The following is a 132,092-nucleotide window of genomic DNA, read 5'->3' as shown; positions in this document are numbered from 1 at the left end:
CTTACTGTTGCCAAAGGTTCAAAGTGCCATAGTTGTGGGCAATCAAAACAGCCTCGAAAGCCTCACAAGGCAGCTGAGGAGAGAAATTTGGCACCTCTTGAACTCATACATTCTGATCTGTGCGAGATGAATGGTGTGTTGACAAAAGGTGGAAAGAGATATTTCATGACTTTGATTGATGATGCGTCTAGATTTTGCTATGTTTACTTGTTGCAAACTAAAGATGAAGCGCTAGACTACTTTAAAATCTATAAGACCGAAGTTGAAAATCAACTAGAGAGAAAGATCAAATGTTTAAGGTCAGATCGTGGTGGTGAATATTTTCCCAAAATTTTTGATGAATTCTGTGAGGAACATGGCATTATTCACGAGAGGACGCCTCCCTACTCACCCGAGTCTACCGGGATTGCTGAGAGAAAGAATCGCACGTTGACTGACTTGGTTAACGCCATGTTAGACACTGGTGGTTTATCTAAAGCATGGTGGGGGGAGGCCTTGTTGACTGCGAGTCATGTCCTGAATAGAGTTCCTAACAGAAATAAAGAACAGACTCCGTATGAGATATGGATGGGGAGAAAATCATCACTTTCTTACTTGCGCACATGGGGATGTTTGGCAAAGGTCAATATTCCAATCAACAAGAAACGCAAGTTGGGACCTAAGACAGTGGATTGTGTCTTTATAGGATATGCTCAGAGGAGTATAGCTTATAGATTTTTAGTAGTTAAATCTGAGATACCTGATATGCATGTTGATAGTATTATCGAATCTCGTGATACAACATTTTTTGAGAATATATTACCAATGAAAAATATGCATAGCACTTCTAGATTTTCTTCTGAGATAACTCCCGAATGTGTTGCTCCTACTGTTTTTGAGACTTCTGAACAACCTGTAGAGCGTGAGGAAATCCTTGAGAAGGATGACAGTGAAGCTCCTCGGAGGAGTAAGAGACAAAGGGTTGCAAAATCTTTTGGTGATGACTTCACTGTGTATCTTGTGGATGACACACCCACTACCATTGCTGAGACATATGCATCTCCAGATGCAGATGATTGGAAAGAAGCTGTCCAAAGTGAGATGGACTCGATTCTATCCAATCGTACGTGGGAACTCACTGAGCGACCATATGGTTGTAAACCTGTGGGTTGTAAATGGGTGTTCAAGAAGAAGCTTAGACCTGATGGTACTATTGAGAAGTACAAGGCTCGGCTTGTGGCCAAAAGGTTACACACAAAAAGAAAACGAAGACTTCTTTGGCACATACTCACCGGTTGCTAGACTGACTACTATTCAAGCACTTCTTTCCCTGGCTGCCTCATATGGTCTTATCGTTCATCAGATGGATGTAAAGACAGCTTTCCTAAATGGAGAGTTGGATGAGGAGATCTATATGGATCCGTATGGAGAGTTGGATGAGGAGATCTATATCGAGCTCATATATGTGTGCTTCTTTCAAGAATGCTCTATAGGACAGCATCTTCGCTTAACCAAGCCAACAGAAACACATTAAGGCACATAGCCAACCTACCATACAGCATCTGAGAGTATTGCATCTTCACTAAGAGAGGGTTATAAAGAAAGTTACTCTCCTCAGTCAACCGATAGCTTGTTCTTCCCAGGTCCTAATTCACGGGATCTTCGATCACATAGGTTGGGTTACCACTATGGCAACTATATTCAAATCCATCTCCCTCGATGCACTTTCTATCACATTTTGTGATAGCCCTTTTGTAAAGGGATCTGCCAGGTTTTTGTCTATTTGAATATAAGTCACACTTATCACTCTGGAGTTTCTCATCTTCCTGACAGACTTTAGTCATCTTTTGACATGTCTTAATGACTTTGCATTATCCTTAGCACTGTTCACTTTGACTATCACTGTTTGATTGTCACAGTTCATAAGGATAGCCGGCACTAATTTCTCAACTACAGGCAAGTCCATCAAGAGTTCACGCAGCCACTCTGCCCTGTATCCAAAGCAGTAAGTTCTGCTTCCATGGTTGACCTCGTCAAAATGGTCTGTTTGCAAGACCCCCATGATATCGCATCACCTCCAAGGGTAAACACGTACCCACTAGTGGCATAAAGGTCATCAGCATCAGATATCCAGCTCGAATCACTATATCTCTCAAGCACAGCAGGGTGCCCAGAATAGTGAATCTCATAACTCATAGTACCAACTAGATAGCTGAACCGTCCCCTCATAAGAGAAAACTTAAATGTGATACAAACATCAGTCCCAGGAGGCTGATGCCACATTTATTACATCAGATGGTTCATTACCGTACAAACCTCCGAGGAGGACACTCGATACAGATGATAATAATAAGTAACCAAGCTACGACATAACACCAGAGCGCGACCCACATGGGATCTAGCTCGGGCTCAGAGTACTGCGCCAGCGAAAACATCTCGAACAGGGCCGGTTCCACAGGCAAGGTTGGGTGTAGAACGATAACCCTACTCGGCGGCGTCTAGTACGAAGTCTGGGTCTTCTTCTGTAAAAAAGTAAGAATAGGGAGAGTACAACGTACTCAGCAAGTCCAACCACACCCACGGAGGGGGTTATATCAGAATAACATGCTCAGGTAAAACAAGGATAAGGTTATGGTTTTAATTTGCGGAAAGCTAAATTTTATGCAGGGGTTCATTTAGCCGAAAACATTTCAGAAACCAATTTTTGTATTGAGTAACACGGAGTTCAATGTTTTAAACTGCTACCGGACTCCCCGTCCGTCGTAGCACATGGCACAACTGCCGGACACAATTCCAAAACAACTCACGCTAGCCCAACCCATGGTAAACACTAGTTGTGAGACCACACCGTAACTCGCTCAATACCGTGGGCACGGCTATTCGAATAGATTCTTAACTTTGCAGAGGTGTGCTACTTTACCCACAAGCGGGGTACCACAACTCGATCACCTTAGTGCCGGTGCAGATCCCAACAAAGCCATTACCCACCTTAGCTAGACCTGACTAGCCATCACGGGATGCACCAAGGGGTCATCGACCGTTCACCTAGGTTTAACTGGGGCATAAGTCACTCGGGGCTTATCCCTTCTCCTTAGTCACCCGTCGCTCTCAGCTCTCCTAATGGCTATCGGACCAACTAGTGGGATTTATGCTAAGCCGTTGCCCATACAACGGTCGAGTGGTTTGCATGATAGTGGAGTTAGGTGAGATGTAATACCAACTCGGTCCTTAGGGGTGACAAGATGGGTATCTCCCTTCCTTGCCCTGCCATGCCGGCACGAGCACACCAAACGGCAAATCACACTGAAATGCCATCCATCCCATCTAGACTTATCTTTCGAAAATCCACTTTTATCCCTTCCCACACACACACACACCTTTTCTTTGTAAAACAAGTTGTATAAAGTAGCAGGTCCTAAGCGTTCTAGTATCGATTAACGTCCAAGCAAAATCAGACATTAATCTAGGTGGTCAAGGAATGGTTATCACAAATCAAGGGGTGGCTATCCAACCGTGTTTTCATGCAAGCAAAACATATGCAATTTTGTAAAACAGGCCAATAGGTTGTGTTTATAAAAACTAGGACAAAAGCATGCATCAAAGGATGGGATCGACCTTGCCGTCTTCGAAGCCTTCGGGGAGGTCCTGGTCGAAGCACTGTCCTTCGGGCTCGGGGTCGTGGATCTGGTCCTCGTTCACGGGCTCATAGTACTGCTCGTCAACGGGCTCTCCTTCGTTCACACCATGGTCTACGACACGTACAAACAAACACACGATCAAGAAAAAGAAATAAAAGTTTTATCGTTGAGCTCGAATCGGAAGTAATTAAGATATGGAGTTCGGAATAATATTTTTGGGTGGTTTCTTAATGGCATGGCCGAAACTAGGTTAAGAAAGGCGTGGTAGAGTTTCGGGTTGATCAGGGATCGTTTGGTGCATAAAATGATAGGTTGCACAAAGGTTCAGGGGTTAAATAAGGTCCAGGGACTTGTTTGTAAATATATTTGATAAGGCAGGGGCTTGGTTTGTAATCTAGAAAGTATTTGGGTCAGGTAGGGGTCTATTCACAAATATGCTATATAGTGGGAGGGTCTGTTTTGAAATATAATAAAAAGGGGGGGTCTCTTTTTGCAAAATGGTTAAAGAGGGGGGAAACTCTTAACCAATTAGAAGGGAAAGGAGGGGGTTGGGGCAAATTTGCCCCCTTCTTCCTCCTTCCTCCATGGAAAACAGAGGAGGAGGCTTAGGGCGCCGGCGGCCCTGGGGCTCGGCGGCGGTCTTCGGGAGGCGGAAAAAGGGGGTGCGAGCCATGGGGAACCCACTCCCCGCCTTGATTTGGGCCGGGGTGCGATGAGGCGGCGGTGCCACGGGGTCAGAGGGTGGTGGGTGGTGGTGCGGTGGCGGCGACGCCGTGGGGCGTGAGAGCGGCCAGGGAGTGGGGGAGGAGCACCAGAGAGGGCTCTGGCTTGATTGCCCTCGCTCACCTCGGACTGGAGTGGAGCAGAGAGGCAGGTCGACGGGAGGCAGGTGCGGCGGCGGAGTAGCTTTGCGGCGGCGGCGCTGGAGCTTGGGGGAAAGGTGCTGGGGGTGGCGGAGGTGGTCGTGGGGCGAAGGGGGCGGTGCTGGGCATCCTTTTATAGGCGAGCTAAGGCGGTGGAGGTTTGGCGGGGCGCGGGCGGAGGCCGGCGAGCGGTGTGGCCGAGTTAATGGCGTCGCGATGCGGCGGTGCTAGCGGCGAGGTGGCACAGTGGTGATGCGACGGCACGGGCGCTGTGCGGCACTGGCGGGGCGTCAACGGCGGCGGTGGTGCGGCGAGGCGGGATGGGACGCGTCGGGCAGGCGGCGACCAGCGCAGGCGGCGCTGTGCGGGCGTCAACGGCGGTGGAGGTGGGAGCAGGGCGACGGCGCATGCGCGCGGGCGGCTTGGCACGGCTGCGCGCGCGGGCGGCCGGCGTCGCGGCTCGGTGCTCCGCGGTGCGGCGGGCGCGTGTGCACGGCCCGGGTCGGCTTGGCGCGGCGCGGCGCTCGGCCGGGGAAGGGGAGCCGCGGCGGTGCGCGCGTGTGTGTGCACGGGGCAGCAGCCGGGGGCGGGGCGCGCGCGCAGGAGCGGGGTCCAGGGGGCGTGCATGCGCACGGGCCGAGGGGAGGCGTGCTCGGGTGGGGAGCGTGGTCGGGTGGAGCAGGAGGCAAGGGGGGCTGGGCCAGGAGCGCGCGGCAGAGGAGAAAGGAAGGCGTGCGGGCCGGGCCGCACGGCAGAGGAGGGAGAGAAAGGAGGAAGGAGAGAGGAAAAATAAAGAAGAAAAGGAAAAAGGAAAATGGGAGAAAGAAAAAGAAAAGGAGGGGAGAGAGAGGAACGAGCGCTCGCCGGCGGGATTCGCGGCCGCCGCTGTGACCCGGTCGGCCACGCGCAATGTTGTGTGCGCGCGCGGATGAGGCCACAGGAAAAAGATCGGGGTCGGGAATCGGACGTTAGGAACGGACTGTGGGATTTCCAGGAAAAGGGCTTGGGTTTTAAGAGTATTTTGAGCTCAACGATAAGAAGTTTTGCAAATAATTATTTTAGCGTGTGATTTGTTTTTGATGGATTTTCGGAATGTCACAAAACCTACCCCACTTAAAATGAATCTCGTCCTCGAGATTCGGCTGGTTCCTAAAGAGATGAGGAAATTCCTTCTTCAGAGCGTCTTTGCATTCCCACGTAGCTTCTTCCACTCCGTGTCTGCTCCACTGAACTCTGCAGATCCGTACTTCAGAGTTTCTGGTCCTCCTAGTGACAGTGTCTAGAATCTTGACCGGTATTTCCTGGTACCGCATGTCTGGCTGTAGATCTATTGTTTCCACTGGCACGTGTTCTGCCTCGGGTACCCTCAAACACCTTCTTAATTGCGACACGTGGAACACTGGGTGTATATCCGACATTTCTTCCGGTAGTTCTAGACGTTACGCTACTGCTCCAACTTTCTTCAGAACTCGGTATGGTCCAATATATCGAGGGACCAACTTCCCTTGTACCTGAAATCTTCTGGTTCCTTGAATGGGTGACACCTTGATGTACACAAAATCCTTAACCAATTCCAGCCATCTTCTCTGTCTTAGGTTCAGATCCGGCTGGGTGAAGATGTACTTCAGGCTCTTATGGTCGGTATAGATTTCGCACTTATTTCCAATCAAATAATGCCTCCAAATTTTAAGAGCGTGCACTACGGCTGCAAGTTCCAAGTCGTGGGTCGGATAGTTCTGCTCATGAGACCTGAGCTGGCGGGAAGCATATGCAACGACCTTCCCATCTTGCATCAGCACACAACCCAATCCTTGTCGGGATGCATCACAATAGATGACAAAATCTCGATGAATATCTGGTAGGGTCAGTACTGGAGCGGTCGTCAATCTTCGCTTCAGTTCCTGGAAACTCATTTCACATGACTCTGTCCAGGTGAATTTCTTCTCCTTCTTGAGCAGCTCTGTCATGGGCCAGGCTATCTTGGAAAATCCTTCAATGAATCTCTGATAATACCCAGCTAATCCAAGAAAACTTCTGATCTCACTGACGTTGGTCGGTTGCTGCCAATTGGACACTGCTTCGACCTTCTCGGGGTCCACTGCTACTCCTTCCGCGGTCAGAATATGACCAAGAAAGGCTACTTTCTCCAGCCAGAACTCATACTTGCTGAATTTGGCGTATAGCCTATGCATTCTCAGCTTCTCCAAAACTACCCTGAGGTGCTGCTCGTGCTCTTGAATACTCTTCGAGTAAATAAGTATGTCGTCGATGAAGACTACAACAAACTTATCCAACTCGTCCATAAACACCTTGTTCATGAGGTTCATAAAATAAGCAGGTGCATTAGTGAGTCCAAAGGACATCACAGTGAACTCAAACTGCCCGTACCGGGTGACGAAAGCTGTCTTTGGGATGTCGCTCTCCCTAATCTTGAGCTGAAAATATCCTGACCTCAGATCGATCTTGGAGAAGTACTTGGCTCCTTTAACTGATCAAAAGGTCATCGATCCTGGGGAGGGGGTACTTGTTCTTGATAGTGACTTCGTTTAGTGCCCGGTAATCTACACACAACCTCATACTTCCGTCCTTCTTCTTGACAAATAGAACCGGGGCTCCCCAAGGAGATGAACTTGGCCTGATGAAGCCAATTCATTATAGTTCATTCAGCTGTTTCTTTAGTTCTGCTAACTCGTAGGCTGCCATCCTATAGGGTCTCTTGGCTATAGGGGCGGTTCCAGGGACAAGGTCAATAACAAACTCTACATCCCTATCCGGTGGCATACTGGGGAGTTCTTCAGGAAAGACATCTGGGTATTCATTCACTACTGGGACTTCTTCTAAGGACTTGGCTTCCATGCTAAACACCATCGGGTTTGATCCACTCTCCCGGGTATGACAGGTCACTCGTACTCCATCTGGGTTCGTTAGGTGTACCACCTTGTCCGTACAACTTATGAGGCCATTGTGTCAGCTTAACCAGTCCATTCCAAGGATCACGTCTATTCCTTTGGACTTTAGTACTACTAAGTCTGCTAAAAATTCTACCCCACTTAAATTGATCCTTACCCGTAGACAACCTAGTTGACACTTGATGTCACCTCTAGGCGTCCGGGTTATTAGGGGTGTTTTTAGTAGTACTGTAGGTATTTTGTGCTTTTCGATAAAACTCGAGGATATGAATGAGTGTGATGCTCCAGAATCAAATAATACTGTTGCAAGGGCTAAGCTGACTAGGTACTCACCGAGTACTACGCCCTGAGCTCCTTGAGCCTCCTGTGCGTTGATGTGGTTGACGCGGGCTCGTCCAAATGACTGCTGGGGCTGCCTCATCTGCTGACTGTTGTTGTTGGCGTTGCTGTTGTTGCGGATGGGCACTCGGTTGGCACCGGTCAGGACTGGCTTTGGTCCGTTCACCGTGTTGGAGAAGGCTGACGCAGCGGGCTTGTTCTTGGCATAGGGGCAGTCGGCAATGAAATGTCCCGTCTCTCGGCAGTTGAAGCAGGCCCTCACATTGCTGTTGTTGGTGGTGACCTGGCTTGCATTACTTTGCGGGGCCCTCATGGTGTTCTGGCTTCTGGGTTGGGTGTTAGGGGCCCTTGGTCCTGTCACTTGAGACTGAGTTCTGTACTGCATTGGGGCTTGGGACCTTGGTGCATTGTAGCTGAAGCTTCTGGGCTTCTGGAAACGATCCTGCTGGCGAGACTTGCTCTCCAGGAACTTGCGCTTGTTATCCTTTCTTTCATCAATCTTGGCCTTCTCTGTGAGGATTGCCTTGTTCATCAGAGTGTTGAAATCAGGATAGATCTGAGGGGTGAGCAGGGTCCTGAGTTCTGGGTTTAGTCCCTTCTTGAACATATCCTGCCTCTTCTCGTCGTTGTTCACTTCTTCTGGTGCATAGCGAGCCAGCTCCATAAATTGGTGAGTATACTCTTCCACCGACATACTCCCTTGCTGAAGTGCGCGGAATTCATCCACCTTGCGCTTCATGGTGGCCGAGGGGATATGGTAGCGGCGGAACTCCTTCACGAATTCATTCCAAGTGATGGTGGAGGCATCCTTGGCAGTAGCGCAGTAATTCTCCCACCAGGCTAAGGCAGATCCGGTGAGTTGGTGGGCTGCTAGAAGAACTTTTTCCCGATCCTGGCACTCGAACGGCTCAAGCTTCCTTTGGATCACACAGAGACAATCATCTGCATCCAAGGGGTTGCTGGATCCGGCAAAAGTGGGCGGCTTGGTCCTCAGAAAAGCCGTAAGCTTGTCATTAAAGGTCTGCTCTCGTAGCCGCTTGTTTACGAGAGCATTGGCCAGTGTCTCCAGTATGAGAGTCTGGTTGTGGATTATCTGTGCCAGGTCCGTGAAGGGTGGTGGTGGCGGTAGTGGCGCATCATCATTTTCTTCTCTGCCCTGGCTCACTTCTTGTTCTACGGGTGGAGGGTTCTGCTCAAGAGGCGGTGCTCCTGCATCAGCGGCTGGAGGGATCCGGTTGCGGGAGGCCCTCGTGACGCTCCGGGAAACCATCTGCAGATTGAGTGGATTGGGACTAAGATTAGGTGATGTTTAAGTTGTTTAATTCGTATTTTTGAAAAGGCAGTATCTACCTTCTGCCGATAAGCTCACAACTAACAAGCACACAACATACCAAACAATAAGCACTACAACTTTATTACTGCAAGGGAGGGTACAACACGGGGCAAGGCCAAACGCGTACTACACGTCTGGGTACACAACTTCAAAAGAAAAGGGGGGCACAAATCTTCTTCGGACCACACGGCTTCATCCCTTGACGGTCGCTAGCACTTTTGGCAAACTCATTGGCTTGAGTGGGTTCTTCCCTTGGAAGAGAACTCACGTATTCCAGGGGAATGAACGGTCCTTGCTCGCCGTCCTCTAGATCTCCGTTTTCCCAGGGTTGCGTAGTGGCTTCTCTTGCGGCGGCAGCCGTAGACCTTCCAGGGTTCTCGGGTGGGGCTTGTGGGTTTCCAAAGAGTGGTCCCCATCCTATGATGGGCGTTCCGAGTAGAACATGGTCTTCTCCTATTGCCGGGACTGGGGTTCCACTTCTAGCCCATTCCTACATACGCCGGTCCCGGGCTTGCCTGAGGCTCTCCTGAGCAACTGCTTCACTGCTGACCGCGGCTGCGGCTCTTGCCTCGGCTTGGACTGCTCGGATCTGTTGCAGTCTTACCGCGAGCTCTGCTTGCTCGGCTCGATGGGTCTGTTCCCTCAGCAAGTTGGCTTGCTCGTCAAAGAGCTGATCCAAGGAGGCTAGGTAGGTAGCCACTTGGTAAAGGAGGCCTTCTTGATGGCGGCGCCGTTCCAGGCTTCTCATTCGAGCTTTCCAAACTGGGGTTCTGATGGCCGGCGGAAAGAACCTCATTGGTATGGGGGCGAGGTGTCTTTCGAAAATCCGGCACAGGTAACGGAGTGCCTTTCTGATGGCCAAGGGATAGGTGTCTTGGTGCCTAAATCCCGTAGCGGTCACTCGCCATGGCTGGATGTCGGGGTAGCGATCACTTCTGGCGGTGACTATGATCACCCTGCAGCGGAGAGTGCCATGATGCTCGTACTCTCTGCTGTAGTACCTTGGGCGTTCCGTAACGCCAATGCTTTCCAGGGCGTTGATCAAGAGGCTGGGGAAGCCAGGTGCAGCTTGGCAGTCGCCCTGGGTCCATCCTTCCTCAGTCATCTGAAAACAAAGATAGGGTGAAGAACTTGCACAAATATTTGAGGTACACAAAGGGAGTAGATGATATTTATTAATAGAACATGGCGGGGTACAAACTTCATGGTTACACGATTATTAGGGCAAGGTTCTAGCTTGGGGTGCTACTCCTATCATGGGGACTCTTCCTCGATCCTAAGAGGGCGCTTCTTCAGTGGAAGGTTCTGATCCATCACGCCATCTTCGGTCTGGGTACCTTTATCCCAGTGGGTTTCTTCGGGTTCTTCTTCCTCGGTCTGAGTTCCTACATCCCAATGGGTTTCCATGGGTTCTTCTTCTTCTTCTTCTTCTTCTTTCTCTATCCATCCGCCTATTCCTCTGCGAGCCTCGTACTCTTGCATTCGGGCTTGGAGAGTGGCTAGGGAATTCTCGGCGCGTGTGGCTCTTGCCTGTTGTTCTTCCAGTTCCGCCTCTTTTTCTTGCATTTGGACTTGGAGAGCGGCTAGGGAATATTCGGCGTGTACGGCTCTTGTCCGTTGTTCATCTAGCTCTTGGGTTGCCTTCTCTGCTCTGTGAACTTGTTGCTTCAGTTGTGCCGCTTGTTCGCGGTAGAGCTCATCCAGGCCGGTGAGATAGATGGATAGGTGAGAAACTGTATCTTCTAGGTCTTCTTCTTCTCTTCCAAGTCCTCTCATCCGGGTAATCCATGTGCGTCCTCTTCCTTCAGTCAGCGGGAAAAATCCCATAGGAGTCCGCTGGAGGTGATGCCTGTAGATCGCGTGTAGACGTCACAGGGCTTTACGGGCGGCTTTTCGATAGGTGTCCGGGAAGCGAAAACCAGTGGTGGAGATGAACCAAGGGTCCACATCTGGGTAGCGGAAGCTCCTTGCCACGAAGATCATCAGGTCGCACCGAAGAGTGCCCTTGGAGTCGTACTCCCGGTAGAGAAACTCTGGTGGGTCCACAACTCCGATGCGTTCCAGGCTGAGTATCAACAACTTAGGAAGGCTGGGCTCTGCGTGACAGATTCCGCCGATCCATCCATTGCCAGCCATCTGGAACAGGGCAAGAACCAGTGGTGAGTGTTCGTGTGAAGGAAGGGTTAAGGAAGGAAATATCCTAGTGTGAAAGGGCCTAAAACAGGGTTTCGTTCCTAGGGTCACGTCCTACGGCCAACCTACGGCTCTGATACCACCTGGAGCGTCCCCTCATAAGAGAGAACTTAAATGTGATACAAACATCAGTCCCAGGAGGCTGATGCCACATTTATTACATCAGATGGTTCATTACCGTACAAACCTCCGAGGAGGACACTCGATACAGATGATAATAATAAGTAACCAAGCTACGACATAACACCAGATCCGCATCCCCGAGCCCGAAGGACAGTGCTTCGACCAGAACATCCCCGAAGGCTTCGAAGACGGCAAGTTCAATCCCATCCTTTGATGCATGCTTTTGTCCTAGTTTTTATAAACACAACCTATTGGCCTGTTTTACAAAATTGCATATGTTTTGTTTGCATGAAAACACGGTTGGATAGCCACCCCTTGATTTGTGATAACCATTCCTTGACCACCTAGATTAATGTCTGATTTTGCTTGGACGTTAATCGATACTAGAACGCTTAGGACCTGCTACTTTATACAACTTGTTTTACAAAGAAAAGGTGTGTGTGTGTGGGAAGGGATAAAAGTGGATTTTCGAAAGATAAGTCTAGACGGGATGGATGGCATTTCAGTGTGATTTGCCGTTTGGTGTGCTCGTGCCGGCATGGCAGGGCAAGGAAGGGAGATACCCATCTTGTCACCCCTAAGGACCGAGTTGGTATTACATCTCACCTAACTCCACTATCATGCAAACCACTCGACCGTTGTATGGGCAACGGCTTAGCATAAATCCCACTAGTTGGTCCGATAGCTATTAGGAGAGCTGAGAGCGACGGGTGACTAAGGAGAAGGGATAAGCCCCGAGTGACTTATGCCCCAGTTAAACCTAGGTGAACGGTCGATGACCCCTTGGTGCATCCCGTGATGGCTAGTCAGGTCTAGCTAAGGTGGGTAATGGCTTTGTTGGGATCTGCACCGGCACTAAGGTGATCGAGTTGCGGTACCCCGCTTGTGGGTAAAGTAGCACACCTCTGCAAAGTTAAGAATCTATTCGAATAGCCGTGCCCACGGTATTGAGCGAGTTACGGTGTGGTCTCACAACTAGTGTTTACCATGGGTTGGGCTAGCGTGAGTTGTTTTGGAATTATGTCCGGCAGTTGTGCCATGTGCTGCGACGGACGGGGAGTCCGGTAGCAGTTCAAAACATTGAACTCCGTGTTACTCAATACAAAAATTGGTTTCTGAAATGTTTTCGGCTAAATGAACTCCTGCATAAAATTTAACTTTTCGCAAATTAAACCATAACATTATCCTTGTTTTACCTGAGCATGTTATTCTGATATAACCCCCTCCGTGGGTGTGGTTGGACTTGCTGAGTACGTTGTACTCTCCCTATTCTTACTTTTTTACAGAAGAAGACCCAGACTTCGTACTAGACGCCGCCGAGTAGGGTTATCGTTCTACACCCAACCTTGCCTGTGGAACCGGCCCTGTTCGAGATGTTTTCGCTGGCGCAGTACTCTAAGCCCGAGCTAGATCCCATGTGGGTCGCGCTCTGGTGTTATGTCGTAGCTTGGTTACTTATTATTATCATATGTATCGAGTGTCCTCCTCGGAGGTTTGTACGGTAATGAACCATCTGATGTAATAAATGTGGCATCAGCCTTCTGGGACTGATGTTTGTATCACATTTAAGTTCTCTCTTATGAGGGGACACTTCAGCTATCTAGTTGGTACTATGAATTATGAGATTCACTATTCTGGGCACCCTGCTGTGCTAGAGAGATATAGTGATTCGAGCTGGATATCTGATGCTGATGACCTTTATGCCACTAGTGGGTACGTGTTTACCCTTGGAGGTGATGCGATATCATGGGGGTCTTGCAAACAGACCATTTTGACGAGGTCAACCATGGAAGCAGAACTTACTGCTTTGGATACAGCCACTGTTGAGGCAGAGTGGCTGCGTGAACTCTTGATGGACTTGCCTGTAGTTGAGAAATCAGTGTCGGCTATCCTTATGAACTGTGACAATCAAACAGTGATAGTCAAAGTGAACAGTGCTAAGGATAATGCAAAGTCATTAAGACATGTCAAAAGAGGACTGAAGTCTGTCAGGAAGATGAGAAACTCTAGAGTGATAAGTGTGACTTATATTCAAACAGACAAAAACCTGGCAGATCCCTTTACAAAAGGGCTATCACAAAATGTGATAGAAAGTGCATCGAGGGAGATGGGTTTGAATATAGTTGTCATAGTGGTAACCCAACCTATGTGATCGGAGATCCCGTGAATTAGGACATGGGAAGAACAAGCTATCGGTTGATTGAGGAGAGTAACTTTATTTATAACCCTTTCTTAGTGAAGATGCAATACTCTCAGATGCTGTATGGTAGGTTGGCTCTGTGCCTTAATGTGTTTCTGTTGGCTTGGTTAAGCGAAGATGTTGTCCTATAGAGCATTCTTGAAAGAAGCACACATATATGAGCTCGACTGTTGAACGTCGCAGTCTATGAGACTTGGGTAATCTATAGCAAGCTCATGAAGAGACCAGGGAGTATGACGTATATGCTCCAACCGCGGAGTAGACTACTAGCAGCCTTGTACTGGTTAGGACCTTGAATGAAACTTGTCCGCACCAAACTTGCAATTCAAGGCGTAGTCCATTTTTCAAGTTGTGGATAAGTGTAGCTTGAAGTTCTAGGTGAGAGTTTAACTTAACAGTCCTCACTGAACACTGGTATATCAAACAGTAGTGAGAAACCGGCAAATTTCAAAATGGGCATTTAAGATCTGGTGGGGGATTGTTGGAATTTTGGGCTTGGTCCATTAATTATTTCAGCTATTCCAAATAAATCTCAAAGGCCCATATAAGCATGAGGAAGTGAAGGAGTGGTGCAAATCTTTAGTCCCACCTTGCTTGTGGAAGTTGAGGATGACTAACTTAAATAGTGAGGCCATTCTTGCCTCTTCAAGCTATGTGTGTGGGGGAGAGAAAGGGAACTCTACGCGCGCGCTCACTCGCCTCGCCGGGCCGGGCAGGGGCGGGCTGGGGTGAAATATGCGGGCACGCGACGTCCGCGTGAATGATCCGCCGAAATCCAGCTCCTCGCCTTGTGGGGGCGTGGCTTCCTTTTGCTGTATTTATTTTTGGTTGCTTGGTTGTTAGGTTTGCGAGATATGGAAGGTCCAGTCGGTTTCCTAATTCGATTACAACGTGAGGTCGTGGGCTCTCCTATATATTCAACCTATCGGCTGCCACCAAAATAGATCTAATCTGAGTTAGGGTTTTGCCTCCTCTTGCTGCTGCGCCGCCACCGTAGTCTTCTCCATCCCGAGCGCCGGCGTGCACCGGCGAACGGGAGAGCAGGTCTCCGAAACTTTTCGCCTTTGGGATCCTGCACCGGGAGAGAGCGAATAAGGTTTTTGGGAAGCGCCCGGCGCGACTGCTCAGCGATTTTCGCCACGGCTCGTCCTCCGTCCAAGTCCGGTGCTGCGGCGTATCGACGTCTGCAATGCCATCTGCTGTGCTCCGTTCGCTCAACCACCGTCATCCTGTCAGCGCCGTTCGTCTTCCCGACGGCAAACACTCAGTACGTACGCTGTTATTTAGTTCAGGTTTAATCATATTTTTACTGCTTCTTGTTACTAGTATGATAGGATTGTTCATGCTAGTTCTAATCAAATTCATGATCTATTTATTTTAAAATTTAATCGAACAATTGCCTAATTATTCAACAAATATCACTATCGGTTCGTAAGGGAAAGTTATCATTGTGGGTCTAATCGTAAAATCAACAGTGATAACAGTAGATCCCAAGCAATACAATCTCATAGTGAAGGTGCCATGGCTATATCCCCCAGCGATGTAATCTATTCCCATCACCTGAAAAAAAAAATGATGGGCCGACGGGAGTAATTCAGGCTCATAGAAATTTTACACTGTCGCGGGTTCAGACTATCCGCGCTCGTCGTATTCTATTTTCATCACCTAAAAAAATATTCTATCTTAATTATCAAAATTCTCTATTCTATATTCAGTTTCTCCGTGCCCATTCATCTCCAATATCTCTACTCTATACCAACTAATTTTTTTCCTCCCTCACTCTCTCCTTCCTCCCTCCCTCTTCTTTCTCTCTTCCCCATCTCCCGGCGCACAGCACCGCCCCCTCCCCTCCTCCCTCGCCGGACGGCGCCGCCCTCTCCTCGTCCCTCGCGCGGCGGCGCGGCGCGAAGCAGGAGCAAGCCCGCGGACGGCACGGTGGAGCCCGCTCCATCACCGGCGCCCTCCCTCCGCGGCTCCCTCCCTTCCTCCCCGGCGCTCCGGCGAGCAGCGCCGTGGCAGCCCGCAGGCGGGCGAGCAGGAGCGGGGGCCACCGGCCCTGGAGTGGTGGCGTGGTGTGCGGCGGCCGGGTCGTGGCGGCGCGCGGCATCCCAGCGGCGCGGGGTGGAGGCGAGGCGGCATCCCGGCGGCGAGGCGAGCAGGCGCAGGACCTCCCTCCCTCGCGGATCTACGCGGCCGAGTCGGAGGAGCCTCGGGGCGCCGGCGGCGGAGGCCCGCGTGTGGGACGCGGGGCGGCGGCGGCGGCCTGCGCGTGGGGAGCTCCGAGCGGCCCTTGGGCGGCCGAGCTTCGCGCCGCCGCGGGCGAGCTCCGGCATCCCCTGCCCGCGAGCTCCGGAGCACGTTGACATCGGCGCACGTCCTCCTTCCTACGGGACGGCCAACTTGGCGAGCGGGGTCTGCCGCGGCGGAGCTCCTCCGCGAGCAGCGGTGGCAGCGGCGGCTTGGACGGGCGCGGGGAACCAACGGCTGGACGGCGAGGTGGGCCAGTGCGGGCGGTACCGTTCCCCCGCTATCATGCTTGATTTGCCGGACCGGCGACCATCTGCTTTTTTACCGTACGCATTTGGCGTCCCCGCTGCAGCATTTTCGAACGGTAAAACCTACTGCCGGATGGGGTCCCGGACGCGATAGCGCTCCTGGTGCGGACAGCCTCACTGCGCATACCGAACTGCAATAAAGCTGGCTCAATAAGAAAACAACGGCTACTGGTGCTTGTGCTACTGTCATGCGTGTGAAGAGTGAGCAACAGAGTCAATTTTTTTTTGCGAGAAGGATGCATCATATATTAAACGGAAAAGGACAGAACAGAGCACACTTCTTTTGCAGAAAGGGCCCCAAGAAAAAACAAAATTACAACCAAGTCCCTACTGCGACCGTAGATCTTCCCCAGCTGGCCGTCGATCTCCAACTGCCCTCCAGACCACGCACACAAGCCGCGCCCCTCCAGAATCATCCCCTCGAACCAAAGGTCGGACTCCAACATTGGAAAGGTGCAGCACATCCTCGATAGCGGCCCATCAGCTGTCGGACCAGTTGATTCTGCCACGCCACTCACCTTCTGCCCACCGACTTGCATACATAGGTGCAGCAGTAGCAGGAAGGAGAATAACGAACCAAGCTGCAACGAACTCCTGTACAAACCAAACTCACGAACCCAACGCGACCGCCGGAGCGCACAATGGCGAAGAAGAGAGAAGCCCGCAGTACCTTATTCCACGAGCGCAACGCCGTCTCCCAAATCCGAACGCCACCGGGAAAACCGCACCATATGCTGTCACCATCGCCGAAAGAGAAGAAGCAGAGGAACCAGCCGCTTCCGACTTCAGCGCCATCGCTGACCACACAGCACAGGTAGATCCCGCCCACCAACAGTCCAAAGACCATCAGAAGCAAAATACGCCGCCATGGATCTAGGCTCACCACCTCCACCAGTAGACGAATAAAGGCGGCGGCGCCCTCTCCACCGGCAACCCTAGCTATCTAGCCCTAACCACCTAAAACTAGAAGCTAAAACTACGCCAGCCACCGATCCACCCGATTCCCGCGCCGCACGGCTGCCTGAGAGGCCGCCGGTGAAGGGAATCGGGCGGATCGATAGCGGCAGCGGGAGCCCCTGTTTCGCCTTTCTCTGGATGCGGAAGAAGCAAGAAGGGGAAAAGTTTATCTTTGTGTCACTAGCAACAGAGTCAATTAACTTCATGGACCATTTGAATGTTTTTCTTTCGTTTTCCTTCTCCTTTTGTTTTATTTTCTTTTTCTTTATTTGTTTTTTCATGGACCAGGCTCTAGATGGGCTGGCCATTAGCTCGTATTCCATTCTTTCTTTTCTTTTCTATTCATTTCCTTCCAATTGTTACTTTTTTCTGCTCTAGTTCTCTCTCTACACACACATGTGCTTTTCCTCTTTCTTTCTATTAAAACTCAAGCGGGTATTCTTTCATGATAATAATTATTTTAATATTGTATACTCATTCTACCTTATCTTGTTCTTATTTTATTATTTATTCATTTCCTTCCGCACGCATGCAAGGGGCTGTATCTTTTCTTATTTTTTATTTTATTATTATTCATTTTCTTCCTCATGCATGCAAGGCACTATACCTTATTTTCTCTTTTTGTTTTATTATTTATTAATCTCCTTTTTATTTCTAATGCTCCAGTAAATATTTCTTCACTAGTATATAACCTATCTTCCTTTGCTTCTCATTTATTCTTATTTTATTCTCTATTTCCTTTCTTTATTCTAAATGTACTAATAATTGATGCTCAATTTATACTAATTTATTTGTATTGTAGACTCATAAATTCGAGTGTGAAATGCTTTATTTATTTTATATGCAAACTTGTTTAGCACGTGTATATATGCTTATAAAAATATCTTTTACAATGCAAATTTATTTGTCTTCATGTAAAATTATTTATCGACATATAGTAAAATGTTCACGATGTGTAAAAATTTTGTCCATTGTTCACATAGGCACTTAGGCTTAGGAGCATATCCTACGGTGGCTGCTGAGAGGCTCACGTAGTTTTACAATTCTACAAATTTGACAACTATTGTTAAAGGGAAAAGGTCCAACTATTCCTCCAGCTATTACCTTGTTCCAAATCTAATCGCTGAAACCTTTGCGTCTCCTCTCTGCATGTTAAAAAGGTCATATCTCCTCTCCGAAGACCATGTTAAAAAGATCACGAGGGCAAACAATCGGCAGTACAGGAAACTGCATTTATTCGGGCGGGGATTGAGTATGCGGCAGGCATCCTCTCTCTGCCATATCTGACAGAGAAATGCATGGGCCCGTCTGGTTTGGACTAGAAAAGTCTGGGTTAGAAATTTTATCAATTTTGATTGCTAATTATGATATTAAATAAAATTGGTTTACAAAACCAACTCCAGAACCTCTGCGATAGGAACCCTGAAGAATCTAATAAGATTTTTGACCGTGTGATTACATAATGGTTACTACAGCATCACTGTAGTTAATTATCGATTAATTACCGTCATTAGATTCGTCGCGAAAAAATTACACTCATCCCTAAAGAGATTTCGCAAATAGACTTCATTGAGTACTCCACACATGAGAGATTCTCTTCTCGAGAAATATGTGCATCCTATTCTTGGAATTCTCCTGCACCAATCCAAACACGGCCATGGCTTCCACGCGAACACTAGCCCACGGCACAAGGCACCGTAAGCACCTGCGCAGCTCTTTTAAACTATTCAGCCTGGGCTCTGTTTAGTTCCAAAAAAAAATTTCTACACATCGAATGTTCGGACGCATGTATGGAGCATTAATATAGTTGAAAAAAATAATTAATTACATAGTCTAACTAATTAGCATGAGATAAATCTTTTAAGCCTAATTAATTTATAATTGAATATTATTTGTCAAGTAACAATAAAATGTGTTACAGTACGAAAAACAACAACTTTTCACCAACTAAACAGACAGTGCCTTACTATCAACGGACACCGGTGATCGATGAACAGTGAGTCAACGACCGGTGATCGATGAACAGTGAGTCAACGGAGTCCATGCATGAAACCTCGCATGATCACATGGCATCTTGTTCCTCCCGGATAAAGAATCATGGTGGTGCTAGTCCTGCAGTGATGCGGAATTTTACCAGAATTCACAAGAGCTAGTACAAATGTTCATGGTTTCTTGAAGAAATTACACGTTTCCGAACAGGGTCGATTTAATCGAGAAATCACCGAATCAATTTGAAACCACCAGATGCTCAAATAGCCTGTACATTCTACTCATGATCTATGCAGTGACTGTATTTTCTACAAATAGAAAACAAGAAGTTTCAGGAAAAGTTGTATATATACATGTTCAAACAAACAAGAACACATTTCCTACTATCCTAGCCGATTAGTGGTAGTCATCACTCATCAGTTGATCACTTTCCCTAAGAATTTAACAGCTTTGGGTCTTCACACGGGAGGCCGGAGCAGCATGTCCTCCTTGTGGATGCTCCTGCTGGGGCCAAGAAGGCATCCACTGAGACGCCCCTCGTCGCCGTCGTCGGCTTCCTCGTCCTCGCCCACCAGTGCGCCGTCGCGGCGCCGGTACGCGGCCTCCACGTCGCTGAGGATGGTCGACACCTCCGCCATCCGCGGCCGGCTGCGCCCGTCGTTGCCCACGCACGCCAGCGCCACCCTTGCCGCCCGCGCCAGGAGCCGCGCCTCCGCCTTGTCGGCCGGCGCGCCGGCCCGCGCCACGTCGAGCACCTCCATCGCGGCGCCGGCGCGTATGTGCGGCAGGGCCCAGTCCGCGAGCCGGCCGCCGTCCCAGCGCCGCCCCGTGAGCAGCTCCAGCAGCACCGCGCCGAACATGTACACGTCGTCCTCCGCGCGCGCGTCGTCGCGGCGGTCGAGGAAGCCGGCCAGCCCGTAGTCCGTGAGCCTGGTCGCGTGCATCCAGCGCGCGCCGCCGCCGCCACCGCCGGAGGCGTTCACGAGAACGTTGCACGGCCGCACGCGGCCGTGGACCACGCCGTACGCGTGCAGGTGCGCCAGCCCGCGCGCGGCGCCGGCAGCGACCGCGGCGCGCTGGCGCCACGACAGCGTGGGCACGTGGCGTGCGTCGCCCCCGGCGAGGAGCCTGTCGAGGCTGGCGGCGCCTTCGGGGGCGCGCTCGACGAGGACGACCCGCTCGCCGGGGCCCTCGGAGAGGCCGATGATGGCCGCGAGGTTCGGGTGGGGCAGCACGGCGAGCGAGCGGACCGCGGCGGGGAACCGCCGCCCGCCGGGGTCCCCGAGGACGAGGTGCGGGTGCATGCGCTTGGCGGCGACCCCGGGCGCCGCCGCGTACACGGTGAAGTGCCGCCCCTGCCCGATGACCCGGCTTGGGTGGAACCCGTCCGTGGCGCGCTCGACGTCGGCGAGCGGGACCACCGGCAGGGGCGCCGCCGCCGTCGACGCCGCAGACCAGGGGCGGGCGGCGGCGGCGGTGCCTCTCACGGCCGCGGCGCGCCTCCTGCGCCAGAGCAGGAAGAGCGCGACGGCCAGCGCGAGGAGCGCCGCGGCGGCGCCGGCGACGAGGGCGTGGTGGACGGCGGCCAAGGCGGCGTCGTGCATGGCTTCGGCGTGGCCGGAGCGGTCGTGGCGCGCCGGCGGCCGGAGTGGAGCGCGTTCCGGGGGCACGTATGGGGATTAAGTAGCACGTACGCGAGGATCGGCACACGTGCGACGGTACGTGCGCGCAGGTGTAGGTCAAACCTGCTATGGGTACGCCGTGAAGGAATGGACTGTCAGTGTTGGGATGTGTCGCGACTGTGTTGAGCAGCTCACATGGTCGAAGCATCTCCTTAGTTTTTTTTTTTCGCTTACTGGCACCTTTCACTGTGCTCTAGTCACATATCCGGATGCTCTGAAATATAATTAGGCCGGGCATATTTGTTTGGATGGACTAAAATTTTATTGGTTGTTTATCCTTCTTCCTCGTAGTCAACTATATCTAGATTGTTTCAGCATAATTGTTTGTGCATGTCCGGCATCTGCATATACCCAGAAATAGACAATAATATCTTATGTCAGTCAAGTAAAAATAGAATGCCAAAATATTGTAATATGCATACTCAGTGGCGGAGCCAGGAATCACGGCAGGAGGGGCAGCTTCCCTTTATTCCTCCTCTAGCCCCTCCCCTCCTTATTCTTCCTTCTCAAATTTGTAGGAGAGGCTTAGGAGGGCTTCATGAAGATTACAGCGGTAGGGGAGGCTTGAGCCCCTCCCGCCCCACCGCTGCCTCCGCCGCTGTGCATACTCGGTGCACAAACATAATGAAAGGGTGCATTTTAGGACAATGCTCAAATACTCTTTTTCACAATAATGAATGGGTCATCTGTACCATACATAGTATTTCAAATTTTCTTACACCCAAATTTTGTTATACTCAAATCTCCATTAAACTGTGACCCAACAATCTTTTTTAAAAAAACTCGAACGGGTGCGTTACAACAGCCCCGACCTGTGGGATGCCGTCGGAGTACTTCAACTAGTTGGTGTAGCATCTTAGATAGCACCTTTGGTTACGTCGTATACCTAGGCGATAAGGCGTAACTATGCCCTTACGGTGCCTTGGGTAGTGGGTACACCTTATTGCTTAGGGTACAAGGCGTTCGTCTTGGGTGTGCCTTGTCACTAGACGATGCCTTAAAAATACTAGATTATACAACTATTCTATGCTCTCATAACAAAACTAGAAAAGTCATGGTGTCCTCGCCCTCTTACAATTTCCCATCGCTCCAGCTATATGGTCCGCCATTACAGCTCATTGCCTCTACCGCTACCTGTTGTAGCGAGCCACGAGTCACTTTGTCTCTCCCGTTCTGATTGGCTATCCTCCGCCGCCTCGCAGTCCCGTCCACCAATCTCCTCCACCGTCGAGACAACCATCCTTACCTACTCTTCCCTGTACAAGTGTCAAATCTATGATCCTAAATTCCTAACTACACATAACCCTGAAAACCCAAATCATATGGAGGAGAGAGAGGTGAACCTTACCAGTGTTGAAGAGATTAGTGACGATTGAGTGAAGGAATAAAAAAAGGTGCAATGGAGGAAAAGAAACACCTAGGTGTCATATAACACAGTTGCAAATAAATAACACGTACCAATCCGTAGGTTTGGGTATACCGAATATACATCACCCTACGATAAATGAAAGCAAGCTATAGCTTGATTACGAATTGTTGGAAGCTTGTATTTTTTATGTCTGTATGCATCCTAGAGCACTCGAAAAGGTGCAAGTGGTTATAGCTAACGTGATCGCGTAGAGTTTTAAATTGAAGAGCAGGTTAGGGTGGTGTTGAAAAGCGGTTCTTAGATGAAATTTCTTCCTAAATAAATCGAACTTGTCGACACATGCTTGCTCTGTCAAGCGGCACATCCGTGTTTCAATAGATTCTTTTTTTTTAAAAAAAAATCCCTTTACAACATGCCGATCACACGAATGAAGTATGAATAATCTGACAAAGAAAGATCACTAGATCGGTTAGTTGAGCACACTACGTAAGTAAGTATTACCTCATCATGCATGTTTGTGGCTTCTTCCTTCAGGTTTTGTGCAACTAATTAAAGTTTTGGTCACAACACACAGCTTTAACCTGGAAAAGGAAAAGCAACACCTGACATAGCAACGTGGGGTGCGCAAGGAATGCCAAAATCACTTAAAACCTTGCTTGGCACTTGGCAGCTTGCTTGCCGCGTGGGGTGCGCAAGGAATTATCGAACAGAAGACAAGGTGCGCAAGGAATTCCTTGCATAATCACTTAAAACCATGTTTTTTCTCTTCGTTAATTCAAGTTCTTCCGATCCCCCAGTTTTTTCGTATCAAATTTTTATGCAAGTTTTTACATGTGAGAAATGGTTGAAACAATAAAATATTGGATATGAGGAAAACGGAAATGATTGGATCTTGATGGGCCGGCCTTTAGGACAATCAAGGTCGAATAAGAATCGAGGCCCATTTGGAACTAATTAGACCCGATGGATTGCTAAAGGAAAAAGATAACAGACGATCAGCCTCGCTGGCGTTAGCACGCGACTCTCCATCCCAGCAGGCTGTCAGTCTTTTCCCTCTTTTCCCACGCATGCTGGCAAACTGGCAAGTTATATATGTATATTATAGTAACTTCTTCAATAATATCAAATTCAAGTTTGCATATAAGTTGTTACTAGTACCAAATATCTTCAAAATATATGCAAGTGGGTCTAGTTTTGTTCGTCTCATTATGTAGAACACAACGGTGCAATCGGTATTCAAGATGGAGATCATACGAAGGAGATAAAAAATTTTTATAAACAAATTGCATGTTAAAAAAACCAACCAACATGTTGTACGTGGGTGGAAGAGAGAGCAGGTCTGGAAAATACACGCGTGGTGGAGGAGTTGGGGCAGTTCTGTATGGAGCAGAGTGGAAGACAGGCCTGGTGGGGGAATCGCACGCAGACCCTTGGAGGGGGGTGGGCAAAATGCAGGGGCCTCATAGGTGATAGAGATACAGTATGTATATAGGTATAACTACAATGCTAGGCAGATGAGAAAGAGTAAAATTAATAATTTAGCCAGTATTGGGCTATATATTATTTTCTTAAGCCAATCTAATAGCCATCCCATATAATAGTGGGTTGCATAGATGGACTGCATTATTAATATTTGATTCATCTTTCTTCTCTTATTCTCTCACCAAATTTATTGTAGTTCGTGTTACAGCTAGCTGAGAACAGGTTGTAAACTTGCAGCCAACTTCTCTTTCACCTTCTCTCCCTCCAACTCAGTACAAATATGATGTGGCATTCCATTTAACCCGCCTATATCATCTCTTAATACTAGCTCTAAATGAAATGACCCGTCGCGCAAGGTTTCTCGTGATTGGCTACTCTCCACCCGTGCTCCATGCTATCCATCTCCTTGCTCCTTGCGTTACAATTACCTGACATTGATTACCAGATGCATTGAGAATTACAAGCTTATCAATCAGCTCTTTCGTTGCACCCTTTGCCCCAAAGGCGGTGATTCAGACAACATCTCCAACATGTCAAAGAACTTGATTGCTAGGATGGCTCCAAATCAAGAGGAATTCAGTGTGTTTGATTTTATTTTGGAGGAGACTATCATTTGCTATGTTTCATCCAAGAAAAGTTGTCACTATGTGCTAGTATTATTTTAGCATCACGAACAAATCTGCAAGCGTACGATAACGTTGCAGCATTCACCTAGGAGTATTCCAAGTTATTGTATCCACATAGGAATATGAGTATATTATCTAAGGGTCGAATTCATCCAAGGACACCACACTACCAAAGTGGTGAGGAGTAGAGAGGATTTCTAAGGCTCAGGTAAGATAGAACTAAGTTGTTTACTTCAGGCTAATAGCTTCTCTTTGTTTTTGCTTGTGTTTTTTGATTCATAGGAAAGGATTAGCCTTTGTGGTGTGGTCAATCGGGCAAAGCACGGTTGATAACCAAGAGACAACGTGGTGCTTCGATTGCGGGGTCGAGTCTTGTTGATCACAAGCCGGATCGCTTGTGTCGGGTTGTCGACAAATTGATAGCTATCCTCCTAACAAAAGATCGGGTACCCTCGCGTTCTCATCAACACCTATATATACAAACATGAACACCTCACATGCTCGCTATGCATGCAACCAGACCCATACTAAGATCACTAAAATCAGCCATGAATCCTGTAGACTACAAGCACGTTGCATTAACCGCCTTATGACGCGAGTTGTGAGAGATTTCACGAAATGAAGAGATGGAATTTTGGATGTGAGTATTAAAGGGTGTGAAAACGATCATCGATACTCCTAAAGTTTTTTTCCTTGCACAAAAACAAAATCAAAATTATCATAGAATATGTATCAGAAATAGTCAGAGCTGATTGTTCAAACTGAAAATGTAGAACTACGTAGGAGTGGCAAAAAAATTTGAGGCTCACAGAGTCGCAAATTGACTCCATTCATCTGCGGCGGTGTCTGGCTCGTGACTTGGCCTTTTAAACTTTTTTTTAGACAAACCCGACAGCTTCATTACTCAGAAATAACAGGATTACAATCAGATTCGGCCACACTCGCTAAACATTGCGGAAAGGAGTGTAACCAAACCTCAACCGGGTTAGATAATGAGGCCAAGCCAGCACATACATGAGCTGCCTCATTGCCTTCCCGAAAAACAAAGGAAAGTTTGAAACACACAAAACTCCTGCTAACCTCTCGGATCTCCCGCCAGAGGCCGGCCACAATACTCAGATTGCCTCTATCGGATTGCAACAAATTCACCAAAGGAAGATTGTCCATCTCGAAGTGAACCTTCTCAAAACCATGCGTCCCTGAAAAAACAAGGCCATCTCTTGCCGCCATTGCCTCTGCAGTCAAGGCGTCAGGAACATGCCTGTCAAGGCATCAGGAACATGCCTGTAACTCTTGGCCATCACTGCTAGCAGCCTGCCTCCTTCATCCCTAATGACCACGCCTCCGGTCCCCAACGTGGACATCTCCTGAAATGATGCATCTGTGTTCACCTTGCACCATCTACATCTAGTTTTTGCCACTGGCATCTCCCTCTTGCCGGTTTCCTTTCTTCACTGATATGCATGCACATCAGGTCCTTAATCATTGCTGCGATATGTTTGGCCGCCGTAGTTACATTCCATTTGATTTTTCCATGATGTCATGCATTCCGTCTGGACCAAAGAGACCACACACTGCACACGATCAAAGCTGCATCATCCCTTTCCAAGAAGACATCGCCCGAGAGCAGGTCGCGTGTCCATGTAGCCGGGTGTAGCACTGAGACTTTGCACCCTATTATTTCCTTTTGCCTTCTGCCAAAACCAACAGTAAAGGTTCATTTGAAGGCGATGAGAAACTAGTCTTCCCCTTCTTCTCCACAACCTTCACAGTGATCCTTATGTGCGATATGCCTTCTTCTCTCAGTTCTCCTTTCGTCGGGAGGTAGCCATTCATCGCCCTCCACCAGAAAATATGCACCTTTGGTGGGATTTTAAGCTTCCACAGCCTCTTCCACCAGTGTGTTTCCTCTGATGCCCCAGACTCACCATCTGAGTTTGCCTCACGCTGGTCCTGTTCCCATTTCAGCAATCTATAGCACGAACGCATGGAGTAAGAACCACTCTTCTCTGGAGCCCAGGCCAGTACGTCTTCCGTTAGCCGAGCACCGGGTTTAACTTTCAGAATTTCTTCAGCATCAAAGACACTGAATGTGTCCCGTACCAATGGTTCATTCCAAACTCTAGTGCCTGGGATAAAAAGCTGATGCACCCGTTGCACTTGTGTATCATCATACCGAATCAGCGGCCGTTTAGACCCCAAACCTGTGAACCAGTTTTCCTCCCAAATTTTAATGTTCCCTGGGCCAACTCTTTTGATTAAACCTTTACTGAGCGCCTCCCGACCAAAAAGGATAGCCCGCTAGGTTTCTGAGCTTCTTTTCTTCCTGGTCGCACTCAAGAATTGTCCATTTGGATAGTACTTCCCTTTCAAAACTCTTGCACACTGCGACTCCGGCCTCATTATAAGTCGTCATCCTTGTTTGCCCAACATAGCCTAGTTGAATAACGGCATCTCTCTAAAGCCCATACAGCCATCACCTTTGGCTCTTGACAGTTTGGACCAACGCTGCCAATGAATTTTGTGAGTGTCAATAGAACTCCCCCACCGGAAGTTTGAGATGTAGCCTGTGTAGGTTCTCATCTTCTTGCAAACATTCACCGGGAGTTTGAACTTTTGGCCTTTTAATCTTTTGGCCTTTCAAGCGGACTGAGCAATATTTTAGCAATGAGCCCCATTAACCCGAGGATTTGGGGACTCGGGGGTGAGGAATTAGAGTTGGGGTCCCTCTAAAAAATAATGATAATAGTAATACTGATAATAATTATATATAAATTTTGCCAATAAACTAACAAACTAGGTGCATCCAAAGCATATTCATATAAAAAATTATACATATTAGTGCAGGGGAGAGTATTAAAGAGTTGCCCAGCTTCCTGTGTTCAAGAATCGTTGTGACGCTACCTAGCAAAACATGACTCCCGAGACGCAGACATGCAAACGCTAAACGGAGTCATGCATAGGAAGCACATCACAGTCGTGAAGTCGAGGCGGCGGTCTTGCGCGGAGCACTATATGTGTGGAGCCTCTAGTGTGGCCGCCTGGATGTAGATTGTGTAGTATGGTGTTAACCCTTTGACAGTCCCAAACTCAATTTCTCCATAGGCACTGTCTTAGATAAAGTGGAGTAAATCATCTTCTAGCACATTTTCCTTCTCATGTATCTTTTCCAAAAGATCTTCACTAGGAAATCCAAGAATGCTTGCAAACTGAGCATACTCAACTAACAGGGGCTTCCCTTGGATTGACCAATGAAAAGTCTTAGATGAACGGTTGACATAGAGTGTTGAGTAGAATTGAGCAATGATTTTCCCATCCCAATCATAGCTGAAACACATGCTTGAAAACTGAGCATGTTCTCGTCGCTTGCTGCTGCCGACCACCCGCGAAGGGCAAAGACGGCAAGCAACATAGAGGAGCCGTGGGAGCTAGTTTTTTCGGCTCCCCTTCCACCAAATGGCTCCTCTCAGCAGAATTTTGGGAGCTCCTCCGCCGATGATGTTTACCTTTATCCTGTTTGGTAGAGCTCCCAAAAAGGACCTAAGTACAACTGTAATATCTGCTCATATGTGCGCACACACATACTTCACACCTGGTGAGTACATCACTCCATTGGATAGAAACAACACTGCTCGCATGGATATGCAAAGACCAATCACTAGAGCTCATGCGCATATGTACATTTAGTAATTATGAGAATAGCATGCTACCTAATGATGTTATTGTACTTAGAAATAATGAAGAGGTCCAGGAAGTGTTTGGAGGAAGACTTGGAGGAGGAAAAGATCAGGTGGTGCGAACAAGTCAAGCCAAAATCCCAGACAACCCGAGCTCGAGTCTGCTTGGGAGTCCAAGAGCAGTTTGCACTAAAATCGAAGCCCAGGTCGCAAATGGAGTCCAAATTCGATGTTCTACATATGTATGAAAAGCTAAGGAGATAAGCTGTCCAATGCCAGTAGTCCCATGTCAATATGATGTCTAAGTCAATGTTAGTCATCGAAACAATTGGATATCTAGAATCTATCACGGTGTTGCACCGCCATCTTTTGGGCCGTTGGGCCGTGTATCGTTCTGGAGCCTATTAGGGGTGGACCCAGGGGACTTGCACTCCCCTAACACTTTATATTTAGTAGTAGTCGACCAAGTTAGGGTTTGAATTTTGCTTAGATTATTCTGTTAAGAACAATTTTGCCTTCATCGGTTTGTGAGACCCCAACTTCGTGGGTTTAATCATACATCTGCAATTTGGTTGTGTTCTTTCGTGTGGGATAAAACTAGGCAGCTCTGGTAATGGCTTGTGCGATATATCCGGACATGGAGGATTATAGTGAGTAGACAAGGCTGTCATCACCTGCCACATACCTCTACAAACCATGGGGTATACAATAACCAAAGGTTATGTCTAGTCTAGACACCACATCTACACTGACTTTTACTAAATCTAGAGACGTACAAGAACATCCGTCTCTATCAGGACTCTTACTCTAGAGCATCCACTAAACTAGTGAACGATGGTCCCATAAACAACCAGGGGACTACCACTAACTTAACTAAGAAACTAAAGCACAAAAGAAGTCACAAATACTTACTATAGATCGAGATGGGAAAAGATGGATTCGAACTCGAATCAAAAGAATCAGAGAAAGAAATCAGACAGACAAAAGAAGAGATCGAACCAGACCCTAACCCTAACCCTAACCCTAACCCTAACCCTAGAAAGAAGAGAGACCTATGGGACCTACCTGGATCCCGCAGGTAGCACCACTGCCGGCCATCGCCGTGCGGGAAATAATCAAACAGGCGCCGGCTCGCCGGCGCATGATCGCCGTCGCGTGGTAAAAGATGAGAGCTGTCTCTTGGCGGCGTGTCGCCAACCGCGCGGGCTTGTGTCCAGGGCACCGTCACGAAACCGCTCGATGGCGGCGCGCTCTCCCTCCGGGGAACGCGCACGCCGGTGAGGGGATCCACGGCGGCGCCGACGCTTTCCTCTCACTGCCACGAGTGGCCGCCACTCCGCGCTCGCCTCCATGTGCGCCGCGCGAAGGGGACGGGGAAGAAGAGAAGGGGCCTGACACCAGCTAGGCCTCGGGCGAGCGCGTGGCCGGCGAGGGGGCGTGCAGCGGCGGCGCCGCCATCTCCTTCCAGCAGGGCCGCCGCCGCTCGGTGGCAAAAGAGAAAGGGGGATGAGGGAGAATGGAGCTAGGTTACAGGTGAGCGGGCTGCCGCGGTTTTGATTCGTGAAAAGCAAGGCCGGCCGTCGGATTTGATCCGATGGCCCGGGAGCGGTCGGATCCTTGTGGGCCGGGTTGCGGCCCGTGAGGGAAAGGGGAGGCACGCCACGCTAGGCCGGTTTGGAAGCCCGGTCGTCGGTTGTTAGGCCAAGGGCCCCGGCGGGCGAGCGCCAAGCAGGCCGCGAGCCAATTCGGAGTCGGGCCGCTTACACAGTAAAGTTTCTCGATTGTTCCACTCTTTTTCGGAAGCTCTCCTTTGATATTTTTTTGTATAGTTTTGATCTCTATTCAAATTTGAACCAACGGGATAATTTGTTTCAGAGAACAGTAAAGTTTTACAATGATATTGCTTTTGAATATCAGTATGTTTTACTTGTTTCCGCTGCAAAGTAAAAGTCTCATCCTCTATTTAAATTAGAACCAAAGGGACAATTTAAATAGAGAAGAAGAAAGATATTGGTTTAAAATTAATTATGGTATTGTTATATTTTGACCAACGTTGATGATAACAATATTATAATTTCATTATGATTTTAAGTTCAATGTTAAATCTTTGACTTTTTTGCATCAAAGTGATCAATTTTTCAGAGAAGAGAGAAAGACAAAGAAAAGCTTATGAAAGAAAGAAAATTTCTCCACTGCAATAAAGAAAGATAAACTTAGATGAGTTTTTTCGAGTGGGAAAAAGCAGCTTTTAAATTTAAGGTTAAGAAAAGCTTACGCTGTTGTAAGTCAAAGAAAGGTTGTTTTGGCACCATTTTGCCATTGTAAGTGTCAAGTTGAGCATTAGTTTGCTCTTAAAAGAAATAAAATTTAAAGTTTATTATGATGTTGTCATTTTCTGACCAATGTTGATGATGGCAGTATTATAATTTTTACTCTAGTCATGTGTTCTATTTCTGCCCATGGGTGATATAAAATTGAAAGTAAAGGAAAGTTGTATGTTTTAATTTTGACCAACGTTAAATTTAGACATACAATTCTTCCCATGTAGAGAGAAATTAACAGACAAAAGTTGATTCCAATCAACACTACAGATAAAGTTTTGAGGTTACTCAGCTGTATAGTTGAGATTAAGAAAGAAAAGTGCTTGTTCTATTCTGACTTTTAGTTGATATGGAAAAGAGATGCAACTATTTTTGAAAAGTTTTTGGTTTCTCTCACTAAAGTTTTATTGATATTGTAATTCATTAATTTTTTTTGATTAAATTGAAACCAACGGGAAGATTTAATTAGAAAAGAAGGTATATGTACATGTTTTAGTCATCGTGACTAAAATTTTATCACTATAAAGTGTTTTCTTGTCCTTCAACAGTAAAGATAATGGTGACATAAGTCAGATGCATGTTCAATTTGACCAACATTGAATTAAACTTGTGTGTTAGCATAATTTTTGAATTTATTTCTGAAATTATGACATTGATTGTTACCAGTGCATTTAAAGTTTTATACCGCATGTCGGGAAAGGTTTTGGCACTTGTGCCATTCATATCCTGCATATCAGGAAAGTTTTTGTGATGACTCATGTGCTACTTGAGTATCACATAAAAGTGAAGAAGTTTGAGGGAGCTTTTAAAGCTATTCCACCAATTCCATGCACTACTATAATGGCATGCTGGATAGTGATTTGAAAGAGTAGAAGGACAAAAGAAAGTTGAGTTATATACAAACTAAAAGTCGAGATTGCAAGCATGACTTGCAAAAGTATAGCAATATAAAGAACTCCGGTGAGTTCTTGAAAGTGCAACAATATGAAGAACTCTGATGAGCTCTTGAAAAGGAACGAGGAAATGGTACTCCCATTATTTTGTATGACTTAATGAAAGGCTCCTCATTCACAAGTGTTAAAAATAGTTTCGAAATTATGGGAGCAAAGCTTGTGCCATATTTCGAGGGGGGTGAAAGATTAGAAAGACAACAAAGATTTAGAGAGAATTTCCCCACAAAGTTAAGATTTAGAGAGAATTTCCCCGCAAGTTAAATGCGATGCATTTTTAAAGCAAGAATGATCTATTAAAGAAGAATATGACCGAAAAGAGAGTACAACGGTCATAACATTGATACCCCAATTACAAAATAAGTGAAATTCCTGGAGTTTTTCAGCTCCAAATTGGAAGAAAAGATAGTTGAGCCTCAAAGCAATAAAAAAAGGTGGTGCTTAAAGCACCATATGGGGCTTGTAAAGACTGAACCCAAACAAAAGCTAGAAGATATTTCATCTTTACAAAGATGGGATAATCCGGGGGAGTAAAGTATGCCGAGAATTAAGGCTTGAAGAGAAGTGGGACCGTATGTTTACTCCTATGATTCAAGCCCAACAATTGCTTCAACATATGCTTTTGCATTGTATGAATGACAGAAATTGAGGTGTCTCATTCATCGAGGCGGCAATAAGCTATGAAAGATGTCATGAGACCTAGAAGTTTCAAACTTGTTTTGGAACATAGAATAAGTTCCTAACGGAGCCAAGACAGTAGGCTATAATGGGTCTACAAGATTAAATGTGACTCTAGAGGGAACATGGAAAGTTGCTAAGCACGACTTGTGGCCTAAAGATTTATGCAAAGAAAAGGACAAGTTCTAACGAGATAATTTGTACAATCTTATGAAAGGATTCTTTTAGAATTATAGTGACATTGGTGCATACTACTTTTAGAATTGCATCAGATGGATGTTGAGAAATATCTTCCAATGAAGATTTGTACGAGAAAGTATATATTCATGACATAATCAAATGATTTTTATTGTGGGAAAAAAACATCAATGAAATCAGATCACTGGTATCTAAAATTTTATGAGAACAAAGAAAGTTTTGGATTTTAAGTAAAGGTCAAGATGACAAATTGCAAATATGCAAAGTTCAAAGATGGGAAATTTCTTTTCCCGCAAAGTTCAAAGAAGGTTAGTATGACCTCTAGTTTTGATAAGAATAATCTCGGTGAAGAGTCATTCGCTCTATGAAAGGAAATTCACCGGGATAAAAGAAAAGGGGTATCAGGACTATCGCAGGGAGCATACTTAGAAAAGAGTTCTAAAGATATATAGTATGCATGCGAGTAAGCCTACGCCTGTCTTATTGTCAAGGGTAATAGTTTTGAAATTTTTAGGAATCCAGGAACCGTTATATGATCGATTAAAAGAAAAAGGTTCCATATACTTCAGCTGTTGGAAGCAAAATTAGTGCTCAAAAGAATTTACCCTGACATAGCGCAAGTATCCGGGACACTTTGGCAGAAGTCCAGTCTAGCAATAGATCACTGGAATGGAGTTATAGAATGTTTTTGCAATTTTGCAAAGTATTGTCAGCCTCATCCTAAGTAACAAAGGAACATGTACTCTCAAAAGGTTGTGAGTAAAAATAATTATGTTTTGGCGAGATGTTTAGTGAAGCTCACAGTAGTAGCTAACACTCGCGCTTGGAGTTTTATTGTGGAAAAGCTCCAAAGCAAAATAGTTGTGATATCATGGTTTTATGTATACCCAAAGTTTAGTATAATATGAGGCTACAGGACAGGTAAAATGGTTGAGGAAACCTTTACCCGGAATTAATAATGGTAGACAACAACAATATACCATTCGAATGTTTTCACTCCTATGGCAACATGTCAAGTGTGCTACCAAACACTTTGACGGTGAGTTATATGTTGCAAAGGAGAAAATCCAGAATCATATGAAAGCATTGAGCATCAAAGTATCAGGCAAGTGCTTGCAGATCCGCTTACTAAAGGTCTACCGCCCAAGTTGACATGGGTTTTACGGGAGGCCTATGATTTCTAGATTACTAAAGGGCCCAAAGAAAGGTTAAGGTCTTGTTTCAATATAGAAAGGTGCATTGTGGCTGTTAATCTGACGGTAACCGATAGCTGTCATGACAAGACACGCCCTATGTACTGATCTGCAATGAGACAAGAACCAAGAGCAAAGCAACCAAAGAGAAAGTAAAAAGGGTTACGTCAAGTTGTAGAGTTTTAAAAGTATAAGGTGAGATCAAGGGGGAGAATGTTAGTATTGATCTCCACTAGTTGGCCCAACGGCAAACTGGGCCCTTTGACTCGCGTCCTGATCGGAGACACCCAGCCCAATAGACGGCTGGTGGGCCCCATCGCGCAGTGCCATATATAGAGGAGGTGGGGACTGCGGCACAGATCACGAGATTCACTGCCGCTCAATTTCCCCACCGAAAACCCTAGTCGCGACCCAATCTTCGCGAGGCGTTGAAGCGACGGGAAGCCGCCGCCACAGCACCACCACGCCGCCATGCCACTACGACCTCATCGTCCACGATTTCGTCTGCAGCGAGGACGTCCCGGTTGCCGGATGTCACTGCTCCGCCATCTCTACAACCTCGACATCCTCTTCGCTGTACCCCGACATCTACGGTGGTGCCACGGGGATGCCAACAGCTAGCGGGAATGTAGTTTCTTTCAGTTAAAAGTCATTACCCACTCTGATCTACTCCTAGAGTTCCACGGATGCTAACAGGGGGCAGGAAGTGCTACTCCAATTCGGCGCAGATGCCATCCCGGCCCTTGTGGTCATCCTTGTAACCTTCTTGCACTGTGAAAACAGCTTATTAGAGACGCCTCTAGACATTTATTAGTGACGCGGAAAAAAACGCGTCACTTACATCGCGTCTGTGATAACACCGCATCACAGATGTGTATATTGGAAACACGTCATCAGAGAAGCGGCTAGTTGATAGTTGATACACGTCTCTCATGAGCAACATCAGAGACATGGTGTCAGAAAATGCGTCTGTGATGATGAATTAAGAAACAAAAAAAGGAAAACAGTACATGAAATAGATCTTATATACGTCGCAAATACATAGGTTCTATCCACATATATACATTGCACATACACATACACATACTCAATCTGGTGAAGTTACACGTATCAACTACTATCTCTAAAGTCACCTAATCTGCAGCCTTATTTCCAGCCAAGGACTTGTGCTTAAATGACTATTGATGAACTTCAAATGAGCTTCAGTGACGGGAGCGACTTGGGTGCAATCAGCCCATCTATGCAATCATGCAAGCAGCTATTGTGGTGCGTCAGATGGCCATCTAACGGTGTTGTGTCTTTTTACACATAAACTCTCCCACCACACCATCTAATTGGCAAAACAAATATACCAAAAAACCCCCTAGGAAAATTAATCCCGGCCAATCTCTCGTAATCCCTGCCTATCCCGCTGATCGCTGAATCATCGCGATATCTGGTCGTCCTCGTTTCAGGTGGAGAAGCCGCCGTCCTCCGAACTCGTCGTAGAGGCCGGCGCGCAGCGACCGGCAACTACCATCTCGCCGGCGCACGGCCACCGGCCACTACCATCTCGCCGACGGCCACCGGGCACTGCCATCTTGCCGATGGAAATCGACGCCGCGACACATCGTACTCCTCGTTGGCCACCACCACGACGCTACAAGCCGGCGCCCGCCCGCCATTTGCATCGGAGTGCCGCCGCCGCAAGCCAGCAGGGCTTGGGTCGCTGCCACCGTGCCTGCTAAGGATACAGTCCGCGGCCTTGGCACTGTAAAATTGGGTGAAAAAATCAAGTATGTACATCCACTTTGTGTCGCTAATAAAAATCAATTTGTGAGAATCTTCCCTGCTTTGAGAACGCACGATTGTTTTCTCTGTCTTATGTTAGTTAAGTTCTGAGATTGAGCAGCATGCTTGATATATGAAAAAAAGTTGAACATGAGATTGAGTATGTACATTGATTCATTGCCGCAGGTAAAAGTGAGCATGTTTGAGCCGCTGCATCAGCTCCCTTTGTTTGGGCAATTGCGCCTATCATGCCCAACATTTTTGCATGTTGTGCATTTGCGTGGACCTGTATATTTACTCCTTTTATTTTTATCTGCATGTCCCAATATTCTCTTGCACTTCCCCTTCGACCGAATGTCGTTAGGTGGGTGGACTTGTACGTCGTCTGGGATGGTACAACCAATAAAATTTTCTTGTTCTTCTTGTCTGGTTCGAGTATTAGGCTGGAACAACAAGGATAAAGAATCCAATTTTTCTATCAAGGTATCCATGCCTTCTGGAGATGTCTTGGCCATTCGGAAAATATCTTCAAATTTATTGTGTGCATTTGACATCTTCCTTCTCATAGATGCATCCACAGAACTAGTGGCCTTCTCCACTAATAAATTGCCTTCGTTGTCATATGCATTATCCCTGAAAATTAGAAAAAATCATGTTACTTTTGTATAAAAAATTACAATATTATATGCACCTGCAAGAGTTTACCTTTTACAAGTTTTCATCCATCTTTTTGTGATGTAGTACACTGGAAGTTCATTTACTTTTGCACTTCTGAACATCCGTATTATATGACGGCATGGAATTCCTATGGACTCAAAAAGCATGCACGAGCACTTATATGCCTGGTCGGTTGTGAAGCAAATTACCTCTCTGACTCTCATATAGTTGTCGGTCATTGTAACAATTGTTCTGTCCTCTAATTCAGTTGTTGTCTGGACGTCACAGTGCTCTCTTGCAGCTAGCACCTCTTCTTGAAATTTTTTAAAAACCTCATGTGTGAAAACAAAACCACCATGTTTCTCTATTTCCCATGTTGTAAATAGAGTAGGGTTCGTATGCAGGGTAGTGTTATCATGAATCAATTCTTCCTGCCGCTGACATTGTAGAGCTGTATCGAATCGTAGCCAAAACTCTACAAAGGCAAGCTTTCGACCAATGAAACGATTGAAAAAGGAATTTGCACTTTCTGATCGTGACGTTGTCCGAAGAATACCTGCAAGCCATATATTCTTAAAATATGCCGGGATCCATGACTCACGGATGCGATACCTTCCCTGCAACCATTCATTGTTCTCCAAATGGTAATCGGATATAATGGCAATCCATTGACTTTCAAACTCTTCTATTGTCTCTGAGCCCCATACACATGAGTTCACCCTTTTCAAGAACTCTTCATCCTCTAATAGATGAGGACCAATTTTCTCTGGTAACTTTTTCATGATGTGCCACATGCACAACCTATGAGCAGTATTAGGAAGAATACTAGCAATAGCAGCTCTCATACTGGCATCCTCATCTATTATAATAAGTCCGGGAGCCTTCCTTCCCACAGCTCGTAGGAAGGTCTCAAATAACCAAACATAGCTTTCAATCTTTTCATCAGCTAGAAAACCAGCACCAAAGAAAATAGATTGCATATGATGATTGACACCGGTGAAAGGTGTAAATTTCATGTCATATTGGTTGGTGCTATAGGTTGAATCAAAAGACACCACATCGCCAAAGTGGGCATAGTTCTTCCTGCTTGTTGTATCTGCCCAAAACATCCGAACCAACCGACCATCATTATTCACTTCATATTCAAAGAAAAAACCTGGGTCCAGCTCCCGCAGTCTACCAAATTGATCAATAAACATCTGAGCATCAGCATCTTTGATTTTGTTCCTAAAATCGCTATAGTAGTTCTGTAGATCCTTTTTTGTGCAACCTACGTACTCAAAACCTCCTGCACCCACATGATGTAATTTGTATGCTTGTGACGTTCCTATACTTGCTTTGTTGCAATTGAACAATGTTGTTTTTGTCTTCTCACTCACAAAGCGGTTGGACCTAAGCAAATGAAGTTTGCTAGGAGTCACGAGGTCATGGTTATGGTCCTCATATAAAGCTGATATCTGGTACTTGCCTTCACTATTGCGCTTAACATAAATATAGGCTTCACATCCACATCTAGTTTCTCTAGTGTGTTTTACCTTCTTCTTGGATGGGTCCACAGGTACATCATCCTTCTTTTGTTTGTATCATTGCCTTGCACATAAGTAACGTTTCCATTGAACCAATCCATTATCATCAAGTTTTTGTTGACCAATACGAACATCAAACCCAATGGCACGTGCATAACTCTTGTAAAACTCCTCAGCTGATTCCACGTTATCGAAAGACATCCCTACCTGTAAATTCACATAATGTTGAATAAATAAACATATAATGTTGATAAATAAGTGCAAAAAAATAAAAAAACGCACACCTTAGGCACACTTGCTTTTTTCGTTGGCGTCATAAATCCGTCCTCCTTATCGACATGTCTAGGATCATCCGGATTATCGTAAGGCAATTTGAATAAAAAAACAATTATAGAACCTTATGTTACCTATCTCAGCATAAATAATTACATATTAATACCTTTTATCCATGGCGACTTCGTCCATCTCAACTTCTGTAGGCGACTCGACGAATCCAGCTTCGTCCATTACTATACAACCACTTATCCTTCTCCTGCAATGAACAAGAGTTAGCATTAATGAGCTAGTATTGATGACACTCATGAAACTAATAAACTACCATGATACGTGATTTGCCATTGCAGAATGCGCTAGACAAATAAAATAGTTGGGATTGCCGGCTTGGAATGGCCACCATGTGCATGTGCCAGTTTGCCACCATGCCGAACAACAATTCTAAGAAGCTAATAAGATCTGGACCTGAACTTGCACGTAACTGGGATGGAGTACGATGTGTCGCAGCGTCGATTTCCGTCGGCAAGATGGCAGTGCCCGGTGGCCGTCGGCGAGATGGTAGTGGCCGGTGGCCGTGCGCCGGCGAGATGGTAGTTGCCCGCCGGCCTCTACGACGAGTTCGGAGGACGGCGGCTTCTCCACCTGAAACGAGGACGTTCAGATATCGCGATGATTCAGCGATCAGCGGGATAGGCAGGGATTACGAGAGATTGGCCGGGATTAATTTTCCTAGGGGGTTTTTGGTATATTTGTTTTGCCAATTAAATGACTATTGATGAACTTCAAATGAGCTTCAATGATTACACGAGCATTCAAAGTTATTTTGTGGAATATGGAATTGTTTGGACAATCATCTGCACTGGCATCAGAGTGCTGGACCAGGAAATAAATACAAAATTATGAATGTTCATACTAATTATTACAAGAGAAAGGGTGTACACCTATGCACCACAGCTAAATTAAACACATGCCGATATTATAGTTGGCCAATCCTTATCTAGCATTTGACTAACAGAAGTATAAGCAAATATGGTGCATAACAACAATCAGATTATCAGCATTTCACTTCCCTCCAGTTTTGCTTGGCAGAAATTAACAACAAGATATTAATTGCGGGAGTACAGCTAAAAAGTTAAGTAACTTCAGTTTAAACTTAACCAAGAACTCTACCTGCACATCATGGGGAATATATCATCAGGTTAACAACATCATACTACAGATCGAAAAAATGAGAATAAAACATAGCAACCAGTCTTTTAGTTGACAGACCCGAGGCACTGAAAATTTTGGATCCAAGCAGGATATGATCCAATAGTCAGTCAAACTTGGACTTAGTGGAGTCCAGCACCAAAAAACCTCGTCTCGGATGGCTACCATATTATGATGATGTCTCGGCTCTGACTGGTGGGACCCACGTGGGGGTGAAAGGGACGGGGACAGACACTCTCAAAACACGTCTCATATACATGTCTTCATCATAGACACATTTCATCAAACCTCGTCTCGGATGGCTACCATATTATCACAGACCCGTTTAGTTTTCACATCAGAGACGCGTCATGTCTACAGCCATTTATTTCCAACATATTAGAGACTTGTCCAGTTGACACGCGTCTCTAATATGATATTTGAGACGTGTTTTAATTCCGAGTCTCTGATGAATGTGTCTTTTTTGTGCCTTTCTTACATAGTGTTGTACATGTTCAACAATCGATAGGCGTACCGTGCTACGGCGATGGCGACGCCCGCGTGGGCTGAGACGATGTTGTAGCAGCACACCGCTGCGGCGGATCGTGCCGACGCTGTCGTTGTCACCAAGGATGGCAGCGGCAACTTCAGCAGCATCGGCGCTGCCATCGCTGTGGCGCCGCGGAAGAGCACTTTGCGGTACACCGTCCGCGTGCGCAAGGGCGTGTACCGGGAGATCGTCCGGATACCGGACGATGCGTGGAACGTGGCCCTCATCGGCGATGGAGCCGGCATCACTGTCATCACCGGGAGCCGCGCCGTCGACGACGACTACCCGATGCCGGAGACGGCAACTGTGGGTAAGCCTTGTGTGCTGTGCGTATCTTTTTTTTTAGTTAAGCTCGTTGGTTTATTTAGAGCACCTGAGGTTCAGCGGAATCGCGAACCAATAAAGTGTTTACAAAGTCCGTGAGAGGATGCACCCACACCGCAGGATGATCCAAGTCCCTAGTATGCCCAACACGAGCCAATTCATGAGCTACTGAATTACAAGAACGGTGAACATGCACCACAGATGCCGAGCTAAAATGGTGGCCATTAGGAATTTCGCTTCTCTGAATAACACACCTCCTTGAGCACGATCGAGTTCATCAGATTGTAGAGCCTTGACCAAAGTCTAAGAATCCGTCTCCACCATGACATGTTGCATGTCTGTCTGTAATGACGCAATGCAAGCAGTGTGGATACACAAAGGGCATCACTCACTACTGCAATTCGGCCTGCTCCTGCCAAGACGGCTCTGGCATGATTATCGGGGACTACAAAACCCCATGCGCCCCCAAGGTCCTCAGAAAAAGCTGCATCAATATTTATCTTCCATATATCCTGCCTCGGCGGCACCCAACGAGGATCAGGTGCCCGTGCATTGGCCGATCCGGCACTGGTAGTCACTACCTGCCCCATTTGTGTCACCAATCGTGCTCTATATATGATTTCATCAGTTGAGAAACAAAGGTACACTTTTTATTTGTTTTGATTGAGAAACGAAACAGATACTGTAGTGTTCATTATAAGGGCCAGGTCAAGCAGTGATTTCATCAGTTGAGAACACAAAGGTACACTTTTTATTTGTTTTGATTGAGAAACGAAACAGATACTGTAGTGTTCATTATAAGGGCCAGGTCAAGCAGCCCAAACGGCCCAAATGGCTGTTGTTGTTCGGCGCAGGCTGGTCTTCTTGGGCTCCTTTTCGGCCTAGCCTGTTGCTCTCTTCTTTTTTGTCCACCAGCGCTCTCATCTTTCGTAAAGCCTCCACCAATGCTTGTCCAAATCAGCACATTGTTTAAACATTTTGGGTCCTACGTCCTCTCTCGCTCCCATCCATTAGGCCAGCTCCAATGTATGCCAAAAACTAATCGTGGGCAGCTTCAGTCAAACCGTGACCGCTGTGGCATGCGAATCGTTGGTGTTAGAGTGAAAATCGACCTCTGCAGACGATTCGACTCGTGGAGCTGGTGAGTTGAATTAAATATTGTGCTGCCCGTATGGCCGTCCGCAGGAGAGGGAGGCTGCCGGGTGGTTTTGTTTTTTTTCCCCCGGAGATGGTCCTACATGAACGACGCAAACATAGTGGGCACTGGACGCTGATTTTGTTCTACTCGTGCTGTGAGAACAATTGGAACCAGCGCTGGAGCTGGCCTTAAGTATGGAGCCAACTTTTTTTCTATGAGATAGTTTTCGAAGAACACTTTCTATGATGAGGTAGACTTTTATGAGCTAGCCATCTGTTCTGTTCTGATGCGCACGCGTTGGGCCTGATCTGTTCACTTAGTGGGCCCGCATCTCTAGCGCGTGTGCACCGTTTGCGCTTCAAGTTTTGGCCTTTTGGGTGGATTTGCGTATTCTCTCCTCGGTGATAGTAGCAAGTCTATATTACAATTGTTCGGTTTCCTGTGTTGTTATATATACTGGTGGGTAATATAGCTGTTGATTATTTGCTTTTCAATTGTTCACTAAAACCCAGAAATTAACTGAAGAGACTCTGTTAATTTCCGTGTGCAATCCGTGCTGAATATGATTAATACTTTTATACTTGGAGGGAGCCCTTGTGCCCAGGTAGGTATAAATAGAAAGTAGAGCGGTTTAAGGGAACATATTAGGTGCAAACCAACCTCTTCGTACAAACTATAAAAATTTAAATTTAGACCATCAGATCAACATCCAAGGGAGGGGCGCAGAGAGGTGGGAGGGGAGATTTGCAAAAGTATGATATCCAATCCAAGGGCAGGTCCACCCAAACTCTAATACATCTTCGATGTTGATCCAATGACTTAGATTGAAGTTTCCGATGGGCTTTAGCGCAGCCCGTGGAATGACTAGCTATCACCATATGATGTTGTCGAGACGTCAAGATGAAGCAAAAGATCTCAGTTAGCCGCCCTCGGGTCAACCTGCTAATGGTCTAGGATCCGGATCATAACCGCACCAAATTATTTACTACTTTGCTCATTGATTGAAACCCCACCACCCCAAATTACATCTCTCAAAAACTAAGCCAAACCAATCTGTTTGTCTTTTCAAACCAAACCAAAACCAAATCGAACCCAAACACAAACCAAACTGAGCCAACTATACTGCCAGCAAACGCTTGGAGAGAGAAGCGTTGAACACAGAAAGGGAGCCTCATGCTCACATTCATGGAGATAGGCACAGGTGAACAACATCCATCGGAACGGGGCAATCGTCCTTGGCGCCGGTCAACCTAAGAGCCCAGCTGCGCCTTTAATTTTTTGCTGGTCCGCCGGCCGCTGCCTCGTCGGCGTTATCGCCCAGCACAAAGCTCCATTCATCTCTATATCAGAAGCCAAAACTTTTAGTGCCGACGCCAGCGTGCAGACAGCAGACCGAAGCCTCGTCAATCTGAGTCTGCACGCGGCCGCCGAGCAACCCCGTCGCCGACGGCGATGGCCACGTCGGCTGCACGTGCTCCGCCCTCCCCTTCGCTGCTTCCCACTGCAGGGCCTTGCATCCTCGCTAACTGCCGGAATAGAAGAAGAGGGAGGGGACAGGGTGCCATGGGAGAAGACGAGGAGGAGCCATGGGAGAAGGGCAGGAGTAGCTGCCGGATCGGCGAGCACCATGGCCCACCAGCGAACGGCAGCAGCAGGCCGCCGATGACCACGAGGCGATAGGGGCGACGGGGATCCACGAGGAACCAAAACAGACCAGACTGACCCATCTTAATTGTGATCCCAACCAAACCAGCCCACTGGCCACCTCAGCCCAATTACGACCAAACCAAGTCGGCCCAAACAAAAAAAAAAAAAACCACAAAGACTAGTTTTGGCCCAGACCACTAGCAGATTGACTCTCGGGTCGGGAAGTAGCATCACCCACTAGCCGGTAGTTTAGTTCCCCTTTGGCCTTTGTCCTTTGGGGTTTGGATGGGGCTGTTTGGTTCAAAGCTATATTCTGCCACACCGCACTCCTGAGTGGGTGCAGAAAAACATACTGTAGGTGTGGCAAAAGTTTGCACTGGAAATTAACTAAAAGCTGTGTGACGGCGCCAAAACCCAAAAATCAATCAAGCACTGTAGCAGCCTAAATGGGAGCAGCGTGCGACGTGCCACAAGTTGACGTGCCAAGTGATGGCGAGCAACCAAACACCCTATTTATTCTTGCACCCTCCGCCTACCATGCTAAATGTTCATCCTGTACATAAACATGCCATGATATATGAGCCCTTCTCGCATTTGCTTGTAACATTACAAGAACAGAGTGCACATTTGCTTGTCTTGCTAACTCTTCCCTAAGCCTGCACTCTTCATGGAAGCTAGTTTTGTGCCAGCAATGCGTTTTTAATGTAATTGAAATGTTATGTTCAGCGGCAGAGGTAGGAAATAAAAATGGGGGCGGGGGGGGGGGGGGGGGGGGGGGGCTCAAGTTTAAAGGAAATTTTTTTTGGAACCTTAACATACCATACCACGGACCATAACAACAATATATTGATCTAAAATCATGAGCAGTACCAGACTATGAATCCAAAAGATAATGCAAACTCCATTATGCTTCTTCTTCATTAGCAGCGACCTGCAGAAGGCAAAATAAATTAGTGACAAGGTAAATAATATCTTCACGAAACTATGAAATTAGAAGAGATTTAAGCATACCACTACATTCTTTTGAGGCAGCAGCATACAATGTTTTTTCATGGCTTCAAACCATTGTATGATTGTTTCATTAGCAATGCTTCTAAATATTTCCTTCTCCACATAGCATATCATCAAATCATTAAGCCATTCACCCCCCATTTTGTTGCGCAAATCTGTCTTTATAAGAGACATGGCTGAAAAGACCCTCTCAACTGAAGCAGTTGCCACCGGAAGTATCAATGTTAGTTCAATGAACTGATATACCAATGGGTAAGATGTATTCATATTGGTCTTGACCATAATTTCAGCAACCTTTGAAAGTTCTGTGCATCCAAGAAATTCTTTGTTGTTTCTAACACGGATATGAAATTCTTTAAGTTCACTTAGTAACAGCAAAGGCCGACATCAAAATCTTCAGCATATATTTCAGCTAGTCTCACAAGTTTATCCACATCAAAGCTAGAGAAGGAGTTCCTTGGGTTAAGTGCGGCCATGCATACTAATAACTATGAACTAACCTCACTAAATCATAATTCATCTCTGTCAGAATGGCATCGATGGCCACAAGAAAAATCTCAACATGGTAGAAATGCATATTTGTTACCTTTGGCCTTCTACGTGCAGATGTCCCTCTAGCATTGACTTTCTTATCCATATTTGGCACTATAATATCATTTTTATCACAGAAGGACTTCACTCTTTTGAATAAAGTCTCCCATCCATTGTCTCTTGTATCCTGCAAGCGTTCTTGATCCTTTCTTTGCAAAGCACGTGACAAATTATCTGTAATGCTCAATAACTCTATCATCAAATGCATGATGAACACAAAATCAAAGATTTCCATTTTACCAATTAAACCAAAAGCACCACCATTACATGTTGGTTTAATGGAATCTTTCTTCACAATCTCAAGCACCTCCAAGATAGCCTCCCACATTACCAAAATACGAAGCAATATTTTAAGATGTGAGCCCCATCTAGTATCTCTAGGCCTAGTAAGACTACTTTTTTGGTTCAAACCTCTTCCAGTGGAAATCTCACAGTTCTCTACCTTTTCTAACAATTTATCATGATGTTTTGCGAGCAATATATCCTTTCTCATACATGATGCACCCACCGTATTGACTATCAAAGGAACATAGTTAAAAAATGCAATAGCTGGAGTAGAAGTTGAAACAGCGACAACCACTAATTGCACTTGATGGGTAAAACAATGCACATAGAAAGCATAGGAATTTTCATCACGAATCAATTTCTGCACACCATTAAATTCACCCCTCATATTGGAAGCACCATCATAACCCTACCCACGAAGCTTAGAGATGCTTAACTTGTGGCTAGAAATCATGCTGACCATAGCTTCTTTCAATGCAACTGATGTACATTTCTCAATATGTTTAAGTCCAAGAAACCTTTCCATTACCTTTCCTTTGTCATTCACAAACCTTAGAATCATAGCCATTTGCTCTTTTATAGAAACATCTCGAGACTCATCAATAAGCACTGAGAATTTCCTACCCTGAATCTCATCCAAAATCAAGGTTGTGACTTCCTCTGCACAAGCTTTTGTAATATCCTTCTGTATATCTGGCGATAACATTTGACAATTTTTGTGCCCATTATTATATGCATTCTTCATTGTTTCAACCTTGTCTTTGTACCAATCAATCATCTCTCTATATGTACCCTTGTTGAGGGAAGTAGATGACTCATCATGCCCACGAAAAGCATCAGTTGCATTATGAGAAATCTTGCAACATCTACAGAAGATGTTAAGCGAATCTTGTATCGACTTTCTTCCTCCTTGGTGTGCTTTTCAAATTTTCTAGCCACACTTGTCCTTTGATTCATAAAGTCATCACAGTTCAGCCTTGAATTGCAGTGAGATTGAGAATCAGCATGTTTATCAAATATTTCCAAAGCCTTTTTTCCACTTCTCGTAACCAATCTTTGCAATGACATTACTACCAAATTTTTTAGGCTTTCCTGGCTGAAAGAAGAGATAACAATAAAAGCAAAATGATGCATCATTTGCTTCACTATACTCTAACCAATCATATTTCCCAAACCAATATTGCTGAAAAGATCTCCATTCACCACTTTGCCATTTACGAGGATATGTAAAACCGAGAGCTTGTTGAGTTGGACCCCTCCAAACATATGCTCTCTTAACTTGATCTCTAATCTCAGATGGATACTAATCAATTGGTTTGCGCAGACCAGGATCACTAATGATATCCGAGCACCCAAACTCTACTCTGGGCATTTTTGGTTGTCTTGTGTTATCAATAGTCTCTGGAGGAGTACTACTGCTACTGCTTGAAAAATAGGTGAGCAGTGTTCTCTTGGACATCTTGCAATTCTAGGCATTATTGATAATGAATGGATTAATAATTAAATGATTGAATAATTGACATTTACATATTGCCAACTAGTTGTTGAAACATGAGGCTTTATTTACCTTTTCTGATTTTCTTCAAAGGATCCGGCTTTGGCTGTGTTGTGCTGTGCAGCGTGCACACACGCCGTTGGCTGCTGCAGGCCTCCGCCGACCACCGGCTGCCGCTACCCGCTGCTGCTTGCTGCCACGCATGCAGCACTGGCCACGTGCCCGCGCATGTCGTACCTTGTGCTCGCGCGTGCCGTGTGCCTGCGCTTCGCGCTGCCGCCGCCGCCGATAGCATCCCGCGCCGCCACTCGCTCTTCCGCAGCGCCGCCGGGTCGCTCACCCCTCCAACTCGAGAAAGGGAATTAGGGACTTGGTGGGTTTGGTTGTGGAGGCCTGGAGGGGGAATTGGGATCAGTGTTGTATTCAAATTGGGCTTCAACAACTTGGGCCAAAACTCAAAATGGATGGCTCTCTGCTCTGGCTGGCCCAACAGTGAAGATGAGAGTCGTCCTCAACCTTGAACCCCCCCCATTCTTCAACTATGGCACCTAAAATTTGGAGGGGGAGCTGAGGGGAAATCCATGGATCCCACAGCAGTAGGGGGGCTCGAGCCCCCCCAGCCCCCCTAAATCCGCCACTAGTTATGTTTGGAAGCTAGGAGCTTGTTCACTATTGGTTAGATCTCCAAATTAAACTTCAATTCTGACTAATAACAATTAAAAACTTATCTTGTGCGGGCGTGGATGGTCCTGTCTTCTTGGCCCAGGACTTGACCATCCAGAACACTGTTGTCTCATCCAAGCATCAAGCCTTGGCGGTTCGCCCGCTCGTCCAAATCAGTTGTGCACTATTGCTCCTTGGAGGGTTACCAAGATACGGTCTTTGCCTAGGATGACTATCAGTTTTACCGCGACTACGACATATCTGGTACGGTAGACTTTGTTTTTGGGGATGCGACTACTGTCCTCCATCGCTGTCAACTGGTGGCACGTCTTCCCCATCCTGACTAGAAGAATGTCGTGACAGCACAAGGCCAGTCCATTGCAAATGGCTGTTCTGGATTCGTCTTCCAGTTCTGCAACTTCAGCAGTGACCGTGGTCTATGTGAGAAGGCCGTGGAGATGTTCTTAGGACGCCCCTGGAGACCTATTCACGTGTCATATTCATGGAGTGCTTCATGGACGACAACATTCACCCCCTGGGCTACCTCCTGTGGAACTAGTGGTGGATTTAGGGGGGTGCTGGGGGGCTCGAGCCTCCCCTACTGCTATGGGATCCATGGATCCCCCCCTCAGCCCCCGTCCAAATTTCAGGTGCCATAGTTGAAGAATGGGGGGGCTCAAGGTTGAGGACGACTCTCATCTTCACTCGTAATGTGTATACGCTTGAATATTTGGATAAGTAAAGTCAAAACATCACATACTTGTAAACTATGGCTGCGGATGGTTACTTCAACATCTGGATATGAGGGTCGATCATATCGCCGCCTATGCAAATGGTGAATTCACCATTTATGTTAACATGGAAAACATAAAAATAAAGATCCACAACATTGCCACCTACACAAATGACGAACTCACCATTTGTATTGAGTCATGGAAAACATTAAAATGACCATCAATACACATGGTTAAAAAGAGGATATTCGGTTTAAAATCCGGCAGACCATATAATGCTGCCGGATTTTAAATTAGCTGCCCCACGGCAGACCATATAATGACCATCTTATAAACATGAGACCATATAATGCTGCCGGATTTTAAAAGATATACAAAAGATATACATCTCATATAGGTGGTCTGCCCCACGGCAGGCTATGGAGCGCGCATATATGGTGCTAGCAAATTAGCTAACAACCAAGGGATAACAATGACGCTAAAAACCCGCTACTGAGTACCGACCAACTCAATCCTTCCGTTAATCCTGCATAGTTGTCGCTGGTTTCTTCTTGTACTTCTGCCGCTGATAGCAGTGGCCAGCGAAAAGCTCCCACGACAGATTGCATCCTGGATTTCGATATGTTCAAAGTTAATCATATTTTAACTCACTTAGAAAATGCATATTACTATTTTGATAATAAATGTGAGTACAAGGTAAGTACTAATATGTATTAAGAGCACACAAATAGAGCAATATCCACATTTTCTGTTTAACATCAAGTAAACTCCCTTTTCTGCTTCGGTCAGGTTAGGGCTGAGAAACGGGTGTTTCTATTCACCAAAATCGATGAGGGGCTTATTCATCTGATAAAAATATATGGGGTCACTGAACTTGTTATGGGTGCAGCTGCAAATAGACATTACAGGAGGTCTCCCTCCCTCCCTCCTCCTCCCTCCCTCTCAGTATTAGAAACTACTATGGCACATAATCAGAATTGATCTTGAGGAACTATGGTTTTGTTGTGCTGTCCAGGAAAATGAAAGCACCAGAGTCTCAGACAGCAAGGAACGTGATGCAACAAGCTCACTCACACTGCAACATATGGTTTATTTGCAAAGGAAAGCTAATATTTTTCAGGTAGGATTTGAATCCCCTATTGTCCTCTTCATGAATTCTTGCTTCAGTTCTCTTGTGTTGATCTACACAGCTTTGTGCTGCTTTTTGACATACCTAAGGAAGTCTTTACAGAAGTCTTGGTAATCTGAATGAATAATCATTTTGCATTGTATAGAGAACTGCATGACTGAAACTTTCGATTCTTAAGTAAAAACTTCTACTCCATTTGACTTTGTATCATTTATTAGTTTGAACATCCTACTCCAAAATCCGAATATTTGTTGTACAAAACATTGTGATTCAGTAACCTAACCTTTGTTATCGACGTAGTATTTACTGCAATGTTGTACATCACAACAAAAGGATCACAAGTTCTTGATAATCTAGGCTATAGAGTATAGACCACAACAAATTGATCAAATGACATAATTCATGGCTAAATGGAAATGTTTACATCTAGCATGTGATTTGTTGGTTAAAAATATGCTTTTATTTCTATATTTACAGTTAGCATGTTATGAGAAGCTGTTTAGATTATAATTGATCTTATAATCTGTATTTTCTCAAGTAACATGTCTGTTATTTATTTCTCAGTTGAATAATTATTTAAAGTTTATTATTGAAGCTTAAACAAATCTTTGATTTCACTAGTATGTATTTTCTTCACTTAAGTGGTTGGAATTCTTCCAGGGAAGCAAATTACTGCCTACTGACCAAGTCAAAATCAGCACGACCAACTTGTAGTGTTGGCAATCCCAAAATGGATCTTCAAAGTTATCTTCAACCTAATCTAGAGGTATTAACATTTTCTGGCATAATCCATATACATTACTTTTTTTTATTGAATATCTGTATGCTGGAGTTTTTTTAGATCCTAAAGAAAATAAAAGGGTATTGTTTGTTACATAGCCTTTTGGTATCTATCCACCAGCTATTTAGTGTTCACGCAAGATGAATGCGCAATGCCTTCTGAACTTCAGAGATACCAGTTAATGTGGATGCTATTTGAACATATTGATAAATTTCAAGAACTACAACAGTCTAGTCTTGGCTTATGAGAAGGAACTACTTCTGTTAATAAAAAAAAGGATTTGATGTGTGCTGAATATTTTTCACATATGATTTAGATTAAAGTAGGATCGAAGTACTTCTCCTGAACTTAGAACAAATATTTCTATCAACAATTCGTCCATTGCTAATTCCATTCACAGGCGAAAACATCGAAATATATGTATATTAAGGAAATGAAACGAAGACAGGAAGCAGAGGAAGAACTCTCTCAACAAAAGAAAGAGAAAGAATCTCTGAAGCAAGCAACATTAATGCTCGAAAACGAGCTTGATTGGTACAGATACCATTCGAATGAGAATGCCAATGCGCTGCAGGAGGCAAACCAGCAGAAGCATCTTCTGGAACACCGCATATCAGAGTACAATAAAGTGAAGCGGGAGCGAGATGATGCGGTTAAAGAGGCAAGGGGCATGCGTATGGAGAAAGAGCTCACAGCACCTTGTGCCTATGGAGCAATGAACTCTGAATTCTCCTTGATAGAGTTGGAACAGGCTACCCAGATTTTCAGCAGTTCACTTAACATTGGTCGAGGTGGATTTGGATCTGTTTATAAAGGTTTTCTTCGCAGTACTACAGTAGCTATAAAGATACTCAATACTGAAAGCTTGCATGCCCAATCACAGTTCCAGCAGGAGGTAAAATGCATCTTTTGCTATTTTGTATAAGCATACAACATTGTGTAAGAACAAAGCCAACAAGTTTTTTTTGTTCTAATCTATAATTCTATATATATGCAGGTGGCTATACTCAGTAGAGTGAGGCATCCAAACCTAGTCACCCTTATTGGGGCCTGTCCTGAAGCTTCAGCACTTGTTTATGAGTTCTTACCAAATGAAAGCCTAGAAGATCGTCTAAACTGTCTTGACAACACCCTGCCACTCACTTGGCAGGTGCGTATCCGAATCATCAGGGAGGTTTGCTCCGCACTGATTTTCCTTCACAAGCACAAACCTCATCCTGTTGTGCATGGGGACCTCAAGTCAGGCAACATCCTCCTCGATGCAAACTTACGGAGCAAGGTCAGTGACTTTGGGATCTCCCATATTTTGCTGGAGTCCAGTGTCACTGGCAGTGACGCACACTTCACCTCCCAGCCTATGGGGACACCAGCATACATGGACCCAGAGTTCTTTGGAACAGGAGAGCTTACACCACAGTCTGACACTTACTCCTTTGGTGTTACCATCCTGCGCCTCTTGACCGGAAGGGCGCCTCTACGCCTCATATATAAGGGTGGTGCAGGGGGCCCTGAACGATGATGACCTGCATTCTGTGTTGGATCACTCGGCAGGTGAGTGGCCTCTGGGGCAGGCAGAGCAGCTTGCAAGAATTGGTCTGCCGTGCTCGGAGCTCAGCAGGCAGAAACGCCCTGATCTTCAACGCGATGTGTGGAGGGTGATCGATCCTATGGTAAAGGAAGCTCCTGCACCATTGTCACATTCTTTTCAATCCATGTTCAGTGAAAGTAGTAGAGCTGTTACCACGCCATCCTACTTCCTTTGCCCGATCTCTGAGGTGATGCATTCAAAAACTATTAGGTGTGTCTGTTCTTTTGGTGTTGCCTGCCGTCAGATAGCTAACTTTCTGCTATTGCCTGTCTTTTCAGGTTGTCATGAGAGATCCTCAGGTGGCAGCAGATGGCTTCACCTACGAAGCTGATGCTCTTAGACGTTGGCTGGATAGTGGACATGACACATCTCCTGTGACAAACAAATCACTTTCAAACCGTGATACCATCCCTAATCACGCACTGCGTTCAGCCATCCAAGAATTCCTCCGGCAGAACAAGCTGCAAGACCTATTTGCACAGGGCTAGCAGCGGGCCATTTTTGGAGTTCTCTTTTAAGGGTTACATTTTTGAAGTTAAAGTGTGCCAACTGTTACGCCTAATGTAAGCAAATAGTTGAAGATAAGGTATTCGTTAAGAGTTGATGAGTTGTAAATGCAAAATAAATTTTTTATGTGTACATGACCTATATGGATTCAGTCTAGAGTTTGTTCATGATTTCCCACAAGAAGTGATGCGGAAACTCGACGAGACTTTTTCCTTTGGCGCCTTTCAGTCAGGCTTTGTTTAGATCCCAATTTTTTTTTTCAGTACTATAGTAATTTCGAACGACCACTAATTAGGAGTATTGAATACGGATAACTGACAAAACTCATTTTATAACCTCCAAGTGTAATTATTGCGAGATGAATCTTTTAAGCTTAATTGGACTAAATAATGTCGTGCTACAGTAAACAACCTCTAATAATAGATTAATTAGGCTCAATAGATTCGTCTTATGATTTTCCGTCTATTCGTGTAATTAGTTTTATAATTAGATTATGTTTAGTCTTTCTAATTTTCGGTTGAAAATTGCTACATTAAATTTTGTTTAAAATTTTACACGTCTAAACACACCCTCGACTGGGAGGCGCCAAAAGTAAAAAATTTCTCACGAAATCTAGGATCCGATTATGGAAAAATTCTAGCACTATGGCCGCTTTAATAGCCCGTATTCCCAAGCAGCCCACAATCTCATATGGCCTGGCCCAGAAGAAGAAAGCTGGAAGCTCTAGGTCGCGAGTTTTTTTTCCTGTATGCTCTTATGAAAATGAAAGTTGATCATTACCAACATGCCTCTAAAAGTTTCAGATGCATCTGTGTACCCTCGCGCCAATTTTTTTTACCCCTATACCCTTAACAGTTTACAAGCTCTGACAGGTGGGAACCATCTAGTGAAATGTCCATATTGCCCTTATCCCAAATACCCTATCCTCAATCCCCCTCCCAGTCCCAGGCTGCCCGTGACCTGCCGCTGCCAGGGAGGTGCCCGTGACCTGCCGTCGTCGCCCCAGGAGTGCCCCTGCCGGTCGCCGTCCTAGGGGAGTGTCCCTGCCGTCGCCGCCCTAGGGAGCGCCCTCAGATCCCGGCCGGCGCGGGCTGGGAGGGGCACGGCCTTCCGTTCGGGCGAGGCCCGCCGGCGGGCGCGTGCGGGGCGGGGGCTCCGAGCGGCCGGGCCGTGGGGTCCGCGCGGCCGGGGCTGGGCACCCGCGCGCCCAGAGCAGGATGCCGCGCTGGTTGGCGCGGCCGGGCAGTGGGCTCCGCGCGCGGCCGGGAAGGGACGTGGCGCCGGTGCTGCGTCCGCGCGAGTAGGGGGTTCCGCGCCTAGAGCTGCGCGAGCGCCCAGAGCAGGACACCGGGGCGCCCAGAGGCGGAAGAGGGCGGCGTCTGCGCGTTGTCGCCGGAGGCGGGCACAATGCCGCGCCTCCGCCTCCCTGTGGTCCTCCTCCTCCCCATAACCCTCACCATCCTCCTCCTCCTCCTCTTCACGTCTTCCCCGCGCCCACGCCTGCCCACGCCGCAGCCGCTCCCCTGCGGCGCCGCGCTCTCCGATGCGGCCGACGGGCGGTGGGTGCCGACGCCGTCCCCCGCGCCGCCACCGCTCTACTCCCCATCCTGCCCCTTCCACCGCAACGCCTGGAACTGCCTCCGCAACGGCCGCCCCCAGCTCGCGGCGCTCTCCTGGGCACCCACCCGCTGCGGCGGCGCCGTCGTCCCGAGGATCGACGCCGCGGGGTTCCTGGCCGCGGCCACGGGACGACGTGTCGGCCTCGTGGGGGACTCGCTGTCCGAGAACCTCGTTGTCGCGCTGCTCTGCGCGCTCCGCTCGGCGGACGACGGCGCGCGCAAGTGGAAGCGGCAAGGCGCGTGGCGCGGAGGGTACTTTCCCAGTGAGGACGTCGTCGTCGCCTACCACCGCGCCGTCCTGCTTGCCAAGTACACGTCAGTGAGTGCTCTCTGCTGCTGATAGCGGTTGCTTTCCGGTTTTGTTAGTTTTCAACATAGGCAAAAGAGGTGGCAGCATACTTGCATTAATGCATTCCTAGGATGCAGAGAGTGCGAACGAGAATTTGTGAGTAAGAGGATAGATTGAGAATTTGAGGTTATTTATCTACTTTCGCAATAGTGATATTATTTATCTACATTGCTGTAGTAGTTGTCTTTGAGATGAGATATTTCTGTTAGCTTGGCTTTTTTAGGATACAAACATGCAACTGAGGGGAGTTCTGAGAAATCAGGAACAATTATTGAACAAGTAAAAGGGCAAGACTGCAATAGTGTCATTACTCGAGAGTGTGATGCTAGGAGTTAGTTGTATTCCAAGAGTTCTGATGATGATAAATAGAAATATAGATAAGTTGCAGTCGTGGTTAGTCTGTAAGAACTTTCTTGGTTTCAGTATATACATACATGATGTGTAAGGGATTGAATTCCTATGATGGTTTTGTTCCCTTGAAGAAACTAGGATGATATATGTTGCAACTATTGTTCTAAAGCCTCATGGTTAGTGTCTACAGTGATGTCAGCAGTCAGCTCTGTAGTTTTTTCTGCTGATTTGTGATCAACTATGCTATTGCTGTGCTGTACATTTGATATTGCAACGCCTGCAAATTGACATGAAGTGCATTTTGTTGTACAAAGAATCTTTATCTATCTCATGGTTGGATGACTAAATTAGGATTACGTGTACCGCGACATTACTTATATGCTGCATAAACTTTGTATTTGTTAAACCTCTGTGACCCAGACATTTGTATTTTGTGCGCCTGTGTGGTTTTTTTCTTTTTGAGAAAAACAGGATTGTAATTTTGTAAATTAAATATAATAAAATCATGAAACTCACTTGGTGTTAACTAATTATACAAAGGTGGCAGCATGTGGGGAAGTCCAAAGAACTTCAGAAGAATGGAATAAAAGGAACTTACAGAGTGGATGTTGACATCCCTGCTGATGATTGGGTAAATGTCACAAAGTTCTATGATGTGCTAATTTTCAACACTGGACACTGGTGAGTTTGACATTCCCAAACTTGAAATTTTCATTTTGCGTACTAGTAAAGTGAAAATTTACCATTTCTTATTTAGCCGGAGCAATGGGATTGTTCAAATGTTTCTCACAGCAGTACGGTACTGGCCCACAGCTTCACATGAGGTCATGTTAGTCATAAAAGGCCTTTCTTTAACAAGAACCTTCAGTTATATCCACTTGCTATTGTCGATTTTCTTGAAGAATAAATTTGGTCATGAACAATATTATCTCACATTACTATTATTTTAGAGAAAGGTTATAGAAATCATATAAGTTCTCTTACGACTGACTTTGTTGGGGTTTCCAGCTTACAAAAGAGATATAGCAGTGATCAAGCTGAACAAAAGCCCGCGCATGCACACGGGCCACTACTGGCCTAACACAGCCACACCCACACCAGACACTAGCCATGCCATAATGTCTTCTTGCAGACCTTCTCTTTGTAGTTTCTGGAACTCTTGTGGGCTTGTGGCCATCTTCCCACTTGGGGTAGATTTTTCCTCGATTTCCCCCGCCCATCAGCACACCCTGCTTCTGCCAAGATAGAATTTCGTAAGACTTCATTCGTTGAGTGCAGAAAGCTTTTTCAATGGCCATATTTTCCTTGTGGTCCAGGGTGAATAAGAAAAGTTTCATATGCTAATACGTTGCCTCCAATGTGAGCCAATGCTCATAGAAGATGATACTTTGTCCCACCTAGTGCTTCCTTGAAGCTAGCCCAAATAAATATGGCCATGGTACACTGAAAAGGGACACAATCCACATTTTCAGGAACCCACAAAGAATGCAATTCTTACATTCTTTCCATTTTTCTTTTTCAAGGCAACCCCATTTTGAAGTTTGTTTTGCAGTGCATATAGGAAGCTTTCAGTTTTAGTGTCAGTTTGTTCGCAGAGCATTTTCTCTCCTGCTGCATTGATCTCGATGTGCATTGCCCAGATTTCACCCATGAAGGTCTATGTCGTCTAGGTGTAACTTCATCATTACTATTCCTTCTGTAATTACGCATTACTTCCTATCAGGTGGAATACATATAAATTCCCAAAAGAGACTCCCCTGGTTTTCTACAAAGGAGGAAAGCCGATTGAGCCTCCACTTGGCATGGACGATGGACTGAAAGTAGTTCTGAAAAGTATGGCCTCTTACATTGAAAGGGAGGTTCCCAGGAAAGCACTGAAGATGTGGCGCACACAATCACCTAGGCATTTCTATGGAGGCGAGTGGGATCACAATGGCAGCTGTGTATCTGATAGACTCCTTGAAGAGCATGAGGTGCGATTCTGACTGTCAAACTGTTCTGATTCAGATTATGCATTTCAAAATTGGGATTGCTTATTCTTTTACACAAAACCTTGTGCAGCTCGATTCTTGGTTTGATCCCCGGTTTGGGGGAGTGAACAAAGATGCGAGGATGATGAATTCAGCAATCCAGGAAGCCCTAGCTGACACTGATATTCAGTTGCTCAACCTGACTTACATGAGTGAGTTCCGTGCTGACGCCCATCCAGCTATCTGGCTCGGCAAGAAGGACGCAGTGGCTATATACGGACAGGACTGCATGCATTGGTGCCTACCCGGCGTGCCGGACACTTGGGTCAACATCTTGGCTGCACAGATCTTGCATTATTTGAAGCAGGGAAAAGGCTGATTGCCTTGCTGAAGTTAGAATCCTTGTCGACATTTTTTCCCCTATCGGAACGAACCGCACCATGTAAGGCTGAATGGAGGGAGAAGATCCCGAACAGAGAATGATGTCAAGGCCCCCATTACATGCCTCAAAGAAGGGAAATGCCCCGTGGGTGTGTCATCGTCTCCTGATCGATCTGTGGATCAAGGTGTTCGCTACTAGCCTGGCATCACATCCTCCCCTCGTAGGTCACTTCCACCACTCAGGAGTTACCCGTGCCGGATCAGACTATTGGAGACCCTGCACGGCTAGTGAATGTTCCATGCTATATAATTACAACCTTACTTTTGTAGTCTCTGACAAGTACGTTTTCCATAATGGCCTGCTGTGATACTTTTTGTCTCAACTACTTTTGTTGATGTTTCGGAACCCTGCCCTGTCTTTATGGAAAATAAGAGTGTTAGATCAGTTTCAGTGGGAGTTTCATGACATTAAATATCATCAATTTTGCTGACGTGGCAAATAGAAAGAAAGATGGAGTTTTATGGAATGTGAGGAGAGTTTCATCACCATAAAACTCATCTGACACAGTTATCTAGTTCTCAGTTTAGTTATCTATGTCCATGAAACTTCTACTGAGACTGGCCTCCCACTGAATTGCGAGTTTCAGTAGGAGTTTCAGTAGGAGTTTTATAGCCCAAAGGACGCACCCACGCCCCACCACCTAGCCTAGAACTCCGGCACGAGCCGCCAGCCTCGCCACGGCGCGGACGACGCGCTCTGACGCGCAGCCGCCGCGTGCTGGAGATGCTCCCGCCCAATGCGCCCGCTCCAACGGTCTTCAACGTCCGCGCGCCTAACACAGATCACCTCCCACGATCGCACCGACAATCGCTCCTACGTGATTGGCGCTCGATCACGCCGTTCCTGCGCGTGCACGCACATGCACACATCGCGACGCCCGCGTGCGCACACACGCGACACACCACGGACTTGACGGCTCCACGCACTCACACGATGCCGCACACAACACACGCACACGCCCAGTTGCGCACACGCGCGCTGGGTTTATTCCTAACAGCAGCGGCTGGGCGCGGCAGCGGCGGCGCGGTGAGGTGGAGCGGAGCTTACCGGTGTGGTTGGGCGGAGGCGGCGGGCTCCTCGGGGTGAGCTCCGCGCGCAACACGACAACGCGCTCTCTGGGCCTTGCCCCAGGCGGCGGCGGGGGACCGGGTAGCAACGTTTTTTTCTTTTTGTTTTTATTTTTGGATGCAAAAATTTTTATAAAACTTTTTGGCGAAAACATTTTCTCATTTTGGATGCAAAAATTTTTTCTTCAAAATTTTTCAATTTTTTCTCAAAACTCTCTTTCAAACTTTTCCTCATCAAAGGTTTCGATCTCTTCAATTTTTTTCTTGAAAAATTTTTATCAAAAAAATGCTGTACTACAACTTAATATTGGCGAAAAAAACTTTTTAATACGTGGGTGAAAAACTTTTTCCCACTCTTCAATTTTTTTCTTTAAAAATTCTCCAAAAAGTTTTTATCGAAACAAGATATGTTTCAACACGTGAGAAGCTCTTTCAACAGCCGGCCGGAAGTCGGCCGTACATTGGTATGCTTCCGGGCGACTGTAAATTAGATATGCCCATGTATTGAACCTTAGTTGGCTTTTCTTTAAATATTTAATTAAGAGTAAAATGCACTGTGGGTACATGAACTTGCAGTGCTGTGTCAAATAGGTCCATAAACTTAGAAACCGAACATCTAGCCCCTCGAACTTGCGAACCCATTCACCCCAGGTCCAGTCCGGCTTTGCATGGATTGCATGGCACTGTGCGCCCGCGATTTGCTACAGTAAACCCGGATTTGCTACAGTTACCGCGGTTTTGTTTTTTGTTTTCTAATTTATTTCGGCTGAATTTTGAAAAATCATAACTCTTCGATACGACATCGGATGAAGATGATTTTTATATGAACATTGTAGCCCTCGACGAGATCTACAACTTTCTAGTTTTAAGTTTTTTCATTTGATGAAGTTAAGTTGCCCAAAAAAATTATACAAAGTACAACACCATAATAATAACGTACTTCTGCTTGTCGCACTAGAAAATTAATATATTTTTCTGTTTGTTGTCAAATGAAGACACTTGTATACTAAAATTTTAGTACTCTTAAAGATCTAGATTCTTAGAGTTTTAAGTTTTTATATTTGAAGTTGTTAAAATGTCGATAAAACAGTATAAAGCAGCATATTAAGTACGCAAAAGACGTTGATGCTTTATACTATTTTATCAACATCTTAACAACTTTAAATGTAAAAACTCAAAACTACAAGAATCTAAATCGTTAAAAGTGTTAAAATTTTGGTATACAAAGTGTCTTTATTTGACAATAAACAAAAAATATATTAATTTTCTAATGCGACAAGCAAAAGTACGCGATTATTATGGTGCTGTAATTTTATATAATTTTTTGAGCACCTTAACATCATCAAATGAAAAAACTCAAAACTAGAAAGTTGTAGATCTCGTCGAGGGCTACAATTTTTATATAAAAATAATCTTCATCCGATGTCGTATCGAAGAATTATGATTTTTCAAAGATTCAGCCGAAATAAATTAGACAAGAAAAACAAAACCGGGTTTACTGTAGCAAATCGCGGGCGCACAGTGCCATGCAAGCCATGCAAAACCGGACTGGACCTGGGGTGAACGGGTTCGCAAGTTCGAGGGGCTAGATGTCCGGTTTCTAAGTTTATAGACCTATTTGACACAGCACTGCAAGTTCATGTACCCAAAGTGTATTTTACTCTTTAATTAATAAAGCTACCTGTTTACTTAAAAAATCTTGCTTCTCTAAAACATATTCACTTTATAAGTAAAAAATATATTTTAATTACAAATAGAATCACGATTATGCTTATTTTTCTCATATTTTGCTGTATTCTATTTTTCTCTTATTTGAAAAGTTGTTTTCTATTTCTCTCAAATCCCAAAACCGTGGCCCGTGTGGCGCTGAGCCAATTTCTTCTTCTCCCAAGGGCTAAGCTGCAAAGGTTTCGCTAGTCCCCTTCTTCCTCCACTCTCCGGTTCACCGCCGCCGTCTCCGGCCATACCATCTCATCGGCGACATGCCCGAAACTGTACTCTACTCTTTCGCTCTCGCGCTCTCGCTCTTCTATCAGCCCTCACCTCGCCTCTTACTAACCCTATCTTCACTCCCTCGCAGGCGGCGGAGGCCAACCTCCCACTACTAGAAAACGGGCCTTGGGCACCGGCTGAGAAAGGCCAAAGGCACCGGTTTCCCAACCGGTGCCCCGCAACCGCGACCATTAGCCTCTACCTAAGACACCGGGTTTTTCAACCGGTGCCTTAGGCCTCCATTGGTACCGGTTGGAAATACCAGCCGGTACCAAAGAGGCTGCCACGCTGACGTAAGGTGGTAGCCACTTTGGTACCGGTTGGTATTTCCAACCAGTACCAATGACCTTTTCCCTTTTTTTCCCAAATCCAGTTTTGTTTGTTCTATTTATTACTATTTATTCTTTTATAATTGCTAAACGCACTCAAGCTCTATAGTACTCTACGTTCATTGGTTGTTCGTGTTCGTTTTCAGAGAATATTTGAAACTAACTTAAAGTGAAATGCGAGCATATAATTAAGCTAATTACATGAACTAATATATTTACAAATTTACAAACATCAAGGCATAATGTTTAAAAATATTTACAAATGTACAAGTCATGTTAGCCGTCCAACTACTAGTCTCCTCAAGATGTCGATGAAAGTCCTCTATCGATGTGACCGTCGTGGTAGAACTCGCCTCCAGGATCCAAGATCTCGTACAAAATAAATCCGGCGAGCTGCTCGCACACGGCGTTGATCCGATCAGTAGAGTAACATTCATCCCCCATTTGAGACATCTATCATTTAGGAAAAAAGCATTAACATTCTGTGCGTTAGTACAATTATGAAAATATACTAGTGAACGGTTTGGACGTACTCTCGTTTCTTCATCAGTAGCCTTCCTGCATGGAGTCATGATGTGCAAGTAGTCGCATACGTAGTACCCGCACCAATCAGTTCCTTGTTGTTGTCTCGCACACTTAAGGAGAAACAAATAAATTACTCAATTTAGAACAATTTAGGATTATATACTTAACTAGACAAATCTTTATGAATGAACATACCGGATAATCCATGTTAACGTTCAGTTCGGGCCTCCATTGACCACGTCCTTTGTTATTTTTCACAAATTTTTTCCAAACCCTGCGCTCAAAGTTAAGTTTGATATTCAGGAATTGTTATTAACAGAAAAAAGATTTGATTGTGCAAACTGAACTTACCTGTTCAAGGGGTCTATGATATGTTGGATTGCGGAATATGGATTTCTCATTGAGTCAAAGACTATAAGATTGCCGGTCTCTACGGAAAGTATGAGTAAAATCCAATGATAACTGCAGATATAGATAGGATATATACATAAATGTATTAGACAACTTAGTATTTATTTAGTAATATAACAGAGGTTTGAGTCGATCAAGGCTTACCCAAAGTTGTATGGTATGAATATATAGGATTTGTAACTTTGCCTAGTCAACGAATCGTACATGTTTTCGCACGTTTCCTTGTAACTTTCGTTGATCAATTTCTAGTTGACTAGCAAAGGAGACATGAAGCCGATCTGATGGTGCCATCCATGTTTTCGGCTTCTTTGGATCTCCTGTCTAAACGATGCAATACAAATTTTATAATGCACACATATAATTATGTTCTTGTTAACAAAAAGTATTAATGTAGAGGTAAGTGATACTTACAAAACCCAAATGGTGATGATAGAGGCGTCGAGGGCTTGTCGATGGTAAATGTGATATAAATTTTGGAAGTACACCCAGAAGTCGTCCTCCCCGCGGAAGAAATCATGGTCACGATACTTGACTCCAAATATTTTCCCTTCGTCTTTCGCCATTCGCAGGTACCATCTATGCAAATTGAACATCTGCGTGCCTAGACTTTTCTCCTCTTCCTCAGTGACAAACGGTTTTCCATGCTGGAATGGAGTAATAGTGCGAGCGACAGGGATTTTTGCCTCCACATGCCCCGTTGCCTCCTCTAGCGTTAATCCAGTTTCAGAAAGAAATATTGCGGCCTGTAGGTCCGCCTGGAGTTGTACGTCCGTCGGGTGTAGGAGTGGCAACCCTGGCACCCAGAGGGGCTCGAGTTCTTTTTGTTGTGTGCTAAGCTGAGGAATGGTCTTGCCACATTTTTTCTTCAGATTTCTCACCTTGTGTGCCTTTGTCAGAGTACGATCATAGTCCGAGGGTAAGCTTTTCGGTTTTGGTGGGTTGTCTAGGTTTGCGAGAAGCTTTTTCCCTAGTTCTAGAGGTACCTTTTCCCTCGGCGGGGGGACTTTAGGCTTCAATTGTTCTTTTATATATCGAGCAGTCTCCTCTTCCAACTCCTTAGCGGTTTTCTCGTAGGTTAATTGTCTTTCGACCGTTTTCTGCTTCTTCTTTGAGGGTCCAGCCGCTGGGAGGGATGCTGTCTTTTTCTTTCCCTTTTCTAGTGTAGGAGGAGTTGGAGTACTCGTGGCCCTTTGCGCCGGCGGAGACGGTGGTGAAGGAGGTGGTAGTGGGGACGGAGGAGAGGTAGGCCGCGGAGACGGGCGATCGGTCTGCATGGGAGCTGTTGTGCTTGCAGTAAGTTTGATGTCGGCCTTGCGCCATAGAACGACCCCGTGCAATGCGTCTCCCAATGTCTTCTCTCCATCCCCTCCAACGAAGTCGAGCTCAAGATCCTCGTTGTTTCCAACTATTTGCTCGACTGTGATGGAGGTGTAGCCAGGAGGTATCGGCCTTCCATGAATTGTAGTAGAAGGATTCAGGGGCAGGGCTGACCCGTATGCGACATGAATGGATATTTTTCTTGCTCGCACATGAAGCTCGCACGGTGTCGGCATGGTGACATCATCCACTGGATACCTCTGGTCATCTACCGCCGTTGGCTCAATCTGGGGTTGCTGTTCCACTTGTATGTCGGGCGCCGCCGTGGATGCACAGCTGCTGCGTCGCTGAGAGGCCGGGCTTATCACAACATCCGGGTGCGACCAAGCAGTGCCCCTTTGGTTCAGAGCTAGCTGCACCGCCTCATTGACCCTGGCGTCCATCTGAGATTCCAAGGACGCAACCTTCTTGTTCATCTTTTCTTCTATGGCACGAAGTTTCTCTTCCTGTTCGGCTTTGCTCTTTCGGTGAGTCTTGTAAGAGGGATCTCCGGCCCAAGCAACTTTCCATGGGACCACGCCGATGCCGCGGGCTTGTCCAGGGTGTTCCGGATTCTTTAATGCCCTTGTCAGCTCATCATTCTCCATTTGAGGATGGAATGTTCCTTGTTGAGTCTCATCTATTGCAGCGACTAGATCGCGGGACACTTCTTGCATATGCTCGGGCACGACCAAACTTCCATCCAACTGGTTTAGTGTCACGCCATTAGCAAATAACCACCACTTGGATCTATCTGGCCAATCTCAAGTCGTCGGCCTGATGCCTCTATCTATAAGGTCCTGCTCCATCTTCTGCCATTTTTTAACTGACTTCTTGTACCCGCCAGCCCCAAGGTGGTGGCTGTACTTCTTATTTGCAGCATTCACCTTAGCTTGTTCGGATTTTTTTGGGCTTCCTCTGATAGTTTGTATTGTTTGAACTCCTCCCAGTATGGTTTAACCTGAGGAAGATCGTTCCAGTTAGGCTCCTTATCCTTCTTGATGTAATTGGTGTACAACTTCTTCTTGAAAGTTGCAAAGGCAAGGGCCATCTTTCTCAAGGCACATTTCTTCACAAGTTCTTGGTCAACTCCTTCAGAAAGAGTGAACATATTCTTGAGTTCTGCCCATAGCATTTCCTTCTGATGTGCAGGCACGGCGTGTTGCTGTTCTTCGGGTTTGGTCGTTTTCCATAGTCTTGTGGTGATCGGAATTCTTGCCCGAACAATAACCAAACATTGGTTGACAAATTTTGTGCTAGCATCCTCTGGAGCACTTGGACAGCCCTCTGCGTCCACTTCTCTGACGACCTATCTTTCCTCCATTTTCTTGGTTGGCTGGCGTCTCCCTTTTGACTGGCTCAACGAAGTCGATGCGGAGGTCGACTAAATTACAGAAAAGATATGTTAATCGCAAAACTAATCTACCAAAGTCACCATGCATATAGTTTTAAGATTCATACTGGAACATGCTGTTGTTGATTGGGCGGCGGCGCAAAGTCATCATCTTCTTCATCGGCATCTCCAGACATATTCAGGAACGAATCAGCGGTCCGAGCATCTTCTTCAGCGATTGGCTGGGTGGTGTTGGCCCTCGTATCTTCGTTTATTGCGTCCAACATGTATTGCCCGGCGTGTAAGGATCACCGGGGTGTCCGACCCTAGAGGGGGAGGGGGTGAATAGGGTCGCTAATCGCTTTTTAACCTAGGGCTCAAACTACTTGCATAAGATAAACCTAACATGTCCTACACATGCTAGTTATGACCTAGGTTTATCTATGCTACTCTCTACTTACCCCTAAAAGACTTGTAACCTAGCTAATCCTAATCAAACTTAACTAGGAAAGTAAATGTATGCAAGGTAGAGTAAATGCGGAAACGTACTGCGGTAAGTAAAGAGGTAAGTGCAAGAGGGATGCAAACTCCCGAGTAGACACGGTCATGTAACGTGGTTCGGCATAAACGCCTACGTCCACGGGACACCGAGGCTCTTCCGATCACCGTCTTGCACTATGCCACCAAGGCGATGCTGGCAAGCAAAGGCAAGTGCCCCTAAGACACCGAGTCTCGTGCACCGCCACCGTCTCTCTCGGTCACCCGGCCGTAATCCACTACGGAGCTTATCTACCAAGGAGGGGGCCTCCTCTTCCCCCGCACAAAGTGTCGTTGCCACTCCACACCAAGACGGAGGGTCACACGACGGATCACAAGTTGCTTGCCGCAGCCAGGTTTCTCTCAAGGGAGCTCTCGCAAGAACTAATCCCTATTACAAGCACTAAGCACTCTCACAAGTGTGCTTAAGACTATATGATGTACAATGAAGTTCTAAGGTGGTTGGAGATGATCTTTGGCTCTTGTATGCTTCCTTGGTCTCCAGCCCACTTCAAATGGCCGGGGTGAGGCATATATATAGGCCACCAAGTCTTGTAGCCGTTGCTCCAACGGTCAGCAGAAAATCTGCGTATCACCGAAAGAACCGATGCCTCTGGCTGAGGTAGCGTCGGTTCTTCCGGTCACTCATAACCCGAAGTAGCCGTTGAACTCCTGACAGCTGACGCAGTGACCACCGGTTGAACCGATGCTTTGTACCGATGTATCACCGGTTCATCCGGTGCTTAAGGATCTTCTTCTGGTCGCTTACGTCATTACACCTATGGTATGCACCGATGCACCGTCGGTTGAACCGGTGCTGAAGAAACTTCTCCTGGGCACTTGACATCGTCTCTAGTACATAGTACGCCCAATGCACCGATGCCCTTTCTTGGACCGTTGGTTCAACCGGTGCCTATAGGCTGACTTGGCTTCAATTCCTTTCTGTCATGGCGTCGGTTCTTCCGACAACCATCGGATGCACCGATGCCTTATGCGTCGGTTCTTCCGGTGCATCCGACCGAAGAGGAACCCCCGTAGGGGCAGCCCTTCGGGCCTTGCTACGCCTATCTTCTCTTTCTCTTTGTCATCACTTGAACCTAAAAGCCTGAGAATGATCATCTTAACAATCATATTAGTCCAAGTGTTGTGTTGTCATTCGATCACCAAAATCACTCGAAATGGCATAAATGGTGCCATGTTCATTTCACGGCGGCCTGCTCATCACCGAAGGGGTCCATCCTTAACTGAAACCGTAAAAATGTGTTAGAGTATTTGTCCATCCTTAAATGAATCAGGAGAATAAAATTCTTTGAACGAATATGCGTGTTTGAGAGAGAGTGTGTGTGTGTGTGTTAGAGGGACAGAGAAAGAGAGAGAGAGTTAGTGAGTGTGTGTGAGTCAGTGTGTGTGTGGGTGTGTGTGTGTGTGTTTGTGTGTTAGTGGGACAGAGAAAGAGAGAGAGTTAGTGTGTGTGAGTCAGTGTGAGTGTGTGTGAGTGAGTGTGTGTGTGTGAGAACTGATCATGAAATTTTTATAGCAACACTAGTGTTAAAAGAACAAACTACCATAAAAGTTTCACTGCAAGACATGGCTTCAATCATCAGTTAGGAAAAAGATAAAACATCTAGTATTTATTTACCTAGTGACACAAAACCATTTATACAGCAAAAACTTGCAACAAACACCTACCATATTATGGTTCTACTGCAAAGAGCCTTACACAAGGATTCCAGAACATCAAGATTTTCTATTTTACGAATTTCCTACGAATTTCTACTGAGTTTCAAAGTTCACTGCTAGAAATTACAAAGAAGTCCTTAGAGCACTATTCAACTGAGTCACGGTCTACTCAAATAACCCCCTGGGGTTTCTGGAATTTCAAACCCGAAGTCCTTGGCCGCAGGGGAGAACAGGGGAAAGGGAGGCCGGCCGATTCCCGCCGGCGTGGGTTGCCGGCGGCGAGGGGAAGGAGGCCAGGGAGGTGAAGTGGGCCAGGGCGAACCTGCTGATGGGGTCGAAGTGAAAGATTGGGGGTTGGATGGTGCTCGTTGACGTTGAGTAGGGCGCGGCGGCGGAGGGTGCTCGTCGACGGGGTGGTTCCAGTAGGGGATTGGCGACGAGAGGAGGGGGATTAGCTTCACTAGAACTTGGTGAAGCTCTCCGAGGGGTTGTAGTGGTCGGGCTCGGCTTGGAATGGCTGGTCCACGGCGGACAGCAGCCGGCGGTGAGCTGCGCTCGTCGGGGATGGGGTTCGGGTGGAGAAAAGACGCAATTGAAGGGTCAATGAGCTTTACTGAGGCACCATGAAGCTTCCTAGGGGGGTGATGGGGGTCAATGCGGGGTGGAGGGGGGCGGCGTCGTGGTGCTTGCCGGCGCGGTGGAGGCGGGCGGCGTCGACATCGGCGTCGAGGCGGGCTGGGGAGGGCGATCGAGGACGGCGCGCGGCGTAGAGGCGGGCCGGGGAGGGCGACCACCGGAGAGGACAGCTAGACGATGCGCGGCGAAGGACGGCGGCACGACGATGCGGCGGGGAGGTAGACGTCGACGCAGTAGGGCGGCGGAGGCAATTCTCAGATGAGGACTTAGGCGAGGAAGAAGGGGATGGAATATATAGGGAGGGCCTTTGGTACCGGGTGAAAACATCACCCGGTACCTATGGCAGCCTTAGGCACCGGTTGGAATCTAACCCGGTGCCTTAATAAAGCTTTAGGCACCGGTTTCTGTTTCACCCGGTGCCTTAGGTCCCCAACGGGCGGGAATTGAAATACCCTTTGGCACCGGGTGAGGTCAACAAACCGGTGCCTAAGGCTTCCTTTCCCTATATTTGGACTGATGGAACGCTAAAAATTGAAATCTCTAAATGGCGCAATGGTTTCTCAAAGTGTCTTTGGGCGCCGAAGCCGGGGTTCGACTCCCGCCCAGAGCACCTTTTTTTTTGACGAAAAAAGCCTTTGGTACCGGTTGAAACTACCAACCCGTACCAAAGGAGTTTTCTTTTTCTCTTTTCCCCATTTAGTTTTCTATTAATTCTTTTAATATTCTGTGAATTCGGTATTCGCCTAGTAAATAAATTAATTGCCCAATAAATATTATAATTGTCTAGTAAATCATTTATTTGCCTAGTAAATCAATTACTTGCCCAATAAATCTCAATGGTAACTCGCAGAATTCGTCAGTATCTCAATGATAACTCGCGGAAATTTGGGCTTCGCGGCCACGGTTCGACTCCCGCGCGACGTCCCACTTTTATTTTTTACCCAAATAGGACCCTAAGGTACCGGTTGGATTTTCCAACCGGTACCAAATGTTATCTTTTCTTTTCCCCTTTCTTTTTCTCTTGTAAATCTATTAATTGCCTCATAATTCGTAATAAATCTGATATTTCCATAATAAATCTGATAATTGCCTAGAAAATCATTTAAATCTACAATAATTTTAATTACTACATAATAAATCATTTAGGTGCATCACTAATTATTTTAATTGCATAATAAATCAAATAATTGCATAAGAAATCTAATAATATTCACAGAAAATATTACAAGACATAATCATTCAACTAAGGGAATATTAACGATGGTTCGCTTTACAATCGTCCCTTCATTATGATCATGACGTGCGTACGGAGCCTCCTCTTCGGCTAAAAGATTACTTGTGTCAACCTCCACTGCGAACGGAGTCATATCTTCAACCTTATTGTATTCTTCTTCATCTGTGACATCATCGACTCCCACAATTTTTCTTTTTCCTGCCAGAACAATATGGCGCTTTGCCTCATCTCCGGCACCTACAAAACTTGATTTATTCCTAGACTTGTCCTTTCTCGTTTTGCTAGACATGTCCTGCACATAGAAAACTTGAGTGACATCTTTAGCTAGGACGAATGGTTCGTCTCGATAGCCAAGCTCTTTGAGGTCTACCATTGTCATTCCGTACTCGTCGATATCGACACCTTTTCCTGTGAGTTTAACCCATTGACAACAAAATAGAGATATCTTCAACGGCCCATAGTCGAGTTCCCAGATCTCTTCAATGTAACCAAAATATGAGTTCGTTTGGCCACTAGAGTCGGTGGCATCTATACGGACACCACTATTTTGATTGGTGCTCTTGTTATCTTGTGCTCTTGTATAAAATGTGTAACCATTAATTTCATATCCTTGGTACATCAGGATTGAATTTGCCGGACCCCTGGCCAGCCAAGCTAGCTGCTCATGAATTTGATTGTTGGCCATGACTTCCTTCTGCAACCAGGTGGCGAATGTATCGTTATGATGTTTTGTAATCCATGTCTCAGACTTCAAAGGGTATATACTTCGCACAATTTGCATGTGCTCCTCCATGTATGGAGCCACCAAGGCTGATTGTTGCAGAACTGTGAGATGTGCTTTGCTCAACGTGGCATGATCTGTGGCATTTACTGATTTTCTTCCAAGTGTGCCCTTTCCAATCAGCCGCCCCTCATGACGTGATACTGGAATCCCAATTGGGCAGAGTTCTTCCACATAGTCAACACAAAATTCAATGACCTCCTCTGTGACGTAACCCTTCGCAATGCTTCCTTCTGGACGAGCCTGATTACGAACGTATTTCTTTACCACTGCAAAGTATCGTTCAAAAGGGAACATATTATGAAGGAAAACAGGACCGAGAATACCAATCTCTTTGACCAGGTGAACTAGAAGATGCGTCATAATATTGAAGAATGATGGAGGAAATATCATTTCAAGACTGACTAAACTTTGGACAACATCCTCTTGTAGCCTGCTTAAACTCGATGGATCGATTGCCTTCTGAGAAATTGTGTTGAGAAATGCGCATAGCTTTATGATTGTTGCTCGAACATTAGCTGGTAGAATACCTCTAAGTGCAATTGGAATCAATTGCGTCATCAACACGTGACAGTCATGGGTCTTTACGTGTGCGAATTTCTTCTCTTTCAAGTTCAGTAGCCTCTTTATATTCGAAGAGTAGCCTGATGAGACCTTGATACTGTTCAAACAGTCGAACATACTTTGCTTCTCTTCCTTACTAAGAGTGTAGCACGCAGGACCTAGATAATGACATCCTTTATCCCTTTTTTCTGGATGTAGGGCGGCCCGTTGTTTCATACGTTGAAGATCTTGCCGCGCTTCCAATGTATCCTTTGTCTTACCGTAGACACTAAGGAAACCTAGAAGGTTCACACAAAGATTTTTTGTTAGGTGCATCACATCAATTGCGTGGCGGACGTCTAAGACTTCCCAATAAGATAACTCCAAAAAAATACTCTTCTTCTTCCACATAGGTGCACGTCCGTCATCACTCTGCACTGATTTGCTGTTGGGTCCTTTTCCGAATACTACTTTTATATCTTTGACCATTTCAAACACCATTTTCCCACAACGGTGCCTAGGCTTGGTACGATGATCTGCCTTTCCATCGAAGTGAGCATGCTTCCTCCTTAATGGGTGCTTGATCAGAAGAAATCGACGATGACCCATATACACGATCTTCCTACAGTGCTTGAGGTACATGCTGTCGGTTTCTTCAAAACAATGGGTGCATGCCCTATAACCCTTATTGGATTGTCCGGAGAGGTTACTTAGTGCTAGCCAATCGTTGGTGGTTACGAAAAGCAATGCACGCAGGTTAAAATGATCCTCTGCGTACGCATCCCACATACGAACACCCTCATCTTTCGACAACAATAGAAGATCCTCAATCAGTGGTTTCAGATACACATCTATATTGTTACCGGGTTGCTTCGGGCCAGGGATAAGCACCGGCATCATAATGAATTTCCGCTTCATACACAACCAGGGAGGAAGGTTGTATATACAAAGTGTTACAGGCCAGGTACTATGACCACTGCTCTGCTCACCGAAAGGATTCATGCCATCCGTACTTAAGCCGAACCTTATATTCCTCGCTTCATTTGCAAATGTTGGGAATGTTCTGTCCACTTTTCTCCACTGCGGCCCATCAGCGGGGTGTCTCAACATATTGTCTTGCTTACGTTCTTCTTTGTGCCATCGCATCAATTTAGCATTCGTTTTGTTCATGAACAAACGTTTCAGACGTGGTATTAGAGGAAAATACCACATCACCTTGGCAGGCACCCTCTTCTTGACACGCATGCCCTCAACGTCGCCTGGATCATCTCGAGGGATCTTATACCGGCATGCGTTGCATACAGGGCATGAATCCAAATTTTCATACTCACCTCGATATAGGATGCAGTCATTAGGACAAGCATGTATCTTCTGTGCCTCTAATCCTAAAGGACAAACAACTTTTATTGCCTCGTATGTTGTCTCCGGCAAGGTGTTACCCTCAGGGAGTAAGTTTTTTATAAGTTTCAGCAACTCCTCGAATCCCTTGTCAGACAAACCATTTGATGCCTTCCATTGTAATAATTCCAATGTGGTACCCAACTTCTTTTGGTATTGTTTGCAATCAGGGTACACCAATGTTCTGTAGTCCTCCAACATACGCTTCAGATCTCTCGATTCCTTTTCTGTTTCGCAACCTTCCTCAGCTTCGCGCAGCATCTGACCAAGATCATCTTCTACAACGTATCCTTCAGTATCTTCTTCAGGCTCACCCATTGCAGTGTCGTTGAAAAATGAATTATAATTGGCTGCAAAGTCAGGAATCCTGTCCTCTTCTTCTACATTATTATCCAGCTCAATTCCTCTTTCGCCATGCTTGGTCCAAACATAGTAGTTCGGCATGAAACCACTATTGAACAAGTGACTATGGATGGTTCTTGATGATGAGTAATCCTTCTCATTCTTACAGAATTTGCATGGACAACAAACGAAACCGTCATACTTGTGTTTCTCGGCCGCTTCTATGAATTCATGCACGCCATCAATGAACTACTTTGAACGCCGATCGGCCATGTACATCCATTGCCGACTCATCTAGGTCCACAATACATTTATATACATCATTGTAGTGTACAAATAGTACATTCATACTATAATAAATTTGAATTCAAATTTATAATTGATAATGCTTATAACTATAATAAATAGATACTATTCACTTCTCAAATAAATTAAATGATAACTACTTCTAAAAACCAATTGCTAAGTTATGGAGAAAAATAACTAACCTTTTTTGAAAAAAAAACAAAAATTTGCCTCCCCTCACTCAGCTGCCATGAACAGTGAGTTCACGGCAGCTTGGAGGGGGGAGGGGTTGGGGTATTTATAGGCGTGGCTCAAAGGCACCGGTTGATGCTCAACAACCGGTGCCAAACAAAAGGCATAGGCACCGGTTGATGTTACTAACCGGTGCCTTTGTTGTGGGCACGTAGCGGCACTGGGCCATGGCAAAATCTGGTGCCATTGTCTACCCTTTAGCCACCGGTTGGTTCCACCAACCGGTACCTATTTCTCCTTGTGCTTTTGGTACCGGTTGGTGGCACTAACCGGTTCCTATATTGAAGTTTTGGTACCGGGTGATGCTTTGACCCGGTACCAAACACCTTACCTTTGATCGCCGCTGGCCAAAGGTACCAGCTGCTTTTGCAGCCGGTACTGATGCGTGGCATCAGTACAGGTTGCAACAGCAGCTGGTACCTTTGACCAGGACTTTTGGCCTATTTTCTAGTAGTGTCCGCAGGCAACTAGAGCAAACCCTCGCCGCCGACCCCTCCATCCCGCTCCACCACCACAACCTCGTGTGCTTCGTCCTCCATTGTATAAATCTTGCCGTGGTTGTGCACGCTCTTCTTTGTGGCGCCTAATCACCCGTTGATTGCGCTAGCGTAAAGGTAGAGGATTAGCCCTCGCCGATGCACCTAATCCTCTACCTTTACACTAGCGCAGTTCCATCGGCGGCAGAGCCGCTCCACCGAGGCTTGCGTCGACTTGAACCCGTCGTGCGGGGAGGGCGAGGGCGTGCCGGCGTCCGTCGCCGGGCGAGCGCCACGCGGAGCCGCCAGACAAGACGAGCGTGGATACTCGGCACGCAGCAGCACGAGTGCCGCCGGCAGCCGTCCGGTGTTCGGTTGGGAAGGATGAAACCAAAGAGGCAAAAACGGCGAGCTAGCTATTGGAGACTATTGGAGACCCTGCACGGCTAGTGAATGTCCCATGCTATATAATTACAACCTTACTTTTGTAGTCTCTGACAAGTACGTTTTCCATAATGGCCTGCTGTGATACTTTTCGTCTCAACTACTTTTGTTGATGTTTCAGAACCCTACCCTGTCTCTATGGAAAATAAGAGTGTTAGGCCAGTTTCAGTGGGAGTTTCATGACATTAAATATCATTAATTTGCAGACGTGGCAAGGAGAGAGAAAGATGGAGTTTTATGTGATGTGAGGAGAGTTTCATCACCATGAAACTTATCTGACACAGTTACTTAGTTCTCAGTTTAGGTATCTGTGTCCATGAAACTCTCACTGAGACTGGCCTTACACTATTCGGATTATGTCTCAGCATACTAGGAGTAATATTTCCCTTAAGTGTGTGACCCTATGAGCTCACATACGAATAGACATGGCCCGAGTACTCTTACTCGGCCCAATAGTAGACAGTGGTCTCTAGCAAGATATGTCAACTCCCATACGTACATAAAGACGAGGAGCACCAACGTCCGGATGTTCTGGACACCGGCAGCTTGTGCATGAAGATTGGCGATGACGGCAGCTTCATACGCGGCGGCGTCGTGGAAGTCATCGTCGGCGCCGTCGTCGTGGTGGATGGGTGGGTTGGCCAGCTTGTGGGCGTCGGCCGCCTTGCGCTCGAGGTCGGCAGCGGTGCGGCGCTCGAGTTCAAGAGCCTCGAGGGCGGCGCGGACGTGTTCCTTGGCGGCGGCGGCGGCGGCAAGGGCCAGGCGCTCCTTTTCTTGGTCAGCCGCGCGCTGCTTGGCGTCGGCGGCGTCCTGCGCGCGCTGCGCCTCGGCAGCGGCAGGGTCGACGGGGGAAGGAGACTCCGGCGCCATGAGCACGAGGCCGGCGGCGGCGCGCACAGCTAGGGTAGCGGAAGCGAGAGGTCACGGATCGTGACGGTCTCTTGATACCATGATAGCAAAGTAATCACGTTGAATAGATTGCAATGGATGCCTGCGTAGGCAAGGCTACAAAATATATAGGACTGAGATCAGGCAACAAACCTCCCTGACTTATAGCATCAGAATCAGGGAGGGTGCCGATCTCATCCTCACGTGATTAGGGGGAACCCAGCTAAGGCTCAACCGTAGGCTATCTCTATCAAAGGAAAGAAACAATCATAAGTAAGGAAATATTTCTAACACAAGCGAATGAAATGATTTTTTTTTATCAAAGTAACTTAATCATGGCGTTTTTGGAAAAGTATACAGGCAAAGGAAAAAGGAAATCCAGAGCCAACAGGAAAGTAAGACCATGTTTGTTTCATGGATCTTTTTCATAAGTCTCTGGGTCTTATGAGTTTTAAAACCCAAATAGGAGAGTCTAAAAGATTCTAAAAGGATGTTGGAGTCTAAAGAATAAAAAGACCCTCTTGGAGAGCTTTTTGGGTCTTTTAGACTCAGATTCCAGTGCGGGCCCCTCACCCCCCTCTCACCGTGACCCCCGCCCCCTCCCACACGCGACCCGTTTCCCCCTCATATGCATGCATGCAATAGGGGTACTTTTGTACTTTCTCAGCTTCATTTAATGGCTTTTTGTCCCTCTAGACTCTGAAACCAAATATGATAGGACTAAAAGTTTCAGCCTACAAACTTAAATTAGCCCTGAGAATTTTAGAAACCAAATAGGGTCTAAGAACAAAGCCGTTAAGCCAGAGCCTCGAGCCATTCTGAGATTTGTGGAAGAAACTTTTCTTTGCTCTGTTGATAATAATGATGGAAATACATACTTCAACGTGGCAGCACAAATCCCTGTTATCAGAAACCGTTGCCCAAAAACTCCATCTTAACTAGTATACTTGTTTATTTTTCTCTGAAGTTGCCAAACTCATTTATACATGGAGACGGTATCAGTATCAGCCTATCAGGGCAACTGACGACATGTACTCCCAGTTCCCTTTTGAGTGCCAAACTCAGCCATGCCTTCCAGCCTTCTCGTCTTCATGTCAAGAGCCCGAAGCCCCGAACACATGCCCCTTGTGGTGCTGGTGCAGGAACTTGACCCCGATCGTCAGGCAGACAACATTTGTACCGTCCATGTTGAGAGTAGCCGGTCGAGGCACCAGAGGTTCTCCGAGGGATGCTCTGGGGTCGCGGCCACACACGGCTGCCCTCCTATATATGGCGGCGGCGGCGCCGCAACTGGAATTTCAGCTGTCGCGTCCAATTATATGGGCGTCTTTGAATCCATGTGATTGTGTAAAAATTCCAAATTTTGGCACTATTTTATCATAAAAATGCAATCGGAGATATGATGGTCCCTGCCGTATTTCATTAAAAGAAAGCGACACCGGTTTCCGCGAAAAAACTCCCTAACTCTGGCACTTCCGGTAATGGGGATTTTTTTTGCGCACGTCCGGGTTCGAGCCCGGGCGGGCGAGCTCCACGACAGGAGGCTCCGTCAACCGAGCTACGCTTTGATAAAGTTGTGACGGAGGCTGTCAAGAAAATATTAAGATTTAATAATGCTTCATGATTGCATACTGACCAAAATGAAATTAAGAAAATATTAAGCTTTAATAATGGCTCATGATTGCATACTGATCAAAGTTGTTTGTGATCATTTGTCATCTTCATTAGTGAAATAGTCCTTTTCATAAGTAATTCATAACATAGGACTATTGTTTTATCCTTTATATTTATTCCTTATTCGTTTCTGCGTAACGGTGCTGTGAAGCAGAATTATTAAGCTCTAATGTAATGATGTAAATCTAACCAACTTGGATTTTCTATTATCGTAGATTGTTTATTCATATATATTGTGAATATTAAAGTCGTTTATGTAATATTGCTATCCAGCCGTAGGTTTTTGGGCTCTTTTCAGTACCCTATAAGCAATATGAATAAGATTATTAGCAGAATATTTCCCCATAAAGTTATTCATGCACACACAAAGTTGACTCTCATTAGAAAAGGCTTTATAATTAGACCGATGATTAAAACCCAACGATTTTATGGTAGGGTCAAATGTTTCTTGAGAGCAACCTCTCTGGCCCGTCCTTTCTCCGCTCCGCGGCCACCTGCGCCAGCCGCGTGTGCCCTGATCCTTGCCGGACCCGTGTCCGTGTGTCTGTGCTCCTTCAGCTTTTCAGGAGCGACGGCTACATCTTTTTGGGATGAATCTAACTCACCACTCTTCCAACCAAACACCTTCAAAGCTGGATCCGACCCATCCCTCCCAACCCACTTGAACGCTCCAACCAAACACTGCAAGATGCAGAAGGCGCAGCTATATTGGATCTGCTCGCTTGCGGCTGCGACTGCAGCAAGTAATATCTACAGTAAATTTTACTTGGGCTGTGTTTAGTTCCATCTAATTTTCCAAACTTTCCGTCACATCGAAATTACATCAAAACATTAAATATAGCAAATGACGCATACATGGAATACTAAATGTGGGTAAACAAAACAACTTATTGCACAGTTTGAATGTACATTGCGAGATGAATCTTTTGAGCCTAGTTAGTCCATGTTTAGACAATATTTACCATATACAAATGAAAATTACTATAGTGCTTTTCAATTTCATTTTTTCTAAATTTTTCGCATCTAAACACAGCCTTGCCGGCTGCTGTAGCTGTAGCTGCAGCTGCAGCCAGCAGCCCAGCACTACCAGAGCACCCTTATTAACTTATCGTGGGCACACGGTACAGTGTCACTGAATTCCTACGTGCCCCCTGGTGTGTAGCTCAAGACAGAGTGCACCGCCTGCACCACCGTGCAAACCAGCCCCAGGGCCGCCGCCGCGAGCCCGACGGCGAGCCACGGGTTGCTGAAATACCTGAGCATCAGCCACGCCGCCTATCGCCGCGGCTGGCTCCGGAACCGCCCCTCCAGCGCCTACCACGTCGCGTGCAGGTAGTTGCCGGCGGGGTCGTCGGCCCCGAACGCGACGCCCCTGCAGAGCCCGGCGAGGCTCTCGGCGACCTCGCCGTGGCCGCCGAAGCCGTACGAGATCACGCCGCGCCTGGACAGGAGCTCCACGTCCCGCGCCGTGCACGCCCGTTGCGACACGAGCACGCAATACGCCGTCATGCGGCTCCCCGCCGCCGCCGGGTTGCTCTGCTCCAGCGCCATCAGGTTGCGCAGCAGCCGCCACGTCTCGGCGTCGACGTTCAAGCGAGGGATCTCCAGCGCGCCGCCGCGGCCGTCCAGCTCCACGTCCATGATCGGGCGCCGCCCTTGCCGCCGAGGGGCCGGGCCCTGAACCCCACGCCGGCGCAGTGGTACTCCGTCGCCGTTCGCCACCGCCCCACCGGACGCTTGCCGCCGGGTGACCTTGCCGACGTTGGTGGGTGGCGACAGCGCGGTGGGCGCGATGTGCACGTGCAGCAGGTGCAGGATTGCCTGGCTCCGCCGCCGCCGGCGTGGCCACCGAGTACTGCTGCCCCGCAGGAGCTCACGGACGTACTCCACGATGGCGTCCGCCGCGGAGACGCCGGCGTCCGGGACGGCGAGCCGGTGGATCGCGTCGACGACGAAGAACGGTATCTGATTCTCCGCGAGATACAGCACGTCGCGCACCACCGCGATGGCCTCCATCATGTCGGCGCGGCCCTCCCTGCTCGTGGCCACCGGCCCCGGGACAGCTGCCGCCGCCATTCCCGCGGCGCGCGGCGGCCTCGACAGTCACAGCCCAAGAAAAAAAAAGAGAAATAAATTTTTCCCTCACCGGGCCCGCCCGTCAGCCTCCCCTTCCCTCCCTCCTCCCTGCTCTGTTTCGGCGCCGCACGCGTCGCCCCGTCGCCGGCCATCCTGGGGACACGCGCCGGCCATCCTCGGGCACCGCGCGCATGTCCTTATTCGCGCCGAGTCCGTCCCCTCGCCCCCTCTCCTTATCCGCGCCCGGCCGGCCCCCGCTCCCCCTCAAACCCTAGCCCCAAACCACCATGGCCGCCGCCCCCGAGCTTCGTCGCCGCCGCGATTCGCCGCCACCGGTGAGGTGCTCCCCAATCTAGTGCACGCACCACCTAGCCCTCCCCATCCTCGACCGGTTTGGGCCCTCACCCGGCCTCCTCCCCCTCCCTGCTGGGCTCTCGGCGGAGCTCGCCGTTCGCCGCCGTGCCGCCCGTCCGTCGCCGCTCCTCGGCTGCGCCGCCATCCCCTCCACCCCGTGCACGCCTCCCCTGCCTCGCTCCGGCTTAGCCTCGCCGTGCCGCCTTGCGCCGCCGCTCGCCGTCGCCGTGGCCGCGCGTGCGAGCGCGCACCGTGCGACGCGCCACGCGACGCCGTGGCCGCGCCCACGCCGTGGTCAAGGCCGGCTTTGCCTTGACCCGGCCTGGGTGGGCCGCTGGCCCGTGGGCCCCGCTTGTCGGCCTCTGGGCCGGCTCTGCGGGGTGGATCTAGCAATTTTGCTAGGAGTTGTGTTTTTATTTTGTCTGCAATCTTGCAAAATCCATAGAAATTCTTGTATAATTCCGAAAACTGTGAAACTTGTTTTGTTGGATTCCTCTAGCTTAGATATACTCAAGAAAAATATTGTTTTGAATGTTAATTTGCTGTAGATTTATCTATAGATTTATCTTGTAAAAGTGAGTTTAATGCTTATTTATTTGTGTATTGCCTTAAAAATTTCAATCTAAATTTTTTTAGACTCCTTGCGAGGTTTAGTTTTCAGTGGTGCAACTTGTTCATATGCTTCCTTGCTGTTTATCAAAGTTTTAGCTTGTTTTCTTATGCTTTATCTGAAAATGGTTTAATATAGACCTTTTTTCTGGAAAGTGAGAAAATAGTAAAACCAGTTTTGTTAGCTTTGTTTTCATGCCTAGTATCTAAGATAATTTTCTTGGATTTGTTTAGTTAAGTTTGTATGTATTTTCTGATTTACCTTTTTTATAGTGGCTGAAAACTAATGTATTTATGATTAATTATAGGAAAATTCTTTTGCTGCAAAACCAATTTTCATGAGTTTCTTGCAATGTTCTCGGCATGATAAAATTATTTCATGATTTATGCATGTTGTTTAGTTCATTTCTTAATTCTTGCATCGCATTCATGCATTATAGTGACCGAACCGTCAGAGGTCGAACCCGTGGAGCCTACCGAGTCCATGGAGCCTGAACCCGGAATCCCGTTCGTGGTCAAGCCCGAAGTTAACCAAGGCAAGTAGCTAAGCATATTCCTTGCACCTGTCTAATCTGATTTAGTTTAGCTATTCCACCTGGGTATTGTTGGGCTATATATGTATAGTATGTATGTATTGCATTGTTGTACCTATCTTGATGCATAGTCCTTCCTTGATTTGTTATGCTTGTTCTTGGCACTAGTTAGTTAGTTAATTACTTAACTTGACTAGATGCTTAGCCCTGCTTAGAATACTCACATTGCTCGCTAGACAGGAATGGTTTGGAGGATCACATTTACCGTTTACCCTTGATCGCACTGGTTCGGTTGGGTTGTTAAGAGTTTGGTAGTATCGAGATTCGAGCGGAATGGTAGGGCCTAGAGAATGGAGTCACATGGGCATAGTCCGCTTGAATCGTTTAAGGACCGTCCGTGGATGACGTCGGTTTTGAGCACCTTTCCGTGCTACCACATATCCAATATAATGATACGGATAAGCCAATTACCTTCTTTGACTTGATCATTGATGTACAGTCCTAGATACATGGCTACGGGCTATGCAGAGAGGCTTAGTGTGTCCCCAGGTGGACCTATGTGTTGGAAAGTTTAGAGATGTCCCTGGTGGAACTAAGTCTCTACTCATAAGCTAGGTGTGAGGTTCAATGATCGAGCCTTGTTGGGAACGGCTGACGCGAGTATCCCCTTACTCAACTCTGGCTGGTTGGGTGAGTCGCATGGTCCTTGCGTCGTGTGGGTAAAGTAGTACACCCTTGCAAGGTTTTAATCAATTCGAATTACCGCGCTCTCGGTTATGAGCAAGCTCCTTATCCCATGAACTCCTCGTAAAATTTCGGTTTGGTGGAAATGGTTCATGGCACCTCTGTGTCACTTTATATGATATACTCGTAACTAACTAAAATTTTAATGGGGGTTTGGGCAATATTAATTAATTGTGATAGACGATAGGGTAGAGAGCTAATGTTGATGCAATAATTACTTAACCTTAAAGCTTTTACTTGAGCTATGGCATGATCCTTGTTTATTTAATTGTGTAAGTCTTGTGAGTACCTTTTGTACTCAGGTTGCTTTCTAAACCTAGTTGCAGGTGAGCCGGAAGTGGTGTTCGGCCACTTCTACCCCGCTGATCCTAATGCGGGGAAGGAGTAGGTCGTTGCAGCTGTGGTGATGTCCTTGAGCAAGGCATAATCATCTTAAGTAAGATTTATCGTAACTAAACTCCGTGAGAATGTAAATTCAATAAATCCTAAGCCTGTTTCTGTTTAATATGACTTTCGGGAGCCCAAGTCTTGTAAGTGAAGCTTGAAACCCACCTATATTGAACTTGTAATATTAAGTTTCGAACTTTGTTTTTGATAAAACTGATCTTTGTGGATTATTGGCGATTTATTCGATTGTAAACGGTTTGAGCATATGCTAATTCTGGGCGTATGTTGGAGCACATACCGGGACTACCGGATTTGATATTATTTTGGATGAATGACGTGTTGGTTATTCGTGTCTCTAGATGTGGGATAACACGTGGCACACTCTATGGCAAGCATGTGTTAACTCATATATGGATGATAATGACCGGCGGTTCGTTTAAAATAGTATCAAATTGGGCGGTTCTCACAACGGGTATCAGAGCTGAGGTTTCCATGAAGTGATTCTAAAAATTTGTTTAGTGGGTTGAGAGTCAAATAAAATTTGATTACTTGCACTAAGATTTACTTTGGTTAAAAATTTGAACCTAAGGTGAAATGCTACCTTTTTTCCTTGGTCTTAGAACTAATTCCTCCTTATTGCTTCACTTGTTTAATTAAGATCTGCTTAACCCCTCTTGTCTGCATGTGTAGCGGGAGCGTAGGGAAAACCCTTACCTGCTGAAAATCTTTTGAGCCTTTTACCGGAGTTGAGAAGGTGGGAATCACCCATTGTCCTAAGTGCTAGTAGGAGGGTTGTAGCGCTGCTGGGCAATGCGGTTGTTTCGGGTCATAAGTGAGTGCTAGAACGTTAAGGCGTGCTCACGATGTGAGGAGACGTCATGTTGCATTCATACCTCGTATGCATGCATATTTCTTTTCTGGTCTCCAAATCTGTTTTCCTCTCAAAATTGCTACTCCGGTGTTGATCGTGTGTTAGATTTTTATCTACCCATTGTCTTTCCACCCTGCCTTTGAGTATCATTCTCCATCTTTCATTTCTGATCGCTAACCGTTTTGTTTATTAATAGGATGGTGTTGCGTTCGGGAACCGAGAGAGATGGTGCCAATGGTTCGGGTGGCAATAACAACCGCAACAACGAGGTTCCCCTTCCTAATCCTCCCGTTCACCCAAGCCTCGCAGACGTCCTGGCCCGGCAAACTGAACTTATGGCGACCATAGTCAATCAAATGGGCAATGCCGGCAATCATGGCCCAAGAGCTGAGCATCAAGTGAACAGGTTTGGGGATTTCTTCCGCACCAACCCGCCCATCTTTCGTGGCTCCAAGGTTCCTCTTGATGTGGATTTCTGGCTCAATGTGATTGAAGAAAAGCTGTGTGTTATTGAGTGTGAGCCATATGAGAAGGTTTTATTTGCTGCTCATCAACTGCATGATGCCCCTAGGGCTTGGTGGAGGAACTTTAAGGCATCTCACCCTACCAACCACCACTTCACATGGGAGGAGTTCCGCACAGCTTTTCGCTCCTTCCATATCCCCAAGGGCATAATGGATATCAAGAAGAAAGAATTTCTGAATCTTACCCAAGGAAATCGTGATGTGATGGCATATGTGAATATCTTCAACACTCTCCCAATATGCACCTGAAGAAGTGGCCACCGATGCCAAGAAGCAAGAACACCTGTACGATGGGCTCTCCGCATAGTTGCAAGACAAGCTCTCCACTACCAAGTTTGAAGACTTCAATGACTTGGTGAATATTGCCATTAGAGCCGAGCACAAGATGAAGAATCTTGAGGCAAAGAACAAGCGTCCCGCTCCTACCTCGGCAGGCGGTAGCTCCTCACGTCCACGTCTGGGGCCTCCTCCTCTTCCACCTCGGGAGCCGGGTGCTCAAGCTCCACGTCCTATGTGGATTGTGCGTAATCCTCAACCTCCTCAAGGATAAGCTCCTAGACCAGTCAATGTCTATTGGAGCAACCCAGGTGCTTCCGCAAAGGGGCCATTCTACAATTGTGGTGGCACAGGCCATTTCTCCAGGGATTGCCCCTCTCCGAGGCGTGGCGGTGCCTTCAATGCACCCAGGCCCAATAACCCTCTACCTCAAGCACAGCGCCAAGAAGCTAAGCCACAACAAGCTCCTAAGCGTGGCCGTCTCAACTACACCACCGCCGAAGAAATTCCGGAGAATGCCGAAGTCCTCATGGGTACGCTCCTAATCAATTCTCATCCAGCGATGGTTCTTTTTTATTCTGGAGCAACTTATCATTCATCAGCAAGAAATTTATACTGCATAGTAAGCTTGAGATGCAAAACCTACAAGTGCCATACCATATAGAATCACCGGGTGGGGAAATCATTGCCAGACACTTTGTTAATGAGGTTCCAATTCTCATTGAGGGAGTTACTTTTCGAGCCAATTTTCTCATTCTAGACAAGCTGGGGTTAGATGTGATTCTTGGGATGAATTGGTTGGGTAAGCATGATGGAGTTATCAAATGTGGGCCCCGTACCATCGATCTTTTGCATCCTTTAGGGAATATAGTTCTACTCTCTTTTGCCAAGATGGAATCTTGTTTATATGCTTTGCTGAATACTAAAGTTACTGCTTTGGAAGATATTCCCGTGGTGTGTGAGTATTCAGATGTCTTTCCGGAAGAATTACCGGGCATGCCTTCTGATCGTGAGGTGGAATTCATTATAGAGCTCATGCCCGGGACTGCTCCTATCTCTAAACAGCCTTACCGAATGCCTCCCAATGAGTTAAAGGAATTGAAGAAACAACTCAAGATTCTGTTGGATAAGAGTTTCATTCGTCCGAGCTCCTCTCCTTGGGGATGCCCGGCTCTTTTTGTAAAGAAGAAAGATGATAGTTTGCAGATGTGTGTTGATTACCGTCCGTTAAACGAAGTCACTGTCAAGAACAAATATCCTCTTCCTCGGATTGATATCTTATTTGATCAACTCCTGGGAGCTCGATATTTCTCCAAGATTGATTTAAGATTAGGTTATCATCAAATCAAGATACGGAAAGAAGATATTCCAAAAATGGCTTTTTCTACTCGATATGATCTTTATGAATTCACTGTCATGTCCTTCGGCCTCACCAATGCGCCAGCTTATTTCATGTATCTGATGAATAGCATCTTCATGGAGAAACTTGATGTGAACTTCAAATTTTTTTATGGCAATGCTGAAAATATCAACTTAAGTAGGATTTTTGCCTCCTCAAAATCCTAGTAATTAAAAATTTTGAATATAATTAATGATATTAATTGCTAGTGTGGGAATATTTGGAGTTATTGGATTTTAATTGGCTCTACCTTGTTTAATTTCAATTCGAATTGGATTTATTTTCTTTGTGTGAAACTGTGTGGAAATTAAATTGAGGTGTGCCCCTCAATTTAATTTCAGCCCCTAACACTTGTGTGGGATTTAATTTGAATTGAGCCATTCAAATTAAATCCAAAACTCTAACTCGATCTAACACGTGGACCGCTAACCTAACCGTTGTGACCCGTCATCAAGCTCGAGTCCGGACCCGACCCAAACCTTGGCCGCCCGTCTCTACCACGCCGCCATGTTTTTGGCCATGAACATCCCGAGCCACGCGCTCCGCGCGCGCACCGGCCTCGCCGTCGCGGGCATGATCCGCCCGGAGAAATTTGTAAAAATGGGACCGCAAACATTGGCCTTTGCAGTTTTGCCATTGACCCCACATTTCATAGGCACAGATGGTCCCACCGTGTCATTCACTGAGAGTGGCAAATTCACGAGTGGTCAGTGTTTGCAGTCCTAATATTACAATTTTTTCATCCGCCCGCAGTCCTCACTTCGCCTTGACCAGGCCGCCGGCGGCGTGTCGCGGCCATGCCACCGCCACGCCGAGCATGCCTCCGCCGCGGGCTGGGAATACCCGAACCCCGCGCGCACAAGCCACCCTTGGTCCCTACTTGCTCCGCCTTGCCCCGGCCCTGCCTTGCCGGCCGAGCCTTTGCTCTTGTCCGCACCACCGCCACGGCCTCGCCATAGCCATGCCATGCGCGTGCCTGTGCGCACACCCACACCGGCCAAGGGCCGCACTTTTCCCTGACCATGTTCAGCCGCCGCCGCCGTCGTGACGTTGCTACGTCCACGCCGCGCCGTCGCGGACACGCCACGCCTCGCACAGCATCATTCCGGCTCCACTAGGCCCAGCCTGCGTCGCGACGCCCTCGCGACGTCATGCGTGCGTGCACCTGAACCCTCGCCGTCGCTCTGCCGCCGCCACGAGAAGATCCGGAGCCAAGGAAGAAGGAGACGATGACGCCCATGGCCTCGTGTGTGAAGAGGTCCCTGCTCTCCTCATTGCTACCATGAACCCACAGCCGCACCTTGACCCCGCCGTGGTGCTCTACTGCCTCGCCGCCTCCGCCCGTGCTCGTTACCGCCGCGCCGACCGTCGCCGCCACCACCGGAGCCATCAAGGATGGGGCCAAGGCCAGGACTCCGCCCAGAAACCCAGATGCACCGCCAGGAAGCCTGTCGCCGCCCGGAGGAGCCCCGTTGAGCTAACCCAGCCGCCGCCGGCATGACTTGCCGCTTCGCCGCCAAGACCCGCCGCCGCTCTGACCTGCGTCAAGCCACACGCGGCCACGTAGAGCCCCGGCCGCTCTGGATCCGTGCGCTGCCGCACGCGATCCCGCTGCGCCACCGACGAGCAGGCCCTGCTTACCAGTGGCAGCGGCGCACCGACACCCCGGCCCCAGGAGCCAGTGAGAGAGAGAAGGAGAGAGTGACGGGTGAGCGCCACCTGCTGGGCCGCTTTTTGGCCCAAACGAGCAGAAACCGAGCCGGCCCTCATCGCCCAAGCCGCCAATCGGAGCCGGCCTGTGAGCCGCCAACTGAGCCGACCCACGATCCCCAAGCCGAGCCTTGTTGGGCTGCTGTAACTTCCGGCCCGAGGAACACTAAACCCTTTCCTTTTTCCTTTTCTTTTGTTTTGTTTAAACCCATACACGCAGGCCCCACCTGTAAGTCTCTGGTGTGAGGCTAACCGACGGGACCCACTGACTTGCGGACCCCACTGACCCAGTTGACCAGTCACGGTCAATGATGACTTGGTCAACACTGACGTCATCAGGGCCCACTGCTGGCGTCAGCAGAGCTGACCGACCTGGTGATGTCATGATGACATCATCATGCTGACGTGGCATGCTCTGGTGCTGCCACATGTCACCTCTGTGTTTTTATTTTTCGATAATCATTTATTAATTCCAGAAAATGTTTTTGTCTTAGAAAATTCATAATAGATCAACCGAAGCTCCGAAAAATATAAAACCAGTTTCATAATTCTTCTAAATACATGATCTACGCATTAGAATAGGATTTGTTGTGAGTTGGATGTCTTTTGAGTCTGTTTGGTGCATTCTTGCACTTTGGCCCCTGTATTTATACATAATTATGAATAGGTCCTGATGAGAAGGAGTTGACCGACGTCCCGGACGACCAGAAGATCCAGAAGGACTACCCCGACACTCGAAGGATCCAGAAGGATGTACCGGATGACCAGAAGACGTCAGAGACCAAGGAAGACTACGAAGACCTATCAGGTTCACGCCCATTCGCGATTGAATACCTATTAGGCATTGCTTGCTAGACACGCTACGCTCCCAAATTGAGTGTGATGAGATGAGCTTGCATGGCCATTTATTTTCTATATTCCTTGCTTCCGATACTTATCTTTGATTTGTTAGATGCTATGGCTACTATGAGTGAGATTTGGGGTATGGGAATATATGATGTGACAGTCATTGCTTGCTGGAAGTTGCCTCCACATATGGGAGTTGGTGATTAGGTTACGGCGGGGGCGAGCGGACCCTTTTCTCTGATCTTTGGATCGGTAGCCGGGAATTGTGTGCTGGGCACGATCCTGTAAGCACCTGTGATGGGTGACGAGCACCTGTGGAGGGTGCAAGACTGTTCCGGTGGGAACTTTAGTAGAGGAGTAGTTGAAGAGGAGATACTTGTGATGGGTATCGATTGCAGACCGTGTTGACGGAATGCTACTTTGGACGAAGACGCTCACCTCGGCTGGATGAAGGACTTGACTTTGTGGCCCTAGTGACGGAACTATGTCAAACGTGCACACCACTTATCTTTTATGAGGGGGGACCCAGCCCGAGCTAGCTATGTGCGGCATCATACCTGTAGGAGGATAGTGTATCAGTGTCAGGGGGAGAGGGCAGGACCCTATCGCCCCCGATCACAGGATCCATGGAGATTCCATTCTAGATTTCATCACAGCCCCGGGCGACCTTCTGCGGGAGGACGCGCCCCAGACCGGGAGCAGGATGGTGTCGTAGCCCGTTAGTTTTGTTGACTGGTGCCTCGGAGATAGTCAGGTCGCTCCTGGTTGGATTCGGGGCGAGTGGGTACAGGTGCACAACCCCTGCAGGGTGAAAACTATACGTATAGCCGCATACTCGGTCATGTACAATTCTAGATCTGGCCCCACAAATATAGTTAGATCCACATATAATTTTCTACCTCCCTCTAGTCCACTTTTCCTGCTCGGATAGAAGCTGAGGTGCGGGGAGACAGAGTTCCCGCACCGACCCAGGGTTGAGATAGTTGTAGAGGAAAATAGTAGACCGGGAGCCCGTGTTGAAAGGTGTTTCGGATGACTTATACATATTTTGCTTGCATAGGAAACCATAGCCTATCCTTGGCATTACTCTTATACCATTTGCATCCACATAAAGCTTGCATAAGGATGGTGACATGAACCTATCCCGTCCTTGGGGATAGCCTGATGTTGGCGCTCCTTAAGTACCCCTTTTATCCCTTGTTTATCCTTGATAATGGCATGAATTCAATATCAAAATCACTAACCGTCTTAACCCCGGCCTAATTATTGGTCATTTTCACATATGCACATATATTTTGGAGGAACTTCGTTTTTGCCGGTTTTTGGCCTATTTTGGAGCATGAAATGACGAGGCCCGTGATCGAGCGCTAACACGGAGAAAGACGAAGGCCAAAGCCCAAAGGATGGACCAAAGCCCATGTTGATTCGAAGCACATTCATGCACATCCATCCTCCAAGAGAGCCCAAAGGACCAAGCCCACGAAGATGAGATCAAGATACTTCGGGATTAAGCAAAGCAAATGAAGATTTAAGAAAAGATTCCCTATCCTATCCTTTCCTCGAAGATATCTCCAAGATAACAACGTCCAAAGGGGTGCAATCGTGAAGGACAGAAACTCTAGAAGATGCGAGGAGTCTACACGCCAAAGATGAGACCGAGGCAAGCCCAAAAAGGGGTAGGCCGGCCGGCCCAGTCCTTTTCTGAGGCGGTTTGGCCTCCCCTTCGACCGGTGGCTTCCTTGGCTTATAAATAGCTCGCACCTTATTCAACTCGAGGCATCCATCCACCCAGAACTCGACGAAAACCTAGGGCCAAGACCGGAGGGAGACGACGGCCGCCGCAAGTCTTCGAAGTTGTCTAGGAGATGGCTTTGGCCACCCCTAGCCGCCATGGCCTCCCTGCGTGGTTGTGCCATGGTGGAGTTCATGAGCTAGTTGGAGTCGTCAATGGTATGTACTCGGTGGTGACGATCCAAACGAATCTATTATGTGAGTAATGATAATCATGTCTTCCGAATCTATTAGCGATCATGTTCTCCTCTTTCGATTTCGTTCTTCTCTTTGGGTTCGCTTCATCTTAGATCTATTATCGAGATAGATCACTTAGCATGATCTTGTAGTCATGGTGGCTAGAGGTTCATGGCGGAACTACCAAAGGGGGTTCGACTTGCTTCAGGGTATCCCGTTGAAAGGGGTGGCGTCGTGACAGGCCGTTGCCACTTAGTAGGTTGTGTATCGAGGGATCGGATTGGAGATTTTGAGTTTAAAGATGCTTTTGATTGAGATGCATGATTTATCCGCTCGTTAGCTTGAACTACAACTAGATGACGATATGCCTAGTCATATCTTTGGTTTTGCTATGATTAAACCTATGTTCATGGATGAGATCAACCTTCACATATCACTCATATCTATTAAGGTTTACCCTTTATATGCAATCAATGCTTCATGTTAGGATAGATCCATTAGATTAGATGAAAAACCTTAGGTAGTTCTTTGTTGATCCACGGATTGATAAACCTTGGGGGGAATACTCTAAGGGAAAAGCTACACGAACCGTGCGCTTGCGGTATACAAATCGGGGCGCTAAGGAGCGTCAACAAGCTTTTCTGGCGCCGTTGCCGGGGATCGGCAACACGAACCCTAGGGCGATCTATCTAGTTTTTGGACTAACCCTAATTTTATTATTGCATATATCCTGTGTTTCTTGTTTGTGTCCATGAATGCAGGTAAAACCCTAGACACAAAGCAATTGAGAAGTTCTAAACGTCCGTACTTTGACAAGTCCAATCTCACTCAAGCAAGTTGATGGCTACGTGAAGACCCGCTCTTTAGTGGTACGTGCTAACTTTTGTTAGTGGCCCAGCATCCACTATCGAGTCCCCACTCCCCAAAGAAAAAGATGATAAATAAGGTACGCTGCCATGTCAATTAATTTTAAAGACTGATGTTTTTGGGAAAAATTATTTGTTCAAGCAATAGGTATGAAGCATGCCCGCGAAGAAAATCGTGCGATCGGATCATCATCATCTCCAAAGTGTTACTGTTGTAATGAGTTTTTCGTTCAAGATCAGAGAAGTAACATGAGCAAATAATAGATTATTTTGAAGCTCCATCAAGTCTACTTTCCAACACATCAAGAATCGTAAATTTTGGAGATCGGTGTGAAGAGTTATGGTAAAACCTTTCAACGCTGCGCGTTCTGAAATGACTCGGGACAGAGCGTAGTGCCGGAATAAAATGACCATAACTTCTTCATCCGGAGTCCGTTTGGGATCAATGACCACTCATTGAAAAGGTAATTTCATAAGGCTTTCCATGGAGTAGAATTTTGGTACATGTTCTGTGCAGGATGATCAAGGAATTCAACGAAGAAGAGGCAGCAACAAACAATGGAGAAAGCGATGACGATGTCGCAAGATGTTTGGAGAACCTTGTGCACAAAAGTTGATGATTTGAAGTTGACCAACGCTAGAGGCAACAATATTAGAGGAACCATGATGCCACCCATCTTCTCCATGGGATGCTCAAGAAGCTTCTAGTCGAGTGCAATCAAAGAAAGAGACCGCTCTGATCGTCGACACAAAGCACGGGAGCCTCCTTCGATCCCGACACCTTAGGCAAAGCAAGAACCATGGAGACAGACCATTGGAGCCATGCTACTCGCTGGTGAATCAATGGTGATGACCTTGAAGCCAAGGATGCACAACAAGACGCTCCGAAGACCACAAGATCAAGATCATCGACATCTTCGGATCGACTCGTAAGAAGTCATTGTTATCATCAATATTCTGCTCAACCTCAGAAGCAAATAGCAGCATATTTTTGGTTATTCAAAAGCTCCACGAAGTTCCCGTCCCAACGAATCAAGAACCAAGTCAATCGGAGATTCCTACAAGCGGGTATGGCCAAAACATTGAAGGTTGTGCACTCTGAAAATTTCTGGACAGCACGCAGCGCCAAAAGTGAAACGGGCATAACTCCCTCGTTTGGACTCCGTTTAAAACGAATGACCACTCATTGGAAAGGTAATTTCATAAAAATTTCAATAGATCTATAGTTTGGTATATGTTCTGTTGAGTATACAGGAGAGATTCCACGAAGAAGAGGCAGGAGCAACGTGATGAGAACAAGATAGAGAAGATGACGATGATAACAATGAAGGAGAGCTTGGGCGATGTTTTCATCAAGCGTACATGATAAAATTCAGAAGTTTGGAGCAGAGGAAGAACCCCAATGACATTGGCAAATGAAGGCACAAGTGGTCGACCTTCGACAAACGAAGATGTTGCAAACAAACCACGACGGATTACAAGAGCGCAACATTCAACACATGGAGACGTGAGAAGCAAATCACGACGGACCACGAGGAGTGCATCAAGATGACATCTCGCACAAAGCACTACGACTCCAATGAGTATGAAAAAGCTCCGAGGCTAAGGTATACATTGAATTCTCAAGCTTCTATTGGTTTAGTTGATAATCTTTAAAAAAATCTCATGCTCGAACCGATAGTCGGAATGAAAGTTTAAATTCTATGCCTTGTTCTTTTGATGATAGGCTAGAGTTTCTTGAAAAAGTTGATTTCATGCTTAAAGAATCTCTGCCTAATAATGAGCTCCGCGCTATGCAAGAAACATATGCTGCATTTAATTACACCATGCCTTGTTGATGAAATTTAATTGAGGATGTGATTATGTTGCATATGTTTCCAAATAATTGCAAATCTCGATCTTGCTTTGCGCTTGGTCAAGCTCATGACCCTAAAAGAGCACATGTCAGGAGAAGGCCCGAATTTCACTAACCATGCAGGACATGAAACTCAAATGATGAGGAGGGAAATTGTGCCCAAAATTTTGAACACCATCATCAACATCTTCAAGTTTCAAGAACGGACGTCGCTAAGCCTCATCAATTTTGTGCGCAAGTCCAGAGATTTACAATGCAAGAAAGTTGAATATTTAGGATCTCCATCAAGTCCTTGGTTCAATGCATCCATGATCGATACAATTGAAGACCCACTGGAGGAGCTATGTCTCAAACATCGGAGATGCACGTGCTGAAATCAGCACGGGGCAGATTGCAGTGACGGGAAAAAGGGGCATAACTCTCTCAATTGGAATGCGTTTTGGGCAAATGAAGACTTGTCGGAAAGAAGATTTCGTGCACCTTGCATTGGATCAATTGTTTGGCGCAATTCCCAATCTGGAAAGAGAGGAAAATCCGTGAAAAGAAAGGTAGCGATGAAGGACAACAAAGAAGGAGGTGACCATAATGTGAGAGACGATTGGGCAAGTTTTCCATTAAGTGTGATTGATCATGTCAAACATGGGAAGCGGAATAAGAGCTGCATGGAACACCTTCACCTCTTGCATGAAGGACCATGGCTTCGCATCAATGAGAAGGTATGTAAGAAAGTCGAGCTCTATGACTTTAAATGAAGCGCTTTGCGGGAGGCAACCCATTCATTTTATTTTATATATATTAATATGACCGTCTACATTGCACTCTTTAATCGGAATATCAAGTAACATTGTACCATTGCTCTAATAAAAACCACAACTTCATGTTGTTCATTCTAAATGCTATTGAGGGAGCACTTTGTTATTTGATCTTGGGAAACTTGTAGACCTTTTTGTGTGCCTATTAGTGTTTAGAGTCTTTTTATTTGTGTCCTTTTAGAGAGAAATATGAAGTGTTGCACCACCCTTTGATTCTAAACTTGTGGCTAGTTAACTTAGGCTAACTTTTTGTTTTGTTTTAGACCACCTCATCATGTCATATCATTTTATTCATGCACCCCGTGTTGCATTGCATACCATGTTGTTCGTCTCACCTTTGCATTGCATTGCATGTTATATTTTAAAAAAAACTTTTCTAAAAACATTGACTAGCCTCGCTTTTGAGATCCTAAAACCCTTAGGAAAACCACTCATAGAGCAATCCTAAAACCATAGGTTATGTTTCTCATCCAAAAAAAAATCTAACTTTTGTTTCTCTCTAGTTTTTTTTGAAACCACCTTAGATATAATTTCTATACCCAACACTCTCTCTTCAAAATTTTTGTTTTAAGACCAAAATATAGGAAACCCATAAACCTACTTCTAAAACCTTGTTAGCTCGGTTGCTTGATCCTTTTTCGATAAATAACCTTTTCATTGACAAAAACCTCACTTCTTATGAAGTGTCGCGAAGGCTTTTTGTCACTCTTAGCAATTGTTTTTGAATAAACTAGTTGCGGAACAACATCGAAAGGTCCTTTCAACCTTGCTAACACTTGTTTTTGCTAACATTGCATTTGCACTTTGCATCCATTCCATTGTTCATGCACTCATTTTGCTAACTTGGTCTCATCTTTATTGATGAAAGCTTTCATATCCATGTTAATGCTTCACGTGAGCATTTTCCTTTTTGCAATCTTGTGTAAACATGGTGTTTAGACATGATTGAAGACCATCATCATTTAGTTACCAAGCTATGAGGTTGCATTTGGTTGGTTTATAAGCTTTGCAATGCGCTTTATTTTTTCTTGTGCTATTAAGCCCTATTGATGTTGGGATAGACATGGTGTTTTGACCTTGGTTAAATAAGTCTTTTTGGCTATGGAGATGTTCGGCAACCTAGTTGTAAACATGGTGTTTAGAATTAGGTGTAAACATTGTCTTTGTTTATATACCTTCCTCTCATTTGCATTTACACTAACACACACGTACACTCACTAGTTTCGCTAAGCTAACTTTGCCACAAATTGAGATCTTAGGAATGATAGGTTTGTTGGCATTTGTTTCTACTCCCGACCGTCACCCCGGGGGTAGTGTGTGTATAAAATATTTTGTAGGCATGAAGAAGCGCTCCCATGAGTTCAAGACCAAAAGAATTTCAATCAAGATCGTCAACATCATCGAAACCCGAGAAGGACGCAGCTGTTTTTTCATCAATTTGAGAACATGTTCAGAGCTGTACAAGAAGCAAAAAGTTGATATTAAGAAGCTCCATCAAATTCCCATTCCAACGCATTCAAGATCAATAAATTTCAAGACCCGAACAAGGAGATATGGCAAGAACATTAGACGTTGCGCATTCTGAAATTCGTCGGGACAGATTGCAGCGCTGGGATAAAATAGACATAACTCTCTTGTTCGGAATCAATTTTGGGCGAATAAGAACTCGTTGGAAAGAAAAATTCGTGCACTTTGCAATGGAGCAATGTTTCAGTACAGGTTCTGTTCTGTAAATTGAAAGAAAAATTCGTGAAGATGAGGCAGCAATGGGACAACGAGGAATTGAAGGAGGCGACGACGATGTGAAGCAATGATTGGGACCATGACTTAGTACAAGAAGAAGTTGAAGGAAAATTGATGCAACAAAGGTGAAGACACATTGAAAATGATATTCATACACATGAGGGAAGGACTTCAAGAATTGCAAGATGATCCATCTTCTCCTTCCACGCCTAGCATCATACTAAGCATGGGGGAGGATTTCGTGGACAAGGAAGAAATATCTCATGGAGTAAGATAATCACAGTTGCCACAAGATGCTCATGATTCTTCTTCCATGCTTAGCACAATGCTTAAGTATGGGGGAGGCCGCGCTACACTTCATTACGAGCATCGAGAAGGATGGTAATTCTTCCTCAACTCTCTCTTTTTCTAAATGCTTGTACATATATGCCTTCAACCAAAGATGCAACCTTTGTATATATCTCTCAACCTATCACATGGCTTCTAGGAGGACAACCTAGTTTTGTTTTTGTTTTCAATAAGTGTAGGATCACCATCACTTTGTGCTCACCACATTGATACATTTTGGCAATGCCTTATGCTTATGGAAAAATGATGAAAGTTGCTGCTTTGTTTTACCTACACTATGTTGTATATGACTTGACCATTTGCTCTCAATTAAATGGAATTAAAATGATTAAATACCGGCTCTTTTATTTATGGAGGTTAAATGACTAAATTCTAAACCCACATATTTTATGTTGCTCTTTGATTTAAGTCTACCGATGATCTTACACCTTGTGTTGTTTAATTTGAAAACTTAATTCCTATGCTATCTACATTTGTGAATCTCTTGCAAAGTTCTACCCACCAAAGCCTATACATACATATTCTTTCATGATGAAATCTTTAGATTGCAAACTTATATTTTGATGAGTTGGATTAAGATTGATTTCTTTGGTATGAGACTAAGAAGCTGGTCATTCCATTTTTTTTGTGTAACCTTCTTTTTGCTAGCCTATTTATCCATGCATTGTGAGTTTCTACTTCGGGAATTTTACAAACCTCGCTGGATATTCACCCTAAACCAAAAATATATTTTTGTGATTACCTCCTTGACCACAACCCAATTTGAGTATGGATTATCATTTCGACGGAATCAAAAGAATCAAGGGCACCATATAAAAAAAAGTTTTGGGAGACAAGGCTCCCCGGAGATTCAAGCAGTTCTACGAAGAAGAAGGTGAATTTGAGATACTTACCCTAGCTAGTTGGTTCTCCCACTATTCATACTTGAGGACGAGCATTCGTTCAAGCATGGGGGGATGGCTGGGTAAGTATTCTATGTTGTCAAAAGTTCTAAGGAGCAAGAAGAAAGAAAGAGAAAAATAGAAAAAATTAAAAAAAGGGGAGAAAAGAAAAGAAAAATGAAAGAAAAAAAGAGAAGAATAAAATGCTCCTTAGTTCTTTTTGGCTTCATTAATTTTCCACATTACTTTGAAGAATTATTCCATACTCAAATCTTCCAACCATATGCAATCCGATAACGAGAACTTCATTTGTGTCTCGGGATCATCCATTTGCCACTTGCACATGTCCACCTATCTAAATGTGTGTGTTTCATCTTTCTCCCTCTCCAACATTATTTTCCAATGGTCTTTTTGACTAGTCTCGGTAATTCCATTAGATCTCTCTCTTAGTTTGATAATATTTCAGATATAATGTTTTGCTAGGATTGTTTTTACCTACCAAGTTCCACATAAGCCTTCCACTTTTATATATGAGTAGAATAGGTTGAAGACAATCTAATGTAGGCTTGAGCGACTTGATGAGATGAGTATTTCCATGATCTTTTGCAAGAGAACCTCACTTATGTTTGATATGCATTTTTTTGAAAACTCTTCACGATGAAACATGGTAAAGGTTTGAAGTTCGCTTAAGTTTGAGAGCATTGCATTTATTTATTATTGTGGCTTGTTCTTTAATTGCTAGTCTATCTTCCATAATGAAAAAGTAGCCGGTCACAACATGAACTTAAATGCTAAATATTTGAGAGAGCAATATGTCTTGTTATGTATGACTAAGTGCAGAGAGGACATTGAGGGGCAACGCTGATTTCTTTATAATCAAAACTCCTGGACTTACTCGAGGACGAGCAAGGTTCAAGCATGGGGGGAATGTTGGCGCTCCTTAAGTACCCCTTTTATCCCTTGTTTATCCTTGATAATGGCATGAATTCAATATCAAAATCACTAACCGTCTTAACCCCGGCCTAATTATTGGTCATTTTCACATATGCACATATATTTTGGAGGAACTTCGTTTTTGCCGGTTTTTGGCCTATTTTGGAGCATGAAATGACGAGGCCCGTGATCGAGTGCTAACACGGAGAAAGACGAAGGCCAAAGCCCAAAGAATGGACCAAAGCCCATGTTGATTCGAAGCACATTCATGCACATCCATCCTCCAAGAGAGCCCAAAGGACCAAGCCCACGAAGATGAGATCAAGATATTTCAGGATTAAACAAAGCAAATAAAGATTTAAGAAAAGATTCCCTATCCTATCCTTTCCTCGAAGATATCTCCAAGATAACAACGTCCAAAGGGGTGCAATCGTGAAGGACAGAAACTCTAGAAGATGCGAGGAGTCTACACGCCAAAGATGAGACCGAGGCGAGCCCAAAAAGGGGTAGGCCGGCCGGCCTAGGCCCATGGGGCCGGCCGGCCCAGTCCTTTTCTGAGGCGGTTTGGCCTCCCCTTCGACCGGTGGCTTCCTTGGCTTATAAATAGCTCGCACCTTATTCAACTTGAGGCATCCATCCACCCAGAACTCGACGAAAACCTAGGGCCAAGACCGGAGGTAGACGATGGCCGCCGCAAGTCTTCGAAGTTGTCTAGGAGATGGCTTAGGACACCCCTAGCCGCCATGGCCTCCCTGCGTGGTTGTGCCATGGTGGAGTTCATGAGCTAGTTGGAGTCGTCAATGGTATGTACTCGGTGGTGACGATCCAAACGAATCTATTATGTGAGTAATGATAATCATGTCTTCCGAATCTATTAGCGATCATGTTCTCCTCTTTCGATTTCGTTCTTCTCTTTGAGTTCGCTTCATCTTAGATCTATTATCGAGATAGATCACTTAGCATGATCTTGTAGTCATGGTGGCTAGAGGTTCATGGCGGAACTACCAAATGGGGTTCGACTTGCTTCAGGGTATCCCGTTGAAAGGGGTGGCGTCGTGACAGGCCGTTGCCACTTAGTAGGTTGTGTATCGAGGGATCGGATTGGAGATTTTGAGTTTAAAGATGCTTTTGATTGAGATGCATGATTTATCCGCTCGTTAACTTGAACTACAACTAGATGACGATAGGCCTAGTCATATCTTTGGTTTTGCTATGATTAAACCTATGTTCATGGATGAGATCAACCTTCACATATCACTCATATCTATTAAAGGTTTACCCTTTATATGCAATCAATGCTTCATGTTAGGATAGATCCATTAGATTAGATGGAAAACCTTAGGTAGTTCTTTGTCGATCCACGGATTGATAAACCTTGGGGGGAATACTCTAAGGGAAAAGCTACACGAACCGTGCGCTTGCGGTATACAAATCGGGGCGCTAAGGAGCGTCAACACCTGATAGATGCAAGATCTGAGTGAAGGAGTCGAAAGGACGACAAAGAAAGAAGATGTGAAGGATGGCCCGTGCTACACTCCGAGTTGCTTGTGGAGAGAATTTGTGAAGATCAAGTTTGCCCAGAAGACTAGATATCGTTTCCGCTTTCAGTTTGTTTTCTTTTAGCCCAAGGGGCTTGTACTCTGAGATTTGTATTACAATCATTTGGATTATGTAATAAATAAACACATGTGATGTTGTAAACATGAGATATGTCTGTGATATTCGATTGAAATGAGTTCTGTATGTGATGGCTACTGATTCAAGGACTATAGCTATCACGACGATACAGAGAGTCGGGTTCACCTTTCGGGAACCCGATCTGTTTCAGGCTAAATCCGATGAGCAATCCAAGAAAGGACAATGGATGCGCCAGTCAGATGCTCACTCTTCAAATCCTAGATCCTCTCGAGCAGATTGGTTATCTAGTTTATGTTCCGACCACTCGAGTTCCACTCCGGACGGATCTTTGGAGGTACTGGGGTCCTATCGGGTAGTTCTGGGGTATGACATGTCAAGAAGTGCTTTCTTTCTGATAATGCAGTCAGTAATGTTATGAATATTATTTCTCCCCAGTTTGGTGGTATTGCTTTTGATGAGAAATATACAAAGAATGCAGAGAAATTTACTACGGGTGGTCTATCATCAAATATTGTATTTAAAGGCTCCAGACGGCATAGAAGAATGAAGAAAAGAGCCTAAGGAAATTAATTTCTTGAGTGCTGGAAGAGTTGATGTCGTGATTAGCTGGCTCGATTATTTTATTGTTTCTACAGATGATGTATCGTCAGGCTACCATATTTTGCTTAGTTTAGTTTGGGTCCAGGTTCGGATGATTAATTTAGGCCATGTGGTCTAGTCACGGATATGCCAGGGGCCCGTACTAGTTTGAGTCCATGTCCGGTCGATGGTGCCTGTGCGCACCTATATTGGCCAGGTGTCGGCCATGTAATGAGGGGATTTATTTCATCGTGAGTTTATTTTAGGTCGAGGGTTTTTCCTCCTCTGTGAAGGGGCGGCGGCGCTGCTTCTTCCTTGCCGTGGCGACGGCTGTTGATCCTTCTTGGATTGTGCGGAGTGCATGATTAAGCTGCTGTGGCTTGGGTGCGTCGCCTGGAATTTTTGGAGTTTCCCATCTTCTGATTGTGGTCCATCATAGCTATGGGTGGAAGACCTATCTAGGGTTTGGTTTGCAATCTCTATAAGCTGGTCCCTGTTATCATTGCTACTGCTTAATTAATTTTCATCAAACGGATTTGTCTACTCCTTGTGGATCATACTACTGTTTATTTGGACTTGAGATTATTTCTGGATTGAAGTTGATAAAAAAATTCAGAGAAGCTCTAATTATTTCTATCTGTGCCGTAAAAGATTGGGCCAAATATCCGGACATCGTAGGCGTGTCCTTGTTAGGTGAAAGCACTAGTGACGGCTCTAATTCATTCATGTTCAGAAACATTATTGATTGAAAGCAATTCCTTCTCTACCTCAAGCTCCTACTTAGCATATTCAGAATAATTGCAATCACCATCAAAAGAGGAAATAGAAATATGAATTGTACCTCGTTTTACATGGTTTGGTGCTGCAATGTTTGAAGGGCCTTGAGTCGTCATCTTTCTTCCATCTCCATAAATTATGTAACCTGCCATTATTAGTGGAAAACAAAAAAACACACAAATATATATTTTCCTATAATCTTCTAGGATGTGGTTATGCAAAAGGCACACACTCTCAAGCGTCTTACCAAGCTCTTACAAGGTTTTTACCAACACAAAGCAAGAGATGGTACAACCAGTGGATGGTTCTTGATACTTACAAAGAGGGAGTGGAACCAAGATTGCAAGGGTCCTTTACTGTATTGATCTGAAGTGTATATGTGGAGCTTGAAAGGCACACAAAGGAACAAAATATTTGTATGTGGCACATAAGTCAGTCACAGATAGCAATATTGAATAAATATCCAAAGCACTTGTCCCAGTTGCTAGCCTATACGTTCCTAGCACCAATTTGTGATAAACAAGAGAGGAAAACAAGTATGTATGGTAGCAACGAAAAAGGACAAGGCAAAAGGCACCATAAACAAATAGAGCTATTAGCTGTTTGTTGGCGTTTCTTATGCCCCAAAAGAATGTTAATTCCGCAAGCGCACAGAATCACCGCTGTAGCACTTCACCATGGAGTATTACAGGGTATCGTATTTTCCTCAGGGAAGCATTATGGTAAAGAGTATCGTAAATCGAATGATAACCGTACCAGCTTAATCAACCAACTAATTAGACGAGGGTAAGCCAGATACAAGATAAGATAAGATAAGATAAGTGGCCAGCCTATGACCGAATGACACATGGAGACTCAAATCCTTAGAGAGGTAGCAGCTAGGAGGACAACGAGCGAGATAAGATACATGATACACTTCTGAACTATCGAGCTAGCCTCTCTAGATTAGACTAACTATCTAACTAATCGTCATCGTCAGGAAGGTAGAGCTTACTTCGGCGGCCTCAGGGAAGGACTCAGAATGGGATGAGAAGGGAGTCCAACGGCAGTCGGCACTACCACTATGAAAGCACCCGAATGTGGTGGACTACGAGGGACGGACAGGGCTGTCATCACTTGCCGCCTACCACAACGGTACTGTGGGGTGGAACACACTTTCTAGCTAACACTAAGCTCAGACACCATGTTTGCACTCGGTGTTAGGATTTCTCTCAAGGCCTTCGAGAGAAATCCCCCTCAACCTAGAGCACTAACTTGAGATACTCTAGTCCGGGCGAGAAAACCCGTAAGATAAATTCCCGACTATCAAAGAGATAACTTAGCCTAAGCTAAAGGATACAACTTCCACGCTCGAGCTGAACACTCAGACTCGAGAAGATAAAGGAAAGCGGAAAGTAAAGCTAACTCAGAAAAGTAGAAAAGATAACTTATATTGATAACTTCAAAAGAAAGATACAAGAGCTTTACCAGACTTCCGAGGACTCCGGAATCCCGAGCAAGCTCGACTCGACTCTAACTCCCAAACTACTAATCCTACTCTAGAAAGTGAAGAGAGAAATGAGCTCCAAGGTGTGTGTTACAAGTGATGGATGGGTGTTCTATTTATAGCCTTCCAAGGTCGGTTCTGAGCAGGTGAAGCATGTGGCGTCGGTTGGAGGCGGTTGTGGCCGTTGTGCTTAGCTTCCACGCAAAGCCGGAGCCTGAGTGGCTACAAGGTGGGGCCGGTCCGGCCGGCCTAGGAGTGTGGCCATCTGGCCACCGCCTTTGCGTGAACGTCTGTGATTTCCTCTTAGAGTCGGTGTAGCTTGCGTTGCCCGAACGCAGACAAAGCCAGGCCGGCCGGCCTAAGGGAGGCCGGCCGGCCTCTCTCTGGCTCGTGCTGGCCCTCCGTTCCACCGATGTTGTGTCTTGACGCTTGTGATTACTCCAGGGTGTGGATTGCTGACTTGGACATGGATTTGCACTGAGTTGTGGGTCCTTTAATCCTTGTGCAAGCCTTTCGGTCCATACGATCAAACCAACGTCCAATCCTCGGCTCAGATACATTTGGGTGCCTGACATTGCCCCTGGATCAAAGTCGTGACTCGGGGTGTAGGGGTACCAGGCCGGACAACCTAGGATAGGCCGGTCGGCCTGGGTTTTCACCCAAATTCGTTCCCTTTTGGCATGTGTTCTCCTGAAATCAAAACTCATCTAAAACTTGTGGAACTTATTAGAATTAAATAAAATATAAATGGAACATAGTGTAAAGCTCGATTTATTTCTGAGAAGTTGACGGTCAGAACGTGAAATTATGGCCGTCAACACTGTTGCTTATGTGCTCCACTTTTCTTGTCTTTTTCATTCACCATTTTTCTTTTTTTCTCAACCTTTGTTTTGCTCTTATACTTTTGATATATTTTTTTTGCAAAGATCACACAAGAACAAACCACAAAAAATGTGAGCTCAATTGGATAAAAGATGTGGTCTATACAGAATCAGAATTGTGCTCTCAAATGCATGTCAAACTTGTCGGCCCCGAAACTCAGTTTTTCTGATCAAATTTCGCAATTCTAATTTTTGCGAACCTAGTTATGTTAGGATGAAACGGTTCTAAAATTTTCTGTAGTTCTCCGTAGATATAAAGGTTGCACCTTTTCGAGTTCGGACGCAAAAGTTATGACTGTTTTATGGAAGACATTCGAATCAGGATGTTATATGAACAAAAGATGTGGATCTAGTGGATGGTGATAGCATGGTTGATGGAAAACAAAGGGGGATCACACAAATTAGACTGAAACATGATCTAAACCAGCAACAAGACCTTGACCTAGGACAAAAACTCAACTCTACGAACTCTGAAACTGAAATATGTAAAGGCTATGGCGCGGATGGTTGTAGGGCAGGAAATAAATATGGCGGTGGACTATGGGATGAAAGACAGAAAACACTCGAAGTAAAGAATAGATGTAAACCTGATGGTAAACCTGTCTCTGAATACCACTTGATGGTTACATGGGTTCCCAATCTTCCGTCAAGTTCTAGATAACTCTCGTCGGAGCGCAACACACCAATCCGGCTTCAGATCCTAAGACCCGAACCCAGCAATCTTAGCACCACAACTCCTCTGGTTATCAACCATGTCACAACCCGGTTGACCTCGCCACTAAGGCTAATCCCTGCAAGCACAACGAAGAACACAAGCAAGAACTCGAAAGAACGCAGCTCAATTGAAGTGACTCTGCAAATGAATGATTAATCTCACGAGTTGGGGTCTCACAAACTGACACGGTGGCGAAACTATTCTTGACAGAATAATCTAAGCAAAACCTGAGCGTCTAGGGCGGCGGCTACTAAGTCTTATACATCCAAGAGGTGTCGGCCAAGGGGGTGGATGACCTAGGGCACCCTTGGGGCGTGCTACTACTGGTGGGGGCACACAACAACTTGGGCCTGGGTCCTAAGCAAAATTACAGGCTTGTGGCCCGATAAAAGGAGACGCAACACCCTAGTAGATTCTGAAGGTCCACTTGTTTCGACGATTCCTGTTGACTCAGAAGGAATTTTGAAGCAAGACTGGTGTCATTGGAAGCCATACGAAATTATCTTTCCAACCATATATGGATCATCAAAATCAGACTCCGTATGTGGCCTGGGCATCCAATCTAATGGATTGTTCCTGAATTCCGAGCTGGACTCGAACTTGAGATGTATTGGGCCTCCAACTTGGCTTGGACGTCCTTTGTTGGCCCTTTTCACCTATATGGCTGTCTTTATATACTTTATTTATGATCCTCTCCATAGTTCCTAGTCATAATAATATCATTAGGTAGCAATCTATTCTTAGAATTAGCAATAGTACATATGAACGAGCTCACCTTATCATTGTCTTGAAAGGTCGTAGATAAATGGTTCATGTCCGAAGATGTCATGTCCTCATCACACCTCTACCTGATTATGCGACTATGACACCTCTACCCGATTATGCAACTGCGACGTCCGATCGATCAAACCGAGCGCCATCATGCACTGTATCAACGATCCCACTGCAACATACCTGATGTTCGTGATCGACCAGGCCGAACGGCACGGGCGGATGCTGTCGACATTTCGATTGCATTACATCTAGCGCATGGACCAATATGGCGATGATAATGCCGACGCCCGCATTCATCCATAATCATCATCATGCATGGAGGACGCAAAATGAAGATTGAGGAAGATGACCACAACAGCTTAATCGGAGGTGTTCTGCGAGCCGTCTCGCAGATGTAATTAATTAGTTGCGCACATAATATTTGTATTTAGTGTAATTATTTATATAATTCTGTAATTAGTAGGCAAATCACACTTGGGGAACTTCCACCCCCAAAGGGTGCCTTGAAGGGGCTATCCCAAAGGGACATGTCCCTTAGGATGGTGTCTCTTGGTCTTGTATATAAGCAACAATCAATCAATGGGAACACAAAAAAATTCACTCCATTCATTCTCTCTTCACTTTTACTCTACAACACGTTATCAGTCACGTTTGTTCTCTACTGAGCGTAAGAAGAAGAAGGCGCAAGGAAGAACTCACCGAGTTCTTGTGCAACAGGGAGAGCGAGAACACGCCGGAGCCCTGCCGGACTCACGCTCCTGGAACTCGCCTACTCCAATTTCCCATGCGAACTCGCCAAGAACGCAAAGACTCGACGACTACTACTCTGAGCACTTCGGCATCTCACCGGAAACACGAGGCCTCTGCACACCCATGGCAAGAACAACGAGTAAGAATGCATCCTTCAGACTTACATTTCTTCCCTGTCGTCTTCCCCATCGACGACGATGGCCAGCCCTTCCTTCGGCAGCGGCGCGGCTATGATAACCCCCATCTTCGACTTCGTCGGTCACCCCATGGCAGTGCATCCAGACTTCGTCCTCACACACCACCAGCGACTCCAACGAGCGCACAAAAACGCCCCTCCATGGCCGCACCTCCGGCGGCCATCGCATCCGCGACCGCCGGCGCGACACAAGGAGCCCAGCCGCGCAGGGCCTCTCCTTCGACAAAAAATCGGCACCCGCAAGGGACCGCGGGGCGGGGCATCGGCGCGACGGCGGCGGCTCTCGGCCGCGGCGCAAAGCGACGTCCGCAGCGGCGCCATCCGGCACGCAGTGGTGCCCAAGGCGGCAGTGCTTCAAGGGCCGGCGGCGACCATCAGGCGACGGCGGCGCGAACAGAAAGGGCCCGCGGTGGCCGATCAAGGGGCATCGGCCGTTCAAGCGGCAGCGCGCCCAACAGGCGCTGGCGGAGGTGGAAGGGGCACAGCGAGCGGTGGCAGCGGATGGGCAACGAAGGGTCACGACGATACGGGCGTCACCCCAATCCTCTTTTGACCAATGGATCAAGAAGTAGGCCACGCCAACAGGCCGCCCACAGGCCGGCACGCCCACAGGCCAGGCCAGGCCGCAAGCAGGCCGCCGCGCATGCTGCCCAAGCACAGGCCTCTGGCCGCGGTTTTTTCTTTTTTATATTTAAAAAAATTAAAATTTCAAAAATATATGTCGGTTTTGGAAAATTTCAAAAATATACCCCGGTCGCCCTATGGGGGCGACATGGCTCAAATGTAATTTTTTTTTTCTTCAAATTTGCAACGAAGTCCCTGGAGAAAAAAAAAGAAAGGGGCCTGTCGCCCCCCAACGGGCGACAGGCCCCTGTCGCCCGTTGGGGGAGCGACAGGGTCCCCTGATGCAAATTGGAACCATTGCTTCCGTAGCTTTTTTTTCAAATTAGAACCATTGCTTCCATAGCTTTTTTTTTCATATGTAGTTCTTTACTTGTCAGATTATTATGCAACTTTTGATATCTAAAGGAGTTGTGTATCTCCTGCTCCCTTCTGACAATGATGGCTTTACATAGAATTTTTACAATATCAATGTTCGAAAGGTGCAATTATGAAATTACTCATTTTGATGGAGATTTGTAGCATCATTCAAATAAATACAAATTGAGATCGTAGAAACATGAGCTTGTGATATAGCTACACCTAATTTCAGACCTGTTAATGCTAGAACTATAAATAAGGGACCAAGATCTCCTATGAAATAGAAAATATTATTCAGAAATAGCATAGTCCAAGCAAACCCACTTAAACCCTGGCCACCATTCGCCGCCATTCCCTTTGTCATTTGAGCCTAAAAATTCAGAAAAAAAGAGAGGGGTGAGGAGAAGAAAAGCGGCGAAGCTCTACCGAATTGCGTACTCCTGATCTACAGGTAACTTAAAAGCACACATGTAATTAATATAACGATAAGAAATAAAAACTAAGAAATGCATTACGTAATGTGAACCACCAAATTTTACATCATAATACAACGATAATGAAACACACATCACACATGCAGTGGCATGTCAGAACCCGTTGCAAACTATGGTAAACAGATTCCGGACTAACCTAACATGCCTTAGGTAATTTAAAAAAACAGAATAAACACAATGATGCAGCATGTCACTAGCACTAGGGTAGTCCTAGTAGCCGTACCCCCATGTAGCAAACTGCGTTGAGCCTTCTCCGCAGTATCCACCCATTGCAGGTGGTGCAGGCGGTGGTGCCGGAGGCGCATGGCCCTTCTTCTTGTGACAAGGGCAGTTGCAGTTAGGAATAGTGCATGGTTCATCCTGTGAACCGGCTGCATTGCTGGTATCATCAACTTCGTCGTCTTTGTTACCCTCGCTCACTTCCTCATAATGGTTCACCTTACATTCCAGATCAAAGATCTTTATCTAGAGGTACTCGATGAACTCCTGAACAGAATCAATTGGTGCAGGATCTACCCATCTAGTAAAACCACAGTTTTCTGGAGCATCGGAAGACCGCAAAACAAATTCCATGTAAGGTATCTCATTGAAGATAAAGAAATGAAACAACCAAGTATTACCCATGCGTGTGGACATTTAAAGAAACGCCGACCGCCATCCATCCCGTCGGTGCACATCTGCACTAAGCAGTCCTCACCATGTCTGCATTTTGGCCACGGTTCTCTACGGTTATCGTATTGTCGAAGAGGAGTTTCATTGGTAAATTCACTCTTGTGCTGTGGCGGAAACTCAAACACTGGTTCCGGAAAGGAATCAGGTCCAAGAGGCCCCTCCCATATTATGGGGTCTCCCTTTCTTCCCTCTTTTTCTTTCCCAAAACCATAGTAATTCTTCCCGCTAGACCCACCTCCAGACATTGGGTATACAATGAGGTTTGATGTTTGAGTTGTGCTGGGAGTTCACAAACTTGGGAGTATTTATAGGCGCACAAAGGTCTGATACCCGGAGTGTGGAGTGTAAATGCAACTAAAAAACCTACATGACAACACAGTGAAGAGGCTAGCTGACCTAACACTGAAAAGGCTAGATTCGATTCTCGAAATGACTACTCGATGCATCTCTGTGCATGCAGACTCACAGCACTGCATTACTGCCGCTCGGTCGATCGCGCCTAGATGCCGCCTTCCCCACTACACACCACAGACCTTCGTTGTAGAATGACAGGTCCGTCGTCCTCGCCAGAGAGACTGCTTTGAAGGTGAGCTGGAGTGGTTGCCGTGTTGTCACATCTTTTTGAAATGGTGGAAGGGCACTGCTAAACATGTCACGTATGTCTGGGCAAAGAATGCGACATTTGGGAAACCCGTGATCGCCGTGCTGAGCAGTGGCAACCTGTGATCTCGTACTCGCAGCTGGATACACTATGGTTCCTATTTTGAGCTATTCGAGCTTTTTAGCAGCAGACCCTGATATATTTCTTAGTTCTTAATTCTTATCGTTATATTAATGTGTGTTTTTTAGTATTCTAGTGACATGAAAAGCTCCGAAAATATTAAGGAAAAGTTCAAAGATTTCATAGACTCCCGGCTACAACTGCAAATTAATGGTAAAGGCTACAACACACAGAGTTAAGCTCTCAACTTAAAACATAAACAACTAATTGCAGTGGCATGTGCACGCGACAAGATAATTTCTTGTTGCATCTAAACCTACCATGCCTTATGGAATGTAAAATGCCGGGATTATATGGTACTACTCTACTGAGTGCACCTAGGATATTTGCCCTTCCTAATTGCTTCGGGCCCGGCTTCCTTCGCACGGCGTGCCCTCTCTCGCTTTCTCTCCCTGTCAGCTTCACGTTCGGCCGCCGCCTTACGATCCACCTCCTCCATCCTCTTGCGGATCTCTTCTTGCTCTTTGTTGCGCTTCTCCTCTTGCTGTTCCTCGTGCTTCATTCGGCGCCAACGTTCTGCAGCCCATCTTGCTTTTTGTTCCACAATGTCCTTTGCCTGCTGCGACTGCACGGTGTCGAACCACTGCATAAAATCACAAAGAGGCGGAGGAGACTTTGTCCAACACAAGTTAGAATCATAACTCAATGTTAGGTCATATAGAAAAATAGCGTATGTTGTCCTGCTACCTTGGCCCGGTTTTTGCCATATCGCTTAGGTGGATCATATTCGTAGTTCTCACACATAAAGAACCTCATGCCGTAGTCATCTCCTAAAACCTCAGATTGCATGAACTTGCATAACGAACCGCATAAGCACATTGGCACATCAATTCCTTTGGGTACGGTGGCTTTACACTTGCTCCACGGAATGTAGGTTGATCCTGACAAAGACATTGGCGCTATAGTGTGGTGCGCCAAATAACAAACCATAATTTAAGCAATGCACATATCGTATACCAAATCGATGCGTGAAAATATAGGAACTGTTATAATTCTATTGTCTTATACTGCAATATCAATAAGGTACTATCATAATTCTATTGTAATGTATAATTATTTTATTTGAAAAAGTCTGTAATAGTACTCAAATTGTAATACTAAACCGGTGTTCTAAAGCACCAAATCTAATTCAGCTAATCTGCTAATTAAATTAAATTGTTATACAATATCAACGAATTTATACGAAAGTTACCGGTAGACCACAAGGGCGGAATTCGGCAGAGCTTCGCCGCTTCCCTTCTTCTCACCCCTCTCTTTTTTCTGGATTTTTTTGGATTTTTTGAGGTCAAATGAGAGGAGGGAATGAGGGGGAGGCCTTATATAGGTGGGCTGACCCGGTCGCCCGTGGGGGGGGGGGGGGGGGCGACAGGCCCCCCTGTCGCCCGCAGGAGGGGCGACCGGCCCCCCTGGCGGGCCCACTGGCCTGTCGCCCGTTGGGGGGGCGACAGGCCCCCCCTCTTTTTTTTTCTCCAGGGACTTCGTTGCAAATTTGAAGAAAAAAAAATTACATTTGAGCCCTGTCGCCCCCCATAGGGCGACCGGGGTATATTTTTGAAATTTTCCAAAACCGACATATATTTTTGAAATTTTAATTTTTTTTAAATATAAAAAAGAAAAAACCGCCCTCTAGCCAGCGGCCTGCAGGCCGGACGAGCCCACCAGCCAAGCCACGCCAAATCTCTTCCTCCCACGAGATTTCACTAAAAAAAAGTCTCGAAACTTATGTCTATTTGCATGTTTAAGATACTCAATTCTACATGTGAATATTTGAGGCTCTAGATTGTTCTATTTTCGTTCCCATATTATATTGAATTTGCATAAATATTGAAAATTGCTATTTAGACTCTCATGTTTATAAATTAGCACCAATGTAATATGGATGCTACGATTACCGCAGTAATTATACATTTTGATCCGCAAATTTCACATTGGTTATACAAATATTATTTGAACGATTTTTTCATGTGCAATTTATTTTATTTGTATCATTACAAATATAGCACTTGACTTATATTCTACATCACGTAGAGTTATGCAAAATTAAAATTAAGGTATAGAAATTTGAATTTTTGGAAAAACACAAGGTAATGGAGACCTAGGCATCGGCTGCAATAAATTCTTTAAGAATTTATTTGCCCTGAGACCATGCTTTTAGGCAGCAAGTTACTTGCCCATTACTAAAAATCTACATCTTATGATGATTACCTATAATGTGTATATCCAAAATATTCTACACAATTAAATTTGTATAAATATGACTATCAGGTCATTTATTCCCGCAGGAATATTATAAATATATAGTTACACTATTCGAAACAATATACCTTAAAATTATGATTCAAGGATCATCTTGATTTTAATATTTTGCATAAATTTACACATAATAAATTTTAAATTTACCACAGTAAATTAATTTTATACATGTTATTTCATATAGAAAAATGGCTAATCTAGTCAATAAGGATTTCACCAAAATTGCAGCAGATGGTCACAACTATCTGCTCTGGGCCATAATGCTAAAATAATGCTAAAGGTTTTATTGATGACATCAATATACTTAATACACAAGCGTATATTTCAGACACAACCAAATAAATTACTTCTTGAGACATCATATTCACATATATCTCAAGATATTGGCAAAGGATTCACATAAATTTTGAGTTGCACTCAAAATAAACATAGGGCAATCATTTTTTCAGAAGCATAGAGTGAGTAATCACTATTTCGTCCTATGAATTTCAAATCTATCATATAATACAATTCTACAGTACCAAAGATTTGTTGTAAACTTCAATTTGTGATCAAATTATAGATAATACAAAAATAATCAAAAAGACATTATCTATATTTTCTCTTTCAAATAGGTAATTGCAATAATCAAAAAGACATTATCTATATCTTCTCTTTCAAATAGGTAATTGCAACAGCAATACTGTGGGCATAACAATGACAAATATTCTGATCTCATACATAAGGATGGATCTAGACATCCGAATTCTCTGAACAAATTTGATATTTTAAAATAGATATGCTTAAAATTTTATGATAATCTTTTTTAATATTATCAAGTATATTATTACACATAAGAATAAAATTTTGTATAGATTTTTTTATGTATTATTTGCTCCCTACAATTAAAAAGGTGAAAAAAGATTCGAATCCGTATCCGATCTGTATTCGAAATTTTATATCTATTATTTGAGAATATATATGATAAATTTGAGGTTTAGTTTTTATGAATCTTTACAAGATTAATGTTAAATACAAGGCTACGAATTTACATAGTAAATTCTATATCTTATTTGTCCATAATCGAAGAAAAATGACCAAAAATCTGACATTCGAATAAACATCTGAATCCATCCTTACTCATACATGACCTACTATAGGTAGCAAAATATGATGCGCTCTTAACAAAGAACCATTAACTTCGCCCCGCAGGGCTCAGCACTACTATCAGAAAATAAATATAATGATCAGAATATCAAAATGAAATTTGGTGGCACGAAATTCAAAATAAATTTCAAAGAAACACTAAGAAATATCACAAAAATAAGGGTCCTAGCATAAGCAAAGGCATTTTTTTTAGAAAAAATACTCAACATGACAACTTTCAAGTTTGTCAAATGTTGTGATTATCACAATCACATCACTAAAAATGCAACACTGTTAGATATTTAGTTGACTTATTCTTGAAATCCATTGGTAAACAAGTTCAAAGAAATAAGTTTGAAGCACACTTCAACACTCGACCTACTAACAACAGTTGCTCCAAGATGTTCCTCCGGAACACAATGAAAATGTTCTATAGAACAAAATAATAAGGAGATCCCACTATATGGAACAACCTATTGAGCACTGACGATATGATCGTAGAATTTTAATTCAACGACATATTTAGAGAAAACTTAATCTCCATAATTCCCAGCAACTTGATTACCTAGCCATATTTATATTGTGTCATAAACATTTGTTGTCAAGGATTATCCCACAGGATCAATCCAAATAAAGAAGGAATTTATTTAGTGGACATGGTCCCACTAATAATATATTTAGGGAATTAAATACTTCCAAACTCTCACAAAGAGTAAAGGAAATTTCACACAAATCGCATGAAGCGATATTGTGATAATTGGTTTTGGTCGAGCCATATTAATTCTCCCTATAGTTATTCAACTACTGATAGAGGATGCGTTCTTGTATCCAGATTTGACTCATACTTTATTGAGTTATAAAATATCTATCACAATGCTTTCCATGTGGAAACTCATAATGACAATAATGATGAATATAAATTCATCATAAAATTGACAGATATATAAAGCAAATGCTTGAAATAATTCTTTCAGTACATCAAACTCATAAAAATGTTGCGTACAAGATAATTTTCAGAATCTTGATATCATCAAGATAAGGCATTATTGCCTTAATCATCCTAAAATTTGGATGACGTCAAAATTATCAGCAATTCAATTAGTCATCACATAGATAATTCAAAATTTCCCAAATCTTCAGATTTTTTTTGAGCACCGCATGTGCCATGGGAATTAGTATTAAGAACCTCTTATCTTAAGATCAAGGTCGAACCACTACAATTCCTTGGACGCATTCAAGCAGTGGTCAATCCATCCATTAGCCGGACCATATTGGTACTTCATAGTACTTATTGATGCATCAACTAAACGGTCCCATATGTATTTGTTATCCACATAAAAATCATGCCTCTGCATGATTCATTGCTCAAATTATCAAATTAAGAGCAAATTATCCGGAATACCTAATAAAATCCATCAGGATTGATAATGCTGCTAAATTCTCCTCAAAAGCCTTCAATTATTATTGTATGGCTCTAAGCATTAATGTAGGGTATTTTTATATCATATATACATATACAAAATGGATTAGCCAAATCTCTTATCAAGAGATTAATTGACAGACCATTATCAAAGAATTGCAAATCACCAACATCATGTTGGCATCATTCAGTCTTTCAAACCATAATTATTTTAAATTCATCTTACTGCAATCATAACGGCACCCCCCGTTACAGTAATTACGTGGAATCTGGCCTCAGCCAAATATTTCCCATCTGCGTGTCGGTTATGTTTCACAAATACCGATATCACCACCGCGGCATACATCTATGGGCGTTAAGGATCCATACAAGATATTTATCCATCATTCATAAAATATCTTGGATCACTCACAAGGGATTTATTCATTCATTTAGAAGCCCGTATGTTGATTACATTTTGAGGACAATTCCAAACATTAGGGGGAGATTAATACCACATATAGAGAATGCCAGGAATTATAAATTATAGATGAGTGTTATCACATTCGATCCTCGTATCCACATATACACAAATAATATCTAAACCAATAGTTCAGAACATATTATATTTGCAATACATTGCAAATAACCTGCCAAATGCATTTACTCATTAAAAGTGTCATCAAATAATATTCCTACAAGTAAAGTGCCAGAAAGAAGTGAAATGTCACTCAACTCTCATAAGAGGGGGAGAAGTATGGTCACAAGCTAGGAATACAGCTTATTAAAAGCATGCGCGGGAATAGGGGAAGACATCCTCCAGGACAGTAAATGCAAATCAACATTATAAATGTTGTTAGACACTTTATTTATGGATTTATTCGAATCCAAAGCCTATGAATGTTTTGCACTGGGTCGTGGAGCGCCCTAATTCTATAGTCATGGGAAATGACATAGAATTTAAAAGGGTTAATTTCTCACAATTTATATATTGATTCTGATCAATCAATCATATTAAGACTACAAATTTGTCGACATATACTCCTATTGAAAATTGCAATGCACTTTTAACTGGATCCAGACCAAAAAGTCATAGGCAGAGTGTTAACAAACACTCAAATTGGGTCAAATCAAAAGGTGGCAATTAAGGGGAAGTGCTCTCATTTTCACATAAGGAAGCATCATCTACTTCTCATTATAATTTTCTTCAAGAAAACATGGTGGTGAGACAACGAGAGCTTGTAGCATATGGTTTCATGCAGAGACCGAGAAACATACCATCATGGTATGTGTGAGAATTATGTTCCCATATTCAATCATTGGCAGATCAATTAAATTTGATATATTTGGATTTATATATCCCTAGACAATTTTATATTCTAATACAAAACGAAAAATCGCAACATATAATTACATACAAGTCACTCTATGACTTGAGATAGTCAGGTTGATCGTGGTACAACTGACTACATGAGTATCTCCTATAAAAAGGATTGCTCTAATAACTATGAATGCATATGTGTGTTCATAAATAAATTCCAAATAGAATTTGCATCATCTCAACACACAAACAACAAGCGTTCATTTATGATGGAATTCGAGATGAAAGTTGGCAAGACCAACAGATATTTAAGTTTTCAACTTAAGCACATATATCAATTTGTCAATATTCAATTAATATTGAACAATCATATCCATCAAACACTTGTGTTCATTTAATCCCTAAAAAATAGATCAATATCCATTTCGACCCTAGGATAGAAACTGAGTGCCAAAGCGCTATAGTATCGTTCAAACTACAACAGGCCTGATATTGCTTTTGTAGATACTCCCTCTATTCACTTTTGATAGCTATATTTCAAAAACTTAAATGTTCAAAAATGATAGCTATATTTACTATTAGCATGGGTATTGGCAATAAATAGCACTAGTTACAAGGAGTTCCTAGTTAAAACATTGGAGGACCAACAAAAAAGTCTGTGACATTTATTAGATTGATAAGCACACTTGTGGTACCCTTGGTCATTGTGTCATATGGAAATATATCTATCAAAACCGAATGGAGGGAGTACTTTGCTAGTTCAAATTAGCGCAACTCCATCAATACCATACAGGTAGGAGTCAAATCAGATACACAGATATCTAAATGGCACAACAGATCTTGATTTGTTACTATCAAACGGAACACGACAAAAGTGGGATATCGAGATACTGGCTAACTAATCCCTATTTTGCCAGAATATAAACTGATATTAGAGTACTAAAGTTTTATATGAATTATCAAAATAGATTCTAGTGAAAAACTTCGGTCTATTATTCTGAAGCATTACATAAACATAAGACTTCTTTGAATGATCAAATTATGATTCCATCGAATCACTAAAACATTATCTATAATGATAATGGAGTTTTTCTAAATTTATTTGCTAAACATAGCATAGCTCCAACAAAATGCCATTGGACGTAAATTAAGAATATCTTTAGATATTTTCAAGGTATAATTGATCTTGGTTCTAGCCAAGACAAAACCATTGTTGGTTACACTAAAGCTGGCTACATGTCTATTCCCCACAATTCTAGACCTAAACAGGTTTTATGATTTTACATGGTGGAACAACTACATCTTGGAAGTCATCAAAGCTGACTCTTGTAGCTATATCCACTAATCATTCTGAAATAATTACATTATATGAAGCTTCACGTGAAATCATATGGCTTCATAGAATGATCAACCACACACAACAGTCATGTGGCATTGGTTCAATCATGAAAACAACAATTATCTATCAAGATAATTTTCTTGCATTTATGCAATAGAAAGCAAGCTATATAAAGGGCAATATCACAAAATATATTGCTCCTGGGGAAATAGAAACCTTGCAAACCAAATCATGAGATTTGTAAGACTCAGGGGGAGATTCTCTCTGAATCGTAACCAATACAACCAACCATAATCATCAGATTACATAATTGTACTCTTTTCCTAAATGAGTTTTTCCTATCAAGGTTTTTCTCATATATAGGTTTTTAATGAGGCAATATTTAATGTCCTATCTCTAATTTTCCCCACCGGGGTTTTTAAAGGGATATTCAAGACATATTACAATAATCATATCTTCAGTTTTCTCAGCAGAGTTTTTAAGAAGATATTCAAGATATTGTTTCTCCTCATATTTCCCATCGGGTTTTGGGGGAGAATAAGTTCAAACATGATCAGCAGATCATAATCATTCAAATTTGCTATGAGTTTTCCTTTTGAGGTTTTTCTCATATAAGTTTGCAATCAATGATATTCCGTATCATTTTCTCATTATATTTTTCCCACTGGGTTTTAAAGGAGTTTTTAATGGAATACCAACACATATATGTCATATCAATATTTTCTTCTATTTTCCCAAAGGGTTTAAGGTGTTTTTCCATGACATATAGATACACAAATTGGTTTCTCCTCAGATTTTTCCCACATGGTTTTTAGAGGAGTTTTTCCATATAAAGATCAAACAACGATCGATTATAAGACCACAAGAAGAACACACTGATTACAATACCTCAAGAAGGACAAATTGATAAGGGGGAGTGTTATGAAGAAAATATTTAATTAGTGATCAATTAGTGTAATTATTTATATAATTCTATAATTAGTAGGCAAATTTCACTTGGGGAACTTCCACCCCAAAGGGTGCCTTGAAGGGGCCATTCCAAAAGAACATGTCTCTTGGTATTATATATAAGCAACAATTAATCAATGGGAACAAAAAAAATTCACTCCATTCATTCTCTTTTCACTTTTACTCTACAACATGGAGGACTGAGAAAAGAGGAGAGAGAAGCGAACGGGGCGACTTGCGAGTCACCGGGCTGATGCACGCCTAGCGAGGCAAAAATGCTCGCTTCCAGCGCGACGCGAGTGATAACAGCGAGCATTTCTTCCTCCTCCCGATCCCGTGCGCCTTCCCTTCTCTTGACTTCACACCGCCCGCCGAATCGACCTTCTCTCCCATAAAATCGAGCCCAAAATCGAGTTCTCCGCTCCTAATGAAAGATTAACCCCCCCCCCCTCCCCCAATCGAGTCCCTGACCATCAAATCGAGTTCCCGCGAGGTCGCCGGCGACCACGGCTCGGGCGTCCACGGCGACGGCGGCGAGGAGCGCGCGCGGGTTCCCACGAGGCCATTGATGACGACGGTCGCGGGCTCGCGCGTCCATGGCGGCAGCAGTGAGGAGAGCGCACGGGCTCCCGCGACGTCGCCGGCGACGACGGCCGTCGGCTCGTGCATTCACGGTGACGGCGGTGAGGAACTCGTGCGGCGACGATGATGACGGCAAGGACCGTGGGTTCCTACCGCTGTCGAGGATGCGCTTCGAGAAGCTAGACGACGGAGCGCTCCGCAGCTGCAAGGACGAGCAGGGGCTCATCCCCACTGATGCAATTCCGGCGTTGCCCCGCTACAGCTTTAATCATATCCTTGCCATGGATGAAACAATGTCAGTGCAGCTCAGCTCCACCCGTCAAATCCAATATCCATCCATTCTGTAATGCTAATTATCGTTGTCAACTTGTCATGGTGCTGATATCTAGCATCATGCTATCTACTAATTAATATGAACTACTCCCTCCAAATAAAAAATAGATGACGTTTAGGACAGCGAAAATAGATGACGTTTAGGACAGCGACACGGTCTTCAAAGCATAACTTTGACTGCTTATTTTTATAAAAATATTTGTTGAAAAGTGATATATGTATATTTTTATGAAAATGTTTTTTAAGACAAATCTATTCATATAATTTCACTTTTTCAAACTCAATAATTTAAAAGTTATTCATGATTTATATTCTCAATGTTTGACTCAAATCTTGTCCAAAACGTCATCTATTTCCTATATGAAAGGAGTATGTTCTCTAAAATTGTTGTGTTTGGTATTTTCTAGAACAGCATGTGTGGTTTCTATATTATGCTGTTTCTTGAATAACCATAAAGATTTTGATCACATCGGATTGTATCTACATGCAAGAATTAATTACTTGCTTTTTAATGCAGTTACTCTATTAGCCAACTTAACAGCCAGGTCTATTATATGAATGGGTTGAAGGCTCAAGCTGACGTGGCCGATGCATTCCGCCAGCAGCTACCATTTGCCCTGCCCTAACCGGACTTCAGATATTGGCTTTGCTTCTCCCAAAGTTAAATCTGAGAAGAGCGCAGCAACTTACATGTTTGCTACCAGGGAGGATGTAAAGAAGAAAAACCGTACCCGTTCCCACCTTGATGTTTACACTACAGGATGCATGGCACTTGGTGGCAGGTCGGACACGCGTCGACATTAAGGGTTTGAACCGTTTGGCCTCAAAATCGGAGGTGAGTCACGCCTTTGCGCGGTGTGCAAGAGGGTTTGGTGATTGGGCGTCAGAATCATCGGTGGATGGGTTTCATGGTTTGGGCTTCAAAATCATGAGCGGAGGGTTTTTCGGTTTGGGCCTCAAAATCAGAGGGCAAGTCCGGTGTGCCAAGCGGCGTCAGGTTGGAGGATACATGGCACCATTGCGAAGCTTGTATCAAGGCGAAACAAAGTCGCGAAGGTGCCTGCTCCGTCCGATGTACTGAGAAAAACTTGGATGGTTTTACCCCTAGGGGATATTTGGATTGTGTGCTTTATACAAGGGCACTTTAGTCATTTGCCAGGCGTCTATATATATGAGTAGTGTCTGTTGAGGGCAGTCAACTCTCAGAGCCTCTCTTTGGTGTTGTCTCTCATTTAGTTAGTAAAAAGGTTTTGGTTAGGGTTTGAGAGAGGGAGCACTACTACAGAACTGATCATAGCAAACGGGCTATCGCCAACAGTTCGAAACGAACCGGCGGTGATGCCTCATCACCGCCGGGTCCAAAGTTGGTGGCCCTAATGACCGTTGGGAACGGCGGTGATGTTCATCATCACCGCCGGTTGGTAACACGGACCGGCGGTGATGAGGTCGCCGAACATCACCGCCAGTTCTTGTTACGAACCGGCGGTGATGAGACTATGCAGTACAAAACCCCAACCCCTTCTTCCTCCTACCGCTCTTCTTTTCAACCCGAGGGCCACACCTCTTTCCTTTTTCCCTAGCCCATGTTTTCCTTTTTCGCCAGCCCGCGCGTGCCCAAATCCAGACCGCCAAGCTCGTCTAGTCCAGTCCCCCGCGCGCCCCAATCCCCTGCGCCGCCGTCCCCGAGGCCCGGCCGCCGCACCTGCTTGCGCCGTCCCCCACCCCGGGCTCCAGACGCGGCGCCGTCCCCGAGCCCCTGCCGCCGCCCCTGGTTGCGCCATCCCCCGCCCCAGTGGCCAGCGCTCGCGGCGCTCGAGCACGGCCAGGCGAGCGGGCGGCCAGTCGCGGCGCCCAGCGCGGGGAACAGGCGCGCACGCCGCGTGCTCGCGGCTGAGCACGCAGCGCCGCAGCAGGCCTGGGCCAGCAACGGCACTCAGCCCAAGGCGTCCAGCAGCTTGGGGGTGCTGCGGCCAGGCCGGCGGTGCGAGCAGGAGCAGGTCGGCAGCAGCAGCTGGGCCAATTCGGTTTGAATCCTCTCTTTGCACTTGCCAATTAATTCCTGCTCATTTATTTAAGCTAATTGACGGCCACAAGCTGCAAGGTCTGAGGATCGACTACTGCACAATTTGTGGTTTGGAAAGTTACAGGACATAGATGGGAGAGGGCTTATGAAGGTATGCAGACATGTCTTTCTCACGCGCAGGACATGATGCAAAGAGTATAGAATTGGTGCAAGAGTATTGAAATGATGCAGGACATGATCTCTAATCTTGTCGTTCTTTATGCTTAATGCTCACTTTTTTAACAGGACATGATGCAAGAGTATAGAAATAGATCATGGGATGAAACCTACAAATTAACGGCATATAACACATACTATCTGACATTGTTGACATCTTATCGTATTCTATGATTTATGATTTCTAAATCTTTTTTTACTTTCATTATCAATTTATCATGCTCCGTTGTTTAGGCCTTTTGATTTTACGACTCATAGCCTGGCGCCGTGCGTCCTCCTGGTCAACTTGTTCCAGCGCTGATGGTGTCCAGCTCCTCCCTGAGCTTCCCATTCTCCTTCTGCAGCGTGGAGACCTTCAGCTGCAGGTGCTGCTCCTCATGACAGAAGAGGGAGGCAGCTCATCTAATGACATTTGCGCTTAGCTGGTAAGTTGCTATTGCTCTGTTCAGCCATTTGACTGGATTGGGCATGTGTGCTAATTCATCTTTTTGCAAATGATTCTGAACAGGACCAACATCCTTTGCACCAATTATTGAGATGGCTATGATCATTGTGGAGCAAAGTGGTGGCCAATACCATGTTCTATTGATAATTGCCGATGGCCAATACTTGTTGCGTGTCTGGTGAATTTTAATTCACAGAACTAAACGAACTCAAATAAAGGACTGATTTTAGCTAATCTGTGTCTTTAAGATTTTAGCTGCGGCCATCAGCACTAAAGGTATCATTAGAGTTCACTTCCCTGTCAGGTTTCATTGTTTGTGATAGTGTATTCAGAACACGTCGAGGGCTCTATCTGTTGATGCAGTGAGTACTGTGGGCAGAAACATCTCCGTATATGTGGATGACGTGGTCGTTCGAAGCAAGAAAAAAGAAGATCACATACAAGATCTTCGTGAAACATTTGCAAACCTTCGCCAGCATGGGCTAAAGCTAAACCCTGAAAAATGTGTCTTCGGTGTTCGAAGAGGGAAGCTGTTGGGTTGTATGATCACATAAAGGGGTATAGAGGCGAACCCTGAGAAGATCGAGGCAATTAGGCGGATGAAGCCGCCAACCACAAAGAACGGAGTTCAAAAATTGACAGGTAGATTGGCTTCGCTGAACAGATTCATCTCCAGGTCGGCAGAAAAGTCTCTCCCATTCTTCAAAGCACTGAAAGGAGCTGGCAACATGCAATGGGGCGAAGAGCAAGCGAAGGCGTTTGAAGCCTTGAAAACATTTATAGAAAACCTGGCAGTCATGTCCAGCCCTTCTGAGAAGGCAGAGCTCTTGCTGTACATCGCCACTTTGGGTGCCGCGGTTAGTGCAGCTCTCGTCGAAGAGAGATTAATCGAAGGTGAACTTAAGAAAGTCCCCATCTATTTCGTCTCCGAAGCCCTGAGTGGCTCGAAACTACTTTACTCCGAAATGGAAAAAATGACTTACACAGTAGTCATGGCTTCGCGCAAGCTTCGCTACTATTTCCAGAGTCACAAGATAAAAGTTCCAACTTCGTTCCCTCTTCGGGATATGTTTGAAAACAAGGAGGGCTCTGGCAGAATAGCCAAATAGGCTACAAAACTAGCGGAGCATACAATTGACTTCGTCCCCAGAACAGCAATCAAGTCCCGGGTCTTGGCAGAGTTCATTGCAGACTGGACTCCAGCGGTGCCTTCGCAAGAGACACCGAAGTTAGAATCAATATGGCAGCTTGAATGTGTTGGGGCATACCAGAGAGATGGGGCAAGGGCTTCGGCAATCCTCACTGCCCCATCGGGCACACAATTGAAATATGCAACGAGGCTAGACTTAAAAGGGTGCACAAACAATGTTGCAGAATATGAAGGCCTGCTCCTAGGTCTTCGCAAGGCAAGAGCACTGGGAGCGCGAAGGCTGTCCATCAGATCCGACTCGGAGCTAATCACCGGACGCATCAATAAAACCAATAGAGCACTGAAGTCGGAGCTGTCAAAGTATCTGGCAGCCGTCCGAAGCATGGAGAGGTTTTTCCTCGGATTCAGCATACGGAGCTTCGCAAGATAGCAAAACAAGCAAGCCGATATACTGGCGAAGGCCGCAGCTCAATATGATCCGCTGCCACCAGATGTGTTCTTTGAAACATTGAAGCAGAGCTCTGTCAACTGCGCCGAAGAGCCTGTAAAATTCATCAACGCCATAACCAGCGAAGACTGGAGGGCAACCATAATGGCCTATCTGCGAGGGCATTTCGTCCCTGAAGATGACAAGGAAGAAAAGAGAATGGCTCTTCATGCTCGCAACTACAAAATCATTAACGGAAACCTATATCGAGGGGGTGTCTGCGCGCCCCTCCTGAAGTGCATCTCTTGTGAAGAAGGCCGACAGTTGCTCAAAGAGATTCACGCAGGCATGTGTTCTTCGCACATTGCAACAAGGGCATTGGTAGGCAAAGCCTTTCGCGAAGGCTTCTATTGGCCTTCGGCGGTTGCAGACGCGCACGAAGTGGTTCGAAAATGCTCTAATTGCCAAAGGCATGCACCATACAGCAAATTTCCACCAGACGAAGTGCAGTTATTGCCTCCGGCGTGGCCCCTCGCTCGATGGGGCATCAACATTATAGGGCCTTTGCCCATAGCGCCAGGAAACTACAAGTATGCTGCAGTCGCAGTAGAATATTTCTCGAAGTGGGTCGAAGCCAAGGCTCTCAGAGATATCACAGCCGGAGCCTTGCAGAAGTTTTTCTGGCAAAACATTGTGTGCCGCTTCGGCGTACCAAAAGAAGTCACCGTAGACAACGGCAAGTAATTTGATTGCACCACATTCAGAGACTTCACCACGCAGCTTGGGATGAAGCTATGTTTCGCTTCGGTCTATCACCCGCAATCGAACAGTGCGGTGGAAAGGGCCAACGGCATCATCTTCGCAGGCATAAAGAAGAATATCATCGAGTTGCCGAAGGGGAAGTGGATAGATGAGTTATCAAGGGTAATTTGGTCACACAATACAACAGAGTCAAGGACAACGAAGTTTACTCCGTTCAAGCGCTTGTACGGCGAAGAAGCTGTCACGCCCGAAGAAATCAAGCTCAAATCTTGGAGGACGTCCGAAGGGACGGACAATATAGAGGAAGACATAAAGCCTTCAATTGACACAATCAAGGTAGCAAAGATGCAAGCAGCAATCAACCTCGTCAAATACCAAGAAGAAACTCGAAGATGGAAGAACAAGAAGGTGAAGCCCCGGGAGATTCAAGAAGGGGATCTTGTGCTTCGCAGAATCCCGAAGGCCAAACAGAAAGGGAAGATGCATAGCAAGTGGGATGGACCATTCATTGTCGCCTCCATGGTGAGACCAGAAGCCTGCAGACTTCGCACACTGGAAGGTGTCGAAGACCCATACTCATGGAACAAAGATATGCTGCAAAAGTACTATGTGTAGGAACAATGTAAGAGCCCGCGGAGAAAAATAACCGAAGGGGCTCAACAGTTTAGTATTTATTTCCGCAATTTTATTTTATTTTATCTTTTTTTTGCGAGAAATTCGCACAATGTATCGAAGGGACCGTACTCTTTTCCTCACGGGGGAAGCCTTCGCACGTTCACTCTGGACGTCGGAGGTGTGAGGTTTTTAACTAGGCGGAACCCTGTGTAACCCCTTGTGAAATAAAAACAAGATCCCCCGAAAAGAAAAACCTCTCAGGAACAGGAATATGGTGAAGGCACCGAAGCGTCTATCCCTCTTCGCCAAGCGAAGAGGGGAGTCATCGGCGCATAAAACAAACGATGAAGCTTGAAAGAAGTAAGCACGGGACGCAATCCCGGGTAGGGGCTTCGCTCCCCTTAGCTTTACTTCCAACTACATAAAAGACCTTATGAGTGAAAAGCCTAAGGCAGAAAAGTCCTTGCGAGCGAAGAGCTCAAGGAAGAAATTCGAAGACATAAAAGTCCTTATGAGAGAAAAGCCTAAGGCAGAAAAGTCCTTGCGAGCGAAGAGCTCAAGGCAGAAATTCGAAGACATAAAAATCCTTATGAACGAAAAGACTAAGGCAGAAAAGTCCTTGCGAGCGAAGAGCTCAAGGCAGAAATTCGAAGACATAAAAGTCCTTATGAGCGAAAAGCCTAAGGCAGAAAAGTCCTTGCGAGCGAAGAGCCCAAGGCAGAAATTCGAAGACATAAAAGTCCTTACAAGCGAAAAGCCTAAGGCAGAAAAGTCCTTGCGAGCGAAGAGCTCAAGGCAGAAATTCGAAGACATAAAAGTCCTTGCGAGCGAAGAGCCCAAGGCAGAAGTTCGAAGACAAAAAAACTTCATGAGCGAAGATTCCAGGACAGGAAAGTCGATGAGCAAAGAACCAAAGTCGAAATCTCGAGTAAAAATTCATCGCCCCCCGCAAGTCGAGCAAGGGGGGGGGGTGGCGCTTCGCAAAACGTACATACGCTCGACTGCAGCGTCGATGACTTTCATCGTCTCGCCCGTGCAAAAGGGGGGGTGGCGCTTCGCAAAATACAAGTTTGCACAGTCGAAGGATAAAACTAGGAAGCATAAATATATTCATTTGTATATAAAAAGAACAGTTCGCGTTACAAGAAAAATTACACTTCACAATAATAGCGAAGAAAACGCACGTGTACACTTCGCACAAAAGCAAAGAAAGGTACAAATTTCTTCCCTTCGCGCTAAGTCGAAGATTCCACAAAAACTAAATCAAAAAATTACATCTGAAATTTCATCATCGAAGATATGACTTCGCGGACCGCAACATCTATTATTTCTTCGGCTGTCCGGCGAAGAAATGCTTCAAATTCAACCCCTGCAAGCGAGGGCACCCCATCGATAAGAAGAGCCTTCGTCAAAAATCCCTTGGCGACGATACATGAATTCATGCGGAGCAACCATATCTTCAACAGGCTCCGGCTTCGGCTCTAGAAGGCCCATGGGCGCGTTATAAGGCCTATCGGTGTCCAAAAGACATTTTATTTCACGGCGAAGCCGGCGCTCAGACAGAACTTTTGCGTGTTCTTCGGAATTGCGCTGGAATTCCACGAAGGAACATTTTGTACCGGCGTTCCGATAATCATATACGCGTTCTTGGTCAGACCAAAACTCATCAAATGAAAGCCAAGGGCGACGGGCACGGAACTTCTCCCAGGTTAAACCAGAAACATAAAAATTCCCGCGGTTCAAGCGGCAAGGAATTATACCTTCGATGATCCGCGCAGGGGCCAACGCAGGGTCCTGCGCAGATATCGAAGGCGTTAGATACAGTAATACTTCTATTTTCAATACTACACTACTACAAAAATCACTAGGCCTTTAGTCATCACACCTCGCCGATCTTCGGCGCATCATCTTCGCCCTCGCCATGGCCAGGGGCTCCGTCTTCGCCGCCACCGGGAGCGCCGCAGAGTAAGTTGCCAGCTTCAACCTCGCCAAGGAAGCCTCGAGCGAAGAATTCTGCCTTCTCTTGAATCTAAGAGAAATCAAGCATGTCGATAAGCGAAGACGGTAACAAAAAGTGAACCTTTGAGAAACGCGAAGTGGTACCTGATCTTTCATGCGCTCCAGCTCAACATCGACAAGTAGCCACCCCTTTTCATGGAAGTACTTCGCGAAGTTTTTGGCAATATTCTTCGGCAAGGCAGAAAGGGCTTCGGGGCGCAAGGAGTCCAGCGAAGGCCATTCAAAACATGAGTCCCGAAGAAGTCGCAGTTGAGCCTTCACGATACCCGTCGAAGAGGCACTGCTCTCCGCTGGAAGCAAACGGTAGACGGACAGCTCGCATTTGAAGTCCGTGCCAGATCTGTCCATCGCCAAGGAGGCATGGATCCTGCGGAAGAGCTCCGCCACTTCGACGTTCTCCTCTTGCGATATCTCCGGAGGGTCAATAGCGAACTTCGCGAGCAATCCGTGAATGTCAGTTTGCACCAAATCTGCGAAGGAGCTGATAGCGGTGCGCCATCGCTGAACAACATCTTTCCCACGGGCACGTTGAGCTTCGGCAACCCTCCGGGCCTCTTGGCCTTCAGCTTTAGCTTTTTCAGCATTTTCCTTGGCCTTCTCCGCAGCAAGTGCGTCCCGGCGAGCAGCCTCGGCTGCCTCGGCATGGTTCTTCGCCTCAGCATGTGCAGCAACGAGTGCCTCCTTGAGAGCAGTTTTTTTCCTTTTCCAGGGCTAACACACGCTCCTCCATTCTCGCCAACTGCGAAGTTCATTCGTTTTCAATCCAGAGTTGACGGGAGGCGCAGCGCGAAGCGACGAAGGCCTTTAAGGAGAGGTCTTCGACGTCTTGAAGAATTTGGCTCACTCTGGTGGACATCAGGCGCTTCTCCATAAGGGGAAAGCCGAAGGAGGAGCCGGCTTCGGCGAGGAATCTCCTCTCCCGGTCGCTGCTCGAAAACCGAAGACTGCCAACGATGTTACCCCCGATCAGCTTCGCCTCCGGCATCAGGGTCGGGGGTGCTTACGTGGTAGCCGCTGCTCTCTGTCGAGGTGAACGTCGAGGGCCTTCGGCTGGAAGGAACCCGGCCGCCCTCGCCGACAGCGACGGTCGGGGCCATCTCGGGGGCAGTGGCATGTCCCAGGGGACCAGGACCGGACCCCTCCATGTCCTCGCCGCTTGACGACGACGATGAATCCTAAGACGTCGATGATGAACTCGGAGACAAAGGGGCTGCGGCTGAGTTTTTAGCATGGGGCTCCGTGGTCGCCAGGACAGATTGGATCTCCTGGACGAGTTCGTCATCACTGTCTGGCTCCATGGCGCTGTACTCTAAAGCTAGTGAAGGCTTCGGCGGTGGAACGACGGATGTGATAGGATGAGCGGCAATGGGAGGCGAAGAAGCGGTGACGGAATTTCCGTCTCCCCCATTGTCTTCGGACTCCCCAGCGCTGCGAAGGGGCGAGGAAGTAAGGAAATCTAGAAGCTTTGAGCATTTCCCTCCGCCAGGGCCAGAGCCCCTCCAGCTTTCCCCCCTGTTTTCTGAATAGCGAGAAGAGCTTCGGCATCACGCTAAGGGGCTTTGATGCCGAAGAAGGAAAACACCCGATTGCCTCGCGCGCCAGCAAGTTTGGACAGAAGCAAGTCATATTCATTGCCGGACACTGGTCCAAGCATCTCGTCAGCGTGGGTCTCCACCTCTGCTACATCTATTTCTGAAAACGAAGACAAAAGTTCTTATTATCCTCGCAAAAAAACTTACGTTCTTTTCGAAGTCCGAAGGCTTCGCTAAAGTTGGGCATCGGAAGACCATAAACTTCCCTCTCCGAAGGAGCCCAGGAGGAAATGGTCCAGCCCTCTCTGAGGGGGAAGCACCCGCATGCGACTAACTCTTCTGTTATGTCACGCATGCTGAGCACTTTCGACACCTCATGAAGGACGGTCATGAAGTCTTCGTTCGCAGGGATGCGAGCCACGTCAACCTTTGGGGTGTCGCCCAAATTTCCAAGCTTCTGAACAACCAAAGGGTGGCGCTTCGTCTCCGGGTCGAGGGGCACCTTGTGGTAAGACCAGAACAAAGACCAGTGCCCCGGCCACTTATTCTTCAACGCCCCAACGGGGCTGGGAGCAGTAAGTTGAAAGGCGAAGGTGTAGCACCCGTACTGGGGCTCCATCTCCGTTGAGACACCGTCAGAGCCACGAACGGAGATGCTCTTCGGCTGGTAGTGCACCCGCATCACCCGAGCGAAGTTCTCCTGGGTCGGGGCGAGGTGGCAGGTCTTCGACAACCACATGAAAAGGTTGACGCAGGCGAAAGAGTTCGGGGTCATGTGGTGTAGGAAGACGCCGTACCGGGCGAAGATGTCGACGACAGCGGGATCGAGGGGGAAGCGAAGCCCAGCAGGAAAGAAGTACTCGAAGACGACCACTTCGTCTTCTCTTGGCTTCGCGTAGGTGTCCGTCTTCGGTGGAACACGTCAAAGGCCAGGAGTCAGTACCCCTTGGTTCTCCATTTTCTCCAAGCATCGCCAGAGTCATCTTCGTCGGACCGAAGAAGGTGGTAGGCAGGAACTTGCTCTTCTTCGGAGCCATCGCAAGACCAAGCGAGTTCGCCGTGGTGCAAACGATGGGAGAGGAGCTAAAACTGAGACGAAGAGGCACAAAAGCAGAGTGAAGCAAGAGAGTTCGGCGCCGGAAAGCAAAGAAAGCGTACCGTCCCCTGCCCGATCACCCCCACTTATATAGGAGGGGGGGACGTGAAAAATCTGTTTTACCCCTCCAGAATTCTCGCGGAGGGATCGCGCGGGGAAGGGCAATGTCGGATTTTCGCACCGGAAACCTAATGCGACGCGTCAAAGAAAAAAGTCAAGTTAATTATGATTAACTCTTTAATGCATTTAATACGCCTCGATGTCTGGTCCGTTGCTTAGCAGGTGAACTGAAAAGACTCAGGCCTCGACGGACCGCGAAGCGATCGGTCGAGGCCCGAAGGGTGGCGCTTCGGGAAAAGAAGTCGAAGTCATCGCCCCTCCAAGGATGGGCAACGACTCCGAGGGGCTACTGTTGGGGGCACCACCTTTGGCCATCGACCGAAGGCCCGCGCGTAATTTGAATGCAACGACAAGGTCTCCTCCCGGCTCGGCAAGCTGAGCAGTCAAAGGGTTTCAGGCTTCGGGCGAAGACCGAGGCGCCTACGGCAAAGACCGGTTCACCACAGGCGAAGACGAAGAGAAGCGAAGAGTGGCGAAGACCGAGGCGCCTACGGCAAAGACCGGTTCGTCACAGGCGAAGACGAAGAGAAGTGGAGAGAGGCGAAGACCGAGGCGCCTACGGCGAAGACCGAGGTGCCTACGGCGAAGACCAGGGCGCCGACTGCGAAGTCGAAGACCGGAAGGGAAGGCGTCGGAGAGTAAGCGATTCGAAAGCCGCACAGGGAATCTTGTAATGGGCCCAATGGGCAGAAGAGGCTCGGATGTAATTTACCAAATGATGTAAAAATACGGTTGTACCCTAGGAATATTCTGGGAATATAGTTGTTAGGGGGCATTACGGTGTAATAACGGAGGGTGGTAGGTGAACCGTCACCTATAAATACCCGACCCCTGTACATTGATGGGACACATTGAATACAGAGAGAGAATCCAATTTACTGTGCGAAGCCTCGTTTCTGGCTTGGAGTCTTTCACTTCGACTGGTGCGCTCCTTCACTGTTGTAGTGTTCGTCTGTTCCAGAAGCACTCTCCACCAACAAGAAGGTCATCAGGTCGATTTTGGGACATATGCCAAGTTTCTCACTCTTCGGAGAAATTTTAATTGGCTCCCATTCAACTCCCTTCTGGTCACCTTTTTCAGTCCTATAGCGGATATGAATTTGAGTCTTGTCAGATACGAATGTGAATCTTGTCCATTGTTGATACGAATACAAAACAAATAGTTTGAATACAGATTTGCATTAGGATAGATGGTTTCATCGAGTCTCTATTCTTCACGCGCGAATACGGATAATATCAGATATTTCATTCATTTCGACATTATATTCGAATACCAATCTAGATTCGGATAGAGAAAAATATTCAGATATGTCCATTTAACATCAATATTAAAATAAGATATAAATGGATATCCATATTGACGTTTTAGTTGAATATGAATATCCATATCCCTAGGTAGCGCCCAATGCTCCCGATTGAACATGTTAATTCCAGAGGTGGGGTCCACACGCATTGAAGATGAGAGGCCGTCGGTCTTTGCGGCCGTAGGAAGATTGCGGAGGCCGCACACACCACGTTCGTGCCCAGCCGCCGTCCGACCAGGCTGGATGACGACAACGCAGACGAGCATAGCATGATGTAGATGGTCAACAACATGACAGCGGCGTCCTTCATCGTGAGAGGCGCGTGGAGCGTGATGACAGCCATGAGACGGCACCCCGAGACGAAAGCTAGCCATCAGATGGAGGCGTGCAGGCACGCCTGGACGTCTGCGGTGGCGGCGTCTTCGGACATGGATGGGAGGCAGTGTGGAAGCACGAGGGCAGAGCGCGCGGCAGTGGAGGAGAGGTGGAGGAGCGGCGCGGAGAACGGAGCAGGTCCGGGCGAGCTGTGGAGGAAGGCAGCTGGGAGGGTGGTGCAAGATGGGTGGGGCAAAAGGGTAGTTTGTTTTATTCACACTGACCTTGCTGATGAATTCGCCGGCATCGGTGAACAGGACGGTGGCGACGACGTGCTCGGCAAGGGAGTGGTGGCTAGAGGTGGTAATGGGCCATGGTCCTAGTTGCCTCTTCACAGCCCAACAAAGCTCTTAAATTATTTAGTTCAAAATTATATAAAATTATAACCCGATTCTTAAGCCCGGTCCTTAGATTTTGTAGTTCAAAATCTTAGGCCATTTACCACCCCTAGTGGTGGCAACTCAACTCTATAAGCGCCGGTTTGTGCCCATTCGGGACGACTCTAGACTGAAACTTGAGCTAAAACTGATACTATAGCTAGCTAGGGGCCGGCCCACCTCCCTCACCAGCCGGTGACGACGCCGGAACAGAAGGGGGGTTGGTGGCATTTTGGGCTGATCCACAAGCTGCATTCACCACCACTAGGACGAGACACCATAAATATATACACGCATAAACCCTCCAAAACCCAGGCTGTTTTGACAAGTTTTTGGCTTGAAGTTCAAGTGGTTTTGGTGCCGCCTTGCGTTGTCCTTCGAGCAAGAGCTTCACAAAGGCAACCCAATACAGCAGTCCTTAATTAACTGTCTTTGGATCATAACTCTACATGAGGTGTCATGGTTTGGTAATTTGGGGTCTAAACAGAGAGTGGATAAAAAAAATGAACAGGGTCAAACAGATTAGTGACACCTTCTTTGGTGGTGGAAGCCCAGCTCTGATTGTTTCCTACAGTTGTTCAATTGACCCATAATTTTTTATATAGTGGAGAAAGAGGTCATCTGTGTGGTTCTTCACTACGGTTGCGCAGAAAAGCAAAAACTTCCTATGTCATGCTAAAGTGGATGGCTGGCTACAATTCTTTTATAACGCGGCTGATGGTGCAAGCAAGAAATTTCTAAGGCTTGCTTCTTCTATAAATAGACTAGTTCTTATCGCCTATCGGCCGGTTGCAAGAATCAGCACTAGACTTATCGATGTCACGATGTGGGTTCATAATGTCTCTATGATTGATTGGCACAGGATGTTATGAACTGCGGATACATCAACAGTGGTTATTCTAGTCAATTTTTTTTAAAAGTGCTAATTAAGTGCTTGGTAGGGTCGAAGATGTGCATTTGGTAGTGAATAAGAACATATCTAAGAGTTTCTAATATTTTCTCCTTAAAACTTGTTGTTTGCCAACTCCCCAAATATGTATGAGAAGTCAAAAAAGAGTCAATCTCTAATAGTTCCCTATTTTTATCCCAAAAATGAGAAGTTGTGGCATCACAAGGATAATTCCACGAGAAACTTTCATGGTTGGCAGACAGCCACTTCTTGCAAGTAAGATTGCCGGTGATTTAGGGCACGATAGAGCTTGAAGTTTAGGGGAAAAGAAAGAGGACGACGAGAGAGTTCCGTTTTACCTCTTGCGCTGGTGATGCACCATGGCAGTCGAAATCGATGAGGGAAGAAGTGGCGGTAGTTTGGTTCGTGTGCAGGGTGCGCATAGCGATGGGGAGCAGCATTGCAGCATGCCGTGTGGTGATTTTTCTTCTTGCGGAGGTGCTCCTGGACCAGCAGGAGAACAGGGTGGTGTTTCAGGCTGTGCAACGACGGCCGGCCGGCGGGAGGGCTAGCGGGACGTTCGGGGGCGGCCTCGGCGCCGGCGTCGGGCCAATCATGGAGAGGACGCACAGCGACGACTTCTGCACGAGAAGCGCGCCCGGCATGCCGGCGAGGGGATCGGCACGAGCTGCACGGGGAAGAAGATTGCAACGAAAAACCTGGCAGGAAGGGGCGATCCGAAGGAGCGATAGGGTGTGTATATTTACGCACAAGAGAGCTCAGTTTGATAATTGTTAGAAGATGGGAAACTTGGATGGGAAACTATTAGAGAGAGTTTTTTTCCCCAAAAAATAAAGATGGGGAAGGGAGATTGGGAACTCTTGGAGATGCTCTAAGAAAAGATTCTCTTCCCATTTTCTTGTTCCTGAAAATCTTCTATATCCTGATTGATTGATGCTATAAAGGGAGGAGAATTTTTGTATGTCTTTTCGGTTGAATTGGTATATTGCATATTTATATTTTTATGACCGTTGAATCTTTAAATTCAAGGCGTTCATTCTTTCTGACAAAAATATTAAAAATTATATGTTAAATAAACATTGCTTTTATCTAGTGTCTAGACCATTTCCAATATGTATTTGTTATTGCCAATCTATATGTACGGATCAGAGGGGAACCATTACATGTGTCACGTAAGTTCCTGGGACAATGGATTGATGGACGTTTAAGCTTGCGGGGTCGTGGTATATTATTTAGGGCTAGTTTGGCAGCGGGTGTTAATTAACCTAGGGATCAGGACTTTTGGCTCAGCCATGTGTATCTGCAGGTAACACAAATTGACACATGACTCAGTTTAGCTATCCATCTTCTGTAACTATACTTATTTTTCTAGTCAGATTTGATCAGACAAGTTTTAACTAAGTGCACCGAGCATATTCAAAGATATATCAGGACTTTTGGTCTTCATAAATACTAAACTTAATTAAACTGAACTGAATATGCCCAAACTGAGGTGTGCTCCAGCTCTTTCTCATCATACATGCCCAATTGAAGTGTGGGGACCAGAAAAAAAATAATTCATCATCCTCTTCTTCTTCTAACATGAATCACTTAACTTCCTCATCCCAAGAGTCCATGATCTAGTATATAGATAATATTACTTAGTAAAATATTTACTAACATGGTATAAGGCAGCAAGTCCCTAAAAAAATAGAATGATATTTGTATGATAATTCAAACTGTACTATCAAGTGTGAACTTAAATATGATATGCCAATTAAACTAAGCCCACCAGCCCTTGCTAGGGTAGTCAAGTAGAGGCCACGATGGTTTGCGTTGCGTAGGCATTTGATGGCACTAGCACCTCTATAACACCTAGCTAGTTTCTGGCTACGGGAATCAAATTGAAACATGCAAAGCTGACTGCCAAACAAGGGATGACTAACAGACTGTGCTATTTGAAACAAAAAAATTCTGACATTGAAGTATTGAACACTACTAACACAGAGATTGCATCCAACAGTTTGGCATGCTAATTTCGTGTTAATAAGCACAATATGCATTATCAATTATCAAAAGCTAAATCAAGATTTCAGTACCCAAAGCTACTCGATGCATTGTAATACAATCTAAAGAATATATGACTAGAAGTAGAAAGCTAATATGAAATAATCACAGAAGCTCTGCATGTTGCCTAAGGCTTAATGGGTAGTCCAAATTCAGATTATATCAGCAACAACCTGCTGTCAAGACTGCGGGATCTGGCAATCCATCTAACACGGCAAAATAAGAGATGAAGAAACATGCGCAGGGGGCAAATTCAGATTATTTCTATGGCTCATGGAGAATAGGGTGGCTCTCGATTTCCTTGCTTTGCCTCCCAACGAGGTGAGGTCCATGGGAGAAATCCATCCGAGCCCCCAAGCACCTAGCCAGGGAGCTAAGGACTAGTTCGGGAGTACAGACATGGATTTGGAGCCAAGATAGAGTTCGATTGAACTTTACCTGGAACAAGTGGCCAACCTAGAAGGGCTGGGAAGAGGAAGCGCACACTCACTGCACCACGTCCGGGTCTTGCTCTGCTTCAACAGGATCTACAAGAAAAAGGTGTGAGGAGAGGAGAGCAGAAACCCTAGCACGGGCAGGGAGATGCATGGTGAGGGGAGGGGAGGGGAGGGGGAACCACCTGATGCGAACAAGGAGGTCGCTGTAGAGACGCCGGTGGAGGAGACGCTGCCATGGCGAGGTCATCGGAGGAGATCAGGCGGCGGCGGCGGCACTCATCCGCTCGACCTCGCGGAGTCGAGCGCGGGGACTTCTCCCCGGAGTGTGCAGGCCGGGAGCGATTCCGCGGGGATACTGGGCTCACTCGGGCCTCAAACCCCTATGCAGCGGGCTTCCAAATATGCATGCTGGACTCCGCGCGGAAAATTTCCGGGTGGGCTGCCGGCCCAGGGAAACAACGGGGATCCCCGCCGAGAAGTGGGCTTCCAAACTAGCCCTTAAGAGAGGTTTTTAATAAGGTGGGAATAAAATTGTCTCCGTGTTCCTGGGAGGAGGAGCATGGCACCATCCCACAAACCCAGTGACATACAGCACGATCATAATTCAAATCAGCAGGCCTTCATTGAAACCTGTGGGTAAAAATGTGCTAGGAAAACACTCCCTTGAAATCAAATTAACTCGCCAATCAAACATTTCTGTCCTATGAGTTAAAAAGAGTTAAAGAAGGGGAGTGTGCATGTTCAATTATCTATATATTATTTCGTTTCTATTTGTAGATATCTATTTCCATGTATTAGTATTAGTTAGTAGGACGATTCTATTAGTTAGCGATCCCAACTTTGTGGGCTCTTCTTTCCTAATGAACTATCGGCAGCTCTCTGGACCAAGGAGAAAGGGGGCTCCAGTGGTAGAGGAATGTATCAAGATAGAATCATAGAGGTCAACCTGCTTCAAAAATGGATTCTAGCAATACAAGATGCAACGACAACATTGGGTCCTCTCAGAGTGATTCGAATGAATTCATAGTCTTTCTACATTGGTTGATTTTTGCCTATTAGGCAAGAGGGTAGCAAGTTCAAAATTATGTTTAGGAAGGACTTGGATTACTAATACTATGAAATTCATAAATGAAAATTAATTAGTTAATGATTATCCTTTTTCTTGTATGTGTTTATAAGAGAAGGAATTGGTGCAAGAAGGGCTAACAACTTTTCTCCATAATTTTTTTTTGTATGGTGGACGAGGTAACAGGGAATTATTATTGTTAGCAACTTGCAACAGATTTAGGGAAATATAGAACTTTGTACTAGCAAAAATATTGGCCAAATAGAAAGTTCACAAACTAAGTTCATCAAAGACTGGTAAAATATAGTCAACTCATGGAAAAACTGTGGTGGGAACAATAGAAAATCTTGTAGAGATTTGGTGAGCCACATACCTCTTTTCCTTAAGTACATCACGAAGTTCATCAATGAGCTTCCTTTCATCCCATATTGCACTGGAACAGTCATTCTTGTTAATGTGAAAGAGAATGTCCTTCAGAACTTTCTTCACATCTGGTTTACGACCCACTGAAACAAAAGCCCTTAGAACAAATTTTGCAGGAAGCCAATCATACACTGCTTTTGCTAGAGTTGTCTTGCCTAATCCGCCCTCTCCATAGATAGATATAATCTTGAGTTGCTTTTCGGATACATGACCATCACCTCCTATTAACCTCTTCACTAACTCGTCTCGTGGGCCATCAATACCAACAAAGTCTTTAGGCTCCTTGTGAAATGCTAATAGGCGAGGGTCAATACTACCTTTCTCATTATTGCAAAGCATGGGTTCAGCAGCATTTGTCATAGCCAGATTAGCCACCAAATTGCCGACCTTGTAGTCCTTGATTAGGACTTTGATATGTTTGATTGAGTCGGCGATGGTTTTACAACGAGTAGTCTTGCCACTTTTGGCATCATCAGTACCCTCCGAGTCCTTGCGTACCAGTAAATCATCAACAATATCATCTATGTCATACGACACGTCTCTAATATTGTTAGCCCAGAGCTTCTTATGTGGGTCAAGCTGGGCCTGTTGTGCCTGTGACACAAGCGTGCATGCATGCATCAGCGTGCATGCTCCTCAGCTTCCCTCTGATAGACTCAATGTCTTTCTTCAAATGCGGTTGTTGATTCTGTTCCTTGAGGAGTTGGTCCAGCTTGGGGAGCAGGATTCCCATGGCCCCTATCATGAGATCCACGGCTGGCTGGCTTGCTCTACATCGGCGGCTCGCTTTGATAGAGGACCCGATCTGTAGTGGGCGGAAATTAAGGCGTTTGGAATCTTGCTCCCGTGCATCTTTCTGGCTGCTGGAGTTGATGTCCTGTCACACAATATTGTTTAGCTAGATTAAGTAAAGTGAAGTACATAACACCTTAGCTTACATTGTTGGATTTGCCTCTCATACCTTG

At 45.8% G+C, this 132,092-nt stretch overlaps 5 protein-coding genes, 1 long non-coding RNA gene and 2 pseudogenes across 8 annotated transcripts in view; 4 read left to right on the top strand and 4 right to left on the bottom strand.

Moving 5' to 3' along the window:
- Window positions 1-19,424: 19,424 nt before the first annotated feature.
- Window positions 19,425-20,957, bottom strand: LOC120713648 (probable receptor-like protein kinase At2g47060). The gene has a single exon (XM_039999576.1). The coding sequence runs from the start codon at window positions 20,680-20,682 to the stop codon at window positions 19,537-19,539; it is 1,146 nt and encodes a 381-aa protein (XP_039855510.1). The 5' UTR covers window positions 20,683-20,957; the 3' UTR covers window positions 19,425-19,536.
- Window positions 20,958-35,224: 14,267 nt separating this feature from the next.
- On the bottom strand, window positions 35,225-36,514 carry LOC120713646 (protein FAR-RED IMPAIRED RESPONSE 1-like). Its single transcript, XM_039999575.1, has 2 exons — window positions 35,730-36,514; window positions 35,225-35,657 (listed from the first exon to the last, which is right to left on the bottom strand). Exons 1-2 carry the CDS (start codon window positions 36,473-36,475, stop codon window positions 35,240-35,242), a joined length of 1,164 nt encoding a protein of 387 aa, XP_039855509.1. The 5' UTR covers window positions 36,476-36,514; the 3' UTR covers window positions 35,225-35,239.
- Window positions 36,515-39,215: 2,701 nt separating this feature from the next.
- Window positions 39,216-51,276, top strand: LOC120713395 (annotated as a pseudogene).
- A 785-nt stretch (window positions 51,277-52,061) lies between these two features.
- On the top strand, window positions 52,062-56,232 carry LOC120713645 (protein trichome birefringence-like 12). Of its 2 annotated transcripts, none has more exons than XM_039999573.1 (4): window positions 52,062-53,045; window positions 53,971-54,111; window positions 55,154-55,403; window positions 55,492-56,232. In XM_039999573.1, the coding sequence occupies exons 1-4, from the start codon at window positions 52,519-52,521 to the stop codon at window positions 55,777-55,779; spliced, it is 1,206 nt and encodes a 401-aa protein (XP_039855507.1). In that variant the 5' UTR covers window positions 52,062-52,518; the 3' UTR covers window positions 55,780-56,232. The 2 variants fall into 2 exon arrangements, with proteins under 2 accessions (XP_039855507.1, XP_039855508.1); XM_039999574.1 differs by having other exon boundaries at window positions 52,064-53,049.
- Window positions 56,233-75,044: 18,812 nt separating this feature from the next.
- LOC120713644 lies at window positions 75,045-76,400 on the bottom strand (annotated as a pseudogene).
- Window positions 76,401-79,934: 3,534 nt separating this feature from the next.
- On the top strand, window positions 79,935-80,372 carry LOC120713394. Its single transcript, XM_039999372.1, has one exon. The coding sequence runs from the start codon at window positions 79,935-79,937 to the stop codon at window positions 80,370-80,372; it is 438 nt and encodes a 145-aa protein (XP_039855306.1).
- A 34,994-nt stretch (window positions 80,373-115,366) lies between these two features.
- Window positions 115,367-116,868, top strand: LOC120713643. 2 transcript variants are annotated; one of them, XR_005691228.1, is made up of 4 exons: window positions 115,367-115,958; window positions 116,258-116,448; window positions 116,532-116,646; window positions 116,773-116,868. It is a non-coding gene; the product is annotated as an uncharacterized LOC120713643 (long non-coding RNA). The 2 variants fall into 2 exon arrangements; XR_005691226.1 differs by lacking the exon at window positions 115,367-115,958 and having other exon boundaries at window positions 115,978-116,448.
- Window positions 116,869-130,974: 14,106 nt separating this feature from the next.
- Window positions 130,975-132,092, bottom strand: part of LOC120713393 (disease resistance protein Pik-2-like) — a 1,276-nt gene continuing 158 nt past the window's right edge. Inside the window, exons 1-3 of the mRNA XM_039999371.1 lie at window positions 132,089-132,092; window positions 131,078-131,721; window positions 130,975-130,981 (exon numbers count right to left, since the gene is read on the bottom strand). The exon at window positions 132,089-132,092 is cut by the window's right edge and continues 158 nt beyond it. Coding sequence (XP_039855305.1) covers window positions 130,975-130,981; window positions 131,078-131,721; window positions 132,089-132,092 — 655 coding nt within the window. The remainder of the gene's footprint in view (window positions 130,982-131,077; window positions 131,722-132,088) is intronic.

This window comes from Panicum virgatum, chromosome 6K, assembly GCF_016808335.1.
Source record: "Panicum virgatum strain AP13 chromosome 6K, P.virgatum_v5, whole genome shotgun sequence".
Lineage (NCBI taxonomy): Eukaryota > Viridiplantae > Streptophyta > Magnoliopsida > Poales > Poaceae > Panicum > Panicum virgatum.
This window is presented reverse-complemented; position numbering and strand designations above follow the sequence as displayed.

What these genes read in the sequence shown, in the direction of transcription:
- LOC120713646 (XM_039999575.1), bottom strand. Translation starts at nt 36,475, where the DNA reads ATGTGGCACATCATGAAAAAGTTACCAGAGAAAATTGGTCCTCATCTA. An exon ending in TGGATGAAAACTTGTAAAAG is followed by an intron (nt 35,658 to 35,729) that starts GTAAACTCTTGC and finishes TCTAATTTTCAG; the next exon opens with GGATAATGCATATGACAACG.
- LOC120713394 (XM_039999372.1), top strand. Translation starts at nt 79,935, where the DNA reads ATGGCGACCATAGTCAATCAAATGGGCAATGCCGGCAATCATGGCCCA.
- LOC120713645 (XM_039999573.1), top strand. Translation starts at nt 52,519, where the DNA reads ATGCCGCGCCTCCGCCTCCCTGTGGTCCTCCTCCTCCCCATAACCCTC. An exon ending in GTCCTGCTTGCCAAGTACAC is followed by an intron (nt 53,046 to 53,970) that starts GTCAGTGAGTGC and finishes AATTATACAAAG; the next exon opens with GTGGCAGCATGTGGGGAAGT. An exon ending in GACTCCTTGAAGAGCATGAG is followed by an intron (nt 55,404 to 55,491) that starts GTGCGATTCTGA and finishes AACCTTGTGCAG; the next exon opens with CTCGATTCTTGGTTTGATCC.
- LOC120713648 (XM_039999576.1), bottom strand. Translation starts at nt 20,682, where the DNA reads ATGCACGACGCCGCCTTGGCCGCCGTCCACCACGCCCTCGTCGCCGGC.